Source organism: Diabrotica virgifera, chromosome 3, assembly GCF_917563875.1.
Source record: "Diabrotica virgifera virgifera chromosome 3, PGI_DIABVI_V3a".
Classification (NCBI taxonomy): Eukaryota; Metazoa; Arthropoda; class Insecta; order Coleoptera; family Chrysomelidae; genus Diabrotica; species Diabrotica virgifera.
The window spans coordinates 78030028-78138001 of NC_065445.1; the positions used below are offsets into that span (position 1 = coordinate 78030028).

Consider the following 107974-nt stretch of genomic DNA (forward strand, 5'->3'; position numbering starts at 1 on the left):
TAAACGTTCTATGTATATACTTAGAATGTACTACCGCACTTCTTTTCAGTATATACCAAGAATATACTTTTTAGAACGTTCCAAGCAAGTGCTATAAACCTTCTATTTATATAAGTACTTAGAATATACTACCGCATATCTTTTTAGTATGTAAGAAGAATATACTTTTAAAGATATTCCAAGCAAGTGCTATATTGCTCAGAAGTATGTTTTCAGCATCACCTAATCTCGTCCTAGGTTCTACCAAGTATCATATATTTACATATTCAAATTGCATACGAGAATGTAATTATTATAGTACATTTTACAATATTACTTAAAAAGTAAGTAGGTACATATAAATTTTAGTTATTTGTATAAATATTATATAGGTAAGTATATATTATATTTAGGTGTTATGTGCATATATGTATATCAAAATAAACATGCTGAATATATATATATATATATATATATATATATATATATATATATATATATATATATATATATATATATATATATATATATATATATATATATATAATACCTATATTAGATATAAATATTATATAAGTGAAACTAAAGTATAACTAAAATTTATATATTTTGTACTTACCTACTATTTAAGTAATATTGAGTTACCAAAATGAATTTAACACAGCATCAAGCATAGATTGGATACAAAATACAAATGCCTGTGCACTGTGCCGTATGCATGTTTAGTGTTTGTGTTTGCGTTTTTATTTTTATAAAACCTTTGTTAATTCCTATGCAGGTAGAATGAGAAGGGTCATTTCCGTTATTCCGTTTGCATTATTCCGATCTTTTACGATCTGGTAATGGTGTATTCTTTTATAAACAGCAATGCATAATGCTTCTAATAAATTCCAACGATTTAAAAATACTCATGGTACAATCAAAATGGTAAATTCATTTCAATTATGAAAACGAATTTTTTTTCTTAAATAAAAATGAATTTTTAAACTTTTTTACCATACCTACAATTAAAACAATTTTAAGAAATGAATTCGTCCGGGATACCTACAACATACATAAATTTTATTAATTATTCTAAAAATAATAAGTTGATAATCTATAAGGCCAACATTATTTTTCCTATACATACATATTATTTTTAAGATATTTTAAAAATACATACGTACAAGTATGTGTTAAGCACATACTTTTAAAGTATATTCGATGAAAGTATATTCCAATAATATACTTTTACGAATATACTGAGATATCACGTACACGAATGTGCTCAGTATATTCGGTACGAGAATATTCTTTAAAGTATATGCAAAGAACATGACATTTAGAATGTTTTTTAGGGTACATGCTATGCATGTACTAAAAAGAATATACTCTGTCGAATGTTGGTAGTATATGCTTTGAACCTGATGCGAACATCATTGTTATGTGGGATATGCTAGAGAGAGAAAGCTAAGTGCCGGTAGAGAGAGATAGACTACCGACCCGAACTGCTCCGCGTTATGCTATTTTTCGGACCTTGCCTAATATATGTGTTATATATATGGAACAAACATACCCACAGCATAACAAATCAAGTCGCTAGCAAGGAATGGAGCGTGATAGTGTGACGTCAAACCGTCAAAAAGGTTTGCAAACAAAGCAAAAGTTTGACGTCTGTCAATTGATTATACATGTGATTTGTGTCATAGTGTGACGTCAAAACGTCAAAAAGGTTTCCAAACAAAGCAAAAGTTTGACGTCTGTCAATTGATTAGGTTTACATATGATTTGTGTAATCATTTTTAATTTTATTTTGTTTTAACAATCATCTGCACATTTTTTTATAAAGATACGATCCTTGTTAGTCATATCAATCATATTGCTTTAAATTTTATAAATGTCCCTACACAAAATCAATGATTTGCACACTACATAGCTATAGGTAGTACTTCCTGCGTTTCTTCAGGTTCTTAACCAGTCCTATTTGGAAATATGGTGGGAAATATACTATGAGCATCGATTACAATCATGGGTACCTGACACATTACCATTTTGTAGAAATTAGACATCCTACATCTACAAGCAATATATTCCAATTATAAAAATGAAAACAAACACCACGTGTGAATTTTTGACAGATTTTTGCTATGTTTGGAAATCTTCCCAGAGTAGCCAACATTGATTTGACGTCACGACTTTCACGGTCCATTCTCGAGTGAACTTTTTCATCTGACCTATCTCACATGCTACTCGATTCGCATTTTGTGTTATAGTAGCTGTTACACCCATTTTATGAACTATTTCTTTGGAAATGGTCCTAACTCCCCTCTAAATTTTAATCAGCTACGCATATGACCTTCGATAAAAACCTTTTTCTATGTCTCACTTTTTTTATTTTTATTAAAGTGTTGGTGAGTATATTTTTCACAAGACATAAAATGTATTTGCCAGTGTAATGACTTTTTTAAAATGCATTTTTCCTTTTTATAGAGTAACTGCTTATTCTAGTCAATAGGATTTCTTCTCGACATTTTGTTGAAAATGGTGTTCGTTATATATTACCATCAACATATAGGCAGTATGTATTGACATTTTAACATAGTAGAATTCTTAGTAACTGTCCAGATTAGTAACTCAAAGTGGTATTATATTGGTTAACGTATTCTTTATGACAACGACAATAATCTTTCAATCAATCACTAATGTCCTTCTTCTTCTTTAAGAGCCCTGTCTGTTGCGAACGTTGGCTATTAACATGGCAATTCTGATCTTGCTTACAGCACTTCTGAATAGTTCGACCGATGTGAGCCCAAACCACTTCCGCAGATTTTGGAGCCACGAGTGTCTTCTCCTGCCTGGCCCTCGCTTACTGTCTATTTTCCCCTGGATAATCAATTGCAGTAGACAGTCTCAATATGTGGCCTAGTTATTCAAGTTTTTTTTGTCTAATTGTTCTCACGATTTCTTTCTCTTTTCCGATTATGTGGATTAACTCTATGTTGGTGACATGATCGGTCCAAGATATACGAAGGATGCGTCGGTACACCCACATTTCGAATGCTTCAGTTTTTTGCCTCCACACCATATAAATTTAGCATTTAACTAGACGTAGTGTTAGGGGAAGAGACAAATAGCTCGTTCTATTCTCGCCTTAATTTATGTGCCCTGTTCCCATTTTGCATTTGCGTTGGTGCCAAGGTATACAGTATACATAAGATTTTACATGGTCAATTAGTATCACATGGTCAATCACCGCGTGTCATCGGCATGTCTTATATTGTTGGACCGTTTATTTTTATGTCCTCATTTGCATTTTCCATATATTTTTTAAATATTTCCTCGGAATAAATATTGAATAGGAGTTGGGGATAAGATACACACCTGCCGGACACCTCTTCTGATCTCGACACTTTCAGTAAGTTCGTTGCCAATGTTTGCTCTTCCTGTTTGACGCCCGTATAGGTTTGCCACAATCCACTTATCCATGTCGTCAATACCTGTCTTTCGCAGAATATCTATTAATTGTTCATGATTGTCAAATTCTTTTCTAAAATCTACAAAGCACAAATACAGTGGCGTAGCTAGGGTGGGGCGGAGCGGGCGGTCCGCCCCGGGTGTCACCCTTTCGGGGGTAACACCCGGGAGACCCCATCACAAAAGAATGAAATGATAATTTGTAACTTTACTCACTTTACAATCAAAATACAATTCGATATTATTTTGTGAACACACGAAACCGAGAAGAGGTCAAAGAGGCATTTCTTGGATTTTTTCCGTTAAAATTAAAAAATTAGTTGATCTATGTAACGAAATTCCAGGAACTTTGAAATTGATGGTTTAGATTAGATATTACGAAGTGCCGTTCACGGGGATACGATAATGCAGTTGGTAAGAGCGGCTGACATGGTGTAGGTAATACAAGCTATTATTAAATCAAATCAAATCATTTTGAATAAAATAAAAAAAAAACAATAAGGCCATTTTCGTTGGATGTATTGATCATTTAATTAATTTATGTGGCCAGCACTCTTTTGCCCAAAATACAGCTTGTGTAACATTTCTCAGAACTGTCGAATTTTTAATTTTTTTAACAGTTTGAAAACTTCAAACTTCTTGAAGAAGTTTGATTTCAAGTCAAACCTAAAGATATCGAAATCAAGTCAAGTCAAACTTTTTTACAAAAAAAAGTTTGGTTTTCAAGTCACGTCAAGTTTTTTGAATAAAATCAAACTAGTTTGACTTGATACATCTCTACTACCGATATAGGACTCACTTTTCGAGACGAACTTCAAAAGGATATGTTGGAATGTTTTGACCTATTCAATGTTTAACTCGAAACCAGATCAAAGTCCATTCATGATGTGGCTTCATTGTTCGAGGGTTATGAGATGTTAGCACCTCATTGATCGAATTTCGTAAAAATAATTATACCATTCTTTTGCTCACGGTTTGTACAGCAATGATCACTAGGTTTCAGATTTTGATCACCTGTAGTTTATTTTTTATTAAGGGTTGAAAATTCAAGGACGAAAAAAAAGATGTTGGCACCTCATTGATCGAAATCTTTAAAACGAATGACTGTATTCGATAGGAAATAAAGCGCTGACCAATGATCACCTATATTGAACATTGATCAGGCTTTTTTTGCACTGAAAATAATTATTAAAGTTGCAATAACCTTAGCACGCACGCGCAGTCCATTAAAAATTTTATATCTAACAGGAGCTCTGTTCTTTATTTGAAAAATTTTCAAGGACAGTCACTCTTCGGTCCGAGTAAAATTATTCTGTCTAAATCTTGACCCGAGGGGTAGCGGCGTGTAATTTGGGTTGCCTATATAAACATCGACGAAATTTGAGTTATTTAAAACGCTGAAAAGACTAGTTAGTGATAATAAAAACCGATATTTACTGCGGTTACATGATATTTAATATTAAAATATTATTGGATGTGGTAGAATGTAGACTCTTTGTATAATTACCAATTGAACAGTGAAGCTGTTAGATCAATTTTCCGATTCAATCATTTCTACTGTTTACAGTTGTGTGTTTGTGTTTGCTTTTGAGTATTATGTATTTCATTTTCTTGACATCGAAAATGTTAGGTGTGGAAAGAATTAATAAGTGCGTGAAATGCGAAAAAGTGTATAAACATAAACATGATTTAAAAAGAGACGTAAAAAGTTCGCATCCCGACAAATTGGATGCAATTGCCCCTTTAAAAGTGCTTAAAGGCAACGTCTATAAGTGCACACATTGTGATAAACAATTTAGATATAAGTCAAGTTTAAACTTTCATGTCAAAAAAGTGCACACAAATGTATCAGTTTATGCAGAAACTAAAACATTTCATCATAAATGTTCTGTGTGTAATTATCATGCAACTTTTAAAAAGGACTTTATTAAACATTATGAAACTTCTCATAGCATTCCTATGCAATACGATACAATAGAGTTTTCCAACCATGATGACTTTATTTCTTGGAAGAATAAAATAGAGCTTGAAACAAATGCTAGTGTCGTTTTATTGCTGAAAAAGTGAACTACATAATTGCCACCGATAATAAATAGGCCATTTCGCGATTCAAGTTTATCAACACAAATTACACGCCGCTAATATTCGGGTCAGGATCTAGAATCGAGTATCAAAATTGTTGCAAGCTTTTTACTCTTCGAACGAACCGTTTTCTTACAGTGTTGCGCGATTTTGAATAAGTAATAAATTATAAGTTCTGATCCAGAAAACTCAGAATTGATTTTTACATTATAATCAAACGAAGCGGTTATAGTTAAATTTGTTGCTATCTAGAGAATGTAAAGATTATTCGTGATAATAAGAATTGTAATAGATTTCTTTGTTGTGGATATTAGGACTATTTTATTCCAAGGAGATTAAGTCAGATCACACTATTGGCAACTGAGAATCTTAAAAACATATGTCTTATTATATGCATTGTTGTCAGGTCTAAAAGTTACTTTTTCTCTTAAAGTTTTTTATACCTACCTAATAATATTAGTATAATTATTATATTATATTATATTATATTATATTATATTATATTATATTATATTATATTATATTATATTATATTATATTATATTATATTATATTATATTATATTATATTATATTATATTATATTATATTATATTATATTATATTATATTATATTATATTATATTATATTATATTATATTATATTATATAATTATATTATATTATAATAATTATACTATCATTTTTTAAAAAGGAATTTCTTTTTTAAGGAATGATAATATTATATAAAACTGGTGATTTTTTCCTTCGCCATGCGACGGGAGATACAATCAATTGCCATGTACAGTCGCTGTACTCAATTTTTTCTGGCATCCTCTAATTTTATTTGACAACCTCCAACGTTTTCTGACTCGTACTTTTTTTATTTTATAACTATAAGAAAGACTGGATTGATTTCGCTAATTTTGATTTTGAAATATTTTTAGAAGTCGTGTTCTCACCATAGGTATAATAACACAATAGATTAGGCCAGGTCCGAAAAATAGCGTAACGCGGAGCAGTTCGGGTCGGTGGTCTATCTATCTCTCTTTACCGGCGCTTAGCTTTCTCTCTCTAGCATATGATGGCTGCCGCCTCTGTGTCACTCAAGGTTCATAGATGGTATGCAATAATCTACCTTGTGTGTCACTGTCGTTCCATTACTCCCACCTCTTGGTAGATACGCTCACACTGGCACGACAGACAAAGATAGCTAGACCACTGTACTTAACCCGCGAGTAGTCACGCCGTTAGATAGAATCTCACATTTTATCCTTTTTCGCGATAACTTGATGAAAAATTTTGAAATTTTGAAAAAATTTCGTAAGTGCCTCGAGGAAGGGTGTAGTAATACGTAGGATTTTTTTATTTATTTATTTCTTCTTTTTGTGGAATTTATGGCTATGGGGACAGCCAATTAGCTTTAATAATTGTTAGAAATAATATAAAATAAAAATTTGTTGTAAATCCGTATTTAAATTCCAATTTTGAGATAGAATCTAACACGCGACTATTCACGTTACAGAAGTGAGCGCGACTACTTCCGGGTTAAGGTGGATTTTCACAGATCCGATGTCCGACGGTACGATGATACGATAGAAATTTCAGAGAATTTCATTGGCTGAAAAGTGACAGTTGGGTTTTCGTACGAAATTAAAAAGTCATCGGAAGAAGTTAAAATTATTTTAACTTTTGCACGAAAATCGGATGAATTTTGACATGACATTCTATCTTGAACGTCTTGATAACCTTACTTTTGTGAAGTGTTTGAAATGGAACAACAAAATCGTAATTATAAATGGATGTTGTTCTGAAACTATTCTCTTGTGGCATTTTTGTAATTAACTATTCTTAATGAGAAATAAGCCACAATTTTAATAAAAAAAATGATTTTATTTTTTAGTAAAATTGTATTTCCCATTAAAAACAGTTAATTATAAATGGATGTGATGGTACTTCTAACAATAACTCACATTTTTATCCTCTTCAAACAGATAATTTGACGAATCCATGATGATCCAAACAATAATAAGAATAAAATCGAAATAAAACTATCTATATGTTCCTGTTCAATATCCAACAGCAAACATTTGTATCAAATATCAATCCATGGAATAATCTGACATATTACACAAATGTCAAAAAATTTCGGATACAACAATCAAATATAATCGTACGAAAAAATTTCGTATTTCGTGTCTTCGGATATCGGATCTGTGAAAATTAGCCTTAAGGTGGATTTTCACAGATCCGATGTCCGACGGTACGATGATACGATAGAAATTTCAGAGAATTTCATTGGCTGAAAGGTGACAGTTGGGTTTTCGTACGAAATTAAAAAGTCATCGGAAGAAGTTAAAATTATTTTAACTTTTGCACGAAATCGGATGAATTTTGACACTGTTGACATTCTATCTTGAACGTCTTGAACTTGTGAAGTGTTTATGTTTTTGATATATTGAAATGGAACAACAAAATCGTAATTATAAATGGATGTTGGTCTGAAACTATTTTCTTGTGGCATTTTTGTAATTAACTATTTTTAATGAGAAATAAGCCACAATTTTAATAAAAAAAATGATTTTATTTTTTAGTAAAATTGTGGCTTATTTCCCATTAAAAACAGTTAATTATAAATGGATGTGATGGTACTTCTAACAATAACTCACATTTTTATCCTCTTCAAACAGATAATTTGACGAATCCATGATGATCCAAACAATAATAAGAATAAAATCGAAATAAAACTATCTATCTGTTCCTGTTCAATATCCAACAGCAAACATTTGTATCAAATATCAATCCATGGAATAATCTGACATATTACACAAATGTCAAAAAATTTCGGATACGACAATCAAATATAATCGTACGAAAAAAATTCGTATTTCGTGTCTTCGGATATCGGATCTGTGAAAATTAGCCTTTAATATTGGCGTTACACCCAGAGATATGCAAGAATAGATCTGGCTAGGGATATGCTAAATAATGCATCGGGGTGTAACGTCAATATCAAGTACGGTGGTCTAGCTATCTTTGTCTGTCGTGCGAGTGTGAGCGTATCTACCAAGAGGTGGGAGTAATGGAACGACAGTTAAGGCCGCGTCCCACCATCAAATAATTTGATCAAACTGGTTTGAGCAAACTGAAAGTGACAATTAGTGACGTCACATCCTGAGTGGTCATTGTGGATAATAATGAAAAATTTTAATTTTAAATAAAGTACAAACAAGTTAGACAACTCAATACACAAAATTTGATCAAACTAGACTGATAGTGAGAGCACAGATTTTTAGAATTTCAAAAAAACTGCAATTGTGATGTCACTTTGACGTACTTCCGGAGTTGGCTCAAATTATTTGATGGTGAGACGCGGCCTTTACACAGAGGCGGCAGCCATCATATGCTAGAGAGAGAAAGCTAAGCGCCAGTAGATAGAGATAGATAGACCACCGACCCGAACTGCTCCGCGTTACGCTATTTTTCGGAGTTGACCAAATCTATGTGTATAATATCTTTGGTTACCCCTCGATGCCACAGTATAGGAGGCCGATGCATTGAGTAGCATATCCCTAGCCAGATCTATTGTTGACATATCTCTGGTTCTCACTATCAAATAATGAACCGTGATAGTGCGACGTCAAAAGGTCCAAAAAGTTTCCAAACAAAGCAAAGGTTTGACGTCTGTGAATTGTTTATACACGTGATTTGTGTAATCCATTTTAATTTTATTTTATTTTAACAATAATCTGCACATTTTTTCTTAAGACACAATCCTTGTTAGTCATATCAATCATATTGCTTTTAATTTTATAAATGTCCTTACACAAAATCAAGGATTTACACACTACATAGTACTTACTGCTCTTCAGGTTCTTAACCAGTCCTATATGGAAATATGGTGGGAAATATACTATGAGCATTGATTACAATCACGGGTACCCAACACCCAACACATTACCATTTTGTAAAAATTAAACATCTTACAATAAGCAATATATTCCAATTATAAAAACCAAAACAAACACCACGTGTGAATTTTTGCTTTGTTTGGAAACTTTTCAGAGTAGCCAACATTGATTTGACGTCACGACTATCAAGGCCGCGTCTCACCATCAAATAATTTGATCAAACAGTTTGAGCAAACTTGACGTACTTGAGGAAGTACGTCAAAGTGACGTCACAATTGCAGTTTTTTTGAAATTCTAAAAATCTGTGCTCTCACTATCAGTCTAGTTTGATCAAATTTTTTGTATTGAGTTGTCTAGGCCCCCTCACCATCAAATAATTGACAGTTATTTGATCAAACTTGACAGTTAGTGACACAAACTATACATACTAACTGTCACTTTGTGTCACTAACTGTCAAGTTTGATCAAATAACTGTCAATTATTTGATTGTGAGACGGAGCCTTAACTTGTTTGTACTTTATTTAAAATTAAAATTTTTCATTATTATCCACAATGAACACGCAGGATGTGACGTCACTAACTGTCACTTTCAGTTTGCTCAAACCAGTTTGATCAAATTATTTTTACGGTCCACTTGATCAAACTGGTTTGAGCAAACTGAAAGTTAGTGACGTCACATTCTGAGTTTTCATTGTGGATAATAAGGATAATAATGAAAAATTTTAATTTTAAGTAAAGTACAAACAAGTTAGACAACTCAATAAAAAAATTTTTATCAAACTAGACTGATAGTGAGAACACAGATTTTAAAATTTTAACAAACTGCAATTGTGACGCCACTTTGACGTACTTCCGGAGTTTGCTCAAACTGTTTAATCAAATTATTTAATAGTGAGAACACGACTTAACGCTCGGTTTCATAATCAGATAAAGTGAACTTTAAATTTTAAGTTGGTACCTTTATCAATAGCTAAGGCCATGATACTGTAAATAAAGGCTAAGGCTAATAAATAAATGGCTAAGGCTACGTCGGGGCCGGCGTAGCTAAGCGGTAGTGTGCTTGGCTCGCGTGCCGGTGGTCCGGAGTTCAAATCCTACCGCCGGCAAGAACAACGAGACATTTTTAAAATTTTTATAGGCCCCAGGTCGACTCAGCCTGAATAAAATGAGTACCTTGGGTAAAACCAGGGGTAATAATAGGCGGTTGAAGCGTGGCACGCTGTTGAAGGTGGTTGAAGGTGTTACCTTCCTTGTATACCGTAGGCCCTAGATATTCGCTCTGAGCGTTAACAAAGTGTCAAAACAAAATCGACCGACCTGCTCATGGTGGCGGTTTTTTGAAATTTTATCAGGACGCTTTGTGTATGTTTAAATGAGACATTTAAAAAAAATGCCGTGTCACGCTAGTGATATTATGTATTAATATAAACAGAAAATAAAAACGCACTTAATCTGATATAAATTCTTCTATTTCCAATATTGATTATCAGTTTGATTTTGTATACATAACCTCACTATCGCAGTTTATGTCAATAAATCTTTATTAACGAAAAAAGAAAATATTTTTGTTGCACTATAAATTACAGTATAAATTAATAACTAATGAATTCTAACAATTGTATTCGGTTATTATCACTACAAAATAAAATATTCAAGTTTAACAAAATAATCCCATAAAGGCCCCGTCTCACCATCAAATAATTGACAGTTATTTGATCAAACTTGACAGTTAGTGACACAAAGTGACAGTTAGTATGTATAGTTTGTGTCACTAGTCAAGTTTGACTGTCAAGTTTGATCAAATAACTGTCAATTATTTGATGGTGAGACGGGGCCTTAAGACTCAATGTTAAAACGTCCTGACAAAATCTGACAGCGTGTCACGTGACTGTAAGTAGAGGGGAGACGCACGGAGTCAATTGGCTCCGTGCGTCTCCCCTCTACGTACAGTCACGTGATACGCTGTCAGATTTTGTAAGGACGTTTTAACATTGAGTCTTATGGGATTATTTTGTTAAACTTGAATATTTTATTTTGTAGTGATAATAACCGAATACAATTGTTAGAATTCATTAGTTATTAATTTATACTGTAATTTATAGTGCAACAAAATATTTTCTTTTTCGTTAATAAATATTTATTGACATAAACTGCGATAGTGAGGTTATGCATACAAAATCAAAATGATAATCAATATTGAAAAGTGAAGAATTTATAGTGCGTTTTTATTTTCTGTTTATATTAATACATAATATCACTAGCGTGACACGACATTTTTTTAAATGTCTCATTTAAACATACACAAAGCGTCCTTATAAAATTTCAAAAAACTGCCACCATGAGCAGGTCGGTCGATTTTGCTTTGACACTTTGTTAACGCTCGGAGCGAATAGCAGACTACCCTGCTATACTCCCAAAGCCACGTGAGCGGTATAAAACGGGAGACTATTCATATTACCTTTATCAATGCAATAATTCATATGGGTAAATGTCAACGTTAAAGTGAACTTTAGTTGATGTTTAACACTTTAAAATTGACATTTACCCATAGGGCTTTTCATCGATTGGCATTTGTTTCGAGCTTCTGTCAGATGTTGTATAATCTGTGTACAATATTAATATACACGGATTATACAACATAAGACAGAAGCTCGAAACAAATGACTGTGAATGAAAAGCCCCATATGATAAGGTTACCAACTTAAAATTTAAAGTCCACTTTAACTGATTATGAAACCGCACGTAAGGAAGAAGATCTCTATACCTACCCTATACATTGAATCTCATCAGATATCAAATGCGTTATTAGTTGTATAGAAAGTGTCTAAATAATGTGCTCCTTGTTCAAGAATATCTCTATTTTTGACAATATCGAAAATTAATATACGGAAAATATGTTTATAAATAAAAATAAGTTTAAAATATTGTTTATTTATTAGGTATAATAAAAAGTGTTTTTCAACATTTACTCTGCGATAAAGTTTAAAATTCAAAACCCTCCAATGATTGACAGACGCCTATAAAAGACTTTGGCCAGAAGCAGAAGACCAAGCTGCTAGGTCAATTCCAGAGAGTCGTCAATGGACGACACCTGCCACAAGCCAAGAATTTATAAAATATTCAGTGATGAGCGAGCTAATAACGGGCAAAATAACGTAAAAGAGAGAAAAGATAACACGTTGTGAAATAAAAAGAGATGACACTAGTAGAGATGTAAAATTATCAATAGGAAGCTATACTTAAATTTATATTACACTCACCTTTAGACGTCTGTGACAGGAGAATTTTATAAAATTGTGTTTGGCACTTGTCATCATAGATATAACAGAATAGATTAGGCCAGTTCGAAAAATAGCGTAACGCGGAACAGTTCGGGTCGGTGGTCTATCTATCTCTCTCTACCGGCGCTTAGCTTTCTCTCTCTAGCATATGATGGCCGCCGCCTGTGTGTCACTGTCGTTCCGTTATTCCCACCTCTTGGTAGATACGCTCACACTCGCACGACAGACAAATATAGCTAGACCACCGTACCTGATATCGGCATTACACCCCGATGCATTGAGTGGCATATGACTAGCCTGATCTATTTTCTTTACATATCTCTGCTTGTCATACTCCTTTCATACTAAAATTGTCTAAAGATGGTGAAGTATGTAATGTAATGTAAATTTATAGGTTCCTATCGATAGTTTAACACCTCTGCTAGTTTCAACTCTTTTTATTACACAACGTGTTATGTTTTCAATCTTTTGCGTTATCATGCGTAAGCAAGGTTTGATAATTGAATTGAGTTGAAGCTAGTTTCTATAATAAGAACATTCTTGCTGAATAGGTATACAGTATGATGAGTGCACTCAAAATAACGCAAAAGACGGAAAACATAATACGTTGAGAGGTAAAAAAAGATGAAACTAGTAGAGGTGGGAAATTATCAATAGACATCTATAAATTTACATTATATTCATAGTTTCTCACCTTAAGACGTATCGGATGAGTTTGGCGACGTATAGGAGTCAAACTGTGGCAGGAAAATTTTATAAATTCTGTCATAATTTGACTCCGATACGTGGCCAAACTATCAATATAAGGTAAATTTCTAGGTTTTTATATATAATTTCCCACCTCTACTGGTTTCATATCTATTTATTTCACAACGTAATATGTTTTCCGTTATTTTGCCAGTTATTAATGTACTCATCACCGTATATTTTTACCACCAAACTCTGAACAATGTTATCTCGTTCAAATATTTTAATCTGTTTGTCCTTTGTCCAGTGTATGTTATTTGTATCGTTAATTTTAAGTAAATGTCTTCATTCTGGGAAGGTATACTTAGATCGAAAGTATGCTTGGGCAAGATAATATTAATAAATAACTATGCTCAATATTTGCATTTTATTTTTAAAAATAAAAAAATATACCTATATAGGTGCATAATTTGCCTTTAATCGGTTTAATAAATACATATATTATATATTCGATAGTTAATTTGTAAGTAAGGGGCTTATTGTTAAAATGTTAATAAATGGTGAACTTATATCTAATATGGAAAAAACATTAATCGAAGCCATCGAGATAAACTTGTAAATATTTACATTTATATGTAATATTTCAACCAAGTTCGTTGATTTAAATAAATATTGAAACTCAGGCAACACTGCTGATGGTAACAACAATTTGCATTAGAAGTAATTTTTTTCTCTCTCTGTTAATAGTTCTATCCCTTCTACTGGATTATTATGAATGTACAAGTTGGCTAACTTGATAGACAGCTGATTATACAGTGTTGCCTTGTCAGGGTTGCCAGATTGGGGGAATTTCCCCCAAATTTGGGGTATTTTTTCTTGTTTGGGGGATTTTTTGGGGGTATACACTGAATGGGGGATTTTTTGGAGGAAAATTTTTTCGCATTGGGGTTTTTTGGGGTATAATTTTAAGAACACATTCCATTTCTTGGCCGATTTTGAATTTCAAGTTAAACTGTGATTCACAAAAATCTTTGAATATAAATTCATTTAAAATCGATTCTGCCATCTAGTACAAACTACTTAACTTATTTTGTAAAGCATTACAGTTTTCTTCAATAGCGACACAACAAAATTTGGTTTTTGTGCGCTTGATGGTGTATTTAAATATTCATAATGGTACCTATGTGAAACACAGAAAATCATATCTCCTATTGTTTAACTTTATTTTATTTACTTTTCTAGAATTAACTTTGAAGAAGGTTGTATATCTGGTGTGTTCAATAATACGCATAATTTATTTAAATTAGTGTTTGTAGACGTGTTAATCTAAAAATATGCCTAAAGAAAAGGAGTATACCCGAAAATACCGACTTGCTTGGGAATCGGATGCTGAACTTAAAGAAAGGTAATCTGTTTAATAGAATTTTAATGGTGTGGGTCATTAATAATTAATTATTCTATGTATGATGGATTGGTCCTGTATCAGAAGATGACACAAAATCATTTTGTAAGATATGTAAATGGCAGATTTATAATATATTGTATAAAATTTACTAAAATTCTACGCTGGTAAAATGTCACTTGACAGCCAAAAAAGAAGAAAAAATGACAGATGACAGCCCAAAAAGAAGAAGAAATGACAGATGACAGCTCAGAAAAAAAGAAGAAGAAATGGCAAATTAATTTTTGGGGGATTTTTTTAAAAAAATGTCATTTTTGGGGGAATTTGTAGTTCAGGTTGGGGGAATTGTATAAATCGGTCTGGCAACCCTGTGCCTTGTTGCCCAAGTTTCGGAATATATCGTTAAACCAATTATAATTTACTATTTTATTTATCTATCAGCCACAATTTAAGTGTGAAATTAAATTTATTTGGCGTTTTATCCTAAGTTGCCATAAGAAAATAGCTTCAGAACAATACAGTATAAAATTGTTTGAAATAAGTTACGTTTTTAAGTAAATATTTATAAATAATATGTAATAATTCATCTCGATGGCTTCCATTAACGTTTTATTCACTTAGTAGGTATAACTTTCAGCATTTATTAACATTGTAATAATAAGCAGCTTACTTTGAAATTAACTATTGAACTTGTTATTTGAAAATTATCAATACAATTCTGATTGAAGACAAACATATTCTGTAACAAGTTGCTTATTTTGGAAGCTAGCTTATTTTCTGGGTTGCAAATTGCAATGCAATTATCAAACCTCGCTACCGTATCAGCGATTTAAAGGACGAATCCTGCTTTGTTTTATTTCTTATATTCAATCTTTTATATTTTGAAACAAGGTGGATAACAGAAAACAAACGTAATTTTTAAAATGTGGTTGCATTAAAAAACAACGTGTACTACTTATATAGGTATTTATGGACAAACTAGGGATTCCAAAAAGGTAATGTGCATGATAATAATGACGATTGGGTACGTAGATCTTATCAAACAAGAAAATACAGAACGATATTAAATATATAGATAGAGTGAGATCGACAGACAGAATAAGTCTTCTTAAACAGACCTTAAGCTGCGACAGCAGCGACAGAAACATCCTGTTATGGCTGTTACTAATCTCATACTAATGGCACCAGTGGCGCACCCAGGGGGTGGTTTGGGTGTTAAAACCCCTCCCACCGGCCACCAGGACATACAAAGAATAGCCGTGTTCGCGCTGCATGCCCCGAGTATGCCCAGAGGGAGAACGCCTGCGCATTACAAAATTGGACGTTCAATAAGGTCGAATATTGCACTCCGAAAACGTAATGCGCAGGCGTTCTCCCTCTGGGCATACTCGGGGCATGCAGCACGAACACGGCTAATAGTAGGAAAATGTAACTTGTCTTTATTAACAAACATACAAAAAAATTGCTGTGTAATATGTAAAAAAGTAGAAAGAGGCTTTTCATCGATTGTCATTTGTTTCGAGCTTCTGTCATGTGTCACATAATATTAATATATCTACGTCATACGTCTTTGGTTTGTATCATTGGCAATACCAATAACGTATGACGTAGATATATTAATATTATGTGACACATGACAGAAGCTCGAAACAAATGACTGAATGAAAAGCCCCATGAACGATCACATCAATCACTTATTTTGTATTTGCTGTCTTTTTCTATAAATAACAAACTTTTGTTATAGAAAAAGACAGCAAATACAAAATAAGTATTTAAGGTCAAATGTCTTCTTCTTTTTTTCTCAAAATGTTATTTTATGCGATTATACATGATTTGGTGTTTATTTAAACAAATTTGCATTTTACATCGTAAAGTATCAATGAAAAAAATATATTTTAGTACAAGGGACTCAAAAATATCATTATATGGCATTATAACAAGTTATTTTGATGGAAAATCAGTTTTTGATCAAATTTTATAGTGTATAAAACGTTTAAATATCGTTTTTCTACAACCGTGTTAAAAATGCAATTTTTAGCACTCCATACGATCATTATGCCACTTTAAGGCACTAGTGCTTTAAAATTTGTATGGCACTGCAGTTCGTATTGACCGTATAGGCAATTTTGATGTAATGTCAAAAAAATATAAAAATGGAATGTCAGTCAAGTTCAAGTAAAAGTTTTTGTGGATATTGCCCTGTAATTACGTTTGTAGAAAAATATTGTATGATATGCGTGTTAAAAAGTACATTTTTAAGGCACTCATGTGAATTGCAGAACTCGCTTCGCTCATTCTGAAAATTTTCACATGCGTGCCTTAAACGTGTACTTTTAATATTAATATCATAAATAACTCCGGATACAAAACGAACTAACGGAAACAATAGATGTGAAAAAGGGACTACGCCAGGGAGACGCTCTATCATGCATCTTGTTCAACATTGTACTCGAGAAAATAATGAGGGACACAACAGTCAGTACTCGAGGAACAATAATTAATAAAAGCGTGCAAATACTAGCATTTGCAGATGATGTTGACATAATCGCAAGATCAAGAAGAGAAATGATAGAGGCATTCAATCAAATAGAACGAGCTGCACAAAATAGTGGCCTGAAAATCAACCAGAACAAAATAAAATATATGCAGGTAAGTAAAAACACAGAAATAAGGCAGCCACAAAATATAACAATAGGAGAATACAACATTGAGGGGGTAAAAAACTTTACATACTTGGGATCCCTAGTCACATCTGATAATAACGTAGCAGAGGAAGTGAAGAGGCGAATATTTATTGCCAATAAAAGTTACCATGGCTTAATTCGGCAACTAAGATCAGACAACGTCGCAAGGAAAACAAAATGCCAAATATACAAAACCCTAATAAGACCGGTACTCACATACGGCTCAGAAATCTGGACACTCACTAAAAGAGAGGAAACATTGCTAGCCACCTTTGAAAGAAAAATCTTGCGACACATATATAAGGGCACAAAAGAAAATGGAATTTGGCGAAGAAGGTACAACTTTGAACTATACGAAATATACCAGGATCCAGATATCGTAACATTCATTAAAATAGGACGGCTGCTTTGGATGGGACATGTAGAAAGAATGGAAGAAGGCGAAATACCAAACAAAATATTCAAACAGATGCCAGTAGGAAAAAGAACAAGAGGAAGACCGAAGCTGAGATATTTAGAACAAATAGAAAATGATATAAAAACCTTAAAAATAAAAAAACTGGAGAAAAAAAGCACGAAACAGATCAGAGTGGAGAAGAATCCTGGAACAGGCCAAGACCCAGAAAGGGCTGTCGAGCCAATGATGATGATGATCATAAATAACTATTTTTACATTTTCCTCCATTCCCAAAATACATTATAATCGATTTGGCTGAAAATATGCCCACAGATAGCCAAAGCATAGGACTTTAAGTGGTTAGAATGATTTGAATTAGAAAAGAAAATAATCGTTTTCGTTTTGATTCAATTCGAGTCTCTTGCCATCCTCTGACACCGTGTTTCGGGGTCTCTACCCCTTATCAAAGAGGCTATGCAAGTAGACTGAATTGAATCAACTCGAAACGAAGAAGAACTGCATATATTAAAATATCTGCAGCAGAGTGTGGTTAGACTATCCTCTAACGGGGAATGACAAAATGAATAAAAATAAATTTCGACCAAGAGTCAGGATTCTGTTAACCGAGATACGATAGTACACTTCGCGTCAAAAAAAACTGGTACAACTCTTATAACCGAAAATCGTGTTTTTCAAGTTGTGTAAGTTGATCTTGTCACAAGTGTCATTTAAATTTCTAGGGCAAAGTTGCCAGTTCAACGAAAATATTATATCAAACTAGGTAAAAACGGGGCTGTGCGACAGACCGCATTTTTTAATACACTAAAAACTAAAACAATTGTAATTTTCCGTCATCTAAATTAAGTATCCATGTTATGGCGAGCACGCCACTGTGTGTGTTTATATTTCAATATTTAGACTACGTGACATGATAAACACCAACGCTTGTAATTTCGCGGTGTCAGCGAAATGTTCATGGACTATGAAAGGTTTTAAGAAATATGTAGTTTGTATTCATTAATTTAGGCTTAGGCAGTAGCAGTATCGTTTTGTATCTCTAACTGTTAACATCTCAATAAATTTGTGCATTTCCTTCAGTAGTTACGTTACTCAATTCTCCAACGAACACACCACATTTTATAAAGAATAAGACTTCCATACATTGATTCGGTTTTTATTATAATTTATAAAAATATTTCAATTCAAAAATAATGATAGATAATAAATCTTGGCATGACTTTAAATTATTATGTTTAATGTCAAATCGAGAGGTGTGATTGGTTTCTCGTAAATTGTAGGACAAAACTGCATTAAGTTGTGTAGAATACATAAAACACACTGGAAAAATTAAAAATTTAATTTGAAATTAATACAAAATGAATAACTTTTACAGTGAACAAGTGTGTAATTTAAATATATGTATGACAATTATTCGAAATATACATTTTAAACGTTATTTTTTTGCGTTATCTTTGCGTTTTGTATTTGCGTTATCTGTGATGGCAACAACGAAGTGATTCACGAACAATAATTGTCAGTCTGAACACAGGTTTACATTGGGAAAAAAAGTGTACCAGTTTTATATGACGCGAAGTGTACCAAGCGGCGCCGCTAGGAGGAGCATTGAATTACATTACAATACAAACTCAAAATACTCAAAAGTATAATTAGTCCAGTCGGGATAGCATTTGACCTTGCATGCCGAGCTGCTCAAAATTTTATTTTTCTTATCTTTAGGGGGGTCAAAAGTAGTCTAAATTTAAAATCGCGAATGAATTCCTCCGTTACGTTAGCCACCATCTTGATTTTAAAGGAGAACCGTTTTTGCACAATATCTCCGCCATTTTTAACTTTTCCACAAAAATGGTAGAAACTGAAATTGTTAAAAATAAATCGTATTTACAATTATTACAATTTCTTTTTAAAAATTTTTGTCGTGAGGTCGATATTTTCTGAGTTAATTGTACTTACAGTAACCGCCTATATTTTTGACCATGATATTGCATGTAACTTTTTTATTATTGTAATGTAATTCAAATCCTTCTAACCACTTAAAGTCCTATGTTTTGGCTATCTGTGGGCAAATTTTCAGCCAAATCGATTATGATGTATTTTGGAAATGAAGGAAAATGACGGTATTTTAACGTTTTCTACACTATAAAATTTGATCAAAAACCTGTTTTGAATCCAAATAACTTGTTACCTATAATGCCACATAAATACGGTGACCATATGTACTTATTTAAGTAGGACAGTACTTATTTTTAAATATTGTCCTAATGTACTTTAAAACCTTTCTAAGGACACGCGAATGTACTTATTTTTTCTAAAAAATGAATATTTTTTTCTCTTACTACTTTTAAACAAATTTCTTTGTATACTGTTCCAAATATTGCTGCTTTTGTGTCTTGATGGTTTCCAATATTTCCATTTTTTTGTTGACTCTTCTCATGACTTCATTGTTTGTTACAGGCTCGGTCAGTACTATCTTCAGGTACCTTCACCCACAGTTCAAATGCTTCCAACTTTTTAGTAGTCGACGCGTTAATTGACCATGCTTCTATTCCGTAAAGCAGAGTCGAGAAAATATAACACCTTGCCAGCCTAACTCTTAAGTCTTAATTATTTCAGATCTCTTGCACAAACTAACCTTTCTTATTTTATTGAAATTGGTTCTTGCCACTTTGATTTCTTTGGAGTAATCGTTTGTGTGACTAATTATTGTGCCAAGATAGTTGTAGTTTTCAACTTGTTCTAAAATTTTACCTTTAATTGTCAGGCTTTTATCATTATTTTGGGTTTTATTACTTTGGGTTTACAACTTTGTTTATTAGCTTTTGGAGGTCTTGGAGGTTGTCCGATATTATGATAGTGTCGTCAGCATATCTAATGTTGTTAATTGGCGTTCCATTTAGGTACCTTTATTCCTGCTGTTTCTCCCTCAAGAACTTTTTTCATAATTTCTTCAGAGTATGTATTTAATAGTAATAGTGCTAATACACACCCCTGTCGCACTCCTCTTTTAATTTCGAACTCTTCTGATGTGTGTTCGTTAATGAGTATGTGTGCCTGCTGTTTATAGTATAGATTTGTTATAATTCAAAGATCATTGTATTGTAATTGTTTTACTTTGAGGACGTCCATTAGCTCTTTGTCGCGGACATTATCGAAAGCCTTGTTGTAATCTATGAAACAGACGTACATATCCTGGTTCACATCCAAGCATCTCTGAATTAGTAGTGTAAATCCAAAGTGGGTTTCTTTTCTTTAATATCCATATCAAGTGGTTGGTAAATGCGTTTATGAATGATCTTTAAAAACATTTTAAGTGTGTGAGACATCAGGCTTATGGTGCGGTGGTCGTACACAAAACTTCACTGCACAAGTGAAACATTTTTACACAAAATGTGTAACCTACCTACAAAACTGGAGTACAAATTTTCATGAATTTAAACTATTCAAAAGCATAGATCTAAAGCGGCTCCACACTCTCGGCGAAGTTACTTCGCCAAAGTTGACCGAAGTCCGAAGTACCCTCTCTACACACTCGTTTTACTTCGCGAGGAAGTGCGATATCGACAAAGAGCGGTGCGATACCGACCAAGATCCCTTTGACCAGACCGACAGAGAATGGAAGTAGAACTAAGTGAGGCAAAGTTACACAAGGTGATCGTCTACACTCTCGTACTGGTTGAACCTCGATCGACTTCGGCGAGAGTGTGGAGCTCGCATAAGAAGTGAAATAACATGGAACGATGTTTTTTATTCTGTCGAGGCTTTTAAATTGTATATCAAGGCAACCATGTTAAACGAAGATCAACTGTTTGACGAACTGGGAATTTTGAAAGACGTGGCTACAAGTGAAAAAATTGCTGAGTGGAACAGAGAAGAAAAAAATAGTCAGGATCGATGGCTTAAAGTTTTTAAGTGTGTAGATCAATTCAAACTGAAAAACTTACAAATATTATGCGAATTTATTTTTTGTCTTCGGGGTACTAATGTGGCTATCGAGCGTTTATTTTTTGTAATCGGAAATGCGTCGGAAAAGTCACAAATGTCCATATCCACTCTCAAGGCAGCGATGTTGGTGTACGCAAATTTTGGTGAGACTTGTATGAAATGTTTCATTTACTTCAGTCGAAGCCGGACCTTCTTAAATTAATTTTAAGTTCAGAAAAATATGAATGATGAAGAAGATGAGGCTATTCCAGGTCCCTCATCTAAAAACTCTTAATTACAGGCGTATAACTTTTTCAAAGTTAATGTAATGTGTTATGTTTAGTTTCATTGATATAATTTTTTATGTTTATCTACATAGTTTATTTATTTTTAATGCCAAAAAGTTATATTTGTCCAATAACAAGATACATTTTGCGTTTTTAATAAATTTTTGGTTTTTGTACTTTTTTTTCTTTAAAAAGATATGGTCACCGTACACATAAATGACATTTTTGAGTCCCTTGTATTAAAATAGTATGTTTTCCATTGATACTTTACGATAGAAAATGCAAATTTGTTTAAATAAATACAAAATCACTATAAAATCGCTTAAAATAACAATTTGAGAAAAGAAGAAGAAGACAATTCGACCTTAAATGTTTTATTTCTACATCTCTCAGATGCTATATATATACAAATTTTCAGACAAATCGGAGATCCAAAAGTTTTTTTGATCCAAAATTGAGTGATTTGAAATGGAATCACCCGTAATTATATGGTATAAGTTCTTGGCTTGTGGCAGGTGTCGTCCATTGACGATTGACGACTCTCTGGAATTGACCTAGCAGCTTGGTCTTCTGGCCAAAGTCTTTTTAGGCTTAGGAGTCTGTCAATCACTGGAGGGTTTTGAATTTTAAACTTTATCGCAGAGTAAATGTTGAAAAATACTTTTTATTGTACCTATTATATTATATAAACAATGAAATATTATTCTGGTCCAGATAATAAAAATATTATTTATAACAATTATTAAAGCTAATTTACTGTCCCCATAGCCATAATTTCCACAAAAGAAGAAGAAGAAAAAAAATAAAAAAAGTCCTACGTATTACTACACCCTTCCTCGAGGCACTTACGAAATTTTTTCAAAATTGCAAAATTTTTCATCAAGTTATCGCGAAAAAGGATATAATGTGAGATTCTATCTAACGGCGCGACTACTCGCGGGTTAAGTACAGTAGTCTAGCTATATTTGTCTGTCGTGCGAGTGTGAGCGTATCTACCAAGAGGTGGGTTTAATGGAACGACAGTGACACAGAAGCGGCAGCCATCATATGCTAGAGAGAGAAAGCTAAGCGCCGGTAAAGAGAGATAAATAGACCACCGACCAGAACTTCTCCGCGTTAGGCTATTTTTCGGACCTGGCCTAATCTATTGTGTTATTATATCTATGGTGAGAACACGACTTTTAAAAATATTTCAAAATCAAAATTAGCCAAATCAATCCAGTCTCTCTCATAGTTATAAAATAAAAAAAAAGTACGAGTCAGAAAACGTTGGTTGTCAAATAAAATTAGAGGATGCCAGAAAAAAATTGAGTGCAGCGACTGTACAGGGCAATTGATTGTATCCCCCGTCGCATGGCGAAGGAAAAAATCACCAGTTTTATATAATAGTATCATTGCTTAAAAAAAGAAATTCCTTTTTAAAAAATGATAGTATAATTATTATAATATAATATAATATAATATAATATAATATAATATAATATAATATAATATAATATAATATAATATAATATAATATAGTATAATAATTATAATATTATTAGGTAGGTATAAAAAACTCTAAGAGAAAAAGTAACTTTTAGACCTGACAACAATGCATATAATAAGACATATGTTTTAAGATGCTCAGTTGCCAATAGTGTGATCTGACTTAGTCTCCTTGGATTATATTAGTCCTAATATCCACAACAAAGAAATATATTACAATTCTTATTATCACGAATAATCTTTACATTCTCTAGATAGCAACAAATTTAACTATAACCTCTTTGTGTGATTATAATGTAAAAAATCAATTCTGAGTTTTCTAGGTCAGAACTTATAATTTATTACTTATTCAAAATCGCGCAACACTGTAAGAAAAAGATTCGTTCGAAGAGTAAAAAGCTTGCAAGAATTTTGATGAGATCGAAGAGTGACTGTCCTTGAAAATTTTTCAAATAATTAATACAAAATTATCTGCTAATGACTAAACCCTGGAAATGTGTGTCCTTTCGTGAGCACTTTGTTAACTTTCAGATGGTATAAATATATTTCAGAAATACTAGCCGTAACATAGTAATTTAGCAAAACTCGGGAAGGCACTGATTTCACAGTAGGTTTAAAATTTTTACCGCGCCAAAGAACTGTGCTCCTGTTAGATATAAAATTTTTAATGGACTGCGCGTGCGTGGTAATGTTATTGCAACTTTAATAATTATTTTCAGTGCAAAAAAAAGCCTGATCAATGTTCAAAATAGGTGATCATTGCTCAGCGCTTTATATCCTATCGAATACAGTCATTTGTTTTAAAGATTTCGATCAATGAGGTGCCAACATCTTTTTTTTCGTCCTTGAATTTTCAACCCTTAATAAAAAATAAACTACAGGTGATCAAAATCTGAAACCTAGTGATCATTGCTGTACAAACCGTGAGCAAAAGGATGGTATAATTATTTTTACGAAATTCGATCAATGAGGTGCTAACATCTCATAACCTTGTTCGAGGTTGTGCAGACACACACTTATTTGCTTTTCGCGAACAGTGAACAGTTGAAATGGACAGCCTAAGTCTGACGTCACAAATGTCACAAAATTGGGAGGAGCTTATATTGGGTGCGTTCGGACGACCACAGCGGCTGGACAGCTGAGCCAGCAGTAGCTGTCAGACGTCACCGCTGGAAGCCAGCCGCTGAGAGTAAGCTTTCCCTATCACGGCTGGATGCAACCACTCAGCCGATTTCTGCTGGCAGCCAGCCGCTATGGTCGTCCGAACGCACCCATTGGCTCCAAACAATTTTGTTTGTAACCTTAAATGGTCATAAGGAATTTTTCATTTATGTGCTTTGTGTGGCAAAATAAGACTTCATTTAGGTATTTCGTTAAAGAAACGTGTTAATTAAGAGATTTTTATTCGTTTTTGCTCAGGTGGTTTTATTCCTTAGTGATTGAAAATAAACATAACCTCAAAACTGTTTACATTCTAATCATTGCATTAAATTAACTCACCTGGGCAAAAACGAATAAAAATCTCTTAATTGGCACGTTTCTTTAACTAAATACCTAAATGAAAAGTTTTATTTTGTCACACAAACCACGTAAACAATAAATTAAAAATTCCTTATGAGTGTTTAACATTATAAACAGAATTGTTTGGAGCCAAATATAAGCTCCTCCCAATTTTGTGACGTCAAGACTAGGCTGTCCATTAGCTGTTTCAACATTTTGTGATTTTTACCACGAAGAGGTACCAGAAGCAGACCACCTGCTAGAAATACCAAGGGTCAGAAAACATTTACAAGCGGCCAAAAGCGTGAATATTACAGCCTCTAAGTGGTTAGCTGTAGACTTTTTAAAACCCATTGTGGAATGGGATTTCATGGAATCCCTCCCAAACTGAATGGTCGTATTAGAATTGTTTATGACCATTTGTGTATCGGTTGCTTTATGCGAGAGAAGTTTTAGTAAGCTAAAATTAATCAAGAATTACTTGCGAGCAACAATGACGCAAACAAGCAGTGGCGTAACAAACTCCGTCGGGGCTCCCCCGCAGAATTGGAAATGGGGCCCCCTTTAAAAAATTACTAAATGCGACATGTGTAACAAATACCTATATGTGTTTTACGTTGATTTACAGCCCAGTAAATCAACGTAAAATATGACGATACCGTGTAATTTTCAGTGTCACCACCAAAGTGGTCAACTCAAGACTTTTCGAGTTATGTATGAGTAAAAATGTTTATTGTTCAACAAAAAAACCACGTTTTTAGGCGATTTTTCGCAAATAATTCAAAGAATAAGTATTCAATCGAAAATAATATTGTTTTGTTGCAAAAATGTATCTAGCTTATAAAAAGATAAAACAAAAATGAAGTCTATCGACTCAGTAACACAAAAGTTGTAGCTCATGAAAAGTTTTTCTTATTCGTCAAATTCCAAATCGAATATTTCAACGTAAAATAACCAAAAAATGAAATACTTTTCGGGGAAACTTATTAGAACTTTTTTAAAGTGTTTAAAAGAAGCTTTATTTTTTACAAAAGTTTCTAGCATCAAAACTAAGCCAGTTACGCTCAAAATACAGTTAATCCTATTTTTTTGGTAAAAAAATTGTGAAAATCTCCCCCTATTTAGCACCCCAAATGAAACTAATCATTATCGCTTTACAAATTACCTTTATATACTTAACTTTTTTATACGACCTGTAAGTTTCACCGGTTCAAAGTGCTTATTTTAAAAAGGGTTCTGGTTGAAACGGCTTGAACGAGTCACTAATCACGAGATACGCAAATTTTAAACAACCATATCTTAACCAATTTCTGTCTTCCAGAAAAACAAAACAACGCCAAATATTTATAAAAGCAAGACCTACATTTATTTACTCTTTGAGATTTTTCGTATCACCAAAAATTTTTAAGTTATTTAAAAAAAAAGGCATTTTTCCGAAATAAAAAAGCTTTTTTTACCATGAAACCAAATTTTTTCAAAAATAAGAACTTTGAACCGGTCAAACTTACAGATCATATATAAACAATAAATATTTAAAGTAAATGGTAAAGCGCTAATGATAAGATTTTCACGATTTGTTTTTTACCAAAAAGGGGCCAACTTTATTTTGAGCGTAACTCGTATAGTGTTGGTGCTAGAAACTTTTATAAAAAATTAAAATAAAGCTTTTTTTAACAAAGTTTTAATGCGTTTTTCCCGAAAAGTGCTTCATTTTTTGGTTATTTCAGGTTGAAATATTCGATTTATAATTGGACGAATAAGAATAATTTTTCATGAGCTTCAACTGTGCTTTTGCTGCGTCGATATATTTCATGAATAAGTACACCATTTTTTTTGTATCTTATAAGCTACATTTTTGCTACAAATATTTTTTCGATATCTAATATTTAATTCGATAAATACTTATTTTTGAGTTATTTGCGAAAAACATGTCTGAAGACGTAATTTTTTTTTTTTTTCAAAAATAGACTTTTTCATAAATAAACACAAAAAGTATTAACATAGATAAAGAAACTCTATAGAACAAAAGTTGCTCATAATTAGTAAATTTATACATTTTCGGACGTATTTTAAACGTATGCTTTTGACCCCAAAGAGTTGTGTCACCCCCCGAAGAAAGTAAAAGCAACCAACGGCATAAATCCAACTTTGAAATGGAGTGTAACTAGAACCTAAATCCAAATTGTCAAGCAAATACGTCCGTCGTGACGTTGATAATTTCACTCCAAAACTGTTATTTACTGAGCTATTGGTGTCTTCCTGCATTGTGTATGACGACTTACATTTTTTTATCTTTATTGGTATAGAATAAAATAGAACAAAAATTAATAAATGATTAGATTAGTAGATATTATTCTATGAGATGAACAACTTTCTTCGTGCACTATCTACAATCAGCGAATATATCTACAACTTTATTAATTCGGATGGACAACTTCATTTTCAATACTGCTCTGCTTAAAGAACGTATCTATGCAAATAATATAACAAAACATTTTTACATATATTAGACAACAAGATTGGGGCCCTTGACATATTGGGGCCCCCGTAAGCTTCATGCTGCGGGGGCGTCTTTTACGCCTCTGGATAATTGAATCGAAATACTAAACGTAGGTAAAGATTAAAGAGAAATCCCATTTATAGATTTAGAAATATTGTTCTAAAATTCGGCAAATTGCAATTCTCAAATCTTTCAATAGTCACGTACAAAGCATTATAGTTTATTGTGTAAACAATACACTTACAGTAATTGTAACAAAAAGTTAAATCATATACCTATAACATATTTTTACGTAATATCAGACGACAAAATGGGGCCCCTGCTCCATTGGGGCCCCCCGCAAGCTTCACGCTGCGGGGGCCTCTGTTACGCCCCTGCAAACAAGGCTAAATAACCTGGGTTTATTGACTATTGAACATGAAGCAACACAAAACATAAATATAGAAAATGTGATTTCAGAATTTTCCGCTAGTAAAGCTAGAAAAAAAGATATTTTAATTCTTAATTTTTTCATTATTCAAAATATACGTTTATCGGATTTTCGTTGATTTTAACAATATTTATTTTTAGGATTTGAAGTGACGCCATCGATTACCGCCCCGGGTGTCACCCATGCTAGCTACGCCACTGCACAAATACACATCCTTGTCAACGTCTCTACACCACTGTATAAGCACATGGAAAGCGAAAACTGCCTCTCTAGTTCCAAGTGCTATCCGAATGCCAAACTGCGATCTATTAATATTTGACTCACATTTATCTAATTGATCTGTGGATGATTTTGGTGAATGCTTTAGTGATATGACTGATCAAGTTTATAAGTCGATAGTCATCACAGAGCTGGGCATTTGGTTTCTTCGGGATTGTAATAAATGTCGAGTTAGTAGCGTGGTTCTAATATTCCAAGATCCCATTCTAATGGGTTTTATTCTTTTCTTCTTATTGAGATTCTTTCTTTCTTTTGTGTGCGTTATTTTGTTTTCGTTAACCGTTTGTTTCTTCCAAGTCCTCTTCCAACTGCTGTTTGATAAAGTTTGTCATTTTTTCTTTTAGTGCAGCTTCATCATTCGTATCTATTTTTAGACCTGTTATTACTAGATTGTTTTGCTTCATTTCCTTTTTACACCGTTCTACCCTAATTTCCAAAATATTCAGCTTTTTCTTTGTTTCCTCGAGTTCTGTCTTCACCTTATTGTTTTCTTTCTTTAATTCTAGTATTTCATCTCTAAAAACCTTGTTTCCTTATCTCGTTTGTCTCATTTCATTCAAAACTTGTTTCAGTAAGCTACTTGTTGTTTCTTGTTCTGTGTCCATTGTTTTCTCCATGTCTTCCGTTTTTCCGTTTGCGATTTGCAGCTTTTTGTTGGGTTTGGGTGAGATACTCTGTCTTTTCTCTTGTGATATTCGATCAGAGGCTCGTCCCTATCCAGCTCCAGCTTTATTAATTTTTTTTTACCTATGTAATATAATATACCTAGTTTAAATTACGTACTAATTCTTAAATATATACAATTTTTAGAACTACTACTACCAAATAACCGCGAAAGGTTTTCAGTACGTTTTTCTTTTTTGAAGTTATACTTCTTTACGCGCGATATGAGGGTGAATTTTAATAGGATTAAAACCTTTCATCCCGGCGCAGTCGCATTACAACTTTGTTTTGATTGGATGTTCAAATGACATGACAAAAATTATCCAATATGGCAAAACAAAAAAGTTTATAATTGTAGTGATTTTTAAATAGTTTTTAAAGCAACAGGTACGTAATAATTGTAAATGTATCATAGGTACCTACCAAAATACATAGTATGTAATATCATTTGAACTATCATTTGAACCTACCAAAATACATAGTATGTAATACTTTTATTTACATAATTTGATTACCATCAAAATTTCTATCAATATTCACCTAATATATTGTTTTCTTACTCTATGTTTTGTTGTATTTTTTCAATTCTAAATCATTTCAATTCAAAATCAAAATAATTTGATTTACATAATGCAAAAATGTCAAAAGTTTAATCCGTTTAGTTAGTCGATCTTCGCACATAATGACACACTGTCTCCGTGGCGAAGCGTTTAATGCGAGTGAACCCCAATACAACGCCAATATAATACCAGCCGCGCTGGTAAGTTGGTTCAAATCCCAATAGAAACTTTTATTTTTTTATTTTTTTTATACATTTTATGATTGTAAGTATATTATTTATTATATAATTTTATTTTCAGAAAATACGTATTTAGTTAAAAAAAATTTGGCACTGTTTTAATAAAAATATTTGAGAAGTAGTAAGTATAAATTAGTTTTATATTTAAATAAAATATAAATAAAAAGTATATTAATTTCGTTTATAATCATATAATCATATAATAGAAGTATAACTTCTTACGTGCGTACAAAGTACACACACATTCTTTTTTTTTGTATTCTCTATTCTCTAATTTTTTATATTTCGCATGTATTCTTAAAAAAAATTCTAATTATTGAATTTTTTGAGCGTTGAATCCCACCTTTATATCTCCGCCAACACTTACAACATGCTTACAACGTAAAGGTAGAATGTTTTGACACAAAAGTACGAAGTTTTATCACTATTCACTAATAATTAATTACTAATTATGTGGAATGTTTTTTTTTTACCGAACAAAAACACTATTAAAAATACGTAGATCTTCCTTAGGACGGTAACAGCAACCCTTGCACTTTCATGAACGTCCCATTTTCGTGAAATTGATAAATAGACGGAGAGCTAGAGCCGAAAAATCATCGTCATAAGTAATATGGAGTTTTTCCTGTGAAATGTGTCCATTGTATATTGACCATTATGACCCCTTTCAGGCTGACACCTCAGTGGATACAGGAAGTAGCAATAAGGGATGAAAGGGGAAAGTTAGTGCAGTCATTAAAGGTTTTTACCTCCTATTTTGTTAAACCTCTATCGATTTGCATGAAAACTGGTGACTAGGTAGAGCATACCTCAAGAAATAAAACGATTTGGTGCCAACTTGCACTTTTACCCTGGTGGTGAATACTACCCCTTCCGGCGTGTGAAAACAATTTTATTAAAAATAACCCCACAAATCGATAGAGGGACAAATTTTAAGTAAAATTTTGTATATCATGTTATTAAAATAAATCAATACTTTTTGAGTTATTAAAGATCGAAGATTTGTTTATTTAAGAGCATATGCGTGAAGTTACGTATGATAAAAAGAACATGTTAATTAATTGTATGTTAGTAAAATATTATTTTATATAATCTGCACAGTACATGAAACTAGCAACTTTTTGAAAAAGGTTACATCGAGAATTTATCGTTTACATAGGTAGTAATTGTAGATATTTATAGTGACTTCAAGTCGATGTTAAAAGATATGTATTAGGAGTGCTCAAAGGGCAACATGGTTCCCTGCTCGATAATAACTTGTGGTTCTTGCCAGTTCGATGGACACAGACCAAAAACTTTTACTTATAATTTGTCTCTCTATCGATTTGTGGGGTTATTTTTAATAAAATAGTTTTCACCCCCGAGAAGGGGTGCTATCCACCCCCAGGGTAAAAGTGCAAGTTGGCACTAAATCATTTTTATTTCTTGGGGTATGCTCCAACTAGTTACCAATTTTCATGCAAATCGATGGAGGTTTAACAAAATAGGAGGTGAAAACCTTTGAAAAAAGACTACACTAACTTTCCCCTTTCATCCCTTATTGCTACTTCCTGTATCCACTGAGGTGTCAGCAGGAGCGTCATTTGAAATTTTGTTTGGGGGGGCAAGCACTATATATATTATACATTATATATGATGTTATGATGAATATTGATGTATTTTTTGTAAATTTCAGTCATTTTTTAGGGCCAGGGGGGCAAATGCCCCCCTGGACGCCCAAATGACGCCCCTGGGTGTCAGCCTGAAAGGGGTCATAATTATCAATATACAGTAGACACATTTCACATGCCAAACTCTATATTACTTACGACGATGATTTTTCGGCTCTAGCTCTTAGACCATAATATTAATAATAACACTCACGTTTTTGAACGCATTAAAATAAAATAAATGTTTTTCTCGGATAGCTTGTTATTAATCGCTTATCATATAGGCCCTCTATTTGACAGGTCGATAACGTTGCCACGTCGACGACAACGACGGTCTCTTCAAATAAACTGTGTGAGAGAGAAACAACGAACTGTCAATGTCAACCGTATTGACATTGACAGTTCGTTGGAGGGAAACCGGGAAACGGTTGTTAAACCGGCTACCGGCTGTTTTGTGTTTACTATTTAGTTACCATTTCAGAAAACTAATAAACAACAAGATTTATCTTAATTCTTAATTTTAGGTACAATTTAAACACTAAGTGAATGAGCAAAATGGAATCCACAGTTGTCGATCATTTAGAAAACAATGAACAGTTTTCACTAACCAATACTAAACAATTAGAACAAGAAATAACTTGTAGTCATTGCACTAGACTTTTAAATATAAAACCAATTTACACTTTGGAAGAAGATGATGGCTCAAGAACAATGTGTGGTCGATGTCTCCACGTTGTAAAGGAATTTGAAGGCACAAAGACGAGACAGGTAGCATATGAAAGTTTAATAAAGTTTATGACATTCCCATGTGCTTTTGAAAAAGAAGGATGCACTTCAATATTACCAGGAGAGAAGGTTCTTGATCATGAATTGGGATGTTTCAGTGCCACCGTAATCTGCCCCGCTAATGACAATGGTATTTATAAAGGGCCTGAATGTAGGTGGAGTGGAAATGCTGCTCATTTTCAGCATCACATTGAGGAAGATCATAAAGTAGGTACCTATATTGTTATAAAAGTTAGATATATATCACTCACTGAGTTCTATAGTGGCACATTTTCAGAAAATGGTGTTTTGTAATAACCACTACCTAAGAATCACGAAATTTCACTTTATAATTAAATGAAACCGGCATAAAGATAGTTTGCATAGAATCCCCTAGATAGAGTTGTGCTACATGCATATTTCCATCCATTTCGCTCGAGGGGCAGCACTGTACCGGCACATATTTAGTATGTTGTTGACTTTCTGTGTGTTTGTGTTGCTTGTACGTGGAATACTGGCACATTTTAATAAAACTTAAGTTATGCCCGAGGTTATGCCACTTTAGAATTTTTGTAACTTTCAATAAAATATCTTATTTTTAGTCTACCGGCACATTAAAAGTTGTGCCAGTATGGAATAAATTTTTTGGCAAAAACATACTATTTATGTCCCTAAAATATAAGGTTGTGTCGGTATAGAATTTACTTTACTTCAAATACTGCACTTTATGCCATGAAACAACAAAGTTGTGTCAGTATAGGTTTACTTTACTTAGAATGTAAGCAAAAGAAGAATGTGAGAAGAAAACGAGAAAAAGAAAAGCCCAACCTTCTCAGTGGATACAAAACCAAATTAAATGCCTCCGAAATTCTGGACAATCTTATCAAATGTGAAAACGGGAAGATAGACGTTCCAGCTAGATCAGTTAAAGATCCGTGTGACATCACAAAATGCAGGCAAACATGTACCAGAAATTCACAGAGGAAGGAAGACTAGCATTTTTATGTTATACTGGGAATTGGGAGACATTTCCAAGCAGCTAAACTACATAATGGCATTGATGGAACAGGTTAATGTAGTAAAGAGTGGTGGAAGAACCAATAACAATGCTTATTATTTTGTTAAACAAGGTACAAAAGTAAGAGTGTGCAAAGTTTTTTTAACTTCGACTTTAGGTATTACTTTAGGTCTTTAGGTAGAAGTCTTTAAGTTAAGTGATGTTTTAATCATCATCATCAAGTAGCGCTACAACCCTGGGTGGATCCTGGCTGACTGTACAACTTTCTTCCAATTTGTTCGGTCTTCCATCAACCTAGGGTCAAATGGGATGTTCATTTTTCAGAGATCTGCTTGGATGTTATCTCTCCATCGCATTCTGGGACGTCCGAGTGATCTTTTGCCTGTAGGAATCTCCTCCCATACCAGTCTTACAAGTCTCTCGTTATGAAGTCTGTGCACGTGGCTTGCCTATCTTAGTCGCTGTCATTTAATTTCTTGGACAATATTGGTGTCATTGTAGAGTTCTTTTAATTCGAAGTTGGTTCTGATTCTGTACTGTTTTGTGTTAATGTCGTGGTGAGGTCCGAAAATGTTTCAATACTGAAAGTCAAAAAGGATAATTTTAGCATTTTCCTTTATAAAACTTCCTTAAAAAAAATTTATTTTAAAATGGTCTTACCTTATTTAAAGAAATACGAACCATAAATCCAAACAAAATATTCTCTTTTAAAGACATTGAAATTAATACGGTCTATCAGAGTAAAATTCCAATTGCCAGAAAAAACTTTGTATCTTATTCGATCCAATGCAATTATTAAAAGTCACAGTGAATTTTACATAAACTTACATTTTACCTTTTTATTCTTGTTTCTATAAACAAGGTTTTTCTATAACTGATATAGGGGAGTGCAATTAGAACGAAAAGATACAATGTTTCGGAAAAAATCAAACAAGGTTATATTTTTCTAAAACTTTTTTTGTTAGTTTATAAATATGTTAAAGTAAAAAGTTCTACTCACAAATTTCGCCGCTAATTGTTTATTAATTGTTTAAACAATAACAATTGTTTTGTATAAATAATTTTAAAAATATCGTTGAATTCATTATTTTACTTTGATCAAATATGTTCCTATTTTAGTTTTGATTATGCTGAAGCCGAATCTGACATTACAATTTGCAAATTCAAAATGGCGGATGTTTTCCTAAAAATCCTTAAAAAGCAGTTGTAAAATCCGAATTTTTTTTATAAAACGTGTTTGTTTACATAGATGTGGATATTTTTGAGAGGTTGCTGAACCTGAATCAAATTTTGATAATTTAAATTATAAAATGGCGGATAACTTAAAAAATAGTTGTAAACTCACAACTTCTTTACAAAATGTATTTATTTCTACATATATTTATTTTTGAGAGCTTTGATAAACCTAACTTAAATGTTAACATTATAAACTATAAAATGGCGGATCCAAAACATGGTACACGTACAGACGGTATGCCGATTTTGGCGCCTAATTCCGTCCCTTTCGCGCACGACGTCAGCTTCGAGGAACCCACACACTTGCCACTTGACTTGCAGATTTTTACATGCATTTGTGAAATTCTTCAAGCCTGATAGTTTTACGTAGCGGAACATATATTTTGTTACTTTTAATTATTAGACATTATTGAATGTATTAATATTCAATTTATTATTTGTATTGTTTTTGGTATCGTGTGGGTCTGGCATAAATTTACAATGCCGAATTGTGCCGTATATAATTGAAAAAACTGTAATCAAAGTACAAAAGGTACGAAAATAAAATACTTCAGCTTTCCAAAGACAGATAATTTGTCGAAACAATGGATAATCGCTTGTCGCAGAGAAGATATAATAAAATTAATTTAAAAAATGTAAATTGGAATTAATTCTAAAATGTATAATTATAAGAAATTGATATAATATCAAAAATAAGTAATAAGAAGATACCAAAAGAACAGCTGTATTAAATAAATATTTATATTTATAATAATATACCGGGTGTCCACTTATATTTTCCCCCATTTTAACTGCCTATAACTTCTAAACGGCTTAAGATAGAAATATGCGGTTTTCGATGAAATGTTTTATTTTAGTAAAAGTTTTGTCTGAATGGATTTAATTTTTTATATCGCTTTCAAATACGAAAGGAAAAATGGCGGATTTTTGAAAAAAACGTTGTTGACTGTTTTTAATGAAACACCCAGTATGTTTTTTTGTAAATTGAAAGAAAGGTCATTCACCTATCGAGCGATATAAAGTTTTTCAAAATCGGTTGTCAAATCACTGAGTAATTAATTTTTAAAATGAGCGGTGCAACGTGGATATCACATACCTAAATAACATAACTAAGCAAAATGATATTATGTTATGTGATTTCCACATTGCATCTCTCATTTTAAAAATCATTTGCTCAGTCATTTGACAACCGATTTTAAAAAAATTAATATCGCTGGATAGGTAAATGACACCACTATACAGGGTGTTTCATTAATCATTGTCCATATAGTAACTGGAGAAACCTTAGCACAAAATACGAAGATTTAACCTAAAACACTTAAATAAAATGTGGTTCCTTACTGAGTTACAGGGTATTTTATCTAAAAATTTAAAAACTATTTTTGCTCAGCATTTTAAAACTATTCGACGTATCCTTTTCATACTTGGCAGAAAGTATAGGTACTGTACAAACTACTGAATGGTTGACCCTTTCCAAATTCTACGCTACTGGAGGAATTGCTATTTTAGTTCAATTTTTGGATTCTCCAATACTTTCTATGAAAATAATATACTCTTCATTCGTAACGATAAAGTCATTAGTTTTTGAGATCTTTGAAGTTAAGAATGAAACGACACGGTTATTTTGATTAATGTATTGTGTCGCTTAATTTTTAATTTCAAATATCTCGAAAACTAATCATTTTATCGTTATGAATGAAGAGTATATTATTTACATAAAAAGTATTGGAAAATCAAAAAATTGCACTAAAATAGCAATTTCGTCAGTTGCGTAGAATTTGGGAATGGTCAACCAGCCACTATCCCCTGCCGTACGCCTCTGGTAGTAGCTAGAAACGTTTATTTATCTTAATTTAGTAGGGTGTACAGTGCATACACTTTCTGCCAAGTATGATAAGGATACGCCAAATAGTTTTAAAGTACTGGGTACAAATAATTTTTAAGTTTTAATCATATGAATCATATCATAAATTAATCAAAATAACTGTGCCGTTTCATATTTAACTTCAAATATCTCGAAAACTAATAACTTTATCGTTACCAATGAAGAGTATATTATTTACGTAGAAAGTTTTGGAGAATCTAAAAATGGCACTAAAACAATAATTCCTCCAGTGGCGTAGAATTTGAGAAGGGTCAACCATTCACTATCCCCTGTCGTACGCCTCTGGTAGTAGCTAGAAACGTTTGTTTATCATAATTTAGTAGGGTGTATAGTAGTCGCACTTTCTGCCAAGTATGAAAAGGATATGTCGAACAGTTTTTAAATGCTGAACTAAAATAATTTTTAAATTTTTAGATAAAACACCCTGTAACTCAGTAAGGAACCACATTTTATTTAAGTGCTTTAGGTTAAATCTTCGTATTTTGTGCTAAGGTTTCTCCAGTTACTATATGGATAATTATTAATGAAACACCCTGTAGAACTCAGTGAGCGATATGTTATGGTTAAACTAGTCTCGATTATCATCATTCTCTTAGCCATTATCCCTACGTGGGGTCAGCCTCCCGAATTGTATTTCTCTAGAAGTTTCTGTCTTGGGTCGTATCAGTATCGATCCCCTTTCCTGACATGTCCTCTCTAAGTGTCTCCCCGCATGTCTTTTTTGGCCTTGCTCTCCTACTTCTTCCAGGAACCAGCAGTTCAATAATTCTTCGTATTGGGTGGTTAACATCTTGACATTGAACATTACCAAACAATCTTAAACTATGCTCCCCCATTTTGGCATGAACTGGTGTCACCCTAAGACTTCCCCTAATATCATAATCATCATAAAGGGCTCGACAATCCTTTGTGGATCTTGGCCTGCTCTCAAAGAAGTTGTCCTGTCGATTCCTAGCAACTTCCCTTCATCTTCTGACCCTTAGAATATTTGGGTCTTTTTCCACATCAGCAATATATCTTCTTCGTGGTCATACTCTACTTCTTTTGCCCTGTCTTCCCCTAATATACTCATTTCTAATTATATCTCTTTTTGTTACTCCACTTATCAATCTAAGCATTCTCATTTCTGCCACATGCATTCTTTGTTCCTCTTTCTTCTTAACTGCCCAACATTCAGTTCTGTAGGCCGTAGATCATAGCCAGTCTTATGGCTATTTTATAGAATTTTCCCTTCAGATTCATTGGAATTTTTCTGTCACACAACATACAGCTTGCTTCCTTCCATTTCATCCATCCAACCCTAATTCTATTGCACGCATCTCAATCTATTTTCCCATTACTCTGCATTACCTATCCTAGGTACTTAAAACTCTCACTTTTCACCATCCAAAGATATCATTTTATCAGTGGCGGCCGGTCAGGGTCGGCAGTGCCGACCCACACATTTATGGACACATTGTAGATTTTCTAAATATTTAATTTAATCAGAGTTGATATTTGTTTCTGTAAAATAAAAAAAATCTGTGAGATAGTACAGACTAAATCATTGTTTTTAAAAGAATTCGATCAATCCGATACGTTAAGTGATCCCTACACGTAAGAAACTTTTCAAATTAATAATCCCAGCGATGCATCCGATTGCGATTGTGTGAATTCTTTTTTATAAGATCTGCTTGGACAGAGACGGCAAGCCGTCCCTAGATTTACTATTCACTTGTCTTGTAAGAAGTGCTGTGGAATATTAGCCGATAGGCAACCAATTATACATTTCACCACAATTTCACCTGTATTTGAATGGCAGAGTCCGGCAGATAGCAATCTGCCGATCGGTGATGGCCAGATACCAGCAAGGCATGTACCAAGCCACTTAACCTGCTAATAGTGCGCTCGGGATGAAATTATGTATGAAATAAAGTAGCTTTTGGAATTTTAAATCTCGGTTAGTTTTCACTGTAGCAGATTTTCGTAAACAGCTTTTGGAAGTTTTTAATTTTATTAATAAAGGTGACAATTTTGCAAGTGATGATATCTCGATCCGTGAAGCAATCGGTTTGAAAACTTTACTAAATGATTATTCTTTTAATATGTTTTTACATATTTTTAAGAAAGTGTTTACCCAAACTGATGTGATATTCAATGTTGTTCAAAATCAGTCAACTGACATTATTTATTCCAAAAATAGAATAGCAAAGCTGGTGAAAAATCTCAAGAGATAGTAATTTTCACTATATATGCAATGACGTTTTGGATTTGCTTGATATTTCCGAACACCCCCACAAAATACAAAAATATGACACAGATCTCGAAAAACAAGTATATTTTGAAATTTTTGATACTATTATTAATTGTGCAAATATGTAGATACTCATTTTTTCAAATTTTGAAGATTTGCAAAAATTTAAAAGTTACACCAAAGAATTTTCAAAATATCTATTAGACACGTGTATTAAAACTATATATCCATCATTCTTTAATCAAATAAACTAAGGAAATTAATTAAAAGTTTTATATACTGCAATTCATTGCAACAAACTGTTCCCGAAATTAATAAATTATTATCATGAATTCTCTCATTGCTACCAACTTTTGCCTTAAATGAATGGGATTTCTCTTGTCTCAAAAGTATCAACACGTATTGTCGAAACACCATGAAACAAAAGAGAATGTCAAGCTTTTCTCAAATGTCAATGGAAAAAACTATTAAAATCTCTCCAACACATTAATAAATTTTACGATGATGTTATAACCCATTTTGCTCTGTACGTGCAAACAACATAGACTAAAGTTAATTTATAAACATGTTTAGGTTCTAAATCTATGTGAAAAAACAAAAAAAAATAAAAAAAACAAAAAACAAAAATCTTTTATGATGATTGAAGCCTTTTAATTAGATAGTATACCTATCTGAGGAGACAAAAACCTCGACCCTGTCCCTAAAGCCATGAGCCGCCACTGCATTTTATCTGTAGTAACTCACATCTTTAAACGAAGATTCCAAATACTCTGTCTTTGTCCTCCTAAATTTTAAACCTTTTTCCTCAAAAGCTTGTCTCCACAGTTCCAGTTTTTGTTCAAGTCACCTTCACTATTTCCCACCAACACCACATTATCAGCATATACAGGGTGAGTGGGGAGGAGTGCACCAAACTTAAGACTGTATAATATACGTCGAAATAATCAAAAATAACTCATATCTTGTTATTCAATTTTCATTTGTTTCCAAGATACGGGGTGTTAAAATTTTTCTTACAAACTGATGATTTATTTATTGCTCTAAAACCGGTTAAGGAGTCCAAATGAAATTTGGTGGGTTTTAAGACATAGTTATTGCTCATGTTTTGACACATAATTAAGAATTTTATATTCACCATTGGCGCGCATACAGGTAATAGTCTTACATTTTTTAAAGATAAAAATGGTACGCCACTGAAATATTTCAAATTAAAAATCTTTCTTGAATTCCTCGTTACATTTGTGACAAAAATCCAGCCTTCCCTTTTTTTCATGCGACGCTTCGTTTTCATACAAAAAAATAAAACATCTTAACGCTTACAAATTTTTCTACGAAGTTTCTATATGAATGTGTAGAAACTTATTTGGAATACTTTGTAAGCGTTAAGATATTTTATTTTTTGCATGAAAACGAAGCGTTGTATGAACAAACATGAAGATAGATTGTTTTTCAGAAATTGAACAGGGAATTCAAAAATAATTTTTAATTTGAAATATCCCAGTAGCATACTATTTTTTTTTAATTTCAGACTATTACCCGTACGCGCCCCAATGGTGAACATAAAATTCTTAATTGTGTGTCAAAACATGCGCAACAACTATGTCTTAAAACCTACCAAATTTCATTTGCACACCTCAACCGGTTTTAGAGCAATAAATAAATCATCAGTTTGTAAGAAAAATTTTAACACCCCATATCTCGGAAACAAATGAAAATAGAATAACAACATATGAGTTATTTTTGATTATTGTTACGTATAATATTATACAGTCTTAAAGTTTGGTGCGTTCCTCCCCACTCACCCTGTATAAGCACCAGGGAATGTTACCATGTCGTTTCACTGTTATCTGGTCCAAAACTAATGAGAATAAATAAGGACTAAGCGCTGAGCCGTGGTGCAAATCTGCTATCACAAACCTAACCTAACTTAACACTAGTTGTTACTCCGTTGGACATATATTCGAGCTCTCATACATTTGAGCATTTAACAGTATCTTATTGCAATTCGATCTTTGTCCATTTTTCAGACTAAGTACTATTTTTGTATATTTTAGGATTGTATACTAGATCCGCCATACTTTGACAAGCTTCCAGAAGAAAGCAAAATGTATTTCACACATGTAAATAAAAAATTAGCTGTGATAGCTTTAATCAAAATTGATGCCAAAAATTATAGATCTTGTGTATTTCTGATTGGAAGCGACATGGAGAGCCAGTTTTATAGGTATCAGTTAGAACTGAGTGAGGGAAATGATGCAGATTCCATACTTTTAAGAAAAGGTAGACTTCAACCATTTGGTTATTTTGAATCCATTCTTGCAAATAAAGAAAACTTGTTGGATATTAATTTAGACATTATACAACCCACGGTTACCCAGAGTAAAGCCAGGAAACCAGTTTCAGCTAAGTAAGATTTTTTTATATAATACAAGCAGTTTTGTTTTTATTATTGAAACCTCATTAAAATCTACTTAAATTATAAGGGAGTACACAGTACCTAAATATTTGGGAGGAATATACATATTGGTTACATTTGTTAAGCTATTTTATTTTTTTTACAGGATTTTATTTACTAATCTTTGTCTTATTGTGTTTATTAAGTTTGGATTGTTTAACGCATTCACTGCTGACCACACCACTGCACTGTGGTGTACTCACCTCTATACGCCCTGTGCCGACCACCCCATAGTACTCTATTGCAAGGGTAGTGGCTTGTAGGTGATTTTCTATACATCTTTCCATAGTGGCATGTTGTACAGGTTTGTGGACAACGATGTTTTTAAGTAGTCGGCACCGAGGTTCTATTCAAATTTTACACCGGCAGTGAATGGGTTAAACTTGGCTGGAAGCAAAATGTCAGCATACGGGTTAGCAATCGAGCATAGGCCTCGATAAGTCTCCCTGTCTTATTCCGCTGCCTCTGTCTATAGGTTCTGTAAGTTGTCCATCTCTCCTGACTTCCATTTTGTTGTTTTGGGCTTATGATATCTAGGGAAACTTTCTCTATTATGCAGAAAATGCTTTCTTCAAGTCAATTAGACATAGAAGTGTTGGTCTGTTATACTCTATTAATTTCTCATTAATTTGCATTATGATGAATATTGCATCTGTACACGATTTTCCAGTCGTGTTTTAAAATTTTGTTAATAGGGAACTTGCACATTTTTTTATTACATAATATTGTTCTTCTTCTTCTACGGCACTACAGCCCAAATTGAGTCTTGGCCTCCTTTATTTTTTGCCTCCACCCTTGCTTGTTTGTTGCTGCTCTTCTCCATACACGGATCCCTAAAAGGGCTTGTGCGTCGTTGTTTACTGTGTCTTCTCAGCGCTTTCTTGGCTTTCCAACCGGTCTCTTTCCCTGCATTCTAGCGCTTTTTTTGGTAGCCTATCTTCCCTATTCTTATCACATGTCCAGTCCATTGCAATCTTTGTATTCTAATGAAGTCTGACAGGGGTGCTTCCCAATAAAGTTGATAAAATAAAAATGTATACCATTTTTATTCAGTTGCAATGCGAAGGCAAAACAATCTTACTTTTCAATTAGAATACGGAGCGCAGTCCAGTCCTCTGAATCGCGATTTTCGGCTCTTATTGGAGCCTCATCGGAAAGAACGTAGGCATTGTTCTCCATACCCTAACTGACTAGCGTCGAGAGTTCTTCCCACCCACTGCAACCGAAGTGAAGGTATTAGGTGACTAGCGTCATCTGGCAATTGAAAGATGAAAAGTTGATAAAGTTCGTTGTTGTATCGACTTCTGAAGATTCCGTTTTCCCTCGCAGGTCCTAGTATTGTCCTCAGTACTTTCCTTTCGAATGTGTCGAGTTTGTTTTTGGAAGTTTCTTTCAGGACCCAGGATTCACTGCCATAGCATGTTATTGGTCGAATTAAAGTTTTATAGATTCTCATCTTTGTATTTCGGTGGACACTTTTAGACCGAAATATATGGGAAAGGGCAAAATAAGCTCTGTTTGCCTGCGTTATCCTCTTCCGTATTTCTCCATCTTCTGATCCGTCGGCATATATTTCTACTCCCAGATATGTAAACTTTCCAACCTTTTCAATGTTATCTTCATGTATAATGTTTTGTGGGACTATATTTCTTCTCGTCTGAGTCATTTATATACAATATTGTTCAGTTTTGTTTAAAAATGAGATTTCCAAAATTTCATGCTTCAAAAACTCATAATAACTTAAAAGTACAAGTTTAAAGTCTTCTGTATTTTAAAATAGTTCAAACGACCCGCGACGTCACATAGTTTAACTTTACGGTTATATTTATATTTATGGTCATATTTAGGTGTATTCTTTTCTTCTTCTTTAGTTTATTGGCCTCCACCTACTTGGATATTTGGCCAGCTCATCGTCGCAGAATAAGGGAAAAATATTTATATTCTAATGACATTTATCGTAATGTCATTGTAATAATATAATATATCAGTTTGAGATTGGAGTTTGATACAACACCGTAAGTGTTGTTTAGTGCCATTTTCTAAAAGTACAAGATTTCTATGGATTTAAAATAGTTCAAACGATCAAACGTATTTTCTACTGACGTTTATAATGTCTAATTTAAAATTATATACAATTTTGTTTACTTTGTTGGTGCAAAATGTAAACATATAATCATATGACACCACGGCACGTTTTGAGCTAGATGCAATAATTTGAATTTAGAATCGTCTTTAGGGGCCAAACGGAACACAAAAACAACTTTTTTATCTTTGATACATGTTATAAATTATGTTCCCTTGTGATTTATAACATTTTTTTCGAATTTAAAATTTTATGCAAGTTCTCTATTGTTCTGTCATTGCTTCTCCACAATATTTCAGTAATTGTTTTGGTATTCCGTCTTTACCTGCAGCTTTTCTGATCTTCAACTTTTCAAGTGTTTTTCGAACTTCCTGTGTACCTATATTAATTTATATGTGCTAAATTTCCGGTTCTAGCTAGATTTGAAAAATCATGTTACACTTCTTTCGAAGAAGGTTCCCAGTGATAATTCTTTATTTTTCTTACAAGTGAATGTATTTCATTTCTTATTGTCTTGTAATTATCATAAATATGTCTCTTTTGTCTTTTAAGGTAAGCTTTTTTCTTTCCTTGCATTTTTACTTCATTTCTGCACAAGACCATAGAGGTGTTCGCCTTGGGAGCGATTATTTTTTATGAATATTTCTTTCACCAAGAACTTCCTTGGCTGAGGATATGTTTTGTATGTAGGGGTCGACAAGACAAGAACTCTTGTCTTGACAACAACTTCTTGTCTTGTCTTGAGAAAAAATTAAGAAATTTGAAAAAAATCTTGTCTTGACGTTTTCTTACCATCTTATATCTTGTCTTGGCTCAAGAAATTTCAAAATCTTGAAATTTCTTGATAGCCCGATCGGGTGATTCCACGGCGACCTTTCTATTGCGTTGCGTACTAACACGGCCTCCACTGCCACTGGTGGAGTCCCTGATCTGCTTTTGTTTCCTGACGAACCCAAAATTGATGTGTAGTTGCATGCTTACAATAAGCATTTATGTATGTATGTTCTCTTATATAAGCTTAGCTGTCCAGGATTTCATAAAAATTGCTGAGCCAAATCGAAACAGTTATTGATTATTTGGAGGATGAATTCGAAGTAGAAAATACTATAAATGCTACTACTTTAGATTTTAACTCCCTGTAAGTAAAATTAAATACCTTGTAACAAAAAACAAAAACTCAGGACAAATGCAACTTAAACTTAACAGTGCTTGCGAGGCCATAAATTGTAAGATAACTATGCCAGAACTAGATGTGCCTACAAGATGGCATTCAACTTTCGAGATGCTAACATGGGGCTTAAGTGTAAAAAATGCTTAAAAATATATTTTGTCACGACAACCAAAATCTAAATAATTGGAATATGTTAGATAAAGAATGGTTCTGGTAAATTTTGTCAGTATCTGAGAAGGTTTAAAAGACTTTCTTCAATTTTCGAAGGGGAAAAATATTGCACACTCCCATTGGTGGTAAGTGGAGTAAATTTACTTTTGGACAAACTGGAAATATGGGCTCATGAACTTAACAATGAAAAGTTACTGAAACACTACAACAAAACTAATTGGATATACTGTATTGTTGTTAGTAGAGGCAAAGTAGAGGCATTTTCCTCTTCATCTTGGGAAAAGCTTCTATAATCGGAGGCAGTACAAAAATTTGAACAAATATTTAAAGCTAACTACTTTAATAAATCCCAGAATGATCTATAGAATCCAATACCAGAGGCAGTACTTAGTCTGAAAAAAGAAGATAACGAATTTGATTTAGATATTAAAATACTTACCTATTTAAGAAAACGGATAATGATAACTTACAATCTTGGAAGTATGAAATTGAAAAATACTTAAATAAGCCTAGGTCAGAAGATTCTGAGAATATACATACTTGATTGGTGGAGAAGACACGAAAATATCTACCCGTCATTATCGAAAATGGCCAAGGATTTTCTGGGAACGCCTGCAACATCTGTACCTGCGGAAAGGCTATTTTCAAGAGCAACTTTAACAATAACAAAGCCAAGAAATCGGCTGGGCGTTGACTCCATAAGAAGTGTTATCTGCCCTATTCATGGCTTATCAATTCCGATTTAAAAATGTGCTAAATTTGTTATTTAAAATAAAATCTAATTTTTATTATTAGGTACCTAGTCAAGATATTTCAAGATTTCTTGTTTTCTTGACAAGAAATCTTGATATTGACATAAAATTTCTTGTCTTGTCTTGAAATCTAAAATTACTTTTTGTCTTGATCTTGTCTTGAAATCAAGACAAGATCTTGAAATTTTCAAGAAGTTGGCGAACCCTATTTGTATGTATAAAATCAGCGTACTTTTAGTTTTATTGTTTAGTATGTAAATTACTAAACCATGCATTTTAAATCCAGTTATAAAAACTATCATGATTTAATTTCCGGTGAGGTGAATCTTATTCGACTGTAATATCAAAGCTAATAAACTATTTTGATTTTAGATTCAGTATTGCCATGAAACATAAAAAAGTTATTAATCAAATTTCTGAATCCCTCGGTATTAAATGTAGGATTCCAAAATCAAAAGGTTTAAACCAAATAGTAAATAATACCCTCGATGAAAATCTTCTTGCAGAATTGGTATGCCCTGTCTGCATAGAATTCATGGTCCCACCAATTTATATATGTGAAAGTGGTAAGTTTATAAAAAATTGATTTTATCATGTCATGTATGATCGAAAATAGATCTCCAATAATACTGTGTATACACTTGAGTCCACGAGTCTTTACCCGTGCGTCAACACTGATGGAATCGCCGGAATTTAATGACTTCAGGATGAGATAGAAGATTTCAGGTCAGGGAGGGAAGATAATCGCCATCTTTCGTAAACAAACAAATTGACAGTGCTAGTCAGGTACGTCAGGGTTGCCAGATTGGGGTATTTTCCCACAATTTTGGGGTAATTTTAAAGCGTATAGGGGAACTTCTCTAAGCAGAAATGGTTGGGAGATTTTTTAGGGTGAAAATTATGGAAGATTTTAAGGGGTCATGGGAAATTAGATTTGCGAATGTACAGATAGAACTGTATATTGTACTCTCATATAATCGAAGAAGATAGGACCTATGGATTATTTCCAGGGCCCTCTGTTGATAAGTAGTATAATTTTTGTTTACTCTTCTCTACATTTGACTACTAATTTATTAAAATGCGGCAAAAATTTAAATTTGGGTGATTTGAGCTTCAATTTAAGGGAATTTCAGTTTCTAAGTGGGGGATTTATAAAATCACATCTGGCAACTCTGGTGGTAGTTGTAGCAAATTTTACCTGAAAAATTCTCTGTCTCTCTCGGACCTCTCTCTTGTATGTTGCAGGCAATCTCGCTTCACTGTTTGAATGGGACGGGGCCATTCCATCAGTGTTGACAGTTCGTTGGATAAAACACATAAATATTTGATAACTCAAATTTTAACCCGTGATAGTGGCAGTAGCTACTTACTGTCACTTGCTGTTGCGTTTAGTAAATTTCAATTTCCGATTTATTTCGTATGCTTTAAATGATGACGCACGGGTAAAGACTCGTGGTCTCAACTGTAGGTACAGCTGGTTCAAAAGAAAACTGATACGACTCTTAAAGCGTATTTTGTAGAAAATTGAGCAGTGTATTTGAAGCATAAATAGTTATTATTTACATACTGTCACTGCCAAATCTAAAATTTGATAGATAACTTATTCTGTTCAACCTCAAAAAATGGCTCCACATGCCAGCAAAGAACTAAAAACAAGAATTGTAACGAAATTAGAAGATGGTTGGTCACTGTCTGCCGTAGCGAACCATTTTAACGTAAGCAGAAAAAACACTTTTTAATATTAATAAAAGATGGAGAGAACAAGAAACTCTCAAAAGAAAGCAAGGTTCTGGAAGACCAAAAATATCTACCGCTCATGAAGATCGTACGCTTTTAGAGAGATTAGAACAGAATCCTGTTGAAGATGCGAAAACTGCAAGAAATATGTCACAGTTTCCGGGAAGAAAGACATCAACTTGGGTATCGAACTGCAACAAAAAAAAACAAGCTCTACACCACAACAGAAGCAATCAAGACTTATATTTGCTTTAAACCATCATACAAAATCAAGATTTTTGGGACGGTAATATTTACAGATGAGAAAATTTTTAAATCTTCTCAAAAAGGGCAAAATTGGGGTATATAGACCGGATAACAATAGATTTAATCATCTATATATGTTGATAGATATCGAGCAGCTGGTCATTTTAGTGCCAATGTAGGGGGATGGATTTCATCTAGAAGATTGGGAATGGTATGGCATATGGAAGGTTTGTTGGGCAGACTTATCTGAATATTCTAGAAAACATCATGTTTCCCAGTGTAGAACAGTTGTATCCAGAAAATAATTTTATCCTCCAACAAGATAATTGTCCTGTTCACACTGCAGATATAATAAACCAGTGGCTCCAGAATAACAACATCGAAACCTTACCATAGCCCAGCTACAGTCCAGATTTAAACCCTACCGAGAATGTATGGGGGGATATAAAACGGTTGTATCAGCGTAATTTTTACGCTGAAAATGCTGAAGAGCTGTGGCACGGTATACAACAGGTTTGGGAAGAGCTCTCTGAAGAAAACAATTTCATAGTTCCTTTCACGCAGATGGGCCGAAGACTACAAGCTGTTATCAATGCTGATGGAGATATTACAAAACGTTAATTTTAATTTTACATACCTAAATTTAGTACAGTTTTGGTCTTCCAGGCCCTCGCTTTCTTTCGAGAGTTTCTTGTTCTTTCCATTTCTTATTAATAGAAAAACTGTGGTTCTGCTCATGTTAAAATGTTTTGCTGCCTCTGATAGTGATCAGTTATCTTTTAATTTGGTGTTACAATTCTTGCTTTAATATATTGTTAAGTCGTTTTTTTTATTCATTAATAATAATAAAAATAACCATTTTATTCATTAATAATAATAACAACAACCCTATTTTATGTAAAATCTATCATTTATATACTCTTTATAAAATGCAGGAATTCAAAATAATATCAAAATTTAGACCTTAATAATTATTACAATTTATGAATTAACATGTAATCAGTTGTTTTTTGTTTGTTTGTTTGTTTGTTTGTTTATTTTATTATTTGTCTTTCATAATAAATTTAATATAATCTCAGACCAATCAAACACACTGCTCAAAATGATTAAGTCTTACTAAGAGTCGTATCAGCTTTTTTAGGAACCAGCTGTACATAATTAAACCATCAAATCTGCAATTCAGCGATAGCATTGATTAATAACTACATACGTGGAATATTTATAATCAATGGCGATAGTCAGTGTTTAAATAAATGTGTCTCTATGTTGGTATTTCGACAGCATTAGACATGCAAGGGATTTGTCGATTCAGACTTTGTATCAAAAAAAAATTGATTGAGCTATTATGTACTTTTTATCAAGAGCTATATACAGGGTGTTTCATTGGGAAAGTAACTTATATTAACTGTAAAAAGAAGACACTTAGGCGGTCTCAAAAATACCATACTTAATGGGTCTTACTTCATTAATAACAAAGATACTGGGTGTTTTATAGTTTTATCTATTTTGCCATTTTCTTATTTGGTTCATAACTTTTTAACCACACTGTATATTTATTTTATATTTGGCACGCAAATATTATTTAAGGTGTACAATCAATTAATTTATTTGAAATTGTAAAAAATCCAGGTCCGGATTAAAAAATATTGGAAAAATATACCGACCCAAAAACAACAGCCTGTACATGAGTTTTTTTTTAATAGATTTTGTATTTGAGAAGACGATGAAAAACTAAATTTAGTGGTATCCTTTGAATTTTCGACAAAATGATTTTTGTTGTTCTGAAGCTATTTTCTTGTGGCATTTTTACAATTTTAACTATTTAGAATGGGAAATAAGAAATAAGTTAATAAAAATCATTTTTTAATAATATTGTGGCTTATTTCCCAGTTTAAATAGTTAAAAATGATTTTTCTTGTCAAATTTTGAATTTGATTTCTGAAATTATCTGAATTGCGAAACCACACTTTATATTTATTTTATATTTAGATAACACTGAGTATTCTTTAAGGTGTCCAATCATTTAATCTATTTACGATTATAAAAAATCCAGGGTCGGATAAAAAAAATTGGAAAAATGTTCCGACCCAAAAAAACACCCTTTGCATTAATTTTTTTGCATTTGAAGAGTGGATGAAAAACTAAATTTAGTGGTATACTTTGAATGTTCGGCAAAATGATTTTTCGGGTAAAATTTTAAATTTGAATTCTGAAATTATGTGAATTGCGATAGCACGAAGTTAAAAAATTTAAATGTGACTTAATTTTAATTAATACCATTATTTAATCTACATTGTTAAAATGTTAACATTTTAATATTTTTCTATTATGGCGACAAATAATTCATAACAAATATTCACCTTTCATTAATGAATAAATAAAAAAGAGTCCACAAAAAATACATAACTTTAATCAACGAACTAGCTTAAAAATTAAAAAACAAAAAAATTGCTGAAAAATATCTTTTGGATATCTAAAATCCAAATTTATAACGAGGAAATAAATAGTAGGGAAGAACTTCTTGACCGGATTCGAGATGCCTTCCAAGAAATGAAGAATAACCCTGACAACCCTTCCTTACCCTTAGGAAGTCAGTCAGACAAATAACAAAAAGAGCAAGACTTTGTCTTCAACAAGGTGGTGGCCATTTTGAACAATTGCTATAGTTTTGATAACTTATTTTTTGGAAAAAATTTTCTGTTTTTTTTGGAAACATTTTTAAGATAGGGTATGTATATTTTGTAAAGTTATGTATTTTTTGTGGACCCTTTATTATTTATTCATTAATTAAAGGTGAATATTTGTTATGAATTATTTGTCACCATAACAAAAAAACACTGAAATAATATTTGACCAATTTAGATTAAATAATGGTATTAATTAAAATTAAGTCACATTTTAATTTTTTTTTACTTCGAGCTCTTGTGATGTTGGGGGTTGCTGGACGAAGACACTATCCCGAACAAACAAACTTAAACTTTTTCCATAACTTTATTCTTACAAGGTTAAAGGTACTATTACAACTACGTCGACCGACATTATCGTTAGGATAGGTCAAGGTGACCCATATCTCGGTAACTATATCCCCTGACTACGCGCCAGCAGAGTTCAGCGAACACACTGATCCAACAACGATGTCTCAGGTCCTCGACCTTCCCACTTATATCTATTATATTAAAAACAATGCCCATATGTATTACCATATATGGTTATGCTATACGTATTTCAATAATGACGTGTGCTTTGTTTGCAGTCTTGCGAATGAGTTGAATACTTTAAACTTTGCTACTGTCGTAATAAATTATACAAATTGCAACTATAATATTGACCTTATTCTTATAACAAATAAATTAGGAAAATTCCGTGAGGGTTGTCGTGTACCATCACATCTCTCTGGGCGGGGAAAAGATGAATGGGAATTTCAGTAACAATTTCCTTTCATCTCTATTTTATATTATTTATGCTGACTGACGTCTCTCCTTTATAAGAAAATTAAACAAACATATTAAAAGAAAATGAGAAAAGAAAAAAAATGAGATATATAAATATGTACACTGAACCTTAAGTACTAGTAAAAGTCTTATGGTGGACTATTATTACACTTTTACACTATAACACTTTTCAGTACTTATTCTTTTTATATATTATACAGCTTAACGTTATTCTTATGTATGACTACTTGTTTACCCTTTTTCTCAATAATTACGTTAAGCGTTTCATCTTTAATTACGGTATATGGACCCGAAAACAAAGAGTTAAGTTTTGTGTTTGGCTCATTTTTTATTAATACCTTATCTCCTGGTTTATAAGTTATTTTACTCGTTTTGGCATCATATATTTTTTTCTGCTGTGTTTTGTATGTGTTAGTGTTTCTCTGGCCTCCTTTGCGGCTACTTGTAGTCTGTATTTCAGTTCCATGGGATAGTCGTCAAAATTATACAGGGGTTCTATTTCGTTTTGAACATTTGTCGGAAGTCTACATATTTTTCCGAACACTAATTCGAACGGTGTATAACCCGTTGCTGAGTGTACTGAAATGTTATACGAAAAACAGAAATATTGCACCCATGTACTCCAATTTGTAGGGAATTTTGATAGTTGTATCCTAAGGTACGCATTTAAATGTTTGTGAGTGTTTTCTAAAGCTCCTATTGTTTCGTGGTGATATGCTGTTGAGTTTAGTTTCTCTATTTGCAATAATGAGCATGTTTCCTTAAATGTTCTTGCCATAAACTCTGAGCCTTGGTCTGTGACTATTTTTCTGGGTACTCCATACCTCAGAATACAATTTTCTACCAATGCCTTGGCTACTGTTTCGGCTTCTTTGTTCTTTATTACATATCCTTCTATGTATTTACTTAGCTCACATTGCAGTGTCAATATATATCTATTCCCACTGTCATCCATCTCAAATGGTCCTACTAGATCTATAAATATTGTGTCGAATGCGCAGGTGGCAGTCGATGTGATAGTTAGAGGTTGTTTGGTTATGATAGAATGCTTATGTCTTTGACAATCGTCGCATCTCTTCACAAATTCCTCGATATCTTTTCGTAAACTATTCCAAAAATAATATTTCCTTATATTTTTGTACATTCTATTTATTCCGGCATGCCCTCCTGTTGGTAACATGTGAAAATCATTAATTATAATTCTTCTTAATTTTTCATCTGCTATATTCTGTTTGTCTTGTACTATACATATTTTGATATCTCTTTCTTTAAATATTTTAGGATCCTTTCTTATCTCTTCAATAATTGGCTGATTCTTATTATTCTTTACTAGTACTAGTTCCTTTATATTCTTTTGTGCGCACATTTGAATCAAGGCTCTCAACGATGCTCGTAGCGCAGACGTTGATCGAGGTTCTTGATATGTCGAGTTTCTCAACGACGCTCGTAGTGCAGACGTTGATCGAAAATCTCGAATCAGATAAATAATATCGTCTTCTTCGTTGTACAGTATACTACTATTTGTATTTTCTTCAGCCGAATCTAGCTTCATTGTTTTGCAATCGTCCTTGTCTATCAGTTTTACCTCTACCGCACTTTTCGGGAATTTCAACAATTCGACTACGTCTGGTTGATCAGTCCATTCGTTCTTCGAATCGGCGATTTCCTCCTGCTTTTTCGTTTGTGCTCTCGTCATCACTAATATACTTTTCTCTGAGTCCTTATTTAGTTGCTTTAGTTCTTCTGATGTAACTTCTATTCGTGATAAGGCGTCAGCTGTTACATTTTCAGCTCCTTTCACGTATTTAATTGTAAAGTCGTATTCTTCTAACTTCAATCTAAATTTGGTTAATCTGCTGGAAGGGTTTGTCATACCAAATAGGTACACCAATGGTCGGTGGTCTGTCAAAATAATAAATTCTTTCTGTAGAAGGTAATGTCTCCATTTAGCAATGCTCCATACTATTGCCAGTAATTCTTTTTCTATCGTAGGATAATTCATTTCCGCTTTATTAAGTGTTCTACTGGCATATGCTACCGGTTTGTCATTCCCGTTTGACAAAGTTGCTCCTAGTGCGATGCCAGATGCATCTGTCCGTAGAATAAACGTGTTCTCCTCCGATAAATCTGGGAATTCCATTACGGGGGGGTTTGATAATGACGCCTTGAGGCTTTCAAAAGCTTTTTGGCATTCTGTTGTCCACTCTTTACATTTTTCCTTGATAGTCTATTTAGAGGTGCGGCTATTTCTGCAAAATGATTGATATGTTTTCTGTAATAATTTGCAAAGGCTACGAATCTTTTTGCTTCTTTTGCATTTTGTGGTATTGGATATTGTTCCAATGCGGTGATCTTTTCCGGATCTGGTGCTATACCTTTATTCGAAATCTTGTGTCCTAAATATAATAGTTCTTTTTTCATAAACTCGCATTTAATTGGATTTAATTTCAGATTTACTTTCCTTAGTCTCTCTAATACCTTCACTAAGTTCTGATTATGCTGTTGTAGACTGTTGCCAAAGACTATCAAATCATCAAGATATATAAACATGTTTTCATAATTTAAACCTGACATTGCCATAGTCATGGCTCGTGAGAAACATCCTGGGCTTGTCTTTAACCCCATCGGAAGTCGTGTCATTTGATATTGACCTCTATCGGTTGCGAATGCTGTGTACGGTCTGGACTTAGAATCGAGTTCTATTTGGTAATATCCTTGGTATAAATCTAAATGTGAAAAATATGTTGCTCCTGATAAAGCGTCTAGGATTTCTTCTATGCATGGTAATGGAAATCTGTCATTCTCAATTTTGTTGTTTAGTTGTCTGTAATCTATCACAACTCTCCATTTCTTGTTTCCATTTTCATCGTTTTTCTTTGGCACTATAAGTAGTGGAGATGAGAATTATGATATTGCATTTTCAATAATCCCGTCTTTTGACATTTTGTCTACTTGTCTATTTATTTCCGTTTTTTGTCCATGTGGTAATCTATACGGTTTTGTATAAGCAGGTGATACTCCTTTTTGCAATTTTATTTTTGCTTTGTATACGTCCGTCGTTGTGCATGGATCGTTTTCTAAGAAAAACACATCGGAATATTTTACACATATTTTTTCTATTGCTCTTTTTTCCTCTAGCGATAAATTTGTTGTGTTTATTATATTCAAAAGTCTTTCGGCACGACTCACCGATTGTTTTGATTCTCCCATGTGGAAAACGTCGAACTTGTCTAATCTTTCGACCTTCGGTCTAAAATTCTTAACAATTATTTCTCTATCATTGATATTTAATATCCTTATTGGTATTTTTCCGTCGACTGGTTTTGAGACTGTTCCTGCCGAGAATATTCCTTCCGCTATCTCCTGTGGTATAGTTACAAAATCTCCGTAGTGTGTCCCGATCTCGAAAAAAAATAATTTTTCACATCTCCTAGGTATTATTATCGTATAAATTTCTCCCATAGATAGCATTTCCAAATCTCTTCTCATTCCTTCTACATGTAACGATAATTTTAAGGATTCGTAATTTATTGTAGCAAAATATTGGTATAAAAAATCGCTACCAATAACTCCATCGACTTTATTTGTTAAACTCTTCATAACTGCAAATTCCTGTGTCAACGTTATCTTCTCTGAGTTATCTAATATTTCAAGGTCACACAATAAGGTTCCCCTTGTATATACAGTTTTTCCGGTAACGCCTCGCAAGCTAATACGTCGGGTTTTGTTTATGTCGGTGTAGTTTTTATCTAAACATTCTTCAAATAACACGCTGACTGTTGCGCCAGTGTCAATTAATAGTTTTTTGCGTTTTCCTCTGTAATAAACATTAATATAATTTAATCCACTTGCTGTGGAATTATCTGCCTCCATTCGATGGGCCACGAAAAAAATCTACTTCTTGTATTGTGCTTGTGTGTGGCTGCTCTTGGCGGGGCTGCTCCTCTGTTGCGAAATATGCTCCTGGTGAATTTCTGTTGCTGGGGTTTTTACCTTGCGACCAATTATTATTTCTCCCTCGTTGACCATGTCCTGCTCCTCTGTTTCTTTGAGACCTACCTCTGTTATGATATTGTCTTACTTCGTTTCCATTTGTATTTCTATTATTATATGTCTTGTTACCTTCTTTTCTCCTGTCAAAACTATTTTTGTATCCGTTTGTTGTATTTCTTCTTCCGCCTCTATATGTTTTATTCATGTGGTACATTCCTGCAGTTTCCGTTCGAGTTAGCGATTCTTCGTTCTTTGCGCTTGTTATCGCTTCCGCTAAAGTGCTAAAGTTCTTGACTTTCAAAATTGTCTTTATCTTGTCATTTTTTAAACCGTTAGTAAACACGCTTATTGCAATTTTTTCGTTTACTTTGGCCAGCACTTCTTCTGCATCTCTGTTTCCCTCTGCTTGTGCTATTGTTAATTTAGCCATGAGCTCCTCTAAACTTCTTCCAAATTTTTCTATTGACCTATTCTCTTGTTTCGCTGAGTTGATCTCCGCTGACAGAACAGGGATAGATTGTTTTACTAGAAACTTTTCTTTAATATCGGTTATTAGTGCCGCGTTTGAGTTGTAAGTAGTCTTCAGTCGTAATTTTGCTGCTTGCGTTAGTTTCACCTTCAACAGGTACTTTGTTAGTTGCGGTTTTCCCTCATTATCTAAAAATTCATCGTACAGTTCAATTGCGTCTATGAATGCTCTAATTGATTCTTCGGTGTTTCCTATGTGAGGGATCAGGTTCCCTGCTGTTTTCAGTTCGAATTTCTCTCCCATCTTGTCGTTGTTATGTTCAACTTGTCTTTTCCGTAGTTCTGTTTGGACTTTTTCGATTTTTTCTCCAATTTTTGCAATAATATCTGCAATGAATTTGTCTTCTGCTGCCTTAAAGCTGTCACCTTTGTATATTTTATGCACCGTCCTAAACTGTTCCGTGATAGTCCTGAGTTTTTCCACCCATTTATCTGTGATTAGTTTATTTTTCCTTCGTTCTATAGTGTCTTTTGTGAGATTCCTATTTAATATAGTTATATCTTCCAGAATACGTTGAAATCTTTCCTCGAACATAAATTCGGCTTGGCCTGACTACGTTACTCAATAGTATATGGCCTAGTGTCTCGAAGTCTCAATTACTTCGTAAAGCTTATCATTGCCGTTAAGTTTATCAAATATAACAAAATATAACATATAAAATATTATAATAAAACATAAATGTAAGTAAAATAAAAGGATCAATAATATTGGATAACCGTCAATATTTAAAGTGTCAGTAAATAAGTGAGTAATTATATAATAAAAAAAAATAAAAATGTCAATATGAAAATAGTCATCAAACTTACTTCATAAGCAGTTAAACTGTATTGTATTAAAAAGAAAAATTACTCACGAATATGGGTTCATGTGTCTATGCATTTGGTCCTGGATTCTGGGCGTCTAACCTCAGCATCTCCATTAATTTAGATACTTCCTGTCGGATGTGGTGTCGAAGCTGCTTCTTCCATCGTCGATACAGTAGCCATCCGACGATGATTATGGCCAGGCTGAACGATACAATTCCCAAAACTCCAGGGATTGATAGCTTCTCGTTTTCGCCGGTTTCAGCTGTCACACCTCCGCTGTTGCCTGCTTGGTTTATGAAGATCTGTTCCTCTTTTTCTTTATTCTGGTTGTTTCCCATCTTACGTGTAGAGCTGCATACCTCAATCTATATGCGAACCAGAAAACTCCATTCTTTAACTTAAGGCACGGGTCGCCATGTGATGTTGGGGGTTGCTGGACGAAGACACTATCCCGAACAAACAAACTTAAACTTTTTCCATAACTTTATTCTTACAAGGTTAAAGGTACAATTACAACTACGTCGACCGACATTATCGTTAGGATAGGTCAAGGTGACCCATATCTCGGTAACTATATCCCCTGACTACGCGCCAGCAGAGTTCAGCGAACACACTGATCCAACAACGATGTCTCAGGTCCTCGACCTTCCCACTTATATCTATTATATTAAAAACAATGCCCATATGTATTACCATATATGGTTATGCTATACGTATTTCAATAATGACGTGTGCTTTGTTTGCAGTCTTGCGAATGAGTTGAATACTTTGAACTTTGCTACTTCTACTGTCGTAATAAATTATACAAATTGCAACTATAATATTGACCTTATTCTTATAACAAATAAATTAGGAAAATTCCGTGAGGGTTGTCGTGTACCATCACACTCTCGCAATTCACATAACTTCAGAATTCAAATTCAAAATTTTACCAGAAAAATCATTTTACTGAAAATTCAAACTATACCACTAAATTTAGTTTTTCGTCCTCTTATTAAATGCAAAATCCATTTAAAAAAATTAATGTACAGGGTAAGAATATTTTTTGTAAGAATTTTTGGGTAAGAATATTTTTCCAATATTTTTCAATCCGGCGCTCGATTTTTTATAACTGTCTATAAATTAATTTATTGGACACCTTAAATAATATTCGGTGTTAATATAAAATAAATATACAGTGGATACAGTGTGTTAACAAGTTGTAAGTCGTATTTCAATTTTTTTTCTACTTCGAGCTCTCGCAATTCACATAATTTCATAATTCAAATTCAAAATTTTACCAGAAAACTCAGTATCTTTGTTATTAATAAATTAAGACCTATTAAGTATGGTATTTTTGAACCGCCTAAGGCCGCGCCTACATTGGATCCGTTTTTCTCCGATCCGATCAGATCAGATCCGACGTCAGATTAAAAAATAAACCCCTAGTATTAAATGGCGGTGCCTACATTGGATCCGTTTTTCTCCGATCCCATCAGATCAGATCCGATATCGGCCGACGTCGGGCGTAGCTTCTCCTATTTTCATCGAGAAGTGTTTGGTTTCATTCCGGTTTTTGCATATAAGTAATTTAATTTTTTGTTTTAACTATTTCATGAAATAAATCAACAATAAATAGCTTCCAAATCTTAATATTTAATTTTGTAATATGTGTCTCTACAAGATAGATATTTTATAATGTTGTCTTGAATATAAGGATTGCAAAATCTCTTTATTTATAGCTATAAAATTTAATACCTCTAGCATAGAATAGGAAACAATTATTATTGTTTCCTATTCTGTCCCTCTAGGTAAATAGTTTTATTGAGATGGTCAATTTCACTTTGGTTATAAAATTCTAACGGGTACTATGTGTCTTTGAAATTGCCAAAAAATAATATTGGATAAAACCTTACAAAGAGAACCGAAGTTTATTTTATTACTGCTCAATTTGTGATAAAACAGGAAATATAATTATTATACTACCTATTATGTGTTACTATATCTTTTTATATGACAATATTTTTTAATACGTGCCAACACAAGGCTAATTTGTAATAAATCAATGTATTTTTTCTTTTCTCATGAATTATTTTACATTCTTGTGACGAAAAAATAGGATCTTAAATTTATCAGGATAGTTACGTAGATTTTTGTTTATATTAAATTCTCCTGAAGATCTGTCTTTATTAAATTTATGCACCCATCTACGTTTTTTTCTACGTCTTTTAAAAACGTTGTTTTCCAACAACAGCCAACACATTAACACATCTTCATTGGAACTCATTGTCGGTGGTCGGTGGTCGGAAGTTAATGGAACCAATGTAGGCACCCTCGCCGGAAAATCGGTCTACATCGGATCTGATCTGATCGGAGAAATACGAATCCAATAGGGCTTTTCATTCACAGTCATTTGTTTCGAGCTTGTCCTCGAAAGTGTAGAAAGTGTCATCTTTCTACAGTTAACGTATGTTACTTTCCCAATGAAACACCCTGTATAGCTTTTTAATAGAGCTATTATGTATATTTTTAATGTAAGTGCCTACTATATTATATACTATTATATATGTAATATATTAAAATTGATAGAGCTATCTTTTGTTAGGACATTAACTACACTACTCCAAGAAATTAACGTACCGCATTAAAAATGATTGTTAGGAGACTTTTTAATATTTTTAATTTTTTAATATGTTATAGCCTTGTTCTTTAACAATAATTCTGTAATAATATTGTTGCTAGACCGGTAAATTGTCATTGTATACCGGGTATATCAATGTAATTGTGTTTTTTCTCAAAGTTCACCACACCCTTTGGAATATTCTAGCATTTATAAAATACTGAAATTAAAACCCAACTATAACTATAGCACCATATTTTCTTAACATTCTGTTTTTTGATTCAATTGCTTATGTTGGATAATAAAACAGTTAAGTACTTTAACAACTAGCCATGTTTTTCATCAATACAGGGTGTGCGACAGACTTTACGGGGTAATTCTGCATGAAATAGAAATGGCAGTTTGCTTTATAAACGTATATCCGAAAATGCTTCGTTTCTGAGATACGGGGTGTTGAAATTTTTCTTACAAACTGACAATTTATTTATTGCTCTAAAACCGGTTGAGATATGTAAATGAAATTTAGTGGGTTTTAAGAGGTCGTTATCGCGCATTTTTTTATATACAATTAAGATTTGTATATTCACCATTGGCGTGCAGACGGGTAATATGACCTGTATTACCACTTAAATTTTGTCGCACGTATTTAGAAACACCCTGTATTGATGAAGAACATGGCCCGTTGTTAAAATACCCAACTGTTTTATTTATCCAACATAAGCGAATCGATAAAAAAACAGAATGTTAGAAAAACCTGAGGCTATAGTTGGGTTTTAATTTCAATATTTTATAAAGGCTAGAATATTCCACAGGGTGTGGTGAACTTTGAGAAAAAACACAGTTTGATTTGCACACTTGGTAACTCGGTATACAATGAAAATTTACCTGTCTAGCAACATTATTATCACGGCGATATTGTTAAAGAACAAGGCTATAACTTATTAAAACATTACTTAAATCGAACAACAGGTGTAGGAAATTCGAGACATCCAAAATTTCCCATTTTTAAGGTGGTGGGTTAATTTCTTGAAGGAGTCTGTTTTCATCAAAATCGCATTATCTGCTTTAATTATTAGGGCAGTCGATATTTGGCTCCGAATTCCATCCTACTACATCGATTTACTTGATATTTAGTAAGTAGGCTATAACTTATTAAAACATTACTTAAATCGAACAACAGGTGTAGGAAATTCGAGACATCCAAAATTTCCCATTTTTAAGGTGGTGGGTTAATTTCTTGAAGGAGTCTGTTTTCATCAAAATCGCATTATCTGCTTTAATTATTAGGGCAGTCGATATTTGGCTCCGAATTCCATCCTACTACATCGATTTACTTGATATTTAGTAAGTAGGGAATAGCTCAAGAAACAAAGTCTACCCTATGTACAATGGCGCTTTTATGTTGGGGGCGGTTCCCACTTCTTCAAGAGGGTGGAAAATTTTTTGGTCAAAATATCCACGGAAGTGGCTAGAGAAGCTAATTCTAAGCAAAAACTGTTCTATAATTTCTTTTTGAAAACTGAATACTTTTTGGGTTATTCGTAGTTGAAAATTGGCCGTTTTCATTGAAAAATGACACCTTTTCGGGCGGTTTTTTGCGAATACGTTAAAAACTATGCATCTAACTAAAAAATATATATAAAACATTTTTGTAGTTTATAAAAAAATGAAAGAGATTCGTTCCTTCATAAATCTTCTAGTTATATATGATACAAAAAGAGATATGATAGGTGAAAAGAGTTTGTTTTTCTTTTGGTGCATGCTCAAATCGGTGTATTCAATTTTAAATAACAGAGAAACGGTCGATTTTAAGTGTATAATGCTATCAAGACCTTTCATAGTGCTTGAAAAGACCTTTAAAATGAGCAATATTAAATGTCGATTACATTCAAACTAAGCGAGATATGCTGCAAGAAAAATTGATGGCTAATGTATTTTATGAAAAAATGAGAAGTATATTTAACCTCTCATCCACCAGAATTTAAATGCATCGTTTTGCTTCTACAATACCTTTTATTATAGTGTTATTTCTATGTTCAAAAAGTTGGACGAGTTTAAAATGGATGATTTTTGAAAAAAATAAGATCAAATTTTAGAGCGCATTTTTAACTTTTCTTAAAAATCTTTCTTTTTGTCCTTTTAACTCGAAAATGATAAGAGATACGAAAAAAGATACCGTACAAAAATGTAGGGCTTTTTTAGATAAAAATTTTGTTTTTGTTTTTCATTACTGTATCTCTTATCATTTTCAAGTTATTATTTATTTATTTATTAAGCTCAACAGGCCTTGAAGGCCTAGGGCTGAAAGATTTAATTTTTCTTTACAATTACTATTATGGGGCTAGTACACGTTGGGCCAATCAGTTGGGCCAAGGAGTTGGGCCAACGTGTACAGGACCACTTGGCATGAGTTTGCGATTGGCGGTCAGCGTTGGTCTACAAACCGAATCTTGTCGGTATTTGGTGTACAAATCAAAGGATTTTTGGGACTTGCACGATCTGCCAAACAGCTGTTTGGTTATGAATACTGAACACGTTGTTGTCGTTGAGTTTAAAATATTTGTTTTCTCTTCTCACAATACTGATACTGTTTATAAGTATTAATTTTAAGGTTGTGTTTTAATATGAATACTTTTTTCGGTGTAAAAGCACCGTCGTTTGTGCCATTGTTTTTTAATCACTCTTGTTTGGTACACTTTTCTATAAGCATTGAACGCATTGTACAAATTAATTGCGGCAGCTGCTACAGTCTCCACATCCATATCCATAATCAGAGTTTGTTTTTTGTTTATCCACTAAGAAAGGTTAATGCAGACTGATAACTCCACCAACGTGTAATCACCATGTATTCACTGTTCTTACTTGGCCCAACTTATTGGCCCAACTCATTGGCCAACTAGTTGGCCCAACGTGTACTGGAGCCATTACATATCTATATAATGCTATATCCTATACTACTATATACAATATTACATTTGTTTATATAAAACATTTAATACTACACTTAATATTCCTTATAGTCTTTCCATACATTTCTTCACCACTTCCTTCCATTGTTTTCTGTCCAAAGCTTTTTCTTTGCAGTTTATAATATTACTTTTTTGTAAGTCTTCATATACGCTGTCCTTTCATCTCCTTCTTAGTCTACCTATTCTTCTTTTTTGTATTGGTTTGCGTGATAGAACCATTTTTGGCATTCTTTCCTTTCCCATTCTTTCAATGTCTCCTAAGTATCGGATTCTCTGTGCTTTGATAGACGTCGTTATTTCTGGTTCATTATATAGTTCTTCCAGTTCCTTTTTATTTCTTCTTCTCCATTGACCATCTATTTTCACGCCTCCATATATTGATCTTTGTGTTTTTCTCTCCCATCTTTCTAGAAGGTCCATTTCTGATTTTTTTAGCACTCATGTTTCACATGCATATGTAGCTGTAGGTCTGATAACTGTTTTGTCGATTCTTATTTTTGTTTTTGTTGAGACATATTTGGATTTCATTAATGGTCGCAATGCTCCATACTTTTTGTTTCCTTTTGCTATCCTTGCTTTTATCTCCCCTTCCTCATGTCCCTTTTCATCTACTTTTACACCCAGGTATGTAAATTCTGAAACTCTTTTAAATGCGCATACATTTTCTCCTTCTATCTCCAATGTAAAATTGTCTTCTTTTTCTCCCATTATCATGTATTTTGTCTTTTCCTTATTTATGAGAAGACCAAAAATTTTGGCTTGTTTTATTATATTGCTCATTAATTTTGTTAGGTAGCTCTTTCTTACTTGTCGATAATAATGTTAGATCATCTGCGAATGCAATACATTGGTGGCCATTTTTAAAAATCGTTTCCTGTGTGTTTTTTTACTTTTTGTAATTATTTCTTCCAGTATTACATTAAAAAGAGTCATTGATGGTGGGTCTCCTTGTCTTAATCCTTCCTTTGTTTCAAAATTATTTGATTTATGCCCCTTCCATGCTAATTCGTTTGTGGTGTTATCCATAGTCATCTTTACCATCCTGACGATTTTACTTGGTAGGCCCATCTCTTTCATTAATTCATACATCTGTTGCCGCTTTACCGTATCGTAGGCTTAAAGTCGACGAACAGGACGTATACTGCTATTTTATGTTCGTAGTACGTAGTCTGGATTTCTTTTAACGCAAATATTTGGTCTGTCGTCGACCTATTGCTTCTGAATCCTGCCTGATATTCGCCCAACATCTTTTAGTCCAGAGAAATAAGACTTTTCTCGTGACACATCCCCCTCCAGGCCGAAACCAAATTTTTTGAGTAGTATGGACATCTATATTATTAACCTATATGTTTCCTGCAGCCGATTTTGATGATATACATAGTTATAAACAAATGAAGATCAAAAAACGCTAAATTTTCGCTTTTTTCGTCTATTACCAAAAAGTTAAGCACTTTAAACAAATTTGAGTGTAAGAAACTCATAAATCGTATAAAAAACTTCAATATGGCGTTCGCTGAATATGTCCATCCTTATTGGTGGCTTAGAAAATTGCAAAATAAATCATAAATTTTGAGTTTTTACATAAATATTCATAACTTATGTAAAAATTAACTTAGAACCTTCTTATTACACGGAATGCTGATACTTCTTGTACTTAAATTATATTTTAAATTTCAAAGCAATTGGTCACATAGTTTAAAAGTTATTTAATTTGTTTATCCCAAATTCATTTTTTTTGCAACACTACAAGTCAGAAAATTATGAGGCTACAATCATACTTCGGACAGTTTATGAAAGAAGAACATTTATACTATTACCATTATTAAAAATAAATGACAAAAAATAATTTTAAACAGTGTAAAATTATTTTGAAAAAACATGTCGATTTTTTGCTTACTTATAAACAATTAGAATAACTTTTTAACCGTTACCTGTAGAAAAATTATTTTTTCATATTTAGAAAGACTGAATTTTTATACACATTTAGAAAGAAAAACAACTGTCCTAGGACAATTAGGGACAAAGTTAGCCCCCCCATTTATTTAATTCACATGTTTTTGCAAAATAATTTTGCAATATTTATAATTATTTTTTGTAATTTTTTTTTAATTAAATTAATACTGTAAATTTCCTTCTTCCATAAACTATCCAAAGTATTACTGTAGCTTCATCATTTTCTGACTTACAGTGTTGCAAAAAAAATAAATTTGGGAAAAACAAACTAAATAACTGTTAAACTATTTGACCAATTTCTTCGAAATTTAGGGTATGAATTAAGCACCATAAGTCTCAGCATTCCGTGTAATAAGAAGGTTCTAAGTTAATTTTTACATAAGTTATAAATATTTATAAAAACTCAAAATTTATGATTTATTTTGCAATTTTCTAAGCAACCGATAAGGATAGACATATTAAGCAAACGCCATATTGAAGTTTTTTATACCATTTATGAGTTTCTTACTCTCAAATTTGTTTAAAATGCCTATTTTCTTAATAATAGACGAAAAAAGCGAAAATTTACCGTTTTTTGATCTTCATTTGTTTATAACTATGTATATCATCAAAATCGGCTGCAGGAAATATATAGGTTATTATTATAGATGTCCATATTACTCAAAAAATTTGGTTTCGGCCTGGAGGGGGTTGTGTCACCAACAGGCTATTTTTTTTCCTTATTTCTCTGAACTATTTTCCGTGTATGGATTTAGCTTTTTTCTTATGATGTTTGTCAAGATTTTGTAAACGACTTCTAGCAACGCGATACCTCTATAATTTTCACATCTCATTTTGTCACCTTTTTTATCTATGGGTTATGGCCAAGGATATATTTATATATCCTGGCTCTGGCCCATTCTCCTGGCATACTTTCTGTTTCCCATATGCTTTTTATCAGGTTATGTATCTCTTTGTGTAGTGTTTTTTCTCCTGCTTTTATCGTTTCCGCCGATATTTCTGATATTCCTGGACTTTTATTGTTTTTTAGTCCCCTTATTTCATTTTCTATTTCTTCCTTAGTAGGTGTTTCTATTACTGTATATAAAACATTTTTGTAGTTTATAAAAAAATAAAGAGATTCGTTCCTTCATAAATCTTCTAGTTATATACATAATACAAAAAGAGATATGGTAGGTGAAAAGAGTTTGTTTTTCTTTTGGTGCATGCTCAAATCGGTGTATTCAATTTCAAATAACAGAGAAATGGCTGATTTTAGGTGTATAATGATACTACTATCTTTTGTAGTGCTTGAAAAGACCTTTAAAATGAGCAATATTAAATGTCGATTACATTCAAACTAAGCGAGATATGCTGCTAAAACATTGATGGCTAATGTATTTTAAGAAAAAATGAGAAGTATATTTAACCCCTCATCCACCAGAATTTAAATGCATCGTTTTCCTTTTACAATACATTTTATTATTAGTATAGTACAGTTGATCCAAAAGATGGCATAACCCAGACATCCAAAGTGAAAGTTATCCTTCAACACCAAATTGTTCTATATGGTCCACACAATGTCCAGAAAAAAGTCACACCATTTTGAGCGTCGGGTTTGGGGGGGAGAGGGGGAGAAATCGGTAAATTCGTAGCTTTTTAAGTTTTTCGCCAATATTTCTAAAACTATGCGGTTTTGCATGAACAACCCTCTATACAAAATTGTTCTACATTAAATTTGAAATAAAAAAGGTCCTATGCATAATCTTTCTAAAATGAATGGTTCCAAAGTTACGGAGGTAGTATAGTATAACTGGTCCAAAAAAAGGCCTAACCCAAACATCCAAAGTAAAAGTTTTCCTCCAACATCAAAATGTTCTATATGGTCCACATATTGTTCAGTAAAAAGTTTTGTCCGGTTTGGGAGGGAGATGGGAGAGAATCCGGTAAATTAGTAGTTTTTTTACGTTTTTCGTCAATATTTCTAAAAATATGCATTAGCGTAAACAATGTTATATACAAAAATATTCTACATGAAATTTAAAACAAAAAATGTTCTATACATAATTGTTATAAAATCAACGGTTCCAGAGTTACGGAGGGTGAAAAGTCGAGGTTTTCGATACTTTTTATATTGTTTGGGCAACATTTATGATATAACTATACCAAAAACCCAGACATCCAAAGTGAAAGTTATCCTCCAACACCAAATTGTTCTATATGGTCCAAATAATGTTCAGAAAAAAGTCACACCATTTTAAGCGTCGGGTTTGGGGGGGAGAGGGGGAGAAATCGGTACATATAAAAAGTATCGAAAACCTCCAATTTCACCCTCCGTAACACTGGAACCGTTGATTTTATAACAATTATGTACAGAACCTTTTTTGTTTTAAATTTTATGTAGAACATTTTTCTATAGAACATATTCCTTACGCAAAAGTATAGTTTTAGAAATATTGACGAGAAACTTAAAAAAATTACTAATTTACCGACTTCTCCCCCATCTCCCCCAAAACGGACGCTCAAAATGGTGTAACTTTTTACTGAACAATATGTGGACCATATAGAACAATTTGGTGTTGAAGGAAAACTTTTACTTTGGATGTCTGGGTTAGGCCTTTTTTTGGACCAATTATACTACCTCCGTAACTTTGGAACCGGTTATTTTAGAAGGGTTATGCATAGGGCCTTTTTTATTTCAAATTTAATGTAGAACAATTTTGTGTAGAGGGTTGTTCATGCTAAACCGCTTAGTTTTAGAAATATTGACGAAAAACGTAAAAAACTACGAATTTGCAGATTTCTCCCCCCTCTCCCCCCCCCCCCCAAACCCGACGCTCAAAATGGTGTGACTTTTTTCTGAACATTATGTGGACCATATAGAACAATTTGGTGTTGGAGGATAACTTTCACTTTGGATGTCTGGGTTTGGGTCTAACTATACCATACTATATAGTGTTATTTCTATGTTCAAAAAGTTGGACGGGTTTAAAATGGATGGTTTTTGAAAAAAAATAAGATCAAATTATTATAGAGCGCATTTTTAACTTTTCTTAAAAATCTTTCTTTTTGTCCTTTTAACTCGAAAATGATAAGAGATACGAAAAAAGATACCGTACAAAAATGTAGGGCTTTTTTAGATAAAAATTTTGTTTTTGTTTTTCATTACTGTATCTCTTTTCATTTTCAAGTTACATGGAGGAAAAGGACGATTTTTAAGAAAGTTTTAAAATGCGCTCTATAATTTGATCTTGTTTTTCTTAAAAACCATTCATTTTAAGCCCGTCCAACTTTTTGAACATAGAAATAACACTATAATAAAAGGTATTGTAGAATGTAAACGATGCATTAAAATTTTGGTGGTTAAAAATATACTTTTTTCTTAAAATACATTAGTAATCAATTTTTTGCAGCATATCACGTTTAGTTTGAATGTAATCGACATTTAATATTACTCATTTTAAAGGTCTACACTACAAGCACTAAAGCACTACAAAAGGTATTGGTAGCAATGCACACCTAAAATCGAACGTTTCTCTGTTATTTCAAGTTGAATACACCGATTTGGGCATGCACCAAAGAAACAAACTCTTTTCGTCTACCATATCTCTTTTTGTATTATAACTAGAAGATTTATGAAGGACCGAATATCTTTTTTATTTTATGAGTTACAAAAATGTTTTATATAGTTTTTTAGTTAGATGCATAATTGTTAAGGTATTCGCAAAAAACCGTTCGAAGAGGTGTTATGTTTCAATGAAAATGGCAAATTTTCAACCAAAACCATAAAAAAAAGTATTAAGTTTTCAAAAAAAAATATAGAACAGTTTTTGCTTAGAATTAATTTCTCTAGACACTTCCGTGGTTATTTTAGCCAAAACATTTTCCACCCCCGAGAAAGGATGGGAACCACCCCCAAGACAAAAGCGCACATCATCATAGAGTAGACTTTGAATTAGGATATAAGTAGAGGCTATTCCCAAAATTTCATTAAAATCCATGCAGTAGTATAGAATTCGGAGGCAATATCCTGTTCTTGCTCTCATTGACTGGCGTATATTTAATATTATTTATTTTTAGGCCACAGTATATGCAACAGATGCGTTGAGTTAGTTCGTATTTGTCCTAATTGTCGCAGTTCCTTGACAAAGAAAACACGTAATTTCACTCTAGAAAGTGTAACTACCAGAGTACAGTATCCTTGTAAAAATCAGGAAATTGGTTGTGGATTTTTAACAACTTCTGATAAGATCCGCATGCATGAGCAAAACTGTGACTTGGAAGACAGTCCATGTGTTTTCAACTGTGGCTTGAAGTTTAGAAAGCCAGCTCTTTTTAATCATGTTAATGAAGAACATCCTGACCGTGTCTTGGCATTCAATGAAATTCATACATTGGATATAAAAAGTAATACAAAAGAATTTATATACCTTTTGATTGCTTCTGGTCAAATGTTTAAATTGACTATAAAAGGTATGTATATATTTATTGTTACTGGTTTTTGTTAACCATTGGATAATTTAAGTTGATTTAAGGGGCTATCCTAGTGTAAAAGTACGAAATTCATATACTTTTTTGAGAATTTCTAAAATAAAAAGTACTGTACCAATTGTTTTGAAAATTTGCATGAGCATTTATTATAAAAAGAAGCACATGTAAAACAATTTTCATAAAAAAATATTGAAACTAAACGATTTATGCGCCATCTACTGGCACCGTTAAATAAAAACATGGCCCCACTGCTGCAGTGATTGGGACTAATAGAGATCCTGAAACATAAAATTTCAAAGTGATTATTGAAATATAAGTTATTTCCTATACCATCAACTAGGATTTTTGAAAAATATTAAAATTTGGAAAAATGACGAAGTGTTAAACCAAATTTTTAAAATTAGCTAAAATATTTTCGGTTTCAAAAACCGCCAAAATGACATTTTTTATCCGATTAAAAAACCCCTAGTAGTGTGGCCGATATGTGATACAATTGCACATTTAATGATACAAGCATATAATTTGGACCACATATACTAATAAAGGTTCAAATTTAGATATGAGGCCATCTCAGATTTTACCTTTTACAAAAATGGCGGGGATTCAAAATGGCGACTATACATATGTGACTAATAGCACGATAACTTTTGAACGAGACTTCTGATTTCAACCAAATTTGGTATATAGGTTCTTTTTTTGATTTACAAGATGGATGTGGTGAACCAGAAGAATCGGTTTACCAGAAGTTGTGTTTTTACTGGTTGTTTATGTAAAAAATATGTTTTTTTTTTTTCAATTTTTTCCCTCTGTATATATTAATTTTTCAAAAAGGTAATACCGCAATTGAATAGAGCATAAAATTATTTTGTAGAAAATATTTTGAAAATTTTAGTTATGTTAATTACCATTTAATAAATACATAATGTATCTTCACATGTACCTATGTGTGACAGATTCGTACAAATATTATAAGAATTATTGTGAATTTAATCGTAGAAGCATATAATTTGGACCACGTATACTACACACATCAAGGTTCAAATTTAGATAAAAGGCCATCTCAGATTTTACTTTTTACAAAAATGGCGGGCATTCAAAATGGCGACTATACATATGTGACTAATAGCACGATAACTTTTGAACGAAAAGTCCGATTTCAACCAAATTTGGTATATAGGTTCTTCTTTTGATGTGCAAGACCAAAATCTTGAACCGGAAGAATCGATTTACCAGAAGTTGTGTTTTTCCTGATTTTTATGTAAAAACATGTTGTTTTTCTAATAATTCTTTCACCCTGTATATATTAATTTTTCAAAAAGTTAACACCGGCGTTGAAAAGAGCGTAAAAATATTTTTAGGCAATATTTTGCGGCGACTATGTGCGGCAGATTCGTGCAAATAATATAAGAATTATTGTGCATTTAATGGTTATATCATATAATTTGGACCACACACACTACACATACAAAGATTCAAATTTAGATATGAGGCCATCTCAGATTTTATCTTTTACAAAAATGGCGGGCATTCAAAATGAATCTGAAGCACACAGGTACATCTGAAGATACGTTATGCATTTATTAAACTGTAATTAACATAACTAAAAAGTTCAAAATCTCTCGTAAAAATTATGTTTACACTCTTTTCAATGGCGGTATTAACTTTTTGAAAAATTAATATATACAGGGTGAAAGAATTGAAAAAAACAACAGATTTTTACATAAAAAAAAACAGTAAAAACACAACTTCTGGTGAACCGATTCTTCCGGTTCAAAACCTCGATCTTATTCATCCAAAAAACAACCTTGATGACAAATTTGGCTGAAATCGGACTTTTCGTTCAAAAGCTATCGTGCTATTACTCACATATGTATAGCCGCCATTTTGAATACTCGCCATTTTTGTAAGAGGCAAAATCTGAGATGGCCTCATATCTGAATTTGAACTTTTGTATGTGTAGTATATGTGGTCCAAATTATATGCTTCTACCGGTAAATTCACAATAATTCTTATAATATTTGCACGAATCTGCCACACAAAGGTACATGTGAAGATACGTTATGCATTTATTAAATGGTAATTAACATAAATAAAAACTTCAAAATATTTACTAAAAAATATTATGACGCTCTTTTCAATGGCGGTATTACCATTATGAAAAATTAATATATACAGGGTAAAAAAATTGAAAATAAATTATTTACATAATATAAAATAGTTTTACATGAAAAACCAGGAAAAACACAACTTCTGGTAAACCGATTCTTCCAGTTCACGACATAGACCTTGTAAATCACAAAAGGAACCTATGTACCAAATTTGGTTGAAATCGGACTTTTCATTCAAAAGATATCGTGCTATTAGTCACATACAGTGCTAGTCAAAGGTCCGTACCCCCCCCCCTCGTATCTTTTGAACGGTTATACCTATAATAGTGAAATTTGGAGTGAGCAAATAAACGGACGTAAGCTTCTTAACTAGTTATGACAGGTGACGTAATAGTGACAGATGACGTTACAGAGCCACTGTGACCGATAATTTTAAATGGGACCTTATAGCAAGTGATACCTCGTTTGAAAGGTATTTAAAATACCTATTCAGTCATACTATTTTTTTTTGGGTTTAAGTTGATTTTGATTTTGGTGAATAAATTAAATAAATATAATATTGTAGTTTCGAATTTAATTAATAAAAATTCAAATGTCCGCTTATGGATTTTTTGTCAAAAAAGTTGACGTTTTTTAATTCTCTAGTAGTTTTTACGTCAACGTCAACCTGTTTGACAAGTAATCATAGGCGGAATTTTGAATTTTTATTAATTAAATGCGAAACTACAATTTTATATTTATTTCATTTATTCATCAAAATTTGCTTAAACCCAAACAAAATTAGTATGACTGAATAGGTATTTTAAATACCTTTCATACGAGGTATCACTTGCCATAAGGTCCCATTTAAAATTATCGGTCACAGTGGCTCTGTAACGTCATCTGTCACTATGACGTCACCTGTCATAACTAGTTAAGAAGCTTACGTCCGTTTATTTTCTCCCTCCAAATTTCACTATTATAGGTATAACCGTTCAAAAGATACGAGGGGGGGTACGGACTTTTGACTAGCACTGTATATATAGTCGCCCATTTTGAATGTCCGCCATTTTTGTAAAAGGCAAAATCTGAGATGGCCTCATATCTAAATTTGAACCTTTATGTGCAGTATATGTGGCCCAATTTATATGCTTGTATCATTAAATGTGCAATTCTTATAAATATTTGCACGAATCTGCCGCACTATAGTTGATAGTATAGAAAATAACTTATATTTTAATAATAACTTTGAAATTTTATGTTTCAGGATCTCTATTAGTCCCAATCACTGCAGCAGTGGAGCTATGTTTTTATTTTCACTGTGCCAGTAGATGGCGAATAAATATATTAATTTTCAATATTTTTTTATGAAAATTGTTTTACATGTACATACTTCTTTTTATAGTAACTGCTGGTGCAAATTTTCAAAACAATCGGTAGAGTACTTTTTATTTTAGAAATTCCCAAAAAAAGTATATGAATTTCGTACTTTTACACTAGGATAGCCCCTTAATCCGGACCTATTTCTTTAAAAAATTTACATTTACATAGATACTACTGAACATATTATGTATGATCGAAGCGAAGATCGGTGGGATATGCGCATTTTATCAATGAAATTCGATATTTTTAAGACATTCCAGAAGCCGCTACAGATAAAATGTTTTAACAACCCATTAATCAATCAGAATTAGTCGACGGAAATTAGTACAGTTAAAATAATTAAGACGATAACTGGACGATAATGAGTTAATGAGTGAAATTTAAAGTGTTTTCTACTTTAATGACAAAAAAAGCAAGCTCATTAACAGAACCAAATTAAAAATTATTTTGCACATCATATTTGAAACATTATTTGGTTGAAAAATCTCATTTTTGTTGGCAAAAAAATGTATTAATTTGTCTGGACTAAATTACAGTTCTGTTTATCTTAAAAGGGATATGTTACTATCAACCAGTGTTGCCAATCGGCGGATAATTATCCGATTTGCGTACCTTTTTGAGAGTTGTCGTATCTTCTTCGTATCTTTAAATAAATCGGATATTTGCGGATATTTTTCAGTGTATCTACCATCGACTAAAACTTTCTCATCCATATATTCTTAACACCAACAACACATTAATTTTGTTTGGTTCCGCCCAAATTTTTATAAATAGTCTATACTGGATGAATTTTAGTGACATCCGATACTTTTCATCTTTTGACAAAAGGGACATGTGCCGATGCTTATGTTTAGAATTTAAATGCACAAGTGCATCCACTTAGGGCATACTAATACAATTCAAATTTCAAAAATCGTCTGCCGTCCGATGTTATTGTTTCGATGAGTATTAGTTCGATGAGTATGAGTTTATTGCCGTCCGATGAGTTTTTAGTTTTTAGTCTTTAAACTTATGAAAGCTAATTCACGCACGATTTAGTTTTATTTTCATTTTACGGAGTGCAGTGCTTAAGTAACTCAGGACTCGATAAAAATAATGCATGTTAAAAGCATTGACCAGAAATTTTGCGCCTATGCTATGAATGTAGCTGTAGGTTATTTTGTATTGATTTATTTATTATTTATTTTTCCAGTACCTAGTTTTAGGTAGTTATTACGTTTTTAATAAAATAATATTTAAAAGTGTTTTTTTTTACTTAAATAATTATAATAAATTAATATTCGCGGTGTGCAAGTACTTGGAAGGGGAAACGAGAAACGACCCTGCGCGAGTCGCGGAGAAATATTGCAACTATCTTAAATAATTCATATTGTCAATTGAAATTATCAAATTGACGTATATTTCATACCTTCTGTCATTGAAGCAGAAAAATTATATATTGCTCCACAATATTGATATGATATGCAATTATTATATAAAGGTAACTTTAATTAATTTTATTTTGCTTGCAGTACTGCATTTTAATAACTAATTTTATTTACTACATACAATTGTTGACGTTTTCATAACATAACCTGAATCTTATTTTTTCTTCTTATTATTTTTTTGGACTATGGCCTTGACAATTATCCAGTAACCAGGACTAATATAATTGGCCAATATAATTAAAAGTGCGAATTTTAGTATAGAGCGTAGAAATAGGGGTCGCTTTGCCGAACTTGCACGGTCCCAATAACGATCCAAATAACGAAATACTTAGATTTATTTATTTATTTAGAATTTAACACTTACGATAATACAAAATACGAATAATATAATAATAGTAAGTAAATAGTATTTACATACATGAATTAGGTAATAATCAGCTAGGATACGAGAGTTTCATCTATAAACGAAAATTTTTAAGCCGTGAAATAGAGAATCCAGTAGATTAAAGGGCCGGTTGTTCGAACGCTAATCAGAAATGGAACCACCTGATCATTGTCAAATATTTAATATTTAATTACTGTCAATGTCAACTTTGATTGGGTTGCTGAAAACATAATTGATTACAATTATGAGATTAATTGATTAATTAATCAGTTATGTTAATAAGGGAGCGTTCAAGTATTACGTAACGCAGGTTGGGGGGGGGGGGGTCAAAAATCGCGTTACGTAATACTTGAACGCTCCCTAATTGTTACGTTAATTGATAATTAATAATTAATTAATCAATCAATTATGTTAATTATCATAATGATAATTGATTACAATCAACTGATTGGCGTACGAACAACGAATTTTGTTATTTGATAGTTGTAAAGGGGACTAAAAGAATAACATTGGCAACATTGATTTTAATAACAGAATAATTTTTGACCTGGCGTACCTTTTCGTGACAAATCGGATATTTTTCGAGCGATCATCGGATAATCTAGAGAAATGCGATTGGCAACACTGCTATCAACATTCACACAGTGTTGCGAAACTGAATTTTGTTATTTTGAGTGTAAATTTTCCTAGCGATCTCCGAGGGTACAATAACAGAGACGTAATCTTGGCATTGACGATCCGCCTACTTCGCCGCTACGTGTTCTCGGTCTTACTTTATGGAGTCGAGTCTTGGACTTTGAGTAAAATTAATCTAAATCGCCTTGAGGCTTTCGAAATGTGGTACTATAGAAGAATTTTACAAGTTTCTTGGGTGGAGAAGATTCGAAACTCCACAATACTAGAATGTCTCAGCAAGACTACTGAGATTATAAAAAGCCTCAAGAAGAGAAAGCTGGCGTATTTCGGACATGTAATGAGAAGTTCTAAATATAGGTTGCTACAAAATATTATGCAAGGAAGAAAATAGCTGGCAAATGCAGTCCAGGACGAAGAAGGACTCATGGTTGAAGAACTGAACATTGGTATGGTATTGATACAAGCGCGCTATTTAGGGTGGCAGTGAATAAAATTAAGATGTGATGGTATGATCGAAGCGAAGATCGGTGGGATATGCGCATTTTATCAATGAAATTCGATATTTTTAAGACATTCCAGAAGCCGCTACAGATAAAATGTTTTAACAACCCATTAATCATTCAGAATTAGTCGACGGATAGATATTAATACAGTTAAAATAATTATGACGATAACTGGACGATAATAATTTAATGAGTGAAATTTAAAGTTTTTTCTACTTTAATGACAAAAAAAGCAAGCTCATTAATAGAACCCAATTAAAAATTATTTTGTACATCATATTTGAAACATTATTTGGTTGAAAAATCTCATTTTTGTTGGCAAAAAAATATATTAATTTGTCTGGACTAAATTACAGTTCTGTTTATCTTAAAAGGGATATGTTACTATCAACATTCACACAGTGTTGCGAAACTGAATTTTGTTATTTTGAGTGTAAATTTTCCCAGCGATCTCCGAGGGTACAATAACCTTTCTGTCCTCCTATACACATATATTTGGTTTTCTCTATATTAACGTATAGGCTCAACTTTTTGTATTCTTGAAACAGCCGGTTTGTCGTAAATATGTAATAGATCATCTTTATCCTGGGCAATCACCACCTGATCGTCAGCAAAATGCAGTGTGTATATAGGGCAGGGTGAGGCAGATAACTGGCCTATTAGAAATATTTAGAGAACTAAAGGCAACAGAATCATGGAAATTGGAATGAAAGGGTTTTGAAGGGTGTTCTATTTAATAAAAATATTTTCATCAATTTGCCACTTCCGGTTATACCGGAAGTTGCTTAAAACTTCGTTTTTTTAAATGGGACACCTGTATATTTTTACATTTTTAGATTCTACTCGATGTCTTCTTTCTTAAAATATGCGGTTTTGTAATGTTATACAGGGTAGTTTAAAAGCTAATTAGGGTTTTTTATTAATTTCATAGCAACTTTCACACCCTGTAGAATTGTAGAAGTTGGATATCAAAAACTCTATTTATGTTAAAATGATTTTTAATATAGTCAACTATTATTAAAAATTATTAGTATAGCTAAATGTTAAATTTTAGTATACAGGGTTGGTCGAAACTCGGAATGAGGATTTTCTGAATTTTCTTAAATGGAACACCCTGTATTTTAGTATTGCAATGAAAAGACATTTTATGGTACTTTTTATTTCTTAAGCATTCCCTATACCTAAATGCTTTAATTTGTGCTTTGTTAATCGCGCCAAGAATGTTAACTACGTAGGTATTTTGATAGCTCAACCATTATTGGCAATTTTAAAGATCAGTCAAGATTAATATGTATTTATTTCCGAAAAATTATTTGTGATTGAATATTTTCACGGCCAACCTAATAAAATTTCACGTATTTTTTATTGAAATTAATGTTTGGCTTGAATCACCAATAACTCACAAATTAAAGCAGTTAGGTATAGGGAATGCTTAGGAAATAAAAAAGTAGCATAAAATATCATTTACTTACGATAATAAAATATAGGGTGTTCCATTTAAGAAAACTCAGAAAATACTCTTTCCGAGTTTCGGCCAACCCTGTATAGTACAATTCAACATTTAGCTATATTAACAATTTTTAACAACAGTAGACTATATTAAAAATCATTTGTACATAAATAGAGTTTTTGATGTCAAACTACTACAATTCTATAGGGTGTGAATTTTGCTAGGAAATTAAGAAAAAAAACGTAATTATCTTTTAAACTACCCTGTATAACATTACAAAACCTCATATTTTAAGAAAGAAGACATCCAGGAGAATCCAAAAATGTAAAAATATACAGGATGTTCCATTTAAAAAAACGAAGTTATAAGCCACTTCCGGTATAACCGGAAGTAGCAAATCGATGAAAATATTTTTATTAAAGAGATCACTCTTCAAAACCCCTTCATTCCAATTTTCATGGTTCTGGTTCCTTTAGTTCTCGAGATATTTCTAATAGGACTTTTATCTGCCTCACCCTGTATAGTGTTGAGTCGTCGTTTAGCTGTATCCCCATTCCAGAACTCGATTTGCGACGCTTTTTCAAGACCTCATTTATATAGATTTTAAACAGTGTTGGCGATAAGCTGCATCCCTGTCGTAGTCCCTTATTGACCATGAAGCTATTGGATAATCTGCTGTTGATTTTTATGTTTGCTTGGATATTGTTATAGAACTGTTGCACTGCTTTTACTAAAGTTATATTAATAGGGTATTTTTCCAGGACTTGCCATAATTTAGAAAGTGGTACGGTATCATATATTATGCCTTTGTTAGATCGACGAATAGTAGATGTATTTCTCTGTCTCTGGCTACTTTTTTTTTTTCGTTGAGTTGGTTGAGCGTGAAGATGCGGTCGATACAGGATCTTTATGCTCGGAATCCTGCTTGTTGTTCGATCTCTAAAGGTGCCTATTCATTTTCTATTAGAGTTTTTGAAGTCTTTCCATATAATCTGCTAAAGGTGCTGGTTACAGTGATACAGCGATAGTTCTTGCAATCTTCTTTGTTACCCTTTTTGTGTATAGGTGTTATCCATCCTCTTTTCCAATTTTTCTTGTATGTTTTCTCCATTTGTGTAGTTTGTGAAAATTAAGGTTATTAATTTGATCAAGAAGAAAAATATCTTGGCTTCAAAACCTGAGAAAGTGGTTCAACACAACTTCTTCTTCTTTAGGTGCCGTGTCTGTATTCAGACGTTGGCCGTCATCATGTTTACAATTTCCTGAAATCTTTCTCTATCGGCTGCTGTGCGAAATAATTCTTCTACTGTGCAGCCACACCATTGTCTAATATTACGCAGCCATGAAAGTTTCTTTCGACCAATCCATCTCTTTTCCTCCACTTTTCCTTGTATTATAAGGCGAAGCAGATGGTATTTAGGTCCTCTAATTATATGGCCGAAGTATTCTGTTTTTCTCCTCTTTATGATGCTTATGAGCAGACGTTCCGAATTCATCATTTGAAGAACACCTTCATTGGAAGTGTGCGAAACCCACGATATCTTTAGGATTCGTCGATAGCACCACAATTCGAATGCTTCTATTTTGTTTAGCATTGTGGTTTTTAACGTCCATGTCTCACAACCATACAATAGGATAGACCACACATAACATTTCAGCACCTTCTTTCGAATATTCATCGACAGGTTTCTATTACATAAAACTGGTTTCCAGGTCATAAAAGCCTTCCGTGATATTTCGATCCTAGTTATTATCTCTTAATCAGAGTCACAATTTACATTTAACCAGCTGCCAAGGTACTTGAAATGATTTACCCGTTCTAACTCCTCTCCATCAAGAGAAAGCTGACCTTGATCTATATTAATCTTTCCAACTGCCATCCACTTTGTTTTTGAAATGTTGATTTTAAGGCCTCTCCGATAGCTTGCTTCACTGACTAGATTTAGTAGTGTCTGAAGATCTTGTAAATTTTCAGCAAGAATGGCTGTATCGTCAGCGTATCTAATATTGTTGATTACTTCTCCGCCTAGCCTTACTCCCTCTTGTCTGTCATCCAAAGCCTCCCTAAAGATTTCTTCAGAGTACAGATTAAAAAGGGTGGGTGATAAAACACAACCTTGTCGTACTCCACGTTTTATCGGCAGTTTTTCAGTACGACTGTCTCCAATTTGGATAGAGGCTACTTGATTGTAATATAAGTATTTCAGCAGTCTTATATCGTAGTGGTCCTGCTACCTGCAGGCAATCGAAAAGTGTATCATGTTGTACTCGGTCAATGCCTTCTCGAAGTCGATGAAACAAACATAAACGTTCTTTCGGAATTCACAACTTTTTTGTAATAGAACGCGCATACAAAATAGTGCTTCTCTAGTTCCTAGACCATTTCTAAATCCAAATTGCTTATTACCCATTCTAATTTCGCACAGAAGGAATACTCGGTTTTGTATAATACGTAAAAGTATCTTAAGTGTGTGACTCATCAAACTGATTAGTCTAAAATCGCTGCATTTGGTGGGCCTGCTTTTCTTTGGTAATGTTATAAACAGTGACTCCAACCAATCATCTGGTATTTTTCCTTCGTTGTAAATTTTGTTAAAGAAAGTAGTCAAGTAGGTAATGTTTTCCTCGTCCAAAAGTTTAAGTAGCTCGACAAGGATTTGATCTGGTCCAGGTGCTTTATTGTTTTTGGCTTGTTGTATTGCTTTTATGACTTCTGACTTCAGTATACTGGGACCTCTGTCTAATTGGTTGTCACAGGTAGTATTTGGAGCATTTTCTCGAGAAGCATCGTCAAAAAGGTCACTGATGTGTCTCTCCCATTCTTTGCACTGTTGTTCGTGATCACAAATTTTTCCGTCTGCGGTCAACACAACTACAACCCGAATATTCTGAATAACAGCAAGCAAAGCTAGGATAGCCACGCCTATCGCTATCGGATCGGAAGCCACGGATCCTATCGCTAATATCCGGAACTATTCTTTGCAAATTATTTAAGCCAATTGCAAAAACTACTGCTTCGTTGGCATATCTAATGATTTTTAGAGGCACTCTATTCTGCATGCGTGAAAACGTGAGATGTCTTGTTCTGCTCTAGCAGCACTTATTGTGGTTGTTCCTCAATTTTCTGAAGGCGCTTCAGTAGCAGTGGCAGAACATTTGCCTTGGGAGAGGGGGCGACTTCCAATAAAACACCAACCACTAAATACATACAATAGATAAACCCAAACTACAAGACATAGATAATAACATGTGCAATAAGTTCCCTTAATTTTATTAACTGTCGAGTTAATTGGGTTGAATTTGTGTGTTTGTAGTAAGTTTCATGTAAGCTAATATGTTTTTTTATGTTTCAAAAATTTTTCCTTTAATTCTGGACCGTGTTACGGGGGAACATATACGCCCATACCCATGGGAAGGGGGCCGTGCTCCCCTGGCTTTTCGGTTGCTGAAACTATATATTGTCATCTAAATTATCCAAAGTTTACAAAATGTAATGTGCAACGTCTTCACGTCTGCCCCCCTAAAAATTTTATATGGGCGCCCATGCGGAGGGAGGGGATTTACCCTATTCTCAGCTCCTGCAGCTATGCTGGTATTGGATAAGTCTGAACGATTCATGAAAACATGATAATTTCTATGTCGCTGTAGCAACACATTTTTTATCGCACTTCTTCAGTTTTCTGAGTACTTTTCGAAGATTTTCTGAAGACTAAAATACGATGCATCTATTTTTAACCACGAATTCATGTGCAACACGCAAACATGCATGAAGAAAATGAGTCTCTATTCTTTAAATAATAGATATTTTCATTCACTTGACCGTGAATTAGTGCACTTAACGTAAACCGAGTACCTGAATTTAATAACTTCAGAAGGCTGTAGCTCGAGAATAATAGTTTTTCAGACCCAGGTGCCATGGACTTTTTTAATCTACTCACTGAGAACTATCATTGACAAAGTTTCGTTAAATTTGACCGGGACCACTTTTCCATAAGGAGTGTTGCGGAGTCCTTTAGAAAGCCAAAATTTTGAACATTTGATAAATAAACATAAGAATGCCGGCTCTATTTTTTGATAGTACATTACAAATATACAACTTTTTGTTTGGTTTTAGCCAGTGGCGGCTCGTGGTAATTTAAAATGGGTGTTCAATTAAGGAATGTAATTATAGAAACGGTGAATAAAAGCCGCGGGCAATTGCGGCACAGGCGAAAAATTTTTGGGGCCTCGACCTTTTTTGTCTAAAGGACACCGTACATATCTTATGGAATATAATGTCACTCAAATTCAATAAAACTTACATGAATAGATTCGTCTCAATTTAACGGTCATTTCGTATCATTGCGCCAACTCTTAATTATGATTAATTACAAAATTTTACATAATCGTTAAGACCGGATAAAATGTAAGGATTTTTTAACTTGGTCGTTAAAGTCTATTTTATATTGATTTCCTATACCCAGAAAATAATTGGCGAACATCAATATTGTCAATATCTGAGAGTTGCATTTCATTTTTTAAATGAATTTGGGAAGATCCACGTTTTTAATTTTTGTCGATAAATGAGATAAATCCCGAACGCCCGCTTTGTCCACTCTGAAGAAATAGTTTCATTTTTCGAAAGTACTAAACATGGAAAACAAAACAAAGAATGTAGTCTATCACACACGCACAACCACGAAGTTTTTTTATATTGTTCAACTTTAAAGCAACGTTTAAACGTTTTGTTTTTTATAGGACATTCTTGTACCAAGTTTATCTCCGGCCGAGGTGGACCATTCTTTTTTATAAGAAGTCGATTTTCAAAACTATTTGCATTTTCTTTTATACAATCCACTGAATAAGGATCCATCATAAAACTATTGATATTGTATTTAAGATTTAACCGTATTTAACTAGAACCCACAACAGAAAATTCCAAACTGTGAACCTAAACCAGAGAACGTTCTCTGCTGAAACGCTCCACTGGTCTCTGGGTGCACTGCACAAATCCTCACTGTTTTAGATAGGCGAAATGCTTTTTCACCGATTTTAAGATTTCTCTTTCTAATACAGAGTAGGTTAGTACTATTAGCTGGTTCAATTTGAATTCTGCACCAGAGCACAAGTATCTGCACTTGTCACTTGCATCCAGCGGCGTAGAGCAAATAAATATGATTAATAAATAAAGTTATATTTTAATTTAATGATTCTATGAGATTTAAAAAAATATTTTAATATTTATTAGATTTAAAAAACTGTATATTAATTAACTTTTATTTAGTGTTCACTGCACAAGTGAACCAATGGAGAAACCGCCCCTGGTTTTAGATTAAATACTTTGATTATTTTTTTATTTTAGTTACAGGTGGACACACTAGCACATCAATCAATATGCAGCAGTTAAATGAAAACGATGAAAACTTAATATATCGCTATAAATTTGAATTTGTCGACACCTCGGACAGTCGACTTGCTACATGTTTCATGGGTACCATACAACCAGCAGGAGCCAAGCCAAGCAAGTTGACTGAAGTTGTTATTCCACACAGTATAATAGCTAATTCTATTGACGATAATTTTTTATCTTATAGGATTAGTTTGTCTATCATCAATTTGAAAGCGTAATAAACTTTTTAATTTTTTGGTAGCAAGATTATATAGGGTTGTATAAGTGTAATGTCTCGAGTAGCAGCTGTAGCAGGATTTGAAAAAGGGCCATAGAATATTGTGTACATTTACTACTAAATTTATTGAGAATCAATCACAATTTTGATAAAAAATATTTTATTGGGCGTTTCGATTTCTACTTCTCAAACTATTATCAACATACAAATTAAGCAAATTATTTTGGTTGGTTACTTAAAAAAAATCTCTTTAATAGTTTATTTTTATCTTCTTACTCATGATGACATATTAGACATCATTTTATTGAGTTGAAATGGTATTCAGTCTTTTGGCGTTGAGTTACTTATATTATTTAGATTACTTTCAAATCCTAGTTTTTTTGTGACTGTCAGCTGTCTACTAGTTTCTAGTACATAACTAGATAGAAATGATGTTTCCTCAATATGTTCTCACTTACTAATGTATTTTTGTTGTATTTTCTTTTTGGTGCCTTCGATTTTTAATATTGGTAACTAAATGCTACGCAGTTTGTTTCATTTAGCGAAAAGAGAGGGTCTTTTTAATTGTTCTCTTTTTGCCATTTGTTCTTATTCATATTCTCCATGACTATATATGTTTTTTATGGAAAGGGGATTTCTACCACTAAAAAACCCTCCGCCCATTGAGGCGTGGTGAAAAACCTATGCAATACACCAGTTTACTATACCCCCACCCGTTTCTTAATCCCTTCTCTTCCGCTCCTTTTCAACTATTATGTCGCTGCATTTAAAGCAGTTATATTTAGTTACATATAAAATTCAATTTTGAAACTGTAACTCTGCTTTAATTTTTGTCTGTTTTCTAAGCATTTTTAGCATCGTTTTATGGCAATTTCTATAGTATTATAGCAAAATTAATTCTGAAATAGGAAAACATACTTCGGACGTCACTTATTAACTACCCTGTAGTAATCATATTGCACATACTTTTTAATTACAGGCAACGACTATTATAGTCGAGTGGTTTATCCCATAAACAGAGCACAAACCAACTATTTTTTTGCATTTTTATGTCGCCAAACCTTTTTTATTCGATTTTGAAGTGCGTCGGAAATTGTTATGGTCCTTCTCAGAGGCATTTTTCAGTACGTCACAAGTGACCCAGAAAAAGGTAAGTCCGTGATAATACATATTTAAAACATTTATTCTTACATGACATTTTAGTTCGATGTGACAGTTGTCAGAATTGTAAGCAGCAAAATATAAAAAGGGTATTGCAGTATAACCCTTTTATTTGCAATTTGGTATAAAAACAAATCAATTGTGTTTATTGCAAAATTGTGTTTTATGACAAAAAGCTTTTTAATCTTTAAACGTTCAAGTACAGTTAAGAATATTTTGACAAGGATAAATTAATGGTTTCTATATTGCTAAAAACATAACAGATTTACGCGCTGTGTACCTGTATCGCTGCGACCGCTGTTCATACTTAGACTGCTCTAAAGGCATATTCGAAATATTTGGGTCTTTGTTTTCAGCGAGGTAGGAACTATTTATCCTTGTCAAAATATTTTTACTTATACTTGAAGGTTTAAAGATTATAAATCTTTTTGTATAATTACAATTCATTTAGTAGTTTTTAGCAAAAAAAATCCAAAAAATTTAAAATAACTTGAAAAGGGAGCATTTTTCGAATAAATTACCAAGAGAAAAAGTAATTTCGATGACATACGTTATTTTAGATTAGTTATTTTTTAATAACAATTTTGGGTCCACTTGGAAAAACAAAAAAACATAAATTTGAACTTGAATAATATATAGAATCGACTGAAAAAGGTTTGGTGCGCTAGAAGTGCAAAGTCAATATATTCCGTTTCTAAGGGTCGTTTTAGGGGTAAACCTTCACCTATTAGGATATATTTTTTTACAACTTAAAATGTTATTGTTTTATTTGACATATTGTTAATTAGATCTGTAATGTGTAATGATTTTAATTTAATAAATCAGACACAAAATCAGTTGTTTTTATTCCAATTTTGAACATCCCTGTAATATCAATATCATGCTATTACTTAGGGGGTTAGGGGTGTTAAATGAAAGATTATTATTATTATATTTGATTATCACGGTAAAAGTTCAGGTATGTCTTCTTCTTGATGTGCCTATCCGTGACGAATGTTGGCGATCATCATGGCAATCTTCACTTTATCTGCAGCAACGCGGAAAAGATGCACAGATGTTGTGTTGAACCAGGTTCTGAGGTTCTTTAACCAGGCGCGGTTCCCGGGAAGGGGGGTTATCGTGGGAGGTCTTGTCACTGGAAATTTTCCGGCGTCAACTTATTTCTTAATGATTCTTTAGTCAAAATTCACTGAGAACGAAATCGCAGCACGTTCTTTTTTTAACTAAGCGCGAAATGCATTTTTTCTGCACAAAGCTCTACTATTCCGTAAGTATTTTACATCGTTTGAAATTCATATTGTATATCCAATATTTTTTTTCTTTCCCAATCTATCAGAAGTAATTTTGGGGACATTAATACATTAGCTTGAATTTTTTTCAGATTTTTCTGACTGCTCTAAGACCACTTTTTGAGGCTTTGAAAATGATTTTTTCACTTTTTTGGCACTTTTAAACGCTTTTGAGATAGTGCTCTTTTTCAGGGTGTAAGTATATAAATATACTTGATTAAATTTAATGATATTATTAGTATATATATATATATATATATATAAACACAAAATACAAGCTTAAATTAGGCGCCAATTTGAAAAATAAACTAATATACACTCACGGACAAAAATTTTGCATATTTTGAAATTAACGTGTGAAATAAAAAATATTGTGCTGCCCTCAGTGTCATAGAAATAGGATTTCTTTTCAGAATCCGATGTTTTAATGTTTCATAAATGGTGTAATCGGATTTAAATTTAATGTGGGCTATATGGTGGCCAATATAATTTTTAAATTGAATCTCATCAAGGTAAGTAAACACTATTCTACCGACATTAAGACCTGCGTCATGGTACACGAATTTGTTATAGAATATGGCTGTAAATGGCAAAACATGATCTTCTAAAATGTTTTAATGTACATATCAGCTGTCATTCACCCAATCACCTCCACAAGTTCAGTATCTCCTTACCAAGAAATACCACTCCATAGCACTATGCCGCCACCACCAAAATTAACCCTCAGTATGTGGTTACATCTGGCATACCGTTCACCATATGGAAGCAATATTTACAAAACTTCGTCTACAGAAGAGTTGGCGAACAGTATGTCAGTTGTAACTTCATACAGAACGTTAGTTTTGGTGCTGGCGACATAGTGCTATGGAGCGGTATTGCTTTGAAAGGACATACCGAACACGTGAAGGTGATTAGGCGAATGCCAACTGATATGTACATTGATAACATTTTAGAAGATCATGTTTTGCCATTTGAAAGCCATATTGGATATGACATATTGGTGCTAATGCACTTCTTGTCGTTAGCTATTGAATACTTATCTTGAAGAGATTCAATTTAAAAATTATATTGGCCAGTATATAGCCCAGATCAGATTTAAATCCGATTATAGTATTTATGTGATACTTTAAAAAATGGCATTCGGAAAATAAATCCTATTCGTATGATACAGGAGGGCTAAGGATAGCAGCACAAAAAATTTCATTCCACATGCATATGCAATATTTTTGTCAGAGAGTATATAAGTGAGATACGTATTTTTGCACTATAGATGTTACAGGTAGAAATTCGATAACATACATAATTATATTATATTATTTATTTATTATATAAATAAATATGCAGATATATGTTGACCGCAAAATATTAACAATTATTAGAGATATTAGATGTATAATAAATTGGCAAAGTGTTACAACATTTTTTGTACTGAAAAAGAAAACATTTTTTTTAAATAATAATATTATTATGACATTATAATGCCATTTTAAATATGCGTTCCATTATACCTTTGTACGGCACTAATTTTTTGTCGAATTCGGCATGGTTATTGAATTTCTACCTGTAACACCTGTAATGCAAAAATACATACCTCTCTTATAGTTAACTAAATTGGCGCATAATTTAAGCTTGTATTTTGTCTTTATATAAATATACTAATATCATTAAATTTAATAAAGTATATTTATATATTCACACCCGGACAAAGAGCACTATCTGAAAAGCGTTTAAAACTGTTAAAAAAGTGAAAAAATCATTTTCAAAGCCTCAAAAAGTGGTCTTAGAGTAGTCAGAAAAATCTGAAAAAATTCAGGCTAATGTATTAATGTCACCAAAACTACTTCTGAGAGATTTTGAAAGAAAAAAAATATTGGTAATACAATATGAATTTCAAACGATGTAAAATGCTTACGGAATAGTAGAGCTTTGTGCAGAAAAAATGCATTTCGCGTTTAGTTAAAAAAAGAATGTGTTGCGATTTCGCTCTCAGTGAATTTTGGCTAAAGAATCATTAAGAAATAAGTTGACGCCGGAAAATTCCCAGTGACAAGACCTCCCACGATAACCCCCCTTCCCGGGAACCGTGCAGGATGTTCTTCTTCTTCCTGGACCTCGCTTTCCAAATATTTTTCCTTGCAGGATGACTTGTAGAGGGCATATCTGGATTCATTTCGCATAATTTGTCCAAAGTATTCCAACTTTCGAGATTTGATGGTAATTAGTAGTTCTCGGGTCTTCCCCATTCTTCTCAGAACCTCCTCATTTGTGACCCGATCAGGCATGTACAGGGTTATTCACTATATTTTGACCCCCCTGAAACTGCTTTATTTACAGAATTAGAAAAAAATATAAAATACAAAAGTTATTCGATTTTTAAATATGATTTTTTGACATATACTAGTGACGTCATCCATCTGGGCGTGATGACGTAATCGACTTGTTTTTTAAATGAGAATAGGGGTCGTGTGATACCTCGTTCGAAAGGTTATTGAATTCTCTATTTAGTAATATAAACATTAAGATAATTATTTATACAGGGTGTCCAAAAAAAATTTCTGAATTAAATTAATTGACACAAAAAGAAGAATGTATGTTACTGCTAAGAGGCAGATGGGTGGCAGCTTGAACATTTAATTTAAGTGAAAAGTAATGTTTATTTGTTCAATACACATTTATTTCTGTTTTCTGACAGCAGTAAAATGTATTTTGAATGAAATAAATTACATACATTCTTCTTTTTGTGTCAATTAATTTATTTAAAAAAAAATTTTGGACACCCTGTATAAATAATTATCTTAATGTTTATATTACTGAATAGAGAATTGAATGACCTTTCAAATGAGCTAACACACGATCCCTATTCTCATTTAAAAAAAATAGTCGATTACGTCATCACGCTCAGATGGATGACGTCACTAGTATGATATATATGTCAAAAAATCATAATTTAAAAATTGAATAACTTTTGTATTTAACATTTTTTCCTAATTCTGTAAATGAGGCAGTTTACAGGGGGGTCAAAATATAGTGAATAACCCTGTACATATACTAATTAATGGAATAAACTTAAGAAATAATATTTTTTATTATTTTTAACATGTGTATCCCGAATAAAGTACGTGCCTCCTAGTGGCGGGATACGGGCAACAATACATTGGCTTATAGGGCAGTCCTTACAGTAGGGATCCTGGCCTATACAGAAAAATGCAGGCGGGTGTGGGGTAATACTGCACTTTGGTTGCATTGGTGGTGTATTGGCTAAACGTTCAGGGCAGGGTATGGTGCTGATAGAAAAGGCATTCAGGCATCAAATATCCAAAAATCTTTTCAGGCCATAATAATGAAAAGACCTTCTTTAACGCAATGAAAACTTATACTGAAATGATGGCATCTCCTGAGGTAAAATATTCCGGAAGTAAAATGAGCCTCCGTTCGGTCTCCGGGTGAGGACTATCTCAGGGGAACACCATTACAGGTTAGAAAAATCAGGATAGGGTCTTGGAATCTTGGCGGCCTTACAGGTAAGAGTCTGGAGTTGGTGGATGCGCTCAAACGAAGAGTTCAAATTGATTGTATTCAAGAAACTAAGTGGAAAGGACAAAGGGCAAAAGAACTAGATGAAGGATACAAATTGTGGTATGTAGGGAGTAGTAACACTAGAAATGGAGTTGGTATAATTGCTGGTAGTGAAATGAAAGATAACATACTAGAAGTTGTAAGAACGAGTGATAGAATGATGTCAGTGAAATTTGTAATTGATAAAGAGGTATTGAATGTTGTGTGTATGCTCCTCAAACAGGTCTGGGTGAGAATGAAAGAAGCGCTTTCTATGACCAATTAGGAGACGTACTAAGTGATATTCCAGCAGAGGAGAAACTTATAATAGGAGGAGATTTCAATGTACATGTGGGCCAAGCCAAGACAGGATAGGAAACAATACATGCGGGATTAGGCTTTGGAACTAGAAATGAAGCTGGAGATGACATGCCTGAATTAGCAACAGCATTGGATATGGCGATTGTTGACACATTCTTTAAAAAGAGAGAAACTCAACTTATTACCTACAAAAGTGGACAACATCAATCCCAAATAGACTACTTCATGATAAGGGAAGAAGACATACGTGAATGCAAGGACTGCAAGGTAATAGTTAGTGAGACAGTAAGCCAACAACATAAGCTGCTTGTTCTGGACATCGAAGTAAAAAGCGAAAATAAACAAAAATATCGGAGAGGACCACAAAAAATCAAGTGGTGGATGTTAAAAGATGAGAAACAAGGTCTATTCAGGGAAAGAATAGTAGAAAAAATATGTTGGAACATGAAAGGAAGCCCTAACACAATTTGGAGAAAAATGGCCGATATTATTAGAGAGACGGCTATTGAAATACTTGGGAAAACGTCAGGAAAGAAGTTTGAGGATAAAGAGACTTGGTGGTGGTCAAATGAAGTACAAGGGAAAATTATATAAAAAGTGGCAAGAAACCAGATCGGACATAGATCTTCAAAACTATATGGTCGCCAAAAAGGAAGCGAAAGAGCAGTAGCAAAAGCTAAAGCAGAAGCGTATTCAAACCTATACGATCAACTTGATACTAGGGAAGGCGAAGCAAAGATATATAAAATAGCCAAACAGAGAGCAAAGAAAGCAAGAGATTTTAATCAGATTAGATGTAGCCGAGATGAAAATAATAAAATACTAATTCACGAAAAGGATGTCAAAAAGAGATGGAGAAAGTATTTTGACAGTTTATTAAATGAAGAATTTGACAGACAGCCTGTGGAGTTAACGGAGACAGTAACAGCAATGGTTACCAGAATAACAAACGAGCAAGTGGTTCAAGCGCTTCAAAAAATAAAGAAAGGAAAAGCAGTCGGACCAGATGACATTCCTGGGGAAGTATGGAGAGCATTGAGAGAGACAGGAATAAGTTGGCTAGCAGGTCTATTTAATAGAATTATGGAAGTTGGACAAATTCCAGACGAATGGAGAAGCAGTATATTAGTGCCTGTCTACAAAAACAAGGGAGACAACAATGTACAAACTACAGGGCTATAAAACTACTTAGCCACACCATGAAAATATGAGAGAGAGAGAGAGTAATTGATAGACGGATACGTGAAGAAACCGAAATATCCGATAATCAATATGGCTTTATGCAGGGCAGATCAACAACAGATGCAATTTTCATTGTAAGGCAACTGATGGAAAAATACAGGAATAAAGAGACCAACGCTCATATGATATTCATTGATCTTGAGAAAGCATATGATAGAGTTCCTCGAGAGATTCTGTGGTGGAGGAACATCCATAAACTACGTCGTTGAAAAGGGGAGTGGGGTTCTTTGCTTATTACGACGGCATACGACAGGGGGAGGGGATCATGAGTGCACATCCGACGTCGTTTGATGTTCAAGAATATAAAAAATATACCCTATTGTAGGATTAAAAAGAATTAGTAGGTATATTACTTTTATCGCATACTTTTCATTTCGTTTTTATCACTCACCGCCTTAATAATATTGCTAGCAGTTTTGTACAGAATAACAAACAATAAAGCATTGTTCTATGTATTTAAACAAACGCTTCTATACAGAACAACGTCTGGATAAGCAATAAATATTAAACAGTTCATTTATTTACTGAATATTCTGTGTGAAACAATTATTATACAAGAATGAATATAAATGAAATATTCTATTTTATTTAGTTAGTACATTGTATTTATACTTAATAAAAGAAATGGTATTGAAATGAAAACAAAATAAGTACTAAGATTTGTATGATGAAATTAAGAAAGCATAGGAACTCCGATAAAAGTATTGTCTTTTGTCCCAATAAAGCTAATTTGTTGTACAGTAGATTGAGAAAAAAAAGTACGCGGATATTAATGAGCTACATAGTAATACTGCTTTGGATACATTCGTAAATAAACTTTGATAGCTAACTTTAAAAAAATCCAGAAATAACATGGATTTAAAAAAAATCACTAAAGGGGGGGGGGTTATGAGTTGCAATTTCGACGTCGGTATGAGGGGGGGTCAACTGTAAACGACGCTTTACGACGGAAGGGGGGAGAGTATTAAAAAGTCCAAAATTTTTACGACGTAGTTTATGGATGTTCCCTGGGCACTCAATAAGAAAGGAGTCCCTGGCGAATATGTAAAGATTGTGAGAGATATGTATGAGGGAGTAACGACTGTTAGGACAGGTGTGGGAGAGACTGATAAATCTCAAGTGAAAGTAGGATTGCACCAAGGCTCGGTGCTTAGTCCTTATTTATTCTCATTAGTTTTGGACCAGATAACGCAGCGAAACTACAGGGTAGCATTCCATGGTGCCTAATGTATGCTGATGACGTAGTGTTAATAGGATATAGTGAAAGAGACTTAGAACAAAAACTGGAACAGTGGAGACAAGCTCTGGAGGAAAAAGGTTTAAAACTTAGTAGTACAAAAAAAGAGTATTTGGAATGTTCATTTAAAGATGGAGTTACTACAAATAAAATGGTATCTTTGGATGGTGAAATGATTATGCCAGTGAAAAGCAATAGTTTTAAGTACCTAGGATCGGTATTTACAGAGTAATGGAGAAATAGATGGAGATGCATGCAGTAGAATTAGGGCTGGATGGATGAAGTGGAAAGAAGCGAGTGGTGTGTTGTGTGACAGAAAAATTACAATGAAGCTGAAAGGAAAATTCTATAAAACAGCCATAAAACTCCGATAAAAGTATTGTCTTTTGTCCCAATAAAGCTAATTTGTTGTACAGTAGATTGAGAAAAAAAAGTACGCGGATATTAATGAGCTACATAGTAATACTGCTTTGGATACATTCGTAAATAAACTTTGATAGCTAACTTTAAAAAAATCCAGAAATAACATGGATTTAAAAAAAATCACTAAAAGGGGGGGGGTTATGAGTTGCAATTTCGACGTCGGTATGAGGGGGGGTCAACTGTAAAGGACGCTTTACGACGGAAGGGGGGAGAGTATTAAAAAGTCCAAAATTTTTACGACGTAGTTTATGGATGTTCCCTGGGCACTCAATAAGAAAGGAGTCCCTGGCGAATATGTAAAGATTGTGAGAGATATGTATGAGGGAGTAACGACTGTTAGGACAGGTGTGGGAGAGACTGATAAATCTCAAGTGAAAGTAGGATTGCACCAAGGCTCGGTGCTTAATCCTTATTTATTCTCATTAGTTTTGGACCAGATAACGCAGCGAAACTACAGGGTAGCATTCCATGGTGCCTAATGTATGCTGATGACGTAGTGTTAATAGGATATAGTGAAAGAGACTTAGAACAAAAACTGGAACAGTGGAGACAAGCTCTGGAGGAAAAAGGTTTAAAACTTAGTAGTACAAAAAAAGAGTATTTGGAATGTTCATTTAAAGATGGAGTTACTACAAATAAAATGGTATCTTTGGATGGTGAAATGATTATGCCAGTGAAAAGCAATAGTTTTAAGTACCTAGGATCGGTATTTACAGAGTAATGGAGAAATAGATGGAGATGCATGCAGTAGAATTAGGGCTGGATGGATGAAGTGGAAAGAAGCGAGTGGTGTGTTGTGTGACAGAAAAATTACAATGAAGCTGAAAGGAAAATTCTATAAAACAGCCATAAGACCGGCTATGATGTACGGAACTGAATGTTGGGCAGTGAAAAAGAAGGAGAAACAACGAATGCATGTGGCGGAAATGAGAATGCTTAGATGGATGAGTGGAGTGACAGAGAAGGATAAAATTAGATATGAGGATATTATGGGAAATCTAGATGTGGCACCAATTGATGCCAAAATGAGAGAGCATGGGTTAAGATGGTTTGGTCATGTTCAACGTCGAGACATTAATCACCCAATACGAAGAATAGCTGAAGTGCAAATTCCTGGAAGGAGTATTAACAGTACAATATACAATCTAGCTTATCATTTACTTAAAATATAATAAGTTTTTTATAAAAATTAATTTATAAATACATACTACACGGAAACTGCCAAGGTAGAGCCAACAAAAAATAAAAAAAAATCAGTACATTGAAATAATACAAATCTTACAAATACAGAACAAGACACACCAATATAATGCCCTATGGGCATGGCATGAGTCGGTAATTCACAGCCCAGGAAGGGAACCCAACCTATCCTAACCTAAATAAAACTAGGATAATAAATATATACATTTATATGGTGCAAATAAAAGGAATAAATGCATTATTTCGAAAGCCGGTGACTTTAAGAAAAAATACTAAAAAAGGTTGACATTTTTTAATCTGACAGCAGTCAAACGTATTTTGAATTAAATTAATTGCATGCATTCTTCTTTTTGTATCAATTAGTTTAATTTAAAAAAAAATAAATAATTATGTTAATGGTTATATTATTGAACAGACAATTAAATAACCTTTCAAATGAGCTAGCAAACGACCCTATAATTCTTATTTAAAAAATGCTCGATTTCGTCATCATGCCCAGATGGATGGCGTCACTAGTAAGACATATACAGTATGGTGCAAATGAAAGGAATAAATTCGATATTTCGTAAACCAGCGATTTTAGAGAAAATGCCGAAACAGGTCGATTTTTATTTTTAAATTATGATATTTTGGCATATATGTCATACTAGTGACATCATCCATCTGGGTGTGATGACGTAATCGATGATTTTTTTAAATAGGAATAGGGGTCGTGTGCTAGCTCATTTGAAAGGTCATTCAATTCCAGGCCCGGTCTAGCCAGGGCGGCTGGTCGGCGATCGCCGAGGGCCTCCGGCTCAAGGGGGCCTCCAAAAGCCAAAAAATTTAAGTAGGTAAACAAAAGTTTTTTTATTATAAAAAATTATTTTGTTTTACTGTTTCACAGCGACGTAATACAGCAAAAACAATTTTAAATAAACAATAACCTATTTTTTATTAAATTACAGCTAAGGGTAACCCCTAGGTTACCTAGGTATAATAAAAAAGTAATAGTAAGTCGCTCGGTGCTCGAGGTAGTCACCGATCCCACCGCGCCGCACCGTTCGGCTTAAGCTCAGCGCTCAGCGGTAGTGACTCGACAGCGCCGCGCCGGCGCCCTGGACTCAAGCAGACAGCTACGACGCGACATTCTCTGCTGTCAGTTGAGTTGACCTGCTGTCGATGAGTTGATGTGCGTTGTGAGTTATGACATATTGTTTGAAATTGAAAGGTGAATTTTTCAGTTTATAAAATGAAACGTGTGCACCCAAGTGGTGCAAGTAAAAGAAAAAAGAAGGAGAGGAAATCTTTCGAAATAAAACAAAGTTCAAAAAGTTTGAATTTATGGTTAGCTGGTTCCAGTTCCAATCCTGCAAACAATGAAAAATCGCAAACAGGTAGGCGGAAATATCAGAAGCTTTTTATGAGCATATAAGCACAGACAATATACAGATGTAGCAAAATTCTAACCACACTTATCTCGAAACTGATCACTTTTTAGGAGAGAGAAAAAATTTATTTTCTTGTTTTCAACCTAAAATTTAATAAAAAAAAAACGTAAAACTGAAAAATGTTAATTGTATTACTATTAAATAGTTAATTTTTCTTAAAGACTTCATTTTCATATTTTATTAAACATTTTTTAAGATATACGTGGGGTTGTTATTTTTCTTTGTTGAGATACGGTCTTGTTCTTTATAACCTCACGTATCTCACGGATAACCTCTGTTATCGATCTAGCCATCGATCTGTATATTATCTGTGATATAAGCCCTTAACTTAAAATACTTTTGATTGTTTGTATTTGTTGCTGAATAATAATAATAATAATAATAATAATAATAGCTTTATTGCCCAACAGTTTCCCATTTATAGGACAAATACAGAAAAAAAATCACATAATTCATTAGTATAACATCTACAAAGTAATAGTAGAGACCTAATCTAAGTAAAGAGAAGCCATTTTTAACAAATCATTAAGTGAGCACGAAAAAATATCACAATGATTGCAAATACTATTATAATTCTTACACATGACAAAAAGAGGCGATTTAACTAATATATTTGTTCTTGCTCTTGGACACTTAAATAAAACGTTTGATCTAGATCTAACTCGAGGAACGTTGAAATTAATTTGTGCTAATAAATCACTACAGTCAATACTGTTATGTAATAATTTATACAAAAATGTTAATGAACTAATTTCTCTCCTTAATTCTAAACTAACCATGTCAACTCTACAACATAATGTATTATTATCACATCCACGGTTAGGATAGATTCCATCAATTTTAAATATCAGATATTTTATAAGTTTTCTCTGTACTTTTTCAATATCTTTTGTATAACAATTATATATAGGATACCAAACTAAACTGCAATATTCTAATTTTGGACGTACTAGAGAATAGTATAATAATTTTATTGGTGTTATGTTGGTGAAGTTTCTGCAATTCCTAATAATGAAACCGTACATTCTCATAGCTTCAGAAACTTTTTGTTCAATATGCAAATTGAAAGTTAACTTGCAGTCAAAAATGACACCTAAGTCTTTGAGGCTATTACATTTTTCCAAAACAGAGTTCTGAATTATATAGTTAAAGTTAATTGTCGTCAATTTCCTGCAAAAACTCACTACTTTACATTTTGCAGAATTTAATAGTAGTTTGTTATTAGTACACCATGTATCAATAGCAGTTAAGTTACGCTGAAGTTCTAAACAATCGCCAATAGTGTCGATCTTACAGAAAATTTTCAAGTCGTCCGCAAAACACAATTTTTTACAGTTAATTTCTTGAAACAAATCATTAATATAAAGTAAAAATAATAACGGTCCTAGATTGGAGCCTTGCGGAACACCAGACTTAGACAGAATTAAATCTGACTTAAAGCCATTATAGAATACATACTGTCTCCTTCCTATTAAATAACTACCAAAGAATTTAATTAAATTAACAGAAAATCCTAAATTTGATAACTTGGATAATAAATACGGATGAACCACCTTATCAAATGCCTTCGAGAAATCTGTATATACGACATCAATTTGTCCTTGTTCATCTAATACTTCAGAAATAAATTGTGTCATCACTACCAGGTTTGTGACGGTAGATCGTTTATCTATGAATCCGTGTTGAAAAGGTGCAATATAGCCGCGAACACACGGATATATACGATTATACAGAACAATCTCGAAAATCTTTGAGAAGTTACACAACAGAGAGACAGGTCTGTAATTAGATATATCAGATTTAACTCCATTTTTAAATATAGGACATACTTTTGACTCTTTCCATATTTCAGGATATTTTCCAGTTTCCAAAGACAAGTTAAACAGTTTTTGAAGCGGTTTGACAAATATTCGTGTACAATCTTTAACTAGAAATGCTGGAATCTTATCTGGACCAGTCGTCATTTTATTTTTTAATCTTTTAAAAGCTTCCAGAATTTCATTTTCTTCAAATTTCAAAAAATTAATGGTTGGTAAATTAAAACCCTGAACGCTGATGTCCTCTGGTTCATTATTGTCAGTAGATACATATACTTTTTCAAAAAATGTTTTAAAAGCGTTGACAATATCCTGGGGATTATCAAAAGTATTTCCCTCATAGCACATTTCACCTGGAATTCGCGATGACTTATTTTTAGTATGTACATAAGACCAAAATGATTTTGTTTCAATGGTAATACTGTCTTGAATGTTTTCAATGTAATTGTTATATGCAGTTTTAATTTGCTGTTTAATAACTTTGCGCAATCTTTTAAATTCTATGTGATATATTTCGTTTCCTGTTTTTCTATACTTTTGACGGTTTTTAGCTTTGAGTTTAATATTTTTAATAATATCTGAGTGATACCAATTTGGATACTTATGTTTATAATTTTTGTATACCGGAACATATCTATCAACTATTGTATACAATATATTATAAAATTGCTTTAATGCTATATTTACATCATCGTAATTATCTAAAAAGTCCCAATTAGTTTGTAATAGTTCAGAATACAGAGAAGTGAAATTTGCTTTCCGAAAATTATACATTTTCGAATTAGAATTTGGTAAAAACCTAATTTCCTTTTTCCCCAAATTATTAATCTTTATCATAAGTGCAGGATGATGACCATCTTCTTTAACCAGTGAAGAATTATCATGAATAATATCACATTTCTCTGATGACATTACTAAATCCAACAAACGACCTAAGTTATTAGGCACATCATTGTATTGAACTAAATTAAATAAACTTAAAAAATCTAATACAGTTGATGTTTTTTTATCTAATCTGCTTTGATCTACAAACTTGGGTACATTGAAGTCACCTAATATAACAATGGTTTCATTAAATATATCCAGTTGTTCTAAACATTCAAAAAAGTATTCGAAGTCTTCAGAACTTAACTTATCAATAATATAAAGAACTAAAACATAAAATTTTCTATAACCAACACAACATTTTACAGCTAACATATCGATTAGGGGAAACTGCAGATCGTATGTGGATACATCGATAACAGACGATTTAATCTCCGTCTTCAGCGCTAATAAGACGCCTCCCCCAGTGGTTTTATCTACAACATCAAATTTTCGATCCTTTCTATACACATCGTATTGATCAGGAAACAACTCTAGACTGGACACATCCTTGTTCAACCAGGTCTCACTTAAAGCAATAATGTCATATTCACCCTCACTTACACTAGTATAAAACTCTGAAACTTTAGAGTTAAGACCACGTACATTCTGGTAATAACATATAAGTTCACATCCTACAACACTGTCGGGCTCTATTGGTTTAAAGGCACTACCTTGGGTATACCATTCATATACTTGATTTTGAAAGATCCATTTCCACTCGCATTCATGTTGTTTAGTTCAACCTTTACATTGTTGTAATAACTAATTTGATTTCTAGTTCGATCAAATGACATTGACACATTTTTGTAGTTCCCATTTCTTAGAAATTTAGCTTGCCGTATTAAAGCAAATACATCATTTTCATCATCTAATATGACCTTAATTGGTCGAATTCGCCCTTGGTTAACTTGCCCAAGTCTGAAGAGCTTAATGTTGGCAGTATTCACATTAGGACTTACGCTTGAGATTATTTTTTGAACTTCAGACTTATCGCTAATCTTACGATGATCCTCAGATAGTTGTTGATCCTGTTCCGGCACACCAAAGAAAATAACATTTCGTTTTCTTTTATTTCGTTCGTTGATTTCTTGTATTATTTCTTCCATTTCTAGTGGGTTCGAAGAAGATTTCAAAATCTGGTTATCATTTTTTAGGGCTTGTATTTCAGCCTGAAGTGAGAGAATTAATGATTTTAAGTCCTTAATCTGAAGTACATCTTTGGAGTAAAATGTGTGATAAACAGTAAATGTGATTCATACATAGATGTATTCAAAATTAAAAAATCGGACGTGATAGGCTTTTTTACTGGGTATGGCAAAAACTCCCTTAAATCATAATTTGATATTTACCCGACGTCATTTTCAGCTCTATAAGAGAGCCAATCGTATTATAATGCTTAACTTTCCGAATTTCCATTACCGTTATTAAGTTTATTATCAATAATTTTAATAATACTTAGTTTTCTATATTGTTTTGGGGACAAATGCCACGCCTACGATCGTAAGATTAAATTATTTCAAAAGGCTAACGTAAACAGAATAATTGTTTAAGATGTTTTGTATAAGACTACTGTATATCGTATTATTTTGCACCTACGATGTTATTACTTATTTCCAGGAAACGAAGATCAAATTAAGCCTCCTTCAATCCAAGCAGAGGCTACTGTAACTACTTCGTCTGGTGGGAGTGAAAATAAGAGGGAAGAAACTACTACTAGCAATCAAAAATTCCTAGACCTAAATCTAGATCACCCCAAAACGTCATTGACGCATTTCGACAGGGATTCGTCAATAAGCTCTGACTCTGATTCAGAAATCAGCGATGAAGAATCTCAACAAGACACGCTTGATGCTTCTAAGCAAAACCTTGGTTGTTTCATATGTCCAAATGAAAGTGATCACATTGGAATAAAAAAAGCTTTTATGGAAAAACATCCAATCCAAGTTCATGAGGGAAAAGGAGCTAAACTTCCGTTTGATCCATCCAAACTCTACTATCGTCTTTTGCCGAATGGGGGGAAAATACACAGAAAATGGTTATCTTATTCCATTGAGCTCAACAAAGTATATTGTTCTTGTTGTATGGCTTTCGGAGGCAAAGATAACAGAGATTCCACATTTATTACTGGACACGATGTTACACCAAAACACATTTATAAATCGGTAGAAACTCATGAAAACTCCCATTATCATGAACTTGCGGCCAAGGCAGCTTTTCAATGCCTAAACGGTCGTGATATTGAGAGTCTTCTAGCGGGGAACCAATCTAAACAACGAGAAAGAGAAGTTCACATAAGAAGATTAGTTGTTCAACGTTTTATTGACATAGTTTTATTTCTGGGTAGACAAGGCATTGCTTACAGAGGGGACAAAGCAGAAGGGGCCTACTCACTTGACTCTGTAGAAAATCATGGCAATTTTCTCGAACTTGCCATGATGGTTGCAAACTATGACGTCATTTTACAAAACCATGTGAAACAGTGCATTGAGGAGAGTAAGAAACATAAGCAAAAAACAATTGAGAAAAGAAAACTTGTCGGAAAGTCAACCAAAAGACAGTACAGGCGAGGCTCTTTGATCACATTTTTGTCCAAATCGTTTATAAACAAGCTAATTAAAACGATTGCTACAATTGGACGTAATATCGTATTGAAAGCAGTGGCGTAACTAACGTCAATGCAACCAATGCGATGCATTGGGACACAGGCCTTAGGGGGGCGTAAAAAACTGATATTCTGGAAATATTTTAGCAAACAAATATGTTGAAGCAAAACTCCCTGTAGCTTCCCGAAAAAACAAAATGTAAAAAAATATTCGTGGTATTTTATTCCGTTAGCGCAATAACAGACGGGCGACTGTGGCCGGGCACTCTGTGGATCCACAAAAATATTTTCCGATGATTGACCGTGGGTTCTTATGTGGCGTTGACGTTGCATCACAGACGAGAAACTGTGGCCGGCCACACATACCCCTAGTTGATGGTATAGAAAATAACTTAAATTTCAATAATAACTTTGAAATTTCATGTTTCAGGGTCTCTGTTAGTCCCAATTACTGCAGCAGTGGAGCTATGTTTTCACGGTGCAAGTAGATGGCGCATAAATCGTTTAATTACCGAAATTTTTTTAAGAAAATTATTTTACATGTACTTCATGCAAATTTTCAAAAGAATTAGTACAGTTCTTTTTATTTTAGAAATTAACAAATAAGTATGTGAATTTCGTAGTTTTACACTAGGATAGCCCCTTAATTTTACTTTCAATTAATTTTTTCAATAATAATGTTTTTTAATAATTAACTTTAAAATTACTGTTCTATTTCTTTGAATAATCTTTCTCTGATTTTGAATTTTGCATATAGTGGTATTTTTAAAAATACGGTGCATATATAATAGATTTTCAAAACGCATTGCGCATGTTTCTTGGAATGAATAAAATACCTCAACTGGAATATTCCAAATGAAAGAAGCTTAAAAAGTAACCAGGTCGATTCTGTATATTCTGCGGTATACCAGCGGATACAAAGAGTTTTAGACCTGTCTCTCTTTTGTGTCACCTTTACAAGGCATTTGAAAGAATGATACTGAACTGAATCGCTGAATATGTGGAGACTAAAATTATTCCAGAACAAGCAGTATTCAGACCCGGAAAGTGCTGCTGCAGTCAAATTCTTAATCTCACCCAACATGTTGAAGGTGGTTTTGAATGGAAAGAAATAACAGGAGTAGCGTTCATAGACCTAACTGTCGTCTATGACACAGTTAACCATCAACGGCTTCTCGCAAAACTCTACCACGAAAACAAACTACGAGAAAAACCATCTGAAACCCAATCCCACAGAAACCCAGCTATGTGCTTTCCACCTTAGAAACAAGCATGCCCGAAGGTCGCTGGAGGTGGAATGGCGTGGTCAGATGCTGGAACACAACGAAACGCCAAAATACCTTGGCGTCCGTCTGGATAGAACTCTGTCTTACCGATACCACTGTCAAGATGTCGAGAAGAAAGTAAGTGCCAGAAATAATGTCAACCGCAAGCTAACTAATACAAAATGGGGAGCACAACCACACTCTCCGCACTTCTGCCTTAGCATTATGTTTTTCGGCCGCGGAGTTTGGAGCACCGGTATGGGCAAACTCTGCTCACCCAAAGAACGTCGACGTGACTCTAAATGAAACGGTTCGTATAATAGCGGTTTGCCTTAAACCGACACCTATCGAAGAGATATACCCCATAGCTGGGATTGCTCCACCACCTATCAGGAGGAAGGTCACGTCAGAGGTAGAACGAAAAAAGCAGGAGACGGACAGAAGACACCCCTTATATGGCCACCAAACTCAGCCAAGCAGACTATGATCTCGGAAAAGGTTCCTGAAAACATCAAGCGTCAGCTATCGCGACACATTTTCCTTTCTCAGAGGAAATGGCTGCTGGACACAATTTACCGTATCCGACTTGGAAAGCGCTAAACAGACTAAGAACCGGCGTTTCACGTTGTGCTAATACCTGAAAATATGGGGATACCAGGAGGACGATACCTGCGACTGTGGCGCGGTTCAGACCAGCCGGCATCTACTATCATGCACAGAGATGAGAGAGACCTGCACAGAAGAAGACTTAATTATAGCAAATAGCAGGGCCGGACGAAAGTTGTTGGTGTTCCGGACACGGAAAGTAAGTAAGCCTGCATATTTGTCTGATTTTGCTGATAAGTCTTGACTTTCAGAATAAGTCTGGACTTTGAGAATAAGTCTGGGAATAGGGGCGTACGAGGAATACTTGCATTGGGGCGCAGGTCAGACTAGTTACGCCACTGATTGAAAGACCTCAAAGATAGTATTATTTACAGCGTGATGGTAGACTCTACCCAAGATGTGGCAGTGATGGACCAATTAGCTATATGCGTACGCTACGTTGTCCAAGGAAAGGTTTATGAAAGACTACTAGAGATGACTGTTATTGATGACTCTAGTGGACAAGCATTGTACGAGCGAATAACATCGGAATTAGCAAAGTACGGAATTCAAGCATCAAATATAGTTGCGTGTTCATTCGACGGGGCAAGTAGGTAATATGAAAGGGTGTTACAATGGCTTACAGGCTCACTTCAAAAAGGCAAATGAAAATATGATTTATACTCACTGTATGGCTCACGTCTTAAACTTAGTAGTAGCTGACTCGACAGTAAAGTTGCTTCAAGCAGAAAACTTATTTGGATTGGTAGAGGAATCTGCAGTTTTTCTGAGTTCATCTTACAAACGAATGGCAGTGTGGGAGAAAGAAACAAAAAAACAACATACAATAGAGAATTGAATCAATTCTCTATTTAGTAATATAAACATTTATATAATTATTTGCACAGGGTGTCCAAAAAAAATGTTTAATTAAATTTGACAAAAAAAAAGAAGAATGTATGTAATTTATTAAATTCAAAATACATTTTACTGTTGCCCAAAAACAAAAAAAAATGTTTATTTCAAAAATAAACATTGCTTTTCAGTTAAAATCAATGTTCATGCCAGCTCCCGCCAACCACCTGCATCTTAAAAGTTTGAACATTTAATTTAAGCGAAAAGCAAAGTTTATTTGTGATATAAACATTTTTTTCTGATTTTTGACAGCAATAAAATGTATTTTGAATTAAACAAATCACATAAATTCTTCTTTTTATTCTCAAAAAATTTAATTTAAAAAAAAATTTGGACACCCTCTATAAATAATTATGTAAGTGTTTACATTACTCAATAGAGAATTAATTAACCTTTCAAATGAGCTAGCACACGACCCCTATTCTCATTAAAAAACCATCAATTACGTCATCACGCCCAGATGGATGACGTCACTAGTATGATATATATGCCAAAATGTCATAATTTAAAAATAAAAATTGGTCTGTTTCGGGATTTTTCCTTAAAGTCGCCGGTTTACGAAATAACAAATGTATTCCTTTCATTTGCACCATACTGTATATATGTCAAAAAATCATAATTTAAAAATAAAAATCGACATGTTTCAGGATTTTTCCTTCAAGTCATCAGCTTACGAAATAACAAATTTATTCCTTTCATTTACACCATACTGTATATACAATCATTTATATTTCTGTCTAATGTCTTCAACTATACTCTTAAACCTATCACGAGCATTGTGTCCATATAATGAGTCCCACTCAAACTGCTCAATATACTGAGGTAGAAATGGAGAACTTATCACCCCAAGTCTTCTCAGATATTTTTTAAGACGAGACAAATACCCTCCTACCTGATTTGAACAGAAACCCGTTTGGGGGTTCTTAAAATATTTACTATTATTCACAGTTTTGTGAATATACCCTAAATGATTTAAATTTGAGTAACCTTGCGATTGGTTTGTCCATATTTCGGTACCTTCCTGGACATGCTTTTGAATTATTTCCACTAACTTATCTCTGTTTCTATTTTTTAAATAAGTTACATGCCCCCTTTTCAAACCTAAATCATATATCCCCAAAACCCAATGTTCTTTGATCACTCTACCACCATTATATTTTCTTTTCCCCATAATATTTGCATCTATCTGCACAGTGTGTCCTTCTCCACCTGCAATAATAAGAATGTGAAAGATAACTACAGTTCATTCGTTTAGCAAATTCCCAACTAAAAACAAACACACGGTTGGTATTCGCCTTCTCATTCGTCAAGAAACTATTAAATATGACTTATCGCCTTAAACGAGAATGATTCTCATTTTACAGGTCCAAACTTGTCAGTCTGATTAAATTCAAATTGTAGCGTGTTGGTATTACTTATTTTGTGTTACAATGTATAGTCATTTGTCTCATTCAGAAGACGAAAAAGTGACGGAGCGGAGCGATTCCGCAACTGTTCCGAATTCGTTCTAAGAATGTGGTGCTACTTGCGAAAACATGTTACGGAACGGTCGCCATTGTTAGAATATACAACTTTAAAAGTAGATATTATTGTATAGTTGTACCTACTCTATGTAATGGCAGTTTAGATAGTTGAAAAATAAAAATATAGAAAATACAATGTCAGTCATGTTCAAGTAAAATATTTTCCTATTGTCCTGTAATTCAGTGAATTATAATTGTTGGTCAGTTCACCTAACTTAATTTTTAACAGGTTATGGGCCCAGCTCACGTGTGAACTGTGAACAGGTGAAAAAATATGGCGACTAGCAATATCGATTATAAAATTCAAGTCGACAAACTTGAGAGTCCTGAACACTGGGCAAAATGGAAATGGCACGTTTCGATCTTATTGCGAACGTATGCACTTGAAGACATTGTTAACGGTATGCGTAAGTGTCCCGAGGTTACTGAAAATTAAACTTCATTGGAAGTAGAGAAGCATCAACAATGGTTAAAAGATGATGCAAAAGCGGCAAGTTTGTTAGCAGGTACGCTAGGAAAAACTGTTGCCGAGCTCGTGTTGACATGTACTCACGATAGTGAAATATGGGACAAATTACGTGCGCGATTTGAACGTAGCAGTACACAACAGTTAAACATGTTACCAGCGTGATGAAAAAGACGATATTAGTACACATGTTGCGAAGTTGCAGAAACTGTTTGTAGATTTGAATGATGAATTGCAGAAGCATGATGAAAATGTTTTATCCGAAAGAATGTTAAATGGTCGGATCTTATCAACTTTGGGTAGGAATTTTGATAATTTCAAAGATTTGTGGGACACGATACCATCAAAGAATCAAACTTTGAATTTATTGATTGAGAAATTGTGTGCCACTGAATTACGTGACCAAAGTAGGTACCACAGAATCTTTTGCGTTTGTTGCACGCAATAGCCCGACAGAAAAATGCAAACAGAGCCAAAGTACAACTACTTCGAAATCAAAGAGAAATGTACTCGTGCAAAAGAAAAATTTCGATGTCATAAATGCAAGAAATTAGGCCATTGGACGAGAGAGTGTCCATTAAAAAAATCTGCTGAGAATTTAGATGAGAATAAAAGCAAAGATAATGTTTTTTTGTCTGTTGTTTTAAGTGTCTCGTCTAACAATTGTGTTGAAGCTGGGAAATGGTATTGTGACAGTGGAACCACAAATCATATTACTACAGATAAGCAATATTTCTCATAATATACAGAGTTTGCCGAACCCGTAAAGATATCACTTGGTAAGAAGGATATATGTATGTTAGCCCATGAATTGAAGAATGTTTTTTATGTTCCTGAAGCTAGTGCTCATTTGTTTTCTGTGAAAGCTGCTGCACAAAGGGGGTTCGTTAGAGTACACGACGAAAAAGGTGTAAATCTACATGATAAAAATACTCTTGAATCTGTAATGACTGGGTATTTCAGTAATGGCCTGTATGCACTTGATATACGTGTTATGAGACCGACCAATCCCATTTAAGCAAACTTAGTAGAGTCAACAGATATGTTACAAGTGTATTATGAAAGATTTGGTCATCAGCATAAGCAACACATAAAGAAGGTCTTGAAGAAAATGAATATAGACATTGATGGGTGCAAAGAAAGCTTTTGCGATGGATGTGCAAATGGAAAAATGCATAAATTGCCATTTAAAACTAGGATCAATCGGCCACAAGTTACTGGTGAGCAGATCCATGCAGATGTGAATGGACCCATATCTATAGAATCACTGGGAAAAGCATGTTATTACATATGTTTTAAAGATGACTTTAGTAAGTTTCGGAAAGTTTTCTTTATGAAACACAAAAATGAGGTATGTACCTTCTTAGAAAAATTTTTAAGTGTAGCAAATACAAATGGCCATGTAGTAAAGCAACTGAGATGCGATGGAGGGGAAGAGTTTGACAATAGAAAGGTATCTGAACTTCTTGCTAGTAGAGGTATAGAGTATAGAGCATTGTATCACTCCACCCTATACACCTCAGCAGAATGGTGTTGCTGAAAGGGAAAACCGTACCATTGTAGAGTGTGCTCGTTCCATGTTAAACAGATAGCAAGTTGTCCAAATAGAGCAAGTTGTCCAAAGAATTGTGGGCAGAAGCATGCAATACTGCAGTGTATCTTCTGCATCGCACAGGAAAGTCATCAATTGAGAATAAAAGTCTCTATGAATTGTGGTATGGAAAGCCAATTGGGAATTTGAAACATTTAAGAATATTTGGCACTGAATGTTATGTTCACATAAACAAAAATTTTCACAGTAAATTTGATGACAAGGTGATACATGGTTATTTAGTTGGTTACATGAATGACACGGATGGTTTTAGAATATGGATTCCATCTGAAAGAAGAATCATATCGAGCCACAACGTATGATTTAAACCTGAGGTTACATGCAATTTGCAAATTTTTGAAGTTAAAGCCGAATCAGTGAACCAGAAAGAGTCGGAATGTTTTAATGTAAATGAAAACTCAGAAGAAGTGAAAAGTATCAATGAAATTATGGAATTTGAGAATATGGAAAGCGTAGAAAGTGCAAGTGAAAATCAAGAAGTGAATAGAGAAGCGATGATAGTGTTCAAGAATCTAAGCGTTACCCTAAACATGTTAGAAAGAAACCAAAACTGTTTAGCTTATCTACTTTTCATGTTGAGGGAGAGTGTTAGAATATACACCTTTAAAAGTAGATATTAGATATTCTATAGCTGTACATACTCTATGTAATGACAGTTTAGTGGTTCCCATCCCTTTATGTCTGGCAACCCACTTTCTGATATTTTTTCATATTCGCGACCCATCCCTCACCTATGATGATAGGCTATTCTGTACTCTATAAGCCACTTAGCTACTGTAAGAGCCACACCGCGACCCACCTGAAATCTGTCAGCGACCCACCGGCTGGGAAACGCTGGTTTAGATAGTTCAAAAATGTAATGTCAAGAAAAATATAGAAAATACAATGTCAGTCATGCTCAAGTAAAATGTTTTTCTATTGTCCTGTAGTTCAGTGCATTATAATTGTTGGCCAGTTCACCTAACTTAATTTTTAACAGCCATGACAGTGAGCTTATTTTAATTCCACTACCTCCTTCCAACGTATGCTACTTTTGTGAATTTGTCAATAGAGTTGTTGAAAGTTGGAGTGAAGTACTAAATATCAATTGAAGGGTACAGGCAAAAAAGGTGCTGTGTCATTTTTGCAGAAAATGAGTTTCTGGTCCCCTCTGTTAGCCAGTGATCTCGACTACCATTCTATACATCCATCACTGCTATGAACGTGTTCAGTCAGGAATAACAACATATTTTAATTTCTCTAGTCAGGCTAAGAGGGTGGCAAGTACATGCGGTCCCAGCGAAAAAAGTGGTATGTCATATTGTAGATACACATAGGCTGATGCTATCGCTGTATTTCCAGAAAATTAGTAAATAAACGAGTTTTCGTCAGTGCATAAATAATAAACAAACACCAGAGAGTCTTAACCTTTAAAACCATTTTGCTTGAAACTTATTATTTTGACATAGCACCTTCTTTGCATGTAACCTTCAATTGGAAAATAGCATAGACAGTAACCAATCCATGGTCTGTGACCATGATTATGAAGTGAAAAACAATTTATTGTGCAGAGGCAAGTATATAAACTCACATATAACAGAAAGTGATAGGCTGTCATGAATTTAGGGAGCGGAATGTTCACAAGACGAAACACAACTGTTATCGCTCTATCAGGAACTGCTCCCTCACTTTTTCGTCTCCTGAATGCGACCAATGTTGAGTTATTTACTGGTCACGTTATTTTGTACATACATATTTTAATTTATAGATGTTTCGAAAAGTAGGACCCTGTTTGGCTTTCACCTGCGATTGTTTACAACAGTGGGAATAGATATGCAAAATAAATGTAGTTTATGTTCATATTTTTTTTTTTGTTATTTTACCTAATAAAAATGGTTCTTCTTGCAAAAGTTTCCATGAAAGGATATTCCGCAAATGTGCATACATATTTACCACTGACCCTTTTTGCAAACTAATTAATTCTGTGGTATTTTTAACAGGCAGTTGACATGCCCAACACCACATTATATAAAATAAAGTTCTAACGGGTACTCTTATTCGTTCAAAAAATGTACCAATTGTTATGGGATACATTTTCCTGCATTTAAAGCACCAAAAACAGTGATTCAATCTGTAGGATCCTTCTTTTCTCCTGACTGTGCAGATACGCCGGCAATTTCTAATTTTACATTTAAATTGTTTTTTGATTAATCCAACACTTTGTAGATATTGCATTAATTCCGCATCGTTTCTTTGTGTAATATTTATTATATCAAAAATCGAAGACACTTCCATTGCTTCCATTTTATGAGAATAAAAGCCAAAAAAGCAAAAAAACAATAGGCCAAAAATTTAAACTAAACTAAAAATTTTAAACTTGTTTTGACTTTTGACAAGTTGTTCGGTACTGCCAACTTTCAAGCTTTTTCCCTCAACATGCCTTAAAAATTCCCACTTTAAATTTAAATTCCCTTTCTTTTACAAAATTGTGAAAAATGAACGTACAAAATATATAATTATAAATAATTTCAATTGATTGGAGGGTACGTATTCTTTTATTCTTTTCAAACAATCTTTTTAACTTTTTTTATTTTCGCCGTGAAGATAGCTACAAAGACTGTTCACAGAACGAAATATCTCCAACTGGTGCCCTGCCTGCTGCACGAAACCTTAATTCGCACACTTGATCCAACGTTGCCAATTGTACGGGTAACAGTCAATGCGCGGTAAATTTAAAAAAGTCGATGCATTGTGCCAGCACACAATGTGACACAATCATATTTAGTAATATATTAATTTAATCATTAAAGGTAGTCAGTAACTGCGTGCGTCATACATATTATATTTTCAAGTTTAATTTATGTCTTACTAATATACATACATGATAAAGCTCAAGCTAAAATAAGTTTATTCAAGTGTTTAAGCTATTAGGTCAGGATCCCGCGTATGAAAAAAAAATTGATTAATAGCAAGCTGAAAATTTGTTAATAGGTTAAGGGTGTCTAGTCGGACAAACTTTGATATATGGGAACACTGGAAATTTTAATTGTGGAACAGGTTAAAAATTTGGAACGGTCAGACCACAAAAACGTCACA

At 33.3% G+C, this 107974-nt stretch overlaps 3 protein-coding genes across 3 annotated transcripts; 2 read left to right on the forward strand and 1 right to left on the reverse strand.

The window, feature by feature from the left end:
* Nucleotides 1–31789: 31789 nt before the first annotated feature.
* Nucleotides 31790–83383, forward strand: LOC126881165 (uncharacterized). The gene is made up of 5 exons (XM_050645243.1): nucleotides 31790–32382; nucleotides 40581–40933; nucleotides 45531–45724; nucleotides 67502–67894; nucleotides 81125–83383. The coding sequence occupies exons 1-5, from the start codon at nucleotides 31936–31938 to the stop codon at nucleotides 81388–81390; spliced, it is 1653 nt and encodes a 550-aa protein (XP_050501200.1). The 5' UTR covers nucleotides 31790–31935; the 3' UTR covers nucleotides 81391–83383.
* A 9665-nt stretch (nucleotides 83384–93048) lies between these two features.
* Nucleotides 93049–98597, forward strand: LOC126882519 (uncharacterized). Its single transcript, XM_050647486.1, has 2 exons — nucleotides 93049–93193; nucleotides 97549–98597. Exons 1-2 carry the CDS (start codon nucleotides 93049–93051, stop codon nucleotides 98595–98597), a joined length of 1194 nt encoding a protein of 397 aa, XP_050503443.1.
* On the reverse strand, nucleotides 98041–107394 carry LOC126881167 (uncharacterized). The gene is made up of 2 exons (XM_050645246.1): nucleotides 106762–107394; nucleotides 98041–102507 (listed from the first exon to the last, which is right to left on the reverse strand). The coding sequence occupies exons 1-2, from the start codon at nucleotides 107180–107182 to the stop codon at nucleotides 102020–102022; spliced, it is 909 nt and encodes a 302-aa protein (XP_050501203.1). The 5' UTR covers nucleotides 107183–107394; the 3' UTR covers nucleotides 98041–102019.
* Nucleotides 107395–107974: the final 580 nt, after the last annotated feature.

Bases quoted from the DNA above. Each gene is read 5' to 3' on its own strand.
- LOC126881165 (XM_050645243.1), top strand. From the start codon at position 31,936: ATGAGCAAAATGGAATCCACAGTTGTCGATCATTTAGAAAACAATGAA. The intron at 32,383-40,580 runs GTAGGTACCTAT...TGTATATTTTAG, and splicing joins ACATTGAGGAAGATCATAAA to GATTGTATACTAGATCCGCC. The intron at 40,934-45,530 runs GTAAGATTTTTT...TTTTGATTTTAG, and splicing joins AGGAAACCAGTTTCAGCTAA to ATTCAGTATTGCCATGAAAC.
- LOC126882519 (XM_050647486.1), top strand. From the start codon at position 93,049: ATGAAACGTGTGCACCCAAGTGGTGCAAGTAAAAGAAAAAAGAAGGAG. The intron at 93,194-97,548 runs GTAGGCGGAAAT...ACTTATTTCCAG, and splicing joins CAATGAAAAATCGCAAACAG to GAAACGAAGATCAAATTAAG.
- LOC126881167 (XM_050645246.1), bottom strand. From the start codon at position 107,182: ATGGAAGCAATGGAAGTGTCTTCGATTTTTGATATAATAAATATTACA. The intron at 102,508-106,761 runs GTAAAATAACAA...TTATTATTGCAG, and splicing joins AGAAGAACCATTTTTATTAG to GTGGAGAAGGACACACTGTG.